The sequence below is a fragment of the Lepidochelys kempii genome, chromosome 1, assembly GCF_965140285.1.
Source record: "Lepidochelys kempii isolate rLepKem1 chromosome 1, rLepKem1.hap1, whole genome shotgun sequence".
In the NCBI taxonomy this organism is placed as follows: Eukaryota; Metazoa; Chordata; order Testudines; family Cheloniidae; genus Lepidochelys; species Lepidochelys kempii.
In genome coordinates, this window is record NC_136380.1 from 20,857,360 (window position 1) to 20,978,376 (window position 121,017).

At 44.9% G+C, this 121,017-nt stretch overlaps 2 protein-coding genes across 5 annotated transcripts; one reads left to right on the plus strand and one right to left on the minus strand.

Moving 5' to 3' along the window:
* Positions 1-10,633: 10,633 nt before the first annotated feature.
* On the minus strand, positions 10,634-80,880 carry PRCP (prolylcarboxypeptidase). The gene is made up of 9 exons (XM_073335818.2): positions 80,636-80,880; positions 32,702-32,842; positions 29,810-29,911; positions 29,202-29,383; positions 26,626-26,783; positions 24,929-25,101; positions 21,082-21,246; positions 19,861-20,048; positions 10,634-14,307 (listed from the first exon to the last, which is right to left on the minus strand). Exons 1-9 carry the CDS (start codon positions 80,795-80,797, stop codon positions 14,103-14,105), a joined length of 1,476 nt encoding a protein of 491 aa, XP_073191919.1. The 5' UTR covers positions 80,798-80,880; the 3' UTR covers positions 10,634-14,102.
* A 562-nt stretch (positions 80,881-81,442) lies between these two features.
* On the plus strand, positions 81,443-102,009 carry DDIAS (DNA damage induced apoptosis suppressor). Of its 4 annotated transcripts, none has more exons than XM_073335840.1 (5): positions 81,443-81,528; positions 92,472-92,600; positions 93,963-94,124; positions 97,444-97,561; positions 99,151-102,009. In XM_073335840.1, the coding sequence occupies exons 2-5, from the start codon at positions 92,488-92,490 to the stop codon at positions 101,716-101,718; spliced, it is 2,961 nt and encodes a 986-aa protein (XP_073191941.1). In that variant the 5' UTR covers positions 81,443-81,528; positions 92,472-92,487; the 3' UTR covers positions 101,719-102,009. The 4 variants fall into 4 exon arrangements, with proteins under 4 accessions (XP_073191941.1, XP_073191934.1, XP_073191963.1 ...); XM_073335833.1 differs by lacking the exon at positions 81,443-81,528 and adding an exon at positions 81,800-81,886; XM_073335862.1 differs by lacking the exon at positions 81,443-81,528 and adding an exon at positions 81,800-81,886 and having other exon boundaries at positions 93,963-94,016.
* Positions 102,010-121,017: the final 19,008 nt, after the last annotated feature.

The window sequence follows — 121,017 nt, forward strand, 5'->3', positions numbered from 1 at the left end:
TAACTTGTGTTTGGTTAAAGCCTGTCTTCCAGTAAGGCATCCAATCTTGACTTGAAGACAGCAAGAGATGGAGAATCCACCACTTCCCTTGATAGTATGTTCCAGTGGTTAATCACCCTCCATGTTTAAAAAATTGTGCCTTGTTTCTAATCTGAATTTGTCTGGCTTCAGCTTCCAGACATTGGTTCTTGTTTTGCCTTTCTCCACAGGACTAAAGAGCCTTCTAGTCACTTGGATTTTCTCCCCATGAAGGTACTTGTACACTGTAATCAAGTCACCTCTCGACTGTCAAAATCTAATTGGAGAGAAAAATTACCCAATAAAATATGAATACAGGGATAAACACACTTAGTTGGATCCTATGGGAAGCCTCACTAGTGAAAGCCCCAGGGTAGCTGGTTCCTCTGGAAAGCACCACTAGACTGGCATTAAACTTAAATTACATAATAGAGATTAAGTAACACAAAAGTCAAATATGGTAGAAAGTTCTTTATCTGATCCCCAACTCCTAAACTGCTTGTTTTTCTGAAGGCAGAAAGCTACATCTATGTTACCAGCTCCTTTTCTTATTGCTTGGTTCAGCTTTGTAGTTGAGGCTACATCCCCCTTGAGTCAATATCACATATCTGTTCTCTATTCACTTGGTGGCAATCTGAGTGATAATACTTCTTGGTAACTAGGTAGGAGACCTCCAAGAACATCTTATAGTTTGATATCCTCCATCTATCTCCCCAAGACTCAGTGCATGATGGATAGGCTTACATTGGTCAATCCTCAAACATCATCCACTCAAGACATATCAATTAAAAAAGCTGGCCTGCTGATCTCCCAAGATCACCAGTCTAACGTTTTCAGATGGGAATTACTTAGGTAAGAAAAAATGAAATAGGCTTGTTGAATGAATGCAAAATGCTAAACCATATGTTCCCACTGCAAAATAGTGTATTAAAAAGTGGGGGGAGGAGTAGAGCATTGGTATAGTTTTAGCTCTGAATGTATAATAAAAAAAATCAGAACAAATTTCAAAAAGTAGGAAAGCAGCACTCATCCCTCATCTCCTAACTCAGAGACAACTTTGGCCAATTAACCGCAGAGTTTGTCTAAAACACACCCCTGGGCAGGGGGCACATAACAGCTTTCAGGCAGAGAGGAGCTTTGCTAGGAGAAACAGGTCAAAATCAGTCTTATAATGGAACAAGGTTTAAAATGTTAACTATAGGGTCACTACTATGGCATGTAGACACACACGTATAGATGCATATACATATATAAGCATACATGTATGTGTGTATATACACATAGACATAGACATAGGGTCACTCACTGTGCACACACTCTCTGGTTACATACATTAGTGCCACCCAACAAGTGTCAGTTTCTAAAGAAAGATTTCCACCACCATTTTCTAGACCTTTTTTTTTTTTTGACAGGGTGGGCAGGAGGGAGCGTGAAGAGAGAAGAGAAATATAACAAGTGACTGAGATAGCAGAGGTCAGGACCTTGGCCTACTCTGCTGGTCAGATCCCAAGCTTTTGGCATTACCTTCCATTTCAGCTGACCCAGTTATAGTGTTGTGACTGCCTATTCCCACGCCACGTCAGAGAAAAGGTTTACATTGTTCATTGGATATTAATTTAAATTATTCTGGGGGTGCCTAGAAACCATTCTTCCTCCCCCCTCCCCACCATCTCCATGGGGACTATCGCAGAGCGCATTTGATATAAATGGACAGATACTGACATGCAGGTTTCTTGCCCCCGACCCCCCTTCCCCTGCAAACGGTGGTGAGTGATTTTCGCTGTTGACATACGGGAGAGTTGGCAATACTTGCTGAATGACTTGTCAGGAACGGGTTTTGGTGTTCTCTTTACTCGTTTGGTGCTGGTACAAACAACCAGTTAATATCGGTCTCCATTTGTTCCTTAGCTCAGATGCTTGTGTTGTGTTTCTTTTCTTCACACCAACATCCTGCTGTTTGTTGATGGTATTAATAATATAATCAGTGGGAGGCCGGGCACCCTGGGGCCTGGGCTGTCTGAATAATTATTGAATGACATTAGGGCTGCTCTGTAAATTACTTTGTGACCTAGGAATTCAGCAGGTTACCACTATAACTCAGGCTCTCTCACTTTATTACACTCACCTCCTGCTGCCCCAACATTTATTAGTCTCGTTTACACACAGAATGCTGACTTCATCTCTCAGGAGAAAAGGTAAGAGCACCCCTCTCATCAAAGTTGGTTCACAAGAGCCTGGGCTTTTTAAAGGCCCTGACTGTGGAAATCAAAAACCTCAGACTTTCCGCTGTAGGGAAAGATTGTCATTGGATTTGAACCGTTCAATCCACGTTTCCACTAAGATGGGTATTTCTATCTTGGAGGGCAAGTTTGAGCAGACCAGTTTTCAAAGCTGCACACCCGAAGAGACATACAGATCTAGGAGTAGAAGGATGGATAAGGCAGTGAACTAGGCCTTAGGAGATCTGAGTTCAGGTCACAGCTCTGCTACAGTGCTCCTTTGGGACCATGGGCAAATCATTTGGTCTATGTTTCAGTCGTCTGCCTGTAAAATGGGGATAATTCTTTCTCTGCGTCTGAGTGTGTAGAGAGGAAATGTCAAGGGAACAACTAGGTACTAGGAAGTGGTGTCTATCATTCAACAGGTAGAGAGCTCCTCACTTTCAATCACTGTTGAACTAATGCCCCAGCCCCACTTTTGCACTGGGGGCACTGTGTTAAAGTATTAATATTATTTCACAGTGACTCCCTCTGGCCTAGACTGTGCCCAGAGGCACAATTTTAGCAGGGAGTGGTGCCCTTGCTCTAAGGGGAGGGCGCGGCAGGGAGAGGTGCAGTAATTTACTGTTGGCTTGGCGACCAATCATGATATTCCCCACATCTGCTCAGCTGTGCTTGCCAGCCCCTTGAGGGACAGACCCAGGGTTCTTCCTACCTGCTCCAAGAGGCAGAAATGCAGCACCCTGGTACTCCTCCTCCTCTAGCTCCAACGTCTGGGCAGCTCCACCAGGACATAAGGAAGCTTCTTGCTCCTTCCTGCTCAGCCAGAAGGGGCATGGAATCCAAGTCAAAATCCAGCCCTCCTGGATCTTCAGCTGTCTCAATTTCTCCATAAATAAAATGGAGGCAATAGTACTTACTCATCTATCTCAAAGGGTCTGTGGGACCCTTAACTGTTCAGGCGAGTGAAGCTCTATACAAGTGGTGACGTGTCAGAACATACACACTGCAGGGTGGGAGGAGGAGACCCCGCCTGCTGCCCTCCCAGCGCTGGCTTATGTGGAGGCTTGGTTGTTACAGAACTTTTCTAAATATTGGAAGCTGTGCCTAGACTCCAGCACAAGCATGTAGGCAACCCTTCTCCTGCAGCAGGAGATTAGTGATTACCTAATACTAACACACACTTACAATCAGTGCACCCCAAAGATTATTATCCACATAAACACCCCTACCCTTCCCCCACATCTATCCTATATACGTTATCTGAAAGAAAATTGGTATAAAACATTAATCAGTAGTCAGCTGCAGAAAATGTGTAAGAACTGAAGTTTCTTACACAAGAAGGTAATCAGAATGACGACATTTTTAATGCCCAATATCTAGCATCCTGACGAGGCCAGAAACATGTTATAAGGGAGGACTAGAATAAGTGCTTTCAGGACCAGTAATCTTTTCCCAGCAGAGTTTCTAGAATAGTGTTAAAAAAGAAAACATTTAATTCCCAGATTATGAATTTTTGGCTGATTTGGCTCTTTTTAGCTTTGTTGCTGACTGTGCAAGTATCCTATGGGGAAGACTCTGAATATTTCTGGTGCTCCTGAGGCTCTGTCTAATAATTTATTTTTCGCACCCCTCAAAGAAAGTCATACTTTGACACCATTTGGGCTTTGTTATAGGTCTTTGAATATTGGCCTATTTACAAAAATTAATCCACGCGCATTCCCTACATGTAACCTCAGCAGTTCATACAGCTAGCTGAGTCTCTCTAAGAGGACGCAAGGGCTGGGAGTTACTCCCCTCTCTCTGTGTTTCTGCTGTGGGGGTGAGAGAGAGGAGACAACTCAGTGACCCTTCAAACTGGAGGAATAGGAAGCCCATTCTCAGGCACCCTAGGGCCCAAATGACCCAGCCTAGGTTTCATCAAGGAACACAACAGAATCAAGACCAGCAGATTTAAAAGTATCCATTTTGGATGCCCAGCTTGAGACCTCTGGGGCCTTAGTTCCAAAGGTTCTCTAACGATATAACAACTTGCACTATATTATTCAGCTTCTAGGTGTTTCCATGTGTTGTCCAGAGCTCTAGACAGGATGTGGTCACTCATAAACAAGGGAGGCAAAGCTGAAACTCAAACTACAGTATTTGTTTACTTCTATTCTTAAAGCGGACAACTGCAAATTAATGCATCCTGGTTAAGACAGACTGCAGTTCCGTATCTTGTGACAACCGCTGAGCACCCACAGTTCCCAAAGACATCAGCTGGATTTGTGGCTGCTCTGCAACTCCCAAGATGGGCGCCCAAAACTCAAAGCACTGAAAAATCAGTGGTCATTTGGAATATGCCGTGGAGAATTCCATTTCCCAGCATTCCTGTTCCCAGACCGTGCAATGCCACAATTATTCTGGACAGGAAATGCTGCTGTACTGAGAACCCAGACAAACAAAGGCAGACTCCCATGCATGGAGGCAACTTTGTAATACAGAAAATCATCTGTCCAGTCAAGTAACCCTGGTCAGATTTCATACACCCTTAAAGTTCGTATTCATAGCTTTCTTTTTTTGAAAGTGTTAATATATTTACTGCTGCCTGACGTGGGGGAAAGAACCCAGGGTTCTTAACCCACAGTGGGCCGTATCCTGTGAGATGCTGAGCTCCCTCTCTTCTTGATGTAGTGAAGGGGAGCTGAGGGTACTCAGCAGCTTGCCGGAATTAGCCCAAGGCACCCTCAGCAACACTTGGCCTCTGAAAATTCTCCCCCTCCCTCTGGTGCCTTTGTATTCTCTAGAAGGTGAAGCGTAAGGGTATAAAAAGCTGCAAACAGTTCCTACCTCTGGAGACCAGGCATTTACTCTAAGAAAGAAAGCTCAATTGCTTCCCAGAGCATTGTCCACCCACATTAGAGAAAGGATTAAGCAGATACATTCAGCTATTCTAACAGATTTTCTTTAAGCCTTGAATACCCCTCTCACACTCACTAAGATAATCACATTAGTTTTGTCATTAAAAGATCCCTTTTATAGAAAGTACCTAAACCGCTTAAACCACCCAGAGAGGTCACATACATTAGAAAACAACAAGCCAAACGGAAGGGATTTGCTATTCCTTGTCTCAGCGTTTCACTGCACCTATTTTCTAAACTCAGGAGATTGAACTAAAAGATTTTGCAAATTATCAGCAAAGGGTAAAGCAGCCGAGTCCTGGGCAGCTTTGCACTCAGCCCTGCCTCTACCCCAGCTCAATACTGAAGAACCACATCAGAAAGGAGGCTCTGGGAAGTTGCATATGACAGAACAGTGCTGTTGAACCTCGTCTGAGGAGCACTTGCTCCCCACTGAGGTGACACCCAGTATTACACAAAGAGGCTTAAAGCCAAGGAAATGGAAACCTACCGCCCTGTCCACACTACACTCCGGACTATGCTGATTTACCCCAGTTGAGCCAGCATGTTCAAACAAGCTTGTGAATCCTGACTTCAGCTTAACCAGCTTATGACATCTGCTACTCTTTTCTGTGTGAGGAGAAATAGGTTACAACCAGACTAGGGAACCATGGTTTAGCCTTTTCCTTAATTTTTGTCTTGCAGTAGCGTAGCACCTAAAGCCCAATCCAGTGTCGGAGCCCCATGGCATCCAGCAGGGTACATACATATCATGAGAAGTCAATCCTGGCCCCAAAGTGTCTGATGAGCAGCAACAAACAGACTGTAACATATAGACACACTATAAACACTATTGTGATTAGTAGAGCTGGTTTTTGGAACTTTTCACCTAAATTATTTTCATCCAGAAAAATTCACTTTTTGTGTGTGGGCTGAGGGGAAGTAGGGCTGGGGGTGAGGTGGGAGGGGAGGCAGAAAATTATTGTCCGCTCTGCAGTTTCCCTGCTCATTGTCAGCACAGAACACCCAGATTTCCAGGCTTCTGGGGAAGGCTGCCAGGCAGATTGCTGCAGAACCAGGACTTCCAGGGCCTGGGGTTCCCAGCTCTCAAAGTCTCAGGCTCCTCGAGCTGCCTGGTGAGCTGCTTGTTCCTGCCCTTCCCCCCTCCTCCCTCTGCAGTGAGCTGCTGGAGTATCTTTGAAATGTTGCAAAAATGTCTAAATAAAGCAGTGCTTTAGCTTTTTCTACATGACATTTCAGCAGGCCCAGACCAGGGGAAATTTTTTCTGAACTAATTTTTTTTTTAATTTTGGAATTCCTCGTGGAACAGGAATTCTGATTTCCAGACAGCTCCAACCATTATCACAACATGCAGCCACCACAGCACACCCACTAACCTCACTGTCCTTGTCCTCACTAGACGGGTTTTCTCTAAATTCCTCACTCTAGCAGCTGCACCACTAAAGTACAAATGGTGAGCGCTCTACTGCAGCCAGGGCATGGACATTTCTACCACTGCATCACGCGAGCCTGCTCGGAGCAGGTCTAGACAACAGCCACGTGAGACCGAGCTACACTTCACTGTTACTAACATTGCCGGAGAGTGACACTGCCCAAACGTACATTGGTTAAAAAGTTTGAAAGTTGGCTCCTAACAAATACCTAGGCCAAAATCTCAAAAGGAATAAAAACCTAAAGTTAGCCTCCTCAGATTATATTTTGGAATTTACGAGGCTGGATTTTCACAAAGCATCCAAGTATAGAAAACTACTTTAGGTCAATGATGGCTCCTGAGACCTGCACAGTTGGATTAATAGCAACTAAACTACCTTGCATTGGAGGCAGAAGGGTTAAAAAGTCCCTTTATTTAAAACCCTCTATGACATTTGTAAAATAGTCTATCTGGAACACGCTAGGTGTGCCTAACACAGTACATGATTGATTGGTGTGACACGAAGGGTTTATCAAAAGGCACAGAGTGCGCAAGTAGGAAGAACATGGATGACAAACCCATCAGTAGCCACAGGGAGATGGTCTGTCATTGCAGTGCTGTAAGATACTCTGAAGCCTAAATGGAAAGGCTCTTGGATCTTAGCAGAGAGCAGTGCACTCACTCCAGCAGCATCTATCATCTCCTCATTTATCTTGCCTAGGAAGGAGAAGCTGGAGACAAGGCAGTAGCTGTCAAGATTCTTAAAGGTAGGAGATCTTACGCCCTTCTTGAGCCTGGACACTGGGGTGGTAACATGCCCCTTCTTACAGCCAGATTCTGATACCCTTATTCGTATTGAAAGCGCCTAACTCCACAAGCGACCAGATAGACTGCAATGGGCCTACTCGTCATGTTGGGCACTAGTCAAGATAAATATAGGCATTATACTCTGGACCTTAATGAAGAAATTTACTATGCCAGCCAGCAGTGGGACACTATTCCCTAACAACTTTGCCTGGGCAAAGCATGAGTCCATTTGATGGGGCATGACAAATTTCACCTAAAGCTTTCAGGGGAGAATGCTGTATTTACAGTACGAGTTGTAATGTTTCACCTTCAGATCTCCGAGCACAGCCTCAGGAAGGCACACCAGCCATTTCTTCCTTGCATTCTTACTTGTTGGAGGACTTGAAGTCTGTTGTGTTCTAATTAGGGCCTCATTTAGGGTTCCCCAGCCTCCTTCCAGGCTTGTGAACTCAATCTTTCCTCATATGGACCTTACTCCCTGCAGAGGTGATATTCAAAGGCATGCATGGGAGTTGGGCACCTCTCAGGGGATTTGGGCCTAACTGTCCTCTGCGTCTTTTGAAATCTCCTCCGCTTGAACCTTAAATCCTCAAAACTCTTTCCATACGCCTTGTCCTGCTGCTTTCTGGTACCCAGTTCTTTACTAATACAAATTCAAGCCATCGGTTCCAAACTTTCCCTTTATTCTCATTTAGTTTCGCTCTGTTAAGTAGGTTTCAGAGTAACAGCCGTGTTAGTCTGTATTCGCAAAAAGAAAAGGAGTACTTGTGGCACCTTAGAGACTAACCAGTTTATTTGAGCATGAGCTTTCGAAGTGAGCTGTAGCTCACGAAAGCTCATGCTCAAATAAATTGGTTAGTCTCTAAGGTGCCACAAGTACTCCTTTTCTTTCTGTTAAGTAGATGAGTCAGTGTGACGGGCTCTCTCGGATGCAACCTGGACTGTGGGACCACTAAGCCCTCCAACCTGGGCTACCTCTCACCGTGATGCTGATGTGAACCTGCAAGCCTCTGACAGACTCTGCACTTACAGAGCCATCCACAGGCAAGGACACACCTGAGTTACTCGAATGATCTCTCAGCCACTCATGAACCATCAATAGAGAGCAAGGGTGGCCAACCTGAACCTGAGAAGGAGCCAGAATTTACCAATGTACATTGCCAACGAGCCACAGTAATACGCCAGCAGCCCCCCATCAGCTCCCCCACCCTCACCGCTCCCAGCGCCTCCCACCCACCAGCAGCCCCACCGATCAGCGCCTCCCTCTCTCTCCCCAGACCTCCCGATCAGCTGGTTAGTGGCATGCAGGAGGCTCGGGGGGTGGGAGGCGGGAGCGAGGGCACAGCAGGCTCAGGGGAGGAGGCGGGAAAGGGGTAAAGTAGGGGGCAGGGCCCGTGGAGGAGCCAGGGGTTGAGCAGTGAGCACCCCCCGGCACATTGGAAAGTTGGCGCCTGTAGCTCCAGCCCCGGAGTCGGTGCCTAGACAAGGAGCCGCCTATTAACTTCTGAAGAGCCGCATGTGACTCCAGAGCCACAGGTTGGCCACCCGATAGAGAGGCTTCAGCCAATGCCCCCCAGTCTTATACCCCAGAACTGTACCATCTTCACTGGACAGAAGCCTGACCAGTGTAAGTTCATTACTTAGTTCACCAGTTCTTCACAGGAAAGTGGACATGCGCCAGCCTTTGTAACCTGAGCTGAGATTCCCCCAGTCACTTCAACCAATGCACACTGTTCTGGGTAAGATATAAAACAGATTAACTACAGAAAGATCGATTTTAAGTGATTGTAAGTAGCAGGCATAGAGATCAGTTAGAAACAAAAATAAATCTGCAGCCTAAATTTTAACTTTAACAGACTAAGCAAGATTTGAATCAAGCAACGTCTCACCCTAATAGATGGTACAAACAAGTTACAGTTCCTCTGCATACAAACTGGACCACTTTCCATGCTGAGACCAAACTTCCCCAGTTCAAAGTCTTTTCCTTGCAGACGTTCTTCCAGGTGTTGAGATGGACAGGAGAGAAGCCAAATGATGATGTCACTGTCCCTCTTTTATACTTTCTTCCAGCTGCTAGAAAGATCCTTTCTGTGACGTGGGGGACAGGTTGCCCCCATTGGCCAAGAAGTTTCCACTGCGTACATACCTTCTCTAAGGAGTCTCTGGGATAATGGATTCTTTTCTTGGTGGGCCATCAACGCCTGTCTGACCCTCCTTTGTTGCAACTGAAAGGCTGGCCGTGAGGGTTTCCAACCGTAAAACATATTTCAGTGATACACACAGCAATACTTCATAACTTCACATACAATGATAGCACATACAATCCAACAGGACAGTAATGTTCAACCAATCAAGGCTTTTAAAATGATACCTCACAAGGCATACTTTGTGCAAATCACATCATTATAGGACAGTGGTGAATATGGGGGTTCCAGGGTGCTACTTTGAGGTAAAGTGTCACAGCCAGGATAGCTTCTCCTCAAGATGGAGTTTAGATATTTTTGGTAACCTCTCTGACAATGCATGTTTGACTGTATTAGAGATCTAGGTCAGTGGTTTTCAACTTTTTTTCATTTGTGGACCCTTAAAATAATTCAAATGGAAATACAGACCCCTTTGGAAATCTTAGACATAATTTGCAGGACACCCAGAGGTCCGCAGACCACAGGTTGAAAACCACTGGTCTAAGTATTTAACATTTCCCAGGAGCATAATACACTGTAGACAGCAGCTGTTCAAACTTTCGCATTTCAGTCTGCTTAGTCCTATCTAACTTTCACCTTTTGGGACTGTCAATTACTGCCAAGGATACCAGTGGTTTCCATGATGCTTGTCTATCTAGATACTTACATGGCCCTCATATCAGTGTAGAAATGTGAGCAGACATTTGTCTGTTGGGGCCTGGACTGAGACTAACAAAAACCAGCAATCAGATAGCAACTTTCAAATACTACTCACCTAAGCTAGATTCAAACCAGCAGGCTAGAGAAGAAAGGGTTATTTGCCCATTACCAAGCTCCTGAGCCATCAAATCCCCCAAGCACTGAAGAGTTAAAACAGCTTTCTTATTTGAACCAGCATGGGGCATCTGAACACCTGACCCCTTGGATATTACAAAGCAGTGGTAACTTAACAGTGGCATATTTAGCTCACATTCCCCATCTGTGGCTCAAGCATAAAGTAGAAAAACTTACTTACAGAAATGCTAACAGACCCCAACATCTTTCTAATATCAGCAATCTGCTTACTTTAAAAATGAAACAAGCAACTTCCAGAAATTCACATTTATTTATCTTTAATACTTGTTACAGCATATTTTTGTCATACAGATTTCAATTTCAAAATCTTTTAGCTGTAAGATCCATTGTTAGTGGTTTTTGATTCACATGTCATCAGTGCTACACATACAAATTTAAATTTGCTTTATTTTATGCATTTTTCCCCAAAAAGGCAACATATACTTAAAACAAAAGAATTCACAATACACATGAACAAAAGTGTATCTAATGTATCTGGGAATATCTTCTTGAAGGGCATGAAATATGGTCCTATCATGATACAGCTGAGCATAGAAAGTAACAATCCTATCATGGCTCTTGATAGTCTAACATGCATGACATAAGCAGGGAAAGTTACATTTCAAAATGAGGTAGTCGATCTTTGTTGATGGTCATTCCCTAATGGACAAATTCTTGGACCAGGTCTGAAAGATCCTTTAAGGGAAAGTACATAGATGGATCTACAGTTTCAATGATAAGGATGAAGACCTGTAGAAAGCCCTGTTAAACAGAACAGAACACTGGTCACCTTGTTAAAAATCTAGGAAAAGTGGTAAGGGCCTGATCCATACACTGAAGTGTATGGAAAGACTCTCAGTGACTTCGATGGGCTCTTTGAATCAAGCCCTTAGATACTACAAGAATGGTACAGCATGAGTTCGGCCTACAACAGATGGAAGCAATAACCATCTTCTAGAAGTCTGAGCGAGGGACTGGATAGAGCTAATGGAAATATTTTTTTAATATAAAGATTTGGGGAGCGGAGTCAAAAAAGGGCCTTTTCATAAAATTGTGAAAAAAATATTTGAAATATTCCTTTAAAAAATTAAAACAAAAATGCCACAGAAAATGGCAAAAAGCAGAGATGGAGGGGGAGGGGAAAAAAAAGTTTTTTTTAAAGACAGTTGTTTTTGAAAACCGAAGCATTTTCAAGACATTTTAGTTCAATCATCTTTAGATCTGACAAGTGTTCCCTCTGCAGTCAATGAAAGTAGTTGGATTAGGCCCTTATCCTCTCTCTCCTTGATTATGAGTGGTTCGTGCATTCCCAATGTTTAGATTTACTTGGTCAGTTCTCTCCCTTGCCCTTCAATAAAGTATGTTAAAAATAAACCTAGATGCCATCTTAAAATACTATTGATTGTGTCTTCAAGTTTTAACTTTTGTTTGGCAGTGGACGCAGGAAATTTGGTTAGTTTTTATTTGATCTAAAACGTTTTAACACAAAAAAAATAAGGCCACTATTTTATTGTAACGTACACACACACATACCCCCTCCCCAGATTAGGACACATTTACATCATAATGCTAGAAAATTGACCCATTTGAATGGAGATTACTAACACCTGACAGATTTTAGTCCAGTTCTAAAGAGCTCTTCCCCTTGCACTTCGATGCTTCTCTGGTCTCACTCTTTATAGGCTCCAAAGTGATTACCTGCTAAAGACAGAGCATGAAAGGTCCAGACTGCTGAACCTGAACATAAAGGCCTCCTTGTTCAAATCAACCTTTCCTAGAACACTGGAGCAAAAGCAAGGATATGCCAAGAGCTCTGTCAAACAAGAGAACCGGACATACTGGAGTGTATCAAAAAAATTAAAGGTTCAGAATAAGATCCATTTTGTTCCTAGAAAATGCTGGATTGTGTGGGAATGTAAAAAGCTGTCTGGAGTAAGAAGGAATGCTGTATTTTAGGCTGAGAAATACAAACAAAACTGGAATTTTAAGAGACCTTTGGGTCCATTTGTTGCATTGAGACTTTCTGAAATGAAATTATCTAGTCCCATTAGCCTAGAAAGGGGGCCTTTTGGAAGAAGGCTTTCAGTGTGAACAAAGCCAAAGCTGCAAAGTGAGTGGACTCCCTCAGCCATTTATTAATGTCAAATATGCTGTCTGCATGAATTGGGCAGTGTCTCTCTTTTGGAAGCCCTACAGAAAGCCATCTAATGCACCTGCCCTGCTGAGCACTGCCTCACACTTTGGGTTAATGCTGTCGCAACAGTTTAGCTGCATTCTGAATAGTTTGCCCTGCAAACAATTTTTAAAAGGCCTTTATTGAACCACCATCAGCAACCAGACCATGCAGAATCTCATCAATACACAGAAAGGGGAAAAAAAACAAGGTCCAGCCCCAATTATTTGTCACTTAATACCATCTAGCTAGCACAAGTACTGTGTCAGGTTCCCTCTCTAGGAGGAGAGTTTAGAGAAAAAGTTTCCCAGTGATGATTTGAAAAAAAAACAAAAAACAAATGAAATGTTTGTGGGAAAGACAAGGAAGAAAATACCCACATTTCTCTTTGGCAGCAGCAGATAGCCTGGCCCTGGACCTAAGAGAAGCCGTGTGGGAGGGAGAAAAGTGATAAATTGTGCACAGCCAATCAATTAGAGAATTAATCAACAAAAGTGTGTTCAGGGGCCAGTCCTGGTTGTTTCTATTCTCCTCTGCACAGAACAACCATACAGTATACGACAACTTGCTTAAGACGCTGCTGAAAACAAGAAAAATATTGAGCTGATTCCTACTATTCTGCTTTAAAAGTCTTTCCGCCCATGAAATCACATCCCAGTGTGGTTTTGTTCGTACTCTAAAATAACTCCTCCAGCCCTCACCATATCAGAATGGTTTGTATCCCCATGTAACTCTCCAGTACAGAGACGACAACTGTCTGAAGCCAAGGGATCACCCAAACTCAGCTCCCTCTCATGGTTTTGTTTTCAACTGGACATTGGAAACAATAAAAGTTCTTGCTGGAAAGCCTGGAGAGACTTGCAAGCAGTCTCTAAAGACAAGGGTTTGCCTGTAGGAGGCGATACTCAGCAGGTCTCCCTCTACTTATCAAGTGAACAGATGTGCTTTCTCACTCTTCGGGTTACAGTATTCACTAATTAGTCTGTGTCTGATAGAAGACAGCGTACATGCAGTTTGTGTTGATAAGGGAAAGTCCTAGGGCAGATCTCAGCTGGTGCTCCTGTCGGAGGTATGGCAATTTACACCAGCTGAGAAGCAGCCCCTGCATTGAGATCCAGTTGAAATCAGTGACAGCTTTGCCATGGAGTTCAGCAGTCCCTGCATTTGGTCGAGCACACACTTCGTTAGTAACTTTGGAAACTGATTTTGTGAGGATGTGTGTGCCTTGTAGGAATCAGGCCCCACGCAAGCATGTTGCAAAGAGGATGTAATGCAGCATTTGGTATTAGCGGAACAGGAAAGCAAGCCACCATGGGTGACTCAAGCCATGTACTTTATTGATTGAGGTTTGCTATTGGAGCAGACTCGCAACTGTCAGCCACCTCCTCTATCCCGCAGTGATAGGCACAGTGCTGACAGCCACCATACGTATAGCTAGTAAAGGACGAGAGGAAGCAAGGGCAAAAAACGTTTTGAATAGAACTCTGTAATAAGGGCCTGCTCCTGCTCCCATTGAAGGCAATGGGAGATAATGACCACCATTATTACAGTACCACTTTAGTGCTTATGCCTGTACTTTTCAATCCATTGCTTCATGTACTGAACTTCCAAGGCCCGGGCTTGCAGCACAGATTTGGGGTCACTGGGATTACTGGCACGCAAGTCCAAGTGATGAGCTCCTTCTGGGATCACAATTGCAGTGAGAGAGTCTGTGATGTTCCGAGTCACTCCACCTCCAGACCATGGGTCCAATCCGCCATTGCTATAAGGAAAGTCCATATAGCCCGTTAGATTACAGTTAATATCCTGAGTGACGGTATCTGTGTGATAAAGCTAGGGGTCACTCAGCAGCCACTGTTATGATCAGAGGCTCAGTATTCAGGATAGATCCAAATTCTACAAAGTCCCCCTGCTCTGTGGTGTTCTGCTTCAGCATTCTGCCACCAACTGGGGCGCAGGCTGTCCCCTCCCACACAAAAAAGCCACGGAAGGGAACGTCTCACAAGAACAACTCAGTGAAAAATTCAGTGCAAAGGTTACCTTAGATTGCCACACAAGGAGGGGGGCCTTACTTGTTGATTCCAGGAGGTGACAAGAAGCCATAGGGAATGACAGGATGGCACTATCTGCCCACTCTCCCAGCGGAAGGGCTCCCTTGGGCCTGTACTTTCACAGACTCCCACCAGACAATGGCAGCTCCTGGGGGCTTTGGCTCCCAGTCCGAGGCTGTATTAACTTTCACCGCTAACAGGGCCAGAGGGGAGGACGATCACGTGTCTTATCCTCATGACCCATCCACTCCACATTTTGAAGGTTTTTTTCAGATTCATAGGAGCTAGAAATGCACAGCCCAATCCTGGGCACAGACGATCCTCAGCTGCCAGGGCAACTGGTGAGAGTTAAGCACATTTCCCTCCCTTGGGGACATTCATCTCAGACAACGTGTCCTGCTAATGCTCTTATGCAGTGGTTTTCATCCAGGGAGTATAAAATTTAAAGCACCGTGAGTGTACGGGTCAGATTGTGATACTTATAGCACCTTACTCCATGAACAGTCCTACCGAAGTGAATGGGGCTACTTCTGGAATAACATACCACTCTGTGGGGAGTAAGGGTCTTGCATGCTGGCTCAGTATGATTTGTATGAACTCCTTGGGGATCCATTTCTGCCCCCACTGAAATCCAGCTCCTCATGAGATAAAATGTGGCCGTTTTTTCATAGAGTTCAGCAACAACATGCGACAGCTTAAACAGTAACTGAAGTAGCCTACATTCACTTAAAGTTACTGGGGGAACTGAGCCATCTTCGTTTGCAAATTCACATTCAAATGGGTAAACTTTTCAAACACACAGATTGCCTTTTCCGTACAGAATAAGAGTGACTGTAGCAGAGTGATATGTCAATATACTTCTATCTTCTCTTTTCCCTTCTGCACTTTCAGTACCAAGCTATTCATTTATTTATGCCTTTATTTTAATGCCTTTTCTGCAAAAATCATGGAGTAACTTCCCTGTTCTTACAGATGGGTCAACTGGGAAAGGTCCAGTTTTTCGAAGTGTCCATGAATTTTGGGTGCCCAGCTAGAGACACCATCCAGTGGACACTTCTGAAAATTCAAGCCTCACAGGCAACAATCTAAACCCCAATGAAATCGATGGGAGGCTTTCCATGGGCTTTGGATCAGGTCCAACGTGATTTACCCAAGTCCATACAGCAAATCAGTGGCAGAATCAGGATTAGCATTTAAGAACGTCTAATTCCCAATCCTGGGCTCAGTCCACTAAAACCTATGGTACTTTTTCCCCCATCCCTTCCATTCAACAAGGTTATCTCTAGTGCCATCTCTCCAGATGAAAGGAGAGACCTTGGACAGCACACCAAATAAACGCATAGTCTCTGGGGGTAATCCTTATTTGTTCACTCCCATTTAAATCAGGGGAACTGCTGCAACAAAAAGGATTATAGCCCTGGGCTTTTTTATTTTATTTTATTTAGAATGCTAGTTTTAAGTTAAATCTTTCAGATACTCTTCCTGGGACACAAAAGACATTTCTATTACATCTGTAGTCACGCAGCTAGAAATATGTTAGGTTAGATCTCAGGCTGTTGCTTGGTCAGCATAGAGGCCACTGAACACTTTGTGCACCTTCATGATGATCTGTCCTGAGCCAAATCTGATGCATTATAGAATCGGATGCCTAGAGGGACAGGGGTCTGTTGATGTCACGCAGCCATCGTGTTTCATAAGAATATCAGTCGATTACACTCAAAACATTTGTCTCTGTCTCCAACTTTTGACCTCGAAGAACTACAATAAAAACTGACTGCGTTTGAACTATAATATTACAGTGTTTGTTTTTCCTCAGTGGAAAATAACAGGAAATCTTGCATCTCTCTCTGTACCTCTAATTTCAATAGATCTTAATATGGCTCGGGAGAAAAAAACATTCTGTATTTGCAAAACAAAAACACAGAGAGAACTGCACAATAAGCAAAATGCATTTGATTCAAAAGGTCTCCTGAATCAGCCCAGTGCCTTAGCAACAGTAGGCTGAGTTGCTGAGAGACCCGAAACGTACATGGACTTGGATTTCTTGGTCCCACTCATGTGGAAATTAAAGCGTGCAGCAGGAAACCACCACCAACCCTGGCTTTCATGGGAGAGTCTGGCTGCTCCATCCAAGATTCTGGCCAACGTGCCAAGTGATGGCATGGCGGCACTGATGGAGATTGAGAAACAATGCTCAGTAGGGGCTTTATCCTGGAAGGTGCTGAGTGCTCGGATCCTGATCCACCAAGGCAGTTAAGCATGTGCTTAACTAAGCATATGAATAGTCCTATTTACTTCAATGCAGACTCAAAGTTAAGCTTAAGTGCTTTGCTGAGCATCTTGCAAGTAAAGAGTCTGAGAATACAAGAGAATAAATTCAAGCAAACACTCATTTTTATCCAAGTGAAATAATATTCAGGAGTCAGCCATTCCTCTCCATTCACTACATGGTTACAAATGCTTCTTGAGGGACAAGTTAAAAGGAAATCATCATTGACAAGGATCCTGGTGAGGCTTTGAAAAAAATCAAGTTTCCAGTGTAAAGTTCCTATCTCCCACCCCCATCATTAGTTCTTTATCCCTGCCATCACTGCCTAGTACGGACAGTACAAACAGAACTTCCTAAGGGGCCTTGACCCTAAAGAAACATCCCTATGAGAAAACTCCCAACCCATTTTCTCAGAACAGGCCCATCTGTCACCCTCACCCCCAGCCCCTCCTAGGGACCAGGAGAAGCAGCTGGGAGGAGCCTTCACAGTCTGACATCATCACTCAGCTCTGAAACTTGCCACTCGCAACAAAAACTCTACAATCCCATGTGTTAATGGGATTAAAGTATGGTTTCCACCATGATGCAAGGTTTCCATGCCATGCCAACTGAAAAACTGAATAGCTTCCAATAAGACTCTCTGGTATGAAAATTGCTGAGAGTGAAATAGTCACTGCGAACACCAAGCTCACAAAAACTCAAGTTGTAATAAAGGTGCACTTTCCCAGAGAGCCATACCACATCGGCCATGGTCTCAGTAGTGTTCACAAGCTGAGAGAGTTTGATGGAAGTTCCAAGGAGCTACAGAAGTGGTGCTGTGGATTTCTCTGAGTCAATGCTGACGCATCAGCATGGTGCTCTAAGACACTGCTGCTAAGGGTGTCATCTTTTGGATGTCAGGGCAGAAGTCATGACAATTTTTGTTTCTTATGTATCTCAGGGCATTTTTTGTAGGAGTAGAGACATCAGTTCCAATATCCTGGCCAAATTCCAATCTGGGTAATTACATTCGGCCTGAAGAAAATCCACCCAACGGTTCCATTCCAATATAGTATGCTTCACTCATTGTCCTAAAACTGTTGTGAGAGTTGCTTTGCAGTTAAACAGATGTTGCATTTTACTCCATGTGGGGCTGCATCTCCATGGTGGGTGTAGGGATTCTTTGTTGCCCGTCAGGATAAAAGGTAAGATATACCATATATATATATATATATATATATATGTATATATGGTATATATATGTATATATGGTATATATATGTATGGTATTGATAATATGCCTGTCCGAAGGAAACAGCTCAGCTTGTGGTCCAAAGCATTGTGTGTAAAGCATTTCTTTTTCACTCATTTGGTTGCTTTCATGCTTTTCTGGTTTCAAATGCCCTGAGCTGGCATAAATGCTTAAACATGCTTTAAATATGTTTGTTTGCTCATCTGTCAATTTATAAAGCAGATTCATACTGTACAATTTTATGGAATCTTATTAAGAACAAGCTACAATTTGCAGGAACTAAACTAGATGGGTTGGGGGGGGGTGTTATTTAAATAAAGTTTCCGTCAAAGCACAGTTTCACACTTTGGAGCAGATACCCTGCTGGGGAAGGAACAGCAAGAGACCAATAAGAGAGCTCCAAGGCCTATTGCTTTTCTAAGAGACCAAAGTCACAGGCTGAAATCCTGAGAATAATCCCTGATTCAAGGATGCCTTACTTTTAAAATACACAGCTATTTACTCGGTCCAAAAGACTAATTCTGACTTTTGTTAAAAAAGTTTCTTTTCTAAAAGAACTTGAACAATTTGAACGATAGCACAAGTCGTCTCTCAGGGAGCTGCAAGCTGTAGGCAATCACTGTGTGCTGCACAAGAAGAAAGACTGATCTCCCTATCAGAGTTCCTATCTTTCTCTCTTTAAAAATAAAGGGGGGAAGAAATCTAGAAAGCTGCTTAAGAAACAATGATTAATAGTCGTTTGCTGAAAGAATTGTCTCATGTGTTAGGAAAGGAGGGCCAGTTTGTGGATTTGGAGTCTATACTACAAATTATATTTATACTCCCTACATTTTCTTATTAAAAGGAGGATCATTCCCCATGTTACAGAGACTAGAAGATGGGCTGTAAAAGATTAGGCTACTGGTTTGTATACTGAGAGGAGACTGTGAAAGAAGCAGGAGGCCCCCAGAATCTCCGCTAAAAGGGCCTGAGAACAAAACTGGTGAAAGGGGCCCAGAAGGAGACCTAGTAGACAGACAGAAGGGCAAGGAACACTGGGAAGGGGAAAGTTGATGTTGACTTGGTGACAGAGATGACAGGTAGAGCCAGGGGCAGGCAACAACCAGTATTCCTGAGTACCCCAACAAGGGGGTGTGTGAGGCTGGACAGCCAACATCCCACAGGGAAATTAAGAGACTCAGGCCTTGGCCAAGAGAATAGAGGGCTTGAGACATGACTGGCTTCCATGTTCAGGGCCCCAAGCTAAGGCTTTCAAAAGAGGCTGGGTGGCAGCTCCACTGCATCCAGCTGAGGGAGGGAAGGTTGCTCCAGCCCACAGCAGAGGCTGTGACTCAGGGTGACAGATTGGGCAAAAGACTCCTGGTGCTGGAGTTTGTGTTTTTTAGCCTTCCATTTACAGGGGAAGGCTTGGCGGTCCAGTTTAGCCGGCAAACTAGATGGCCTTACCGTCCTGGGATACTATGGCAATGGCCACGTTTACAGGTGGAGAGACAAGAGCATTTCCTCACAGAAACAAAGCCACACTCCACAAAGCCATAAGCCAAATTCACCTCTCAGAGGTGCACATGCAACTCCCATCAACTGCAGCACAAGCACCTAGGAGAGAATTGGGGAGTGCGGGGGACTCCTGGCTATGGCTACACATTAGATGAAACAAAAAGTGGGAGAGGCTTGTGGTTTTGGTGCTCAAAGCCCCGGATTCTATCCCCACCAGCAACCCATGCTGGTGGAGGGGGATCGTTACAGAAGCTGAAGTAAGCTCACCTGAAGATGATGTTACTGTGTGAACTGATGTTTTTCCCTCCATACACAGAAGGAATCCAGGAAGGGCGAGGCTTCACTTTCCACAGTTTGAAGCATTCTTCAGAGAACACATGGAAGTTCCATTTCCTAGGTTCAAACATGTCATTGACACCATCTGTGCACATGGGCATCACCATTTCTGTGCAAGCCTGGAAGGCAGAGCAGGAAAATGTAATAGTGGCCTCTGTGAGACACTTTAAATATGCTAGTTGTGGCTATAATTGTACTGTAAAGGACTCCTTTCAATGCCTTACATAACAATAGATGTTTGCTACATATTAAAATGCAGACACTGAGCCACAAACTGCTTGCCTTTCCCATTCCAGTTATCCCACTGACCTCAATACCCCTAGCCAGAGGACACATCAGAAGTGGTTCTATCGGAATTAACCAGAATCAATTTACCCTTGTAAATTTATATGGACTCAAATTATGGGGGTTTTTTTTGCGGGAACTTAATGGTTTGCTTCTAATAAAAACGTTGGTGTGAATCTTAAACCAGTCGTCAAAAGCCCAGGAGCCCCGGGTTCCGTTCCCCGTTCTGCCACCATCTTGCAGTGTGACATCGTGCAAGTCACTTCCTCTCTATATAGCTCAGTCTCCCCACCTCTAAAATGGGGATAATGGTACCGACCTTCCATTGTCAAGGGCTTTGTGCCCTAAAGATGAAAAGTGCTGTAAACTTTCATTATTTTAATTCTTGACAATTTTCCCTACTTCACATCTGCAGGTCAGCAAGACATATTACTCATGTCATTAAAAAGGTTCCACCCTATTCACCACCATACATACAAGCTCAAGAGAACGTTCAGGTTCTGTTAATCAATTTCACAGATAAAGACTGAAGTAATGTTTTAAGATCACAGTCTAATTCATAGAGATCATCTAACACAAACTCCTTTGTTGGGAAGGCCAGGACTGTTCACAAAAGCTACTGATAATCCCTTGACACATTCCTATTGAGTTCTAGACCAGCTTGATTTTGAAAAAATGAAGCCTGACACTCAGCTGGTGCAAATGGCACAGCTTGTATTGATTTCTCAGTGAAGGTCTGCTCATTTACATCAACCAAGGATCTGCACCCATATATTAACACAAGTTAAAAGATTCTGACAGCATGAATTGAGAATTCACAAAGTGCTTTGGCACTTTGGACATTCTGGAAAGGGTTTGCGTGTGTACCTGATAGTACCAGCCCATCAGCCCAAGATTTCTTGTGGCACTCTGAGACGTGTTAAGGCACGATGCAGCTCCTGAGTAGTTGTTGTAGACATTTGCTGCCTGGAAAACATTCTGCAGCAATAATTTGTCTGGCAGTTTGGGATTCTTCAAGAACTTGCAAACTACCTATAGCAAGAGAAAGGGGGAAAATGTCTCTAATGATGCCCTTGATGCAAACAGACCAAACCTGAGAACAAGTCAGGTAAGGTGCACTGCTTTCTTTTGAAAGTTGTGTCAGTCTGAACTACAGCATTTCTTGAACATCCTATTTAATTTTATGGTATATATTACGAAGACAATTATATTAAATCAGAAAAACACAAATATAAACTATTACGTTTAGTACAGCTGAGTTAATTTTGCTGTTAGAACCCAACATTTTGAATTTCCTGATTTTATTTCAGCTGTACAATCTTAATATTGCATTAGAGGTTTCTGCATCCAATTCCCTTGCTTTATAAAAATTGCTTATGCTTCATAATTAGTTAGCAAAGTTAATAAATCATTTGGAGTTCCTTTTGGATGAAAAATGTCTCCTAAAAATGTAAATTCATTGCATCTAGCACAATGGGGCTCCAATCCATGGCTGGGGTTTCTAGGTGCTACTGTAACATAAATAATAAATCAACATAAATTGGGAAGTTTCTCATTTTTAAAGTGATACTGTTTTTAAGCACTCTAGCAGTTTTGTTATTTCTTCAGCTCTGGAAAACCTGTTGGAAGGAGGCACTGTACTGCTGGAGAATTAAATCAACGCTGGGTTTGGTTGGTAGCTCAGGGTTAAATCCTGGGCCACATCACACCATGATCTGCCTCCACACATTCCCAAACAGAAGAGGTATGTGGCAGCTGATTCCTGAGCAGAGCTCCCTTCTTATCTCCTGATCTGTGGAGGGCTCTCAGTATGTCTTGGACCTACATGAGGAAGGGCAGAGACTGAGCATCCCAATGGTAAGTGTGGGGAGGGCCAGGGCACATCCATCAGACCCCAGGCTCCAACCCAGTCCATGGGTGGCCATGGGAATCTCTGTTAGTGCGGATCCTGCCAGGGACTGGGGGAGATGCACCAGGACTCTAGAGCCGTTGTGAAGTCACAAGGATGCTGGTGCAAACAGTTCTGGCCACCTGCAGACCTTCTGGGAGCTACATGGTTTGGGGACAGGCTCCATAGCTCATGGTGGGAATAGGTGTGTGCCGGGGGGAGGAGGCAGTGTGCAAATCCTGTCCCTGTCTCCATCTAAAGATAATCAGGAAGAAACTCAGAGGGGATATTTGTGTAACTTTCCTCTCCCCTTAGCCTCCTCCCACAGACTTATGGGGGGCAGAGGTGTGGAGAGTACCTCTAACTCCCCCTGAAGCTGAAGAGAGTTGCTGGTGCTCAGCAGAGTATAGCTCACTTTATGCCTTCACTAGGAGCAAAGATGTGTTCTTGCCTCCTGGTAGCTAACAGAGGGCCTAATACAAGGTCAAATCCAACTGAAGAAGAGGCAGTTACCAGTTTTAGCACAAGTTAGCAGGTTGAAGTAGGGGCTATGGCTAGAGTTGTCTGTGACCTGCAAACTCAGGCAGCTCATAGTTTTAACGTGAGTGAGCAGGTCACAGTCAACTCCAGGCTGCCCCATGGCAGTTTCAACACAAGTTAGCAGGTCGAGGTAGAAGTTAACTCCTGCTTCGTCTCTAGGATTTTACCTTGTGTTAGCTAACAGGAGGCAAGAACATACTAGTAAAGACCAGGCCTAAGTCTAAGATACCAACTGTTCTGCCATCATCATTTCTGCCTAGGCTAGTTCCAGTGCTTAATTTGTGCCAGGGCTTTCCAGGGCTGAGCCCCGACACCCCTAGACTTGGCAGTTCATAGCCCTGGCACCTCTGGGCTTGTTGCATCAGTTATGAATGTAAAAAAAAATTCTTGAGACCCAGCATCTAATTGCTTGACCAATTTCATTACAAAGGAAGCACTGGCTAGTTCACTAACCAGCTCTGCCTCTGAGCAGTTAAAGGCTCTGAAAATTCACTCTCTAGTGCCCTTGTGCACTGCAGAAGGTAAAGATGAGAGTCTAAAGAGCTGTAGACAACCCTACTTCTATAGATCAAGCATCAGGGTGGAGGCTGAGAGACCAATCACTTCTCAAAGGGCACCATCCGCCCACACTAGAGAAAGGATTATGCAGACATATTCACATTCTAAACAGATTTTCTTCCACTAAACTGTCAATACCATTCTCACTCTCACTCAGCTAATCACATTAGTTTTGTCATTAGAGCTCACATTTGATAGACGGTACCTAAACAGCTTAAACCACCCAGAGAGGCCGCATACATTAGAAGTGCCAAGACAAAAAGAAGGAAGGATTTTCTATTTCATATCTTACTGAGTCACTGTGGCTCACTCAAACCTTTGAGCTCCATCTATCAGTAACAGAACAGCAAATTCAGGGATGATAGTGAGATGATAAAGGGTATCCTTCAAGCTGCATTTAGACAGACAAGAGACTGAAATTGAACTGAGGGTATTTATGCTGATGGGAGAGCAGCAAAGGACAGGTGAATTTCCATTCTCCCCCCCTTTCCTTTCTTTTCCCTTCCACCAGTCAAGTCTATGGTTATTTTTGTATGCATGTTTCAGCTTTTGTTAACAAGCCAGAGCAAGTCAAGCCCACCTATGCACACAACATGACAATAAACAGTGCGAGGACATGACAGAAAACCACACTGAAACACAATTCAGCAAATCCCTTACTCACCTCCAGATTCTGCTTTCCTTGCTCACCCAGAGTAGTACCTCATGCTCAAATCCAGGGGAGCATTCCTAAGGGACTACTCAGTATGAGCAGAAGTCCTTGGGTGTGTACTAGTCCAATTCAAATAAGCCACATTGCTCACATTAGCAAGATTTTTCCAACAGGATCAATCCCTTATGTGGCATATAAAACCAAGACTGCTGTCTAAAGGAGATCAACAGTTTGTCTGTTCAGAATTTATGTTTAATGGAAGATAACACTGGTATTGACTTTATTTCTTTTAATTTTACCTACTGTACTTCACTGGTAATTCATGGTATCTCAAAGTGACTCAAAGGAACTCATTGAGGGGCTAACAGAGTAGAGGCAGGCAAGACCAAGAAGAAGTGGCTCAGAGGCAAGAAGCATTCCAAATAAGTGGGCTAGCAAATAAGGCAGAGGATGTGGAGAGCTGCAGGCAGGAGGTCAGAACACAGCTGCAAAAACAGTCTAGTTCCAGCACTTTGAGCTTTTAAAGACCAGAGGGATTTGGTAAGATCATAAGAGGGAAAGGCAACAGCTGAGGTCACAGCAGATGAAGGTATGAATAAGGAGGAGGGCCAAGGGGAAGTAAAGACCGATAGCAACTTTCCAACAAGATGATGAAACAGGTGCAAACTCCCGGCGGCGTTTACCTCAAGCGGCTCTGCATGCTGCCCCGTCCACAGGGGTGGCACTTGGAGCAGGGGCAGCATGCAGAGTGGAGGCCCCTGGCTGCCCCTACGTGTAGGGGCCGGAGATGGGGCCATGCCGCTGCTTCCGGGAGCTGTGTGGAGTGGCCCCTGACCCTGCTCCCCGGCTAGAGCACCGGAGTGGGGCAACCCCCAGACCCCGCTCCCCAGCAGGATATCGATGGGGAAGAATAAAACAGCTAGCAGGCCGGATGCAGCCCGCAGACCGTAGTTTGCCCACCCCTGTCCTAGATCATGTGGATTTTCTTAACTTTTTAAAAGCAGCAATTTGCAGTAAATCAGCTTGTCCCAGCCTAAAGCTGAATCCAGTTATAGAAGATGTAGACATTCATTTACCTGAATAGGCCAAGCTGGCAGGGGCTGTAAGAAGTCAGCTTTGTACGGATAGTTCACCATTGCCAAATTTACCCATGTTTCACTTAGCCAAGCTTTCAACACAGCAACATCTTGCTTGCTTTTTAATGGGCTACATAAGTGAAATGCACTGGAAAGCCACTTCAAACCTTCATCTAAGCAAGAAAACATACAAATTAGGGGTTAATGTCTCTGGAGTCAATCATACATCATAAAGGCTATGGATGGTGAGGACCCGAAACATGCCCCTGTTAGTGCAGCTTCTCTCTTACCCTTTTCCCTTCCCTCAGCATAATTAATCCACTGAAGTTTCTTCACGTGTACACAAGCATTCCTGAGAGCAGAATCTGGTCCAGCAAGTATTTGTATTACTCAGAGGTACATGGATAGTGCATATCAAGCACATTAGGTTAATGTAAATCTGGCTGGTGTTTGGAGAATGTAATGTCTGACATATCATCACGACCACCACACAGCAAGCCTTTCTTCTCTGAAAGGAAACATCAAACCTACTGGTTGAACGTATGAGAGCTGTCACTAGATAACTCACAGGACTCTGCTTGCCCTTCTCTCCCTTGTTTTGCCTGGTTAAGAATCCCTGACTCAGTTTCCCATTTCTACAGACTAACTTAGAATACTGGTATCTCTAGTGGGGTCCTGAACTAGAACACGAAAATAAATTTTAAAATCCCTGTGCTCTAGGTAGGCTGAAATCCCATCTGATCTCTCCCCCCAGTGCTAAATGATAAATAGTGCAACGGCCAATTCAGATTTTCCCTTCCTCCTTTCCTGTTTATTTTTAAGCTAGTTTAAAAACAAAACCAAACAGACTACCTTTAAGATCTGCTTTCCCATCCTCCTCCCTTCACCTTTTCTCATTCCTTCCTAGTTTGCACCAGGATGGAACATGATAGAGATTCCTTAAGTTATGATATGGAACCAACTCCAGATCTGAAGTTTTCCCAGTGGCCAGGGAGGTTTGGACCTGGATTTTAAACCACTCTATAAAACTTGTACAAACCATATGCTACGCCATCAGCAAGGTCTATTTTTAAGTTACCTTCCCCTTTTTGAAAGGTTGATACCAAGGAACTGCAGAAATAGCATTTCAGTCGTAGCTAGCCTCTTTTCTTTTACCCATTCCAGATAGAGGAAATGGCTGAACTCTCTAGATCTAGACTAAGGTCTGCTATTTTGTAGTCATTTTTAAACAACCTAGTTATTTACTTTGAAAAACTAGCTACAGTACTGAGCATGCAGACATATCATGGACTATGTTAGGCCATTGCAAGGTGTGGCCCTGGAAAAAAAGGTAGATAAAGCTAGAACTCAACCAGTGTGGAAATCTGTTGTTGGTTTTTGGGTTTTTTTTGGTCTGTAGTTTATTTTAATGAAGGTCTCCTATTTTCATGTGGTAAGATAGCATCTTCAACCTGTGTTCGATTCCACCTTCAAAGTCAACTCCAAATGGTCTCATTTAAAAAGTTCATTTTTTAAATGTAAAAGCTAATCCATAACAGCTGATGAAGGCTATGTTTAAAAAAAATTAATTATACACGAGACAATCACTCACACTTTGTGCAATTTTAAAATTTACAATGATTCTCTTTAAGCAAATTGCTTGAACTTTGTGATCCTTCGAAAAGCATGATTCCTGAAAGGTCTTGCCAACTGCCTACCTGTGGAGGAGACACGGTTAATGGCCCCCCAGGAATTCAGGATGCTCTCTGAGCAGCACTGCCCGCTCTTTTTGAAATCATTTGTCACAATAGTGTAGAAAGTGCCACAAGGTACCAAATCTTCAAACTGCCAGATTGGGGCAGAGGCTGCAAGAGCTCTGTGGATTGAGACAGAAAGACAAGATCGTTTGGTGAAACATGTGCATCTAGCACCTCTAAAAAAATGAATCTTTGTCCTCATGGCAACACTTTCCTCACAGCTGCTGTCTTCTAATTAAAAACTTCTAAAAATAGGTGTTTATAATTTATCTGTGACATTCTTGACTGAGAATAACATGAACAATACATACATTTGCAAAAATATTCCACAAGATGGAGTGCAAAACAAGTAGATGTTTTAGCCATGTCAGATGCTAGTTCAAACATTTTTAAAAATTTTGCAGCTCTTAGTCCATGTTTATATTTATTTGTACAGTAGTGTCTAGAGATCCCAACTGAGGTCTCTAGACACTACTGTGTACTAGGCACCATACACACACACACACTAAAGAGACAGTCTGTGCCCCAGAGACCTTACTGTCTAAACAAACAAGGCAGACAAAGGGTGGTAGAATTATTATTCCTATATAACAGATGGGACTCTGGGGCACAGAGAGGCTAAGTGACCTGCCCAAGGTCACATGGAAAGTCACCTGTGGAACTGGGACTGAACCCAGAGCTCCCAAGTCATAGCCAGTGCCATAACCATAGGACAATCCTTTGCCAACAGCTATACAGTAATCCTATATAGGGTCTGATACAATACAAAATAGCAGTGGCTGCCTCGGTCATAAAAGCCACAGAAGGCTATGGATGCTGGCTTTGTGGCAGGAGAGCCTCAGATGCTACAAAGCAAAGTCACCAAAATAACTTTCCCATGATGAACTGTGAAGTTGCCCAAGGAAAGAGCATCCAGTAGTCAACCCTTGGGACAGCTGGGCAGTCTGCTTGCCAAGGCAAAGACCACATAAGTTACAAACAACTCTACTAATTCCCTTGCACGTTTGCTGGAGGGTGATAAGGCTGGCTCAGGCATTTGGAGGGCATATAGAGGAGCTTCTCTTTCTTCTAGACACCAAGAAGAGAGCTTATGTTCACAATGACATTGTGGGAAACCCTTACCCTCCAACACCATAGTTTATCCTGGAGCATCTCTCTTTCCTCATGATGAGAAGAGGAATATAAACAGAGGTGTTGAGTTTTCAGCCCAGTGCGACTCTTTGCTCTTCTCTCTACCTGACCTTCAGAAAAAAGGGGGCCGCCAAGTGAAGTGTCCCAAACTTGGCCTGTCCCATATGAAGTCCTAGCCAGCCTAGGAAAGCTTGCCTGCACTTTAAGCCTTCAGGGGCGAGGAGATTCCCACGCTCAACTACATTTGCTGCGTCAAGGAACGAAAACAGCCATTGTAAAACACATTGCTATTGGTCAGATATTCATTGAATAAGACTTTTTGGTTATGCCAAAAATCCCAATCACTTTTTAAGTTTTGTTAATAAATTTTAAAAGTTACCTCACCCCAGAGAGAGACACAATGTTATCACAGATAAATGGTTGACTTTCCGCCACCTGCAACTTTTAAGGACAACGGAGCCTGAAAAGATCAGGAGACTCAAAAAGTCAATTTTCTTAAAAGGGATCATTTAAAAGTAATTATAACTTAATTAACAGGTTTACTTGAAAATCCTCAGAAAAAAGTCAACACTAGCTGCCAGCTTTCATATACGTTGCCTCCGTTGAATCTTTGGAATCTCTTGGAAGGACAGAGTCACCAACACTAAGGTGCTCAAACAGGCCAGCATACCCAGCATGCAAACACTCCTCAAACAGAGATGCCTCCGCTGGCTTGGACGTGTGTGCCGAATGAATGATGGGCACATCCCAAAGGGCATCCTCTATGGTGAAGTGGCATCTGGAAAAAGACCCAAAGGGCGTCCAAAATTGCTTTCAAGGGTCTGTGCAAGCAAGACCTCAAATAAACGGACCTGGATGTGGGAAGATCATACTCAGGACCGCAGCCTTTGGAAACAAGAGCTTAAAGGTCTCCGGAGTTACGAGAGGAAGCCATCCAGCCTAGCAGAGGAGAAAAGAGCTCGCAGAAGGCAGAGCCCAAAGGGTTGAAACATCACCGTCAAATGTGACAGATGCAGCAGAGATGGTCTCTCTCAAGTGGGTGTCTTCAGCTACAGCTGCCATAAAACCAACTGAGTGAATTCTTTACCACTCAGGGGTGCATACCCATGGCCTCTCAAGGCTGAAGGGTGCCTACTACAACCAACTGCTAGATTCTGTTCTGTAAATTTCGGAAGAGATACTTTATTCTTCAGTCAATAACAAAGAAGTTGAATCCCGGTTTTAGATGAAAAATTTAACCCAATCTTAACTCTAAGCCTTCAAGAGTGCCTCCATGATATTCATAGCTATAAATGCAAATTATAAATGCAAAGAAGGATTAGGTCTTCCTAACCAGTCCCTCTATTTCCAAGTCATTTTTTATGTGCCATTACTGATCTGTGTTTAAGCACAGCAACTGCACTTACCCAACCACCACATGAGGGTATTTCATTCTAAACCAGGCTGCAAGCATCCCTCCATAGGATCCCCCTATGGCAATCACAGGAGCATTTAGGGCTCCTGGAATTGTCTCCTTTAGGTGCTGAATTAGTATCGCAAAGTCTGCCAGAGCTTGTTCCGACGTCAGGTAATTCAGATGTTTGGAATCCTGAAACAAGAACACGTTATATAGTATGGGACAGATTTTCAAACACCAATCTTTGTTTTTCCATTTGCAATTTGTGATCTGCTGAGGATCACACCAGAGGTGACTGCATTTGGGCAACAGGTGAATTGATCTCTGCAAGTGTAGCTTGTAATTCTGGAAATCCCTAGAGGCTTTTGAAAGCAACTGTACAGAATCAATAGTTATAGAAAATGTGACTCTCCTGCCGCAAATACTAGTAAACATGGAGCCAAATCCACCTCCCCATACTCATGCAAGTAGTTACTATGTAGTCAACAGGGTTATTCACATGAGTCAAGCCAGCAGAATTTACACTAGCAAAGAAGAATTTTAAGGAGAAAGGAAGCAGCCAGTTCTTCTCAAAAGCCTTGAAACCAGAGGGTGATCAGAGTGGGAAAAGGCACTTACACTGTAAGACTTGTTTCCGAAGGGCAAGGATTCTCCATAGTATCGGTGTTCAGCAAATATTAACATGGCATTAAGCTCTTCTGCCACATCCCACATAAAACCCTGTGGGGGAGGGGGAGGAGCATTTAAAACAATGAGCAGACACTGAATTATTATGCACTTTCATTTAAATATACCCATTAAACTCATACTCTTCAATAGCGAAGATGCCACTGACTCAGTTACTAGTCACTCAACTGTTGTCTAAGGATAGTAAAAGTAAAGAGAACTAGACAGATACAGAATGTAATGGAGGCTTAGTAAATCACTGAAAATATTCACAGGGCCAAATTTCTGCAAGGGGCAAGTGGGTACACAAAAAGAGAAACATCTCAGGTGAGGGGAAGTGGCACTATTGTGCCAGAGCCAGTTCATGAAATGCTGCCATAACTGCTGTAGCAAAAGGGACGTGGCTCATGGGAAATCTATGAATAAAGCTTATACACATCCCAGGATTCTGATTAAGTTACAGGTGACATCAACGTCATTTTGCAGCAAACACTATATAAATAGGGCTTCTAGTTACGGTTTTAACTGATAAAAACCAATAAAAAGAAAAGGAGGACTTGTGGCACCTTAGAGACTATCAAATTTATTTGAGCATAAGCTTTCGTGAGCTACAGCTCACTTCATCGGATGCATTCAGTGGAAAATACAGTGGGGAGATTTATATACACAGAGAACATGAAAAAATGGGTGTTACCATATACACTGTAACAAGAGTGATCAGGAAAGGTGAGCTATTACCAGCAGGAGAGGGAAAAAAACCTTTTGTAGTGATAATCAAGGTGGGCCATTTCCAGCAGTTGATGAACGTGTGTAGCCAGGGATGGAGGGGTGGGGTAGAGAGAAATAAACATGGGGAAATAGTTTTACTTTGTGTAATGACACATCCACTCCCAGTCTTTATTCAAGCCTAGTGTAATGGTGTCCAGTTTGTAAATTAATTCCAATTCAGCAGTCTCTCGTTGGAGTCTGTTTTTGAAGTTTTTTTTATTGAAGAATTGCGACTTTTAGGTCTGTAATCATAATTCTTTTACGTAGAGACTGTCTGGTTTGGCCAGTGTACATGGCAGAGGGGCATTGCTGGCACATGATGGCATATATCACATTGGTAGGTGTGCAGGTGAACGAGCCTCTGACAGTGTGGCTTTGTTGCAAGGATATATCTACCAATGTGATATATGCCATCATGTGCCAGCAATGCCCCCTGCCATGTACACTGGCCAAACCAGACAGTCTCTAGGCAAAAGAATAAATGGACACAAATCAGACGTCAAGAATTATCACATTCAAAAACTGGTGGGAGAACACTTCAATCTCTCTGGTCACTCGATTACAGACCTAAAAGTCGCAATTCGCATCTGATGAAGCAAGCTGTAGCTCACGAAAGCTTATGCTCAAATAAATTGGTTAGTCTCTAAGGTGCCACAAGTACTCCTTTTCTTTTTGCGGATACAGACTAACACGGCTGTTACTCAAAAACCAATAAGACATCCCTGACATAAATAACCCCCTGAAATCAGCATTCATCCAGGGAACACCAGAACAACACCTGAACTGGTTACTTGTATCTAGGAGCTTGTCTACATGGAGCAGTAACGCATACAATAGGGGTGTGATTTATAAAGCACAGGCACATGTTGTGCATTAATTGGTCCATGTAGTCCCTGCTTCTGCGTGCTAAAGATGCTACGGCATATACTACTGTTAAGACAGGTTTCAGAGTAGCAGCTGTGCTAGTCTGTATCCGCAAAAAGAACAGGAGTACTTGTGGCATCTTAGAGACCATAGCCCACGAAAGCTTATGCTCAAATTTCTTAGTCTCTAAGGTGCCACAAGTACTCCTGTTGTTCTTACTACTGTAATGAGTAATGTATATATTGCAGCATACACAAAGAGAAGGTCCCCAACCCTTCCCCCTCCCCCCCACCCAGTTTTTGAATATCTACATAAAACTAAAAAGTTACTAAAAATAAGCCCTGAAAAACAGAATCCCTGTCTATAATCTATATAAGATTCCAAGAACGTTACTCTGAGGTGTGACATACTGAAGTCTAGATTATCTGCTGAGTCAATGTGAAGTGATGGAAATAGCTACAAGCATGGTTGAAAGCTCTTTTTATTCAAAACATCTCCAGGTTCTATCACCACTGGGATTTGAAATCCGTTACCATCCCATTTTTAAGTTCTCAGACATTTTGACTTGAGGAATTATACCCAAGCGGCAGCAAGGCATGTATCTATGCCATGGTGACAGTCCTAGATATTGGTTGAGTTACCTCTGATATATCACAATCACAGCCTAATTCTAAAGTTAATTTACATGCAACAATTTCATTGCTTGTATGGAGTGCACTGAAAGAGGATTACTTCACCCAACTACCATGTCTGTGTGACAGCATGGATGTTCAGTTACTATTATTATGTATAACAGACTTTCCTATGGTGATCATCAACTTACTATCAGACCACGTCCATGAATCTAGACTCAACTCCCCTAGAGGGCAGATGAGGAATCTAAAGCAACATGATGTGAGGTGACTTACCAAAATCTCCTGACAACCAGTCCAGTGTCTCAACCACAATATCATCCTTCCTCTCAGGATCTGATTGACAACCCTTTGAAATCAATGGAAGTATTTCCATTTACTTCAATGGGCTTTGAATCAGGCCCTAAACTCTTATTTTGTTTATTCTTTTAGCTCAGTGTTCCTCAAGGAACACTATTATTTTAATCAAAATTACTGCAGACTTGGATTTTAAATACGTATTCCGATGCGGTCTCCCACTAATATGCCACATTATAAAGTAAGAGCAATATTAAAGAACAAAAATCTATTTTATATACACCGTATTATTGCAAAACCAGGTGATATCGCCTTCATTGCCAGTGTAGAAGAGAATCGATCCATTGTCTTTTCTCCAATGCTGATCTGCTACTAGGTACCGCTGCTGGAATGTAAGATCTTGATCAAATCCAAAATGATCAATCTGTGGGAATGAACAGAAAAAAAAACAAACAAATAGTTTCAGAAAGGTCTAATAGGGTCAAGGAGTGAAAGTGTTGACATTCAAGATGAGATTCACCAAGGTTGAAAAACATAATTTAACCCAGGATTCTTTGACTCTAACACACTGAAATTGATTTAAAGTTTTTCCTCTCCAAGAGACAGTTAACCAGCGCTGGATGAAGGCTGTACACTCAAGACGGAAGTGAAATTTAATCTCAGTTACAAGAGATACATGCAGTTTTAATAGCATCATATTTAAAGGTGATGCTCTCCAGGAGTATGCTCTCCAAATGCAGTAGAAACACAGTCTTTGTCCCATATTGCTTACAGTCTTGTGTCACGCTCTGGGGTACAACCACTCACTACTTTGGATTGCGTCACAGCCTGCCCTGTCACCCAGGGGGCCTTAAATGCTCTGCTGCTGTGGCTCACAGCCTGAACAGCAACACCCAGCAGACAAACACGCACTGAGCATCTGTGTATTAAGCAACTCTGGCTCTGCACTCTGATGCCAGCCATCTGCTTGTTACAGCCCAGCCACACACTGGTATCTCCCAAGATTGTTACTATTAGCCCAGTGACTCCAACACTCCCAGTCCCAAGATTTCCCAAAACCACATGCTCTTTAATGTCCAGCCCTCTCCTGGACCATTCAGAGGAATAACAAGGTTCGTTCATTCCTCTAAAGAGACAAAATTCACAGTTGTATCACTTTAATTCAAACAGTGGGTTGGTGTAGATTAAAAGTAAAACAAGTTTATTAACAAAAGGAGGTAGGCTTTTAAGTGAGTTCAAGTATTAAGAATACAGTTAGAAATAGTCACAAGCAAATAAAGGTGAAAAATGCTTTCTAGAGACTAAGACTTAACAAAACTACAGTCTTGATTCAAGGTAAGATTCTTACTGCACGCTCAAAGAGCAAGATGGCTGACTCCTCCCACCCAGTCAAAATCTCTCCCCAAAGACAAAATACCCCAAGTTCTTGTATAGACCAATGAAACTTTGAAATGGATTCTTCTGAAGGTTACTCCCCAAAATAAAAGAAAAGGAGTACTTGTGGCACCTTAGAGACTAACCAATTTATTTGAGCATGAGCTTTCGTGAGCTACAGCTCACTTCATCGGATGCATGCCGTGGAAACTGCAGCAGGCTTTATTTATACACAGAGAATATGAAAAAATACCTCCTCCCACCCCACTGTCCTGCTGGTAATAGCTTATCTAAAGTGATCATCAGGTGGGCCATTTCCAGCACAAATCCAGGTTCTCTCACCCTCCACCCCCCCACACAAATTCACTCTCCTGCTGGTGATAGCCCATCCAAAGTGACAACTCTTTACACAATGTGCATGATAATAAAGGTGGGCCATTTCCTGCACAAATCCAGGTTCTCTCACCCCCTCACCCCCCTCCCAAAAACCACACACACAAACTCACTCTCCTGCTGGTAATAGCTCATCCAAAGTGACCATTCTCCCTACAATGTGCATAATTAAGGTGGGCCATTTCCAGCACAAATCCAGGTTCTCACATCCCCCCCACCCCCATACACACACAAACTCACTCTCCTGCTGGTAATACCTCATCCAAACTGACCACTCTCCAAGTTTAAATCCAAGTTAAACCAGAACATCTGGGGGGGGGGGGGGGGGAGGAAAAAACAAGAGGAAATAGGCTACCTTCATTATGCAAGGTAGCCTATTTCCTCTTGTTTTTTCCTACCCCCCCCCAGATGTTCTGGTTTAACTTGGATTTAAACTTGGAGAGTGGTCAGTTTGGATGAGGTATTACCAGCAGGAGAGTGAGTTTGTGTGTGTATGGGGGTGGGGGGGATGTGAGAAAACCTGGATTTGTGCAGGAAATGGCCCACCTGATGATCACTTTAGATAAGCTATTACCAGCAGGACAGTGGGGTGGGAGGAGGTATTTTTTCATATTCTCTGTGTATAAATAAAGCCTGCTGCAGTTTCCACGGCATGCATCCGATGAAGTGAGCTGTAGCTCACGAAAGCTCATGCTCAAATAAATTGGTTAGTCTCTAAGGTGCCACAAGTACTCCTTTTCTTTTTGCGAATACAGACTAACAGGGCTGTTACTCTGAAACCTGATCCCCAAAATAAAGTTCATTCAAACCGTGAGGAAGGAGACATGGGGTCTGGTGATAAAGGAAGTTCCATGCTAGTTTCTTTCCTGATGGTATTTGCTAAAATGTATATTGATCTGTTCCTGCCCCCTCCTGTGCAAATTAATGGCCACCTGATGTGATACTAATTGGCTGATAACACCTGGCTGGAAGTGCTGGCTTATCCTTTGTCTGGGAGAAACCTGTTTACCCAGTCCCCAGACTTGTCCGGTAAACATATTTTAGTTCTGCATTTCCTTCATTATTTGTATGGTCCCTTAGGCATTTACTGTACCTACCCCAGGCAAGACTATTAATGATCAGCATGTTATTAGTTTTTCAATGATACCTTACGTGACACCTATCAGATACAATTTATGACATTAATGAATTGGGGTACACTGGTCAGGCCAGCTGAAACTCACTACCAGATACCAGTAAACCCCTTACCCTCTTGCACTGGGATGCTGTTAGGGTCACGACTAAGACAGGATAGCTGTATGAAATAAACAAATGGGGCAAGATGGAAGGTAGAAGAGTGAGGGGGCAAATGGCAGTGCTGGTCAAAAGTTTTCTGTCAGTTTTTTGTTTTTGTTTTTTTGGAGAGGTGTGGTGGGGAAAATACAAAGTAGTTTTTTCAACTAAATGGAAACATTTTCAAGGAATTATGTTTCCTAGAACATATTTGATGAAATACTGAAAACCCAAAACTGAAGTTTTCCTAGCTAAAATATTTTTGGTTTTCAACAGTATACAGCTGAAAAATGGTAAAGTTTTCATTTCTGATTAAGAGTTGAAATTTTCCACTGAATGTTTTCACTAAAACTTTCCTCCCATTTTTATCTAAATTTTCCATGGGGGTGGGGAGGTGTTTTTCTACATAAAACAGCAGTAATATTAGCTTTATAACTGGGGCCCTACCAAATTCAAATCCACGAAAAACGCATCTCAGATTGTGAAATCTGGTCTTGTGTGTGCTTTTACCCTATACAGATTTCACGGGGGAGACCAGCATTTCTCAAATTGGGGGTCCTGACCCAAAAGAGAGGGACTGCAAAGTTATTTTAGGGGGGGTGTCAGTATTGCCACCCTTACTTCTGCGCTGCCTTCAGAGCAGCACCCCACCAGCAGCAGCAAAGAAGGAAGGGTGGCAATACCATACCATGCCACCGTATTTCTGCGCTGCTGCCTTCAGAGCCAGGTGGACGGAGAGTGGCGGCTGCGGACTGAGGGGCCCAGCTTTGCAGGCAGCAGCACAGAAGTAAGGGAGGCAATCCCATGCCATGCCATCCTTCCTTCTGCGCTGCCGCTCGCAGAGGCTCTGCCTCCAGAGCTGGGCACCCGCCAGTAGCCACCGCTCTCCATCTGCCCAGCTCTGAAGGCAGCGCTACCAACAACAGTGCAGAAGTAAGTCTAACAGTACTGCAACCCCCTCTACAATAACCTTGCGACCGCCCCCGTGCCAATTCCTTTTTGAGTCATGATCCCTACAATGACACCACCATGACATTTCAGATTTAAATAGCTGAAATCATGAAATTTACAATTTTTAAAAACCTATGACCATGAAATTGACCAAAATGGACCCTGAATTTGGTAGGGCCCTATTTGGAACCTTGTTGCAAATTTGCCCTGGATTACAAAGGTGAAATTTTCAGCCTTCATTTATGCTACTTTACACACACAAATGTTTACACACGTCCTTCCCCTTGGCGAGCCTGTCTACACTAGGAAGCAGGGCAATGCTGGGGGAGGGTTTGCAGGGCCCTTATGTCCACCCCCCCCCCCGCCCGTAGCCACCCTTCCCAGTGCAAAGGTCAAACGTCACACAGAGGTAAAGGTGGCATGGCAGGGCCTGGCTCTGAAGGCAGAGCAGGGAGTGCGATGGCTGCTGCTGGACACCCAGCTCTGAAGGCAGAGCCACAGCCAGCAGCAGAAGGAGAAGTAAGGGTGACATATCGAGCACATGGTTAAGGCATGGTTAAGGGAATAGGGGGCACAGACTAGGGGTGGAGAGCCCCAAACAGAGGGAGTGTGGGTGGGGGAACGAGTCCCAGATAGGCAGGCATCCTGCAAAGAGGAGATGGCACATGATGAAGCAGCGCATGGTTGGGAGCACAGGGGATGCTGCTGCTGTTGTGAGCAGGGCAGGCAGGAGCCATCAGATGTTGTAAGGGGTCCGGTCCCACTGCCATGGCTGTCCGAGGGCTGCCAGGAACTGCGCAGAGCTGTGCCTCAGGGCGGCAGGCAACGTGAGGTGTGCGGAGCTGACCTTGAGCCCCAGGTCCAGAGCCCAGGGTGGCTCCGGGGCCCTTCCCGTGAAGAGGCAGCGAAGGGCCAGAGCCCTCATGCTCTCCCAAGGCCCAGCTTGGGCACAGGGGAGCCTCAGTGCTCCCATGTGTGCCCACAAAATGTATAGCGCAGCCCCCCCCCCCCCAATTTTCTGTCTAGTCCACCTCAGCGCCCCCACCTGGAAGAGGCTGGCGCCACCCCTGCTGGGAAGTTTACCAAAATAGCTATCCTGGAATATCTCCTTATGTGGACATTCTTATTTTGGTATAAGAGTGTCCCCAGGGGGGCTTATCTCAAGGTAACTATTCTGAAGTAGCTGTTTCAGTAAATTTCCAAATCACAGCCAAGTCTTAAAACATCATCACTTTTGCTTTAGAAACCAGTGTTTGGTGCTTCCACCCTGGGAGTGAGGGTAGCCTGTAGCTGGATATCACTGAATTATTCTAGGAGAGAGCAGCATCTTTGCTTCATCTCTCTCGGTCAGTCTCCCTGCCAGACCAGTAGAACAAAGACATTGGCAGTAGCTTATGGCGTGCTGCTAGTAGAAGCCTGACATCTGCTGGAATGAACATCTGTGCCTGCTGCCTTCTGTCGTTAACATACAGCCTCTACAGTCCCTCATGTGCCCCATAAAACCTGGGCTCTTTTAACACGGCCTTTGTTCTGCAAACATCTGCAAGTGGATTTAGTGCACACGGAAAAGAGGCATCTCAGTACTAGATCAAGCCGTGTGTAGCATGAGCAGCTGCTGTGCAAACTTCCCCATGCAGCTCAAACGCGGAGTCTAATTCCTGACTACCAGAACCCAGATATTCCAATCAAGATAGCAAAACTGCATGGCCTTGTGCGCACACTTTTTAAGAGGTTGGTACGTACAAACAGGGAATGGGATAAGACTCCAGGCTTTGTTTGGGCCCAAGAACAGGATTTGAACTTAAAAAAAAAAGACATTTTAAAAGGGTTTATTTTCAAAACCTAACAAGCTCGCAAAAAGTATTTTGCCGCACTCACTTTTGGGGGTGCTGTTATTACAGATGGGCCTTAGCAGCACTGAACGTAGAGGAAGTTCAGATCCTCTGTGCCTCAGGCACATTCTACTATTCATAATAATGCCATGTGTGTGCATTTTACCTTACAGACATGGAAAACAGAGAGACACGGTCCTTGCCTGAGAGTTTATTAACTAGATTTAGGGTTTTTACTAGTCCAAAAATAACTGGTCAATTGACTGGTCAACCATTGGTCAAATAAAATCAGAAGTGCTCAAGTATTTGATCCTTGTGCTTTCCTTTATTTTTTTTCTCCCTGCACCATTTGTGAATGGTTTTAATTCTGGTATTTAATCTCAATTTGTTTGTTTAGAAGACAAGCAGCTGCCAAAGCCATAGTTTCAGTTTGGGGTCATTATCTCATACGATTAGTCTTGGAGTCTAACAAAGAAGATCAGACATAACTTTAGGATAAGTCTGAGCCATTTAGTGTTCATGAATGTAAATATCAGAAAGCTACACCAAGGAAGCTTATCTTTAAGCTTCTTGAGACGATAAGTGTGAATGTCAGATGGTTTAGCAAACTGCCAATGGGAGTCAAATGTGACCAGATGAAATATATCCCAGGCTGTGAGGGACCACAGGGATTCCTGGTCCAGAACCAGTGCTATGAAAATTTGTTCTGGTCCAAAAAGAACTTGCATTGGTTGAAAGTTTTCTAGCTTTGCCAAGTCATGAAGCATGAAACATTTTAACTATGGTATCACTCATTTAACTGTAAGAGGGATATCAGTTTTTCTTGGCATTGTTGCTGTTCATTATCAGTTGTGTAACACTTGCATAGTTCCACAAAATGTTAACACAAAAAAACAAAATAAGATTGAAGGACAAGGTTCTCTGTTGTTCCAAGTTCTCACTCTGTGAAGATGGGGATGGAAAGACACCAGGAAGCTAGTTACACTCTTCTTGGCCCATTTGGCAAAAGTCCCCAAGGCACCAGAAACCAGACCTGCGCATAGTCAGAGCAGACCTATTTGTGAGTTATTGCCAACTGATGCTGTTTGGCCCTAGCAAAATGAGTTGTTTATTAAATTAATCAATCCAGTTCCTATTGGCCACCTGTCTACATCACAGAAATCTCCATCCGATTAGTCTTTAATTGTTGAGGCTGAGTGGAAAGGCCAAGGACTAAACAGATGTAGCAGCTGAACCAACCTCTCACCTCCTCTGCTGTCACACCTACCAAAAACTTAACAGCAGTTGGGCAGCTGCTCTGCTGTGACCACCGCCTATCATCCAAACCAGTGCTGTCCTTGTCTATTGAAACTACCTGTTGTCTCTTGTCTTATACTTAGATTGTGAACTCTGGGGCAGGGACCATCTTCTTTGTTCTGTGTTTGTTCAATACCTTGCACAACAGGGCCCTGATCCATGGCTAAGAGCCCCCACATAAATTAGACAACTAATTCAGTCCCTAATCTAGTAAACTATTTATGCATGTGCTTAACTTTAAGCACGAGTTCTCCCATTGCAGTCAATGAGACTACTCGAATGCTTGTAGTTAAGCATGCATTTAATGGCTTTGCTGGGTCGCAGCCCTAATGAATGATGACAGATTATCTCATTGTATGCTGATATTTGGCTTGCTACTTTTTGCAGTGCCATTATTTAACATGTAATAAACTTAGTGCTGTAGTTAGAAAGTGATTCCCATGAACCAAGAATAGACTCAGCAGCAGAAAATACTCAAGTTTAGAAGTGTATAGGTTTTGGGGAGGGAATTTAAGCAGGTTTAGAGGGAACATATTTGATAAGTAGTTTCCAAGAACTATTCGAATAATATAGTCTACTAACCTGAATACTCTGTTGGTAGTAATGGAAAATCCATTTTGTACATGCCTGGTTTTAGGAGGAATGAGAAATCTGTTTCCACAAAACTTCCTTCTCTTCTTTCTGACAGAGTAAGATTCTATAGGTGGATGATTAGGACACTGGCCTGGGATGTGAGAGACCAAGATTCAAGTCGCTGCTCTGCTTGATTTGGAGTGATGTGGGATTGAAAATTCTGCTGTCAGGTAGGGCAAGGCCTTAAACCTGGCCAGTACCCTAACCCCCACCCTATGGGGTGTGATACTGATACAAATACATACACATCCCTCCCCTGACAACTCCATCTTTTGCAAAAGATGCCTGAAAAGTTTTGTTGTTGGTCCAATGAGGAACAAAAACAAATTCCAAAACCCTGAAAGTTGCTGTGAAACAGAATTGTCAACCTCCAGCCAGTTCTAGTACAAACATTCATTTGTTTTTTATTTATACATATGCACCATCATTTTTTAAATAGTTCTGTACTAGGAGTTCTATTTTTCCTTGCTAAATGGTGAATTAAAGTGGAAGATCTGGATTAACATTAGGCTAGTACAGAAGTTGGCAGATTCCCAACATTCTGACACAGAAGAGAATCTTTCTACAGAAAATCATGCATCTTATTTTTCCAACAATTTTTAGTATCCTGAGTTTTAAATTGAAATCAGTTCTTTGGTTTGAGGTGCGGGGATTGTTCGGTCATTCCCCCCACTTTTGGCTAACTTTCTTTTTAGAGTTTTGGTTAAGTGGGATTTTCTTTTTTATACAGTTTTATTCTGCTGTCCCTTCTAAACGTAAGGCAGAAGGCCAAACTGCCAGTGCGCTATTGATGGCATATCTTCGATTTTTAGTATTGATAGAGAAAGAAATTCTATTTTTCCTTCCTCTTTCATCACTGCTATTGACCAAGATTTTAATGAGTCAAGCGACATTATGAAAGTTCTGCATCAGGGCTCCTAGTCTGTACTGCTGCAGACTCATTCCTTGGTCGTGGTCACCACCTAGGGTAGGTCTGCACAGCATTTTGGAGCAATGCCCAGATCGACAGAGTCAGGTTAGCTGGGCTCATGCTAGAGCTTTAAGAATAGCTGAACAGACAGAGCTTTTAAGTTGTGGCTCGGGCTGTAGCTCGGACTCTGAAGCCCACACTCTTCCTTTGGTACTAGCATGAGCCCTGCTAACCCAAGTTTGTTGACCTGGGCTGGGACGCTCACTCCAAAAATGCTGCATAGACATGCCCTTAGAGGCTCTATGTCTGTTTCTTCTCTCCTCCCCCAACTCTAAAGTTGTATTAACCCCACTTACCTTCCTCAGAGCACTGCTGAGGGTTAGTTAATAAGCCCAATTCTTCAGTCTTTATTCAAACAAATTCCCTTTGATTTGGCCTGAACACGGTAAACAAACAGTGGCCATATAAACAGAGACATCACATATCTGGCCCCAGAGATCAAATTCCAGACCTTCAGCACCAAAAGCACAAGTACCTCTACTTGTGACAAAATAGTAACTCCTTTAAGCACTAAATAAGTAGCAGGCTCATCCTTGACAGGACCAGTTACTAGGGGCTAAGCCAGTTTATCACAGAAGGACTGCAGGAGAGAATCCAATGTTTGTAAAGTACTTTGAACATGCAAATGCTAAATATTAATATCAAGAAATCAAAACAACTTAGACAATGTATCTGATGGTTTGATTTTTAAATGCTGCAAGGGAGATTTACTGATGCAGTTTCCACTGATTTGAAAGTTGCAACTGTTTGAAAGTTTATATATGTCCAGAGAGACAAGAATCTCTAGTACGGCAGGAGAATGTTAAACAGCAGTTATTAAAGTTAGACATTTTTAAATCAGCAGGTCTAGATAACTTGCACCCAATAATTTTAAAAGAGCTGGCTGAGGACCTTGCTGGACTATTTTAACACGGATTTTCAATAAGTCTTGGAACATTGGGGAAGTTCCAGAAGTCTGGAAGAGAGCTAATGTTGTGCCAATATTTAAAAAGAATAAACAAGACTATCAGGGTAATTATAGGCCTGTCAGTCTGGCATAGATCCCAAGCAAGATAACAGAACAGCTGATATGGGACTTGATTAATGATGAATTGAAGGAGGGTAATATAATTAATGCGAATCAACATGAGTTTATGGAAAATAGATCCTGTCAAACTAACTTGATTTTTTTTTATTATAGTACAAATTGGGTTGATAAAGGTAATAGTGGTGATGTAGCATACTTAGATTTCTGTAAGGGCTTTGAATTGATACTGCACAATACTTTGATTAAGAAACTAGAACAAGGTAAGATGAACATGGCACAGATTAAATGAATTAAAAGCTGGCTAACTGATAGGTCTCAAAATGTAATTGCAAACAGCGAATCAGCAGCAGGTAGGTGTGTTGCTAGTGAGTCCTGTGGGGAACTGTTCTGGACCCTATGCTATTTAACATTTTTATCAACACTGTGCTTAGTGCATAGAAATCTAAAAGTGAAAATGACAAGAAACAAAAACTCACTTTTGTTGTCCAATCAGTGTGGAATGCAAAGGAATAAAACAGAAGCCATGATACAGAAATCACACAGCAGATTTTTAAAATTCAGATTTTAATCATCATCTAAAGTATTATCTGTAACACTGATCAAGAGATGGTCTATTATCTTACACAAATACACAGTGTATGTAAGGATTTTATATAGATAGTGAACCCATAATTACAGTATAGCTACCAGAAGGGATACTACTATTAAAGGCACATGTATGAAGACATTCATTCTGAGTGGCTATATAGGCTTAAAATTTAAGTATGTAGCTTTAGAGAACTTGGCTAGAAACAAGCCTAGCCATCAACAGTACCGGTGCAAACCAGGCCGTCAGAACAGCATTCTATTCTACAGTTGTAGCAGTAATCCATGTGTGACTTCAGCACTTAACCTACAGCCATTGTAACCCACAACACTGAATTTACACTTCTGAAACCGAGTGTTAACACCTGGGATGTAAGAAGTTCCTTGACCTTGCCTTATTATACTCATGTTGCTATCCAAACCAAAATACTCCATTTGCCATACTTCCCCCCTGCCCCTGGGAAGAGGTTGAGAGAAAAAACAAGTGGCAGATGTTAGTCATATTCCTTAATGCACTACAGGAAGGCAATCACATACTACTGTGATAAACATAGTATAACCACCTATATGGAACAGAACAGAGCACTTCGCTATTCAGAAGTCCCATTTGATCTTTAATGACCAAAGTCAGGATCTCAGTTTTAAGTCTCCTCCAGAGGAGATGATACCCATTTTTTACTGTAAATAACTGCAATGTTATTTACCCCCTGGAGATTCTGGCAGGATCATGAGACTCTAAAGCATTGCTGTGATGGCTTATATTTCAGAATTTCTTTATGCAATAACAGCTTTGTTTTACATAGTTGGATATTTCATTTGCAACTGAGTTTACTTTAGTGATTCCATTGGTGAACAGCCAAAAAAGAACTTAAGTAAAAGAAAGACACCCTCCAAGAGCTCATCCTGTCTGAATTATTTCCTCACTGTGGAAAGACACAGGAAGGGCAGAGGATATCCTCCTGACTTGAGAAGCAGCATGGTCGTTGACCTGCCTGTGACTCGCAGCACCTGGGTTCTATTCCTAGCTCTGCCACTGACCTGCGGCGTGACCTCAGGCAAGTTACTTTGCTTTTCTGTGCCTGTTTTCCCTACCCAGTTTTTGCTTGTCCTGTCTCTGTAGATCATAAGCCAGTAGTCCCTAAACTTTTCCTCTTGCCCCATCCCCTTACCAGGAGTGGAGTGGGAGCTGGGGCAGGACTGGGGCTGGAGACAGAGCAGGGCTGGGGAGTGATCCCTCCCTATCCCCTTGTGGGAGCTGGCCCAGGCCCCGCTGTGCCCCTCCCCTGATGTTCCTCTGCACCCCTCCAGGGGGTGGGTTCCAGTTTGAGGACCACTGCCATAAACTCTTCAGGGTAGAGACTGTCCCTCACTATGCATACGTACAGCATAAAGCCCAACTCGGCCCCACTCTTGTTTAGGGCTTCTGGGTACTACCATAATACAAATAATAAATACCATCCCCAAGTCTATGCCCACAAGACACACTAGTATTTTACAAAATAAAATGCAATTTACCTTTTATGGGGGGGAAGAGGAGGGAAAGGGAGTAAAAGCTAGGTAGAAATCAAGCTTTTATATTACAATAGCTAGGATTTCACACTGTACTTCCATTTTGAGATTGCTTGTACTTTCATTCTTGTTCACATAAAGGATCAAGCGCCACCTTGTGTCACCTATTGCTGGGTGAAATTCTCTCCCTTCTCAGTGCCAATTTGGTTTTGTTTAAATCTAACCCTAAAACTTCAGTACCGCCAACCTCGAGATCAAAAACCATCATTTAAAAAAAAAAATCAAATTATGGTTTTAATCTGTTTTTTGGACTCCCCTCTATTCCCCTGCCAATGGTGCGCATGTGAGAGAATTTCAGGTTGAAATATCAACCTTTAATGCACACAAACATGTACCTCTCCCTGGCTGCTCAGTTGGAGCCCCTTTACCCTCTCCTCACCCCAAAGAGGGGAACTGCCATCCATTCCCTCAAGCACAGTCCTGATGCAACAGTGACACTTCTCTACCTCCTGCCGCCCTGGGACTTCTCTATGCAGCAGCACTGCTGTCCCGGCTCCCCACTCCCCTTCCTCCTGCTATCCCAGAACCCGCTCTCTGCTACAGGGCCACAGGAAGCCAGGGCAGGTCTGCGTCCTCAGCCCCAAGGCTCTTCCACAGAGTTCTGCCCATGTGCCGAGCCCTGAAAATCATGGGATTGAATCATGGGAGTCTTGTCATGACAGCTCCCAAGGTGGCTCCAAAATCCTGAGACAGGGGACTGGAGATCAATTCATGAGAGTTAGCAACACTGCCCTCCCCTGGCCTGATCAGAGGGGTCTCCCACTTACTCACCCACCTACCCCCTGGCTGAGGGAGTTGCCATTCTATCCCCACCATCTCCCACTCTTACATTGTCCTCTGCATACTCCTCAACCTCCCTCCTGCCTCCACATTCCCCTGAACCCCTAAATAGACCTCCTGCTCCACTCATTCTTCCCCCGTCTACCTTGCACAGAGTCTCTGCTGGCTGCTCCTCACAGTCCCTGTGTCCCGCTCAGCCTCCTAAAGCAGACTGAAGCCAAGTCCATGGGCAAAATGGCTGCCAACTATGGGACTTTATTAGGGACGGCCTCACTTCCAGATGCAGATAGACTTGAGGGAAGTGGTGACGAGACCCATTGGTAATAATATGAGATGGTGGCCACATCGAATAAGGGAAAATTCATGAGTTGGCCACATGTGAACACATCTTCATGAGACAGGTAACGAGACACCCCAAAATTGCTAGAGTCACGATAAAAATCACAAGAGCTGGCAATACTGAAATGCTGCTTTATGAGTTCATTTTCCATTTTAAGTTAGTGGGCTCCAACTTGCGCACCAATTTTTTTTAATGGGTGTTTGTTGTATTCTTTTCAGAACGCTGATACTTGTAGAAGATGCTATAGATTAAATAGCAATAGCTAAATCCCAAGAATGATCGGTTTCAATGAGAAACGTCGGGTGCCATTTATCAGAAGGCGTGATCTGCGATATATTTCCATCTCTTACTGCACTGGATCATGCACTTTTCTAATAACCTTGAAATACTCAAGGACAATTAGATAATGTTAAAGTGCTAAATAAGTGAAAAGTAGTCATGATAAATAACTGAATTTGCCTTTTATTTTTTGGTTTAAAAAATTTCATAAAATCTCAGTGGTTTTAGTGTTTAATTTCCTCCTCTCGGCTTCAATTTTTTTTAAAAAACAAACAGTTTAAAAGGCTGGACTCCTATTGTGTCTGTGCCTAGTCCTGCCTGCAATTAGGCAATAAGGATAAGCTAGAGTCTTATTTTAGACCTTAAATTAATTTTCAAAGGTTAGATTAGGAAATTAAATCATTTTATGAAGTGCCAAAAGGAAATCAGTCTATAATAGCATGACATACAGGAGAGCTGTTAAGATACGACTGTACTTCCTAGCCCAGCTCCTTGACCCAAGACAGGGTTAATGCCTTCTCATATGGCAGGGGCCAGTATTCACTTACCCCAGTGGTTACTCTAACACAGGAGAGGCATGGGAATTTACAACCTAATTTTTTCAGAAAACCCTGAGAACAGGGAGTCAGCGAGGAAGCACCTCTTCAACTGTGACTGTACCATTGCTAGTGTGTCTTCTTCGGGGATAAGAGCAAGTTATTATACTTTCACTTGTTTCACTGGGGCTTGTTTTATTTTGTGATAGCCTTGATACTTGTTCTGAATAGGCGGTCATAGTTTAAATAAATCACCCTGCTTCTAGCACCCATTTGTCTCATTTGTGATTAGAAACACTCAAAAGGGAAATGTTGGAGAGGAACTCTGCTATTGTCCTGTGTCACAGCTTAGACAAACTGCCTGGAAAACAACAGGCTGAAAAATACTCAGATACCCAGAGGAAACTGTAGGAAAGTAGCCAACGCTATTCACATTAGCCTCTGTTAAAAACAGGTCACCCAGTAAGCAGAACATAATACAGTGCTATTTTTATATAAAATCAAAATAAAGAGATAAAATTTAAATGGCAACACAGTGAAGGTCTTAGGGAAGTGAAAGACAATCTTGGTTACACGCTTTGACAAACTCCCCGCTCCTTTGAAACAGCATTGGCTGTCTGATTAAAAGCACAGATATCTGTGCCACATAAGGCAGTGTCAGAATAAAATTGTGTTTTAATTATTTAAGAAAAAAAACCTGTGGAAATCACAGTAAGATCACACTGAGTGTGTCTACACTGCAATAAAATACCCTCATGGGGTTTGAGAGCACAGGTGCCAGCCTGAGCCCAAACACCTCCACTGCAATTTTACAGCCCAGCAGCCCGATCCCCACAAGCCCAAGTCAGTTGACACAAGCCACAGCACAGAAACCCTCTCACTCCCTTCACAGTACTCCCCTCCACATCGATCTGCAAGCAATGGACATGTTTGTCCTGCAGAGAATCAAATAAGAGTGTAAAGCATTGTCCCAATACATGAGCAGTTTTCATGAGCGAGCGAACAGGAGCGGCTAACAGGGGAGTTTTGCAAGGGAGTTCTTCAGGTGAAGGAGGAGCGATTACGTGACCCTTGGGGTAAGTTTGTTGCCTGTAGTGTGTTGTTTGTGTTGTGGTTGCTGCTTGACTTAAATATGTCGCATGTTATATATAACAGGAGCAGCTAACAGGAGTGTGAGGGGGGCTAGATACACTTAACATTCTTTAAACTTAAAGCCAAAAACACCCCCTGATAAAAACAAAACAACAACAAAGGAACGAGCTTCAGGAGTCAAGAGAGAATGCAGGCAGAAGTCCAGCAACAGAGGGGGGCTATCCTGTTTATTGCACCCAGTGCAGCATGTCTGATTACCTGCCTTATGGGCAGGTGGTGTATGTGTGCATTCGGTGCAAGGAGCTCCTGGCCCTCAGAGACTGTGAACAGCCTTTGGAGACCAGAGTGGCTGAACTGGAGGAGCTAAGGGAGACAGAGAGGTACACAGATGAGACTTTCTGGGACACAGTAGAACGGTCCCACGCCCAGTCTGACAGCCTCTGTGCTGCTGAGGAGGATGAGCGTCTCAGGGAAAGAACATCCAACTGGAGCAGAGGGAAACTATCCCATAGTTGGAACCCTCCTTTCAGATGATGTTGTGGATCCTCTCGCACTGAGGATACCTCTCCAGGGGAGTAAACTCCAGTTATCAGGAAGAGACAGGTATTAGTAATGGGCGAGCTGATCGTTAGAAACATAGATAGCTGGGTTTGCGATGACCAGGAGAACCGCATGGTGACTTGCCTGCCTCGTGCGACGGTTGCAGATCTCTCAAGACACCTAGATAGACTTATGTCTAGCGCTGTGGAGGAGCCGTTGGTCGTGGTACATGTAGGTACCAACGACATAGGGAAGGATAGGAGAGAGGTCCTGGTGGCCAAATTTAGGCTGGTAGGTAAGAGATTGAAGTCCAAGACCTCTATGGTAGCATTCTCTGAAATGCTTCCAGTTCTACGCGCAGGGCCAGTTAGACAGGGAGAACTTCAGGGTCTCAATGTGTGGCTGAGAGGATGGTGTAGGGCAGGGGTGGGCAAACTTTTTGGCCCGAGGACCACATTGGGGTTGCAAAACGGTACGGAGGGCCGGGTAGGGAAGGCTGTGCCTCCTCAAACAGCCTGGCCCCCTCCCACTTCCTGTGCCCTGACGGGGACCCCAACCCCATCCAACCCTCCCACTCCTTGTCCTCTGACTGCCCCCTCCCGGGACCCCCCGCCACTAACCACCCTTCCCCCCCCCGGGACCCCACTCCCTATCAACCCCCCCACTCCCTGTCCCCTGACTGCCACAACCCCTATCCACCCCCCCCAACAGGTCCTCCAGGGACTCCCACGCCTATTCAACCCCCCCATTCCCTGTTCCCTGACCGCCCCCCCCAGAACCCCCAACCCATCCAAACCCCCTGCTCCTTGTCCCCTGACCACACCCTGCCAGGATCCCCCCCCCAACTGCCCCCGGGACCCTACCCCTTACCCAACCCCGTCCCCTGACTGCCTCAACCCCTATCCACACCCCCGCCCCCTGACAGGTCCTCCGGGATGCCCATGCCTATCCAACCCCCACTGTTCCCCATCCCCTGACCCCCTCCCACCCCCCGAACCTCCACCCCATCCACAAGAGGAAAGGCAATTCTTGGTTTAGTCCTAAGTGGAACATACGATCTGGTCCAAGAGGTGAATATAGCTGGACCACTTGGTAATAGTGACCATAATATAATTGGTTTCAGAGTAACAGCCATGTTAGTCTGTATTCGCAAAAAGAAAAGGAGTACTTATGGCACCTTAGAGACTAACCAATTTATTTGAGCATAAGCTTTCGTGAGCTACAGCTCACTTCATCGATGAAGTGAGCTGTAGCTCACGAAAGCTTATGCTCAAATAAATTGGTTAGTCTCTAAGGTGCCATAAGTACTCCTTTTCTTTTTGCATAATATAATTAAATTTAACATCCCTGTGGTGGGGAAAACACCATAGCAGCGCAGCACTGTGGCATTTAATTTCAGAAAGGGGAACTACACAAAAATGAGGAAGTTAGTTAAACAGAAATTAAAAGGTACAGCACAAAAAGTGAAATCCCTGCAAGCTGCATGGAAACTTTTTAAAAACACCATAATAGAGGCTCAACTTAAATGCATACCCCAAATTAAAAAACATAGTAAGAACAAAAAAAGTGCCACTGGGGCTAAACAACCAAGTAAAAGAAGCAGTGAGAGGCTGTCAAGGTTCCTTCCCCACTTTGAACTCTACAGATGTGGGGACCTGCATGAAAAACCCCCTAAGCTGGTACAAATAAGCTTAGGTTAAAACTTCCCCAAGATACAAACTATTTTACCTTTTGCCCTTGGACTTTATTGCTGCCACCACCAAGCGTCTAACAAATATATAACAGGGAAAGAGCCCGCTTGGAAACGTCTTTCCCCCCAAAATCCTCCCAAACCCTACACCCCCTTTCCTGGGGAAGGCTTGCTAAAAATCCTCACCAATTTGCATTGGTGAACACAGACCCAAACCCTTGGATCTTAAGAACAATGAATAAGCAATCAGGTTCTTAAAAGCAGAATTTAATTGAAGTAAAAGAAAAAGAATCACCTCTGTAAAATCAGGGTGGTAAATACCTTACAGGATAATCAGATTCAAAACAGAGAATCCCTCTAGGCAAAACCTTAAGTTACAAAAAGACACAAAAACAGGAATATACATTCCATTCAGCACAACTTATTTTATCAGCCATTTAAACAAAACAGAATCTAACGCATATCTAGCTAGATTATTTACTAAATTCTAAGACTCCATTCCTGTTCTGTCCCCAGCAAAAGCATCACACAGACAGAGAGGCTTTGTTTCTCCCTCCCCCCAGCTTTTGAAAGTATCTTGTCTCCTCATTGGTCATTTTGGTCAGGTGCCAGCGAGGTTATCCTAGCTTCTTAACCCTTTACACGTGAAAGGATTTTTCCTCTGGCCAGGAGGGATTTTAAAGGTGTTTACCCTTCTTTATATTTATGAGGGGCAAAAAAAGGCATCCTTTAAAAAGTGGAAGTTAAATCCTAGCGAGGAAAATAGAAAGGAGCATAAACTCTGGCAAGTGAAGTGTAAAAATATAATTAGGAAGGCCAAAAAAGAATTTGAAGAACAGCTAGCCAAAGACTCAAAAAGTAATAGCAAAAAATTTTTAAGTATATCAGAAGCAGGAAGCCTGCTAAACAACCTGTGGGATCAATGGATGATCGAGATGCTAAAGAAGCACTCAAGGATAAGGTCATTGCAAAGAATTCATTTAGTTTCTCCGCATCAGTCTTCATGGCTGAGGATGTGAAGGAGATTCCCAAACCTGAGCCATTCTTTTTAGGGGACAAATCTGAGGAACTGTCCCAGATTGAGTTGTCAATAGAGGAGGTTTTGGAACAAATTGATAAAATAAGCAGTAATAAGTCACCAGGACCAGATGGCATTCACCCAAGAGTCCTGAAGGAACTCAAATGTGAAGTTGCAGAACTACTAACTGTGGTCTATAACCTATCATTTAAATCAGCTTCTGTACCAGATGACTGGAGGACAGCTAATGTGACACCAATTTTTACAAAGGGCTCCAGAGGTGATCCCGGCAATTATACACCGGTAAACCTGACTTCAGTTCCAGGCAAACTGGTTGAAAGTATAGTAAAGAACAAACCTGTCAGACACATAGATGAACACAATTTGTTAAGGAAGAGTCAACATGGTTTTTGTAAATGGAAATCATGCCTCACCAATCTACTAGAATTCTCTGAGGGGGTCAACAAGCACGTGGACAAGGGGGATCCAGTGGATATAGTGTACTTAGATTTTCAGAAAGCCTTTGACAAGGTCCCTTACTAAAAGCTCTTAAACAAAGTAAGCTGTCACGGGATAAGAGGGAAGGTCCTCTCATGGATTGCTAACTAGTTAAAAGATAGGAAACAAAGGGTAGGAATAAATAGTTTTCAGAATGGAGACAGGCAAATAGTTGTGTCCCCCAGGGGTCTGTACTGGGTCCAGTCCTGTTCAACATAATCCTAAATGATCTGGAAAAAGGGGTCAACAGTGAGCGGCAAAATTTGCAGATGATACAAAACTACTCAAGATAGTTAAGTCCCAGGCAGACTGCGAAGACCTACAAAAGGATCTCTCAAAACCGGGTGACTGGGTAACAAAATGGCAGATGAAATCCAATGTTGATTTAGACCCCATCATTTTATATGTATATGATAATGCACATTGGAAAACATAATCCCAACTATACATATAAAATGATGGGGTCTAAATTAGCTGTTACCACTCAAGAAAGGGATCTTGGAGTCATTGCAGACAGCTCTCTGAAAACATCCACTCTGTGTAGTGGCAGTCAAAAAAGCAAACAGAATGTTGGGCATCATTAAGAAAGGGATAGATAAGACAGAAAATATCATATTGCCTCTATATAAATCCATGGTACGTCCACATCTTGAATATTGCATGCAGATGTGCTCGCCCCATCTCAAAAAAGATATATTGGACTTGGAAAAGGTTCAGAAAAGGGCAACAAAAATTATTAGGGGTCTGGGACAGCTGCCATATGAGGAGAGATTAATAAAACTAGGACTTTTCAGCTTGGAAAATAGACGACTAAGGGGGATATGATAGAGGTCTATAAAATCATGACGGTGTCGAGAAAGTAAATAAGGAAGTGTTATTTACTCCTTCTCATAACACAGGAATAGGAGTCACCAAATGAAATTAATAGGCAGCAGGTTTAAAACAAACAAAAAAGTATTTCTTCACACAACGCACAGTCAACCTGTGGAACTCCTTGCCAGAAAATGTTATGAAAGCCAGGTGTGACGTTCTGTACCTCAGGGGAACACCCTATACCCCCATGTTCAGCCTTATAAAATGAATGTGTGGTATCCAATGCAAAGTTTGTCATATCAGGTGTCTTTGGAAGACTTATGATCCACTGAGAGTTGTTATAGTAATGTTGTAGGTCAGGAGTGGGCAGATTTTTTGGCCCAACGGCCACATCTGGGTGGGAAAATTGTATGCAGGGCTATGAATTTAGGGTTGGGGCAGGGGGTTGTGGTGCAGAATGGGTGCGGCAGGGGACTCAGGGAAGGGGGTTGAGGGTACAGGAGGGATGTGGAGTGCAGGAATGGGCTCAGGGAAGGGGGTTGAGGTGCAGGAGGTGTTCAGGGTGTGGGATCCAGCCTGTCCCCACTTACCTCGAGCAGCTCTGGGGTGGCAGCAGTGCGCAGCCTCCCTGCCTACCTTAGCCCCGCCCACTCCCAGAAGTGGCCAGCGTGTCCAGCAGTGGCTCTTGGGGGTGGGGTGGCGCGGCGCAGGCAGCTCTCCCACGCGCTGCCCTCACCTGTGGATACCACCCCCAAAGCTCCTATTGGCCATGGTTCCCTGTTCCTGGCCAATGGGAGCCACGGGGAGTGGTGCCTGCAGGTGAGGGCAGCGCATGGAGCCCTCTGTCCCCCCTCCCACAAGGACGTGGTGCCGGCAGCTTCCGGGAGTGGTGCGGGGCCAGGGCAGGCAGGAAGCCTGCCTTAGCCTCACTGTGCCATGGGGCTGGCAATCCCGTGGGCCAGACTGAAAGCCCTGACGGGCCAGATCTGGCCCACAGGCTGCAGTTTGCCCTCCCCATTATACATTGTAATTTCATGTATATAGTTATGAGGCTGAAAATGTGTCCTCATGGCTTAAAACAGGCCCAGGCAAAAACTGTCCAAGAGCACAGGGGCAGTTCACACTTCATCAGGGCATGTATGGGACAAACCCAGCCCAGCCTCACAGGAACAAAGGACACTGGCCCAGGCAGTAACAAAAGATCTGTTGGATTTTCCAGTGAGTCACCCCCCTTACCCAGTTTGGGACTGCAATGAGGTAATGCTCACGTCACTCTGAAGGGGAAGGGGCAAGGACAAGAGGGAAGAAAGAACATGATAAAAGGGAGAGACGTTTGCCATGCTCCTCCTCTCTCTTCCACCTCCATCTACAGACATCACCAACAAGCAACTGAAGCATTGATCAAAGGGGAGAGCCTGCATGAAGAGCAACCAGCCAGCCTGTGACGAGAAGCATCTAAGTTTGTAAGGGCACTGAAAGATCTTAGAAAGTGTTTTGCTTTTATTTCATTTGACCAAATCTGACTTGTACTTTGACTTATCACTTAAAATCTTGGTTTGTTTATTCTACCTTAAGCAGTGCATTTGGTTTGAAGTGTGTCAGAGACTCCCCTTGGGATAACAAGCCTACATATCAATTTCTTTGTTAAACTGACGAACTCACAAAAGCTTGCAATGTCCAGCGGGCATAACTGGACACTGAAAGATGGAGGTTCCTTGGGTTGCGTCTGGGACTGGAGATATTGGCTAGTGTCATTCAGTTGCAGAATCCAAGCAGTTTACATGCCAGAGGTTGTGCGTGAACAGCCCAGGAGTGGGGGTTCTCACAGCAGAGCAGGGCAAGGCTGGCTCCCAGATTCGAGGCTTGGAGTGACCGAGCAGATCACTGGTCCAGATAACACCAGGGGAATGTCACACCAAGACTATAACAGGGTTCAAAAAAGAACTAGATAAACTCATGGAGGATAAGTCCATCAATGGCTATTTGCCAGGATGGGCAGGGATGGTGTCCCTCGCCTCTGTTTGTCAGAAACTGGGAATGGGCAACAGAGGATGGATCACTTGATTACCAGCTCTGTTCACTCCCTCTGGGGCATCTGGCATTGGCTACTGTCAGAAGACAGGATACTGGACTAGGTGGACCTTTGGTCTGACCCTGCATGGCCTTTATGTTCCTTTCTATTCACATCAGTGACACTTTAAATTAGGACATTCTGTCTGAAATACAATAAATATGGCCCCAGAGAGAAGTATTTTTATGAGGAGAAAAAAACCTATCTGCGTCCAAGCTGGATTAATCAAGGTGCATTATTTTGCATCACAAAGGCCTGGTCTACACTGGGGGGGGGAGGATATCGATCTAAGATACGCAACTTCAGCTACGAGAATAGCGTAGCTGAAGTCGACATATCTTAGATCGACTTAAAATCACTTACTTCGTGTCCTCGTGGCGCGGGATCGACAGCCGCCGCTCCCCCGTCAACTCCGCTTCTGCCTCTCGCTGTGGTGGAATTCCAGAGTTACTGCAGAGTGATTGGGGATCGATTTATCGTGTCTACACTAGACACGATAAATCGATTCCCGATAGGTCGATCACTACCCGCCGATCCAGCGGGTAGCGTAGACATGGCCTTAGAGATGTGCTAGGCACTTGGCAACAGGTGGGGAAAAAGTCCAATCCCTACCCCAAACAGTTAATCTGATATTAGACAGGACAAAACAGCCGGGATAACTGATGTGAAGATTGAACAATCAAGATGGAGACACAACCTATCACAAGTATTTTTCTAAGTAGCTAATATTAGGGATGATACACTCCTGTTGTGGGAGTCACAGAAGACGAGAGTCTTAAGGATGGATTTGAATGAGGAAAGTGAACTGGTACCCCTCCCCTCACCCTTGATGTGACATTTGATAAAAGCTGTAATCTTGGTACAGGGATGCGTTGTTTGTTTTGGGAGGCAGTTGGAAGCACTGTTAAATAACAGCATTAGATAGTAATACACACTACATAGTCTCTATTTCAAAACAAACCAGGAAAGAGAAATAGTCTCCCTAAATGCATCTTTTTGATTAGGACATGGTGAAAATATATTGCATAATACATTATTACTTCCAGGCTTTGCTAGAATTTTACAAGTTAGGAATAACACACATAGGTCCAAAAACAAACATAGGCTTAGGGTAGCAAAACACTTCCTTTCAGCTGGATTGTTTCGTAAGTGACTGGGCCATACATTATGAACACACAATGCAATGCTGTCAGTCCTACAAAACCTGAATAGCCAGAATTTTAAATGGCAGATTCCCATATATCCATTAAGTTAACCACTTTGCATCATGAGGAAGCTTTTATTGTATAATCCCAGAACAGGTACTGTGTAATCATAAAAATATAAACCTGGAAGGGAACTCTGAAGGTCAAGCCCACCCCTTTGTGCTGAGGCAAGATTAAGCATAGACCATCCCTGAAAGGTGTTTGACTAATATGTTCTTAAAGACCTCCAGCATTGGGTTTTCCACAACACAACTTTTAGGTCCAGAATCCCAGTTTCTTTAGGGAGGATTTTACAAGTAACAGGTACATCACTTATAAAACAGTTGCTGGTTCTGTCTAGAAACCTAAACTTTCAGAATCGTAAACGTGTAGGAGTAGGCGAGACCTCAAGAGGTCAATTTCAACCTACTTACTTCAGACCATTTCTCCAGTTTGTCGAGATAATTTTGAATTCTAATCCTATCCTCCAAAGCACTTGCAACCCCTCTCAGCTCGGTATCGTCCACTAACTTTATAACTGTACTCTCTATGGCATAATCTAAATCATTGATGAAGACATTGAACAGAACCGGACCCATGACCAATACCTGCGGGACCCCCTCTCAATATGCCCTTCCAGCTTGACTATGAACCACTGGGCAAGTCAGCTAAAATTCAAGCAGCAAGCAGCAATTAGTCATACAGCCACACAATATTAAAAATCACCAGCTGCCACTCTGGCAGTGCTGCAGCATGGCTCTACATTGCTACGTGAATGTCGTAAAGGAGACAACAGCTGCTCAACATGGTAGAGAGAGTTGGAACATTTGGGGCAGTAGTAGACTTGGTCCCCTGTAGTTGGAAATGCCAGAAGCAAAATGCAGAGTGGAAATACTTTTTCCCAGAGATTAAGACAGCTGGAGGCTTTCATTTTAAAATGAAAAACAAAGGCCCCACAAGATCTGCACTGGTATTCACATGTAAGCAGCAGGTATTCAGGCAGTCTGTTTTCCCCAATGATTTCTATACAGAATGAATTTCTCCCTCGCCTAAACTGTCCTAACTTCTGGGAACATGGCTGCCTCCATGGAGTAATTTAAAAGAGAAAAAAAAATTTTCATGTTAACCGTATTTTTCCCATAAATGCCAACTCTTTGTTGTTTTGCAAAATTAACATTCTGAAATATGACAAAACCTTAATAGAACTTGTACTTTTAAACTCCTTAGGATCATCTTTGGTCTTGGTATTAAAAAAAAAAAGTTATGTCTGTGGCATTACGCCCCATATTCTTCATAGTAATATTATCATATGATTATGGCATAACTATGATGTATTTTAGGCAGGATAGGTCATGTAAGATATCATTGAAAAGGTTATGATTCACTGAATAGGATTATCCTTGTTGTATTCATGTATCATTTTGGTATCTGAAGTTAGGAATATTGTCTATGCATCTATTACAAATGTGTTTACACCTGGGGAATGCCCACTAGGCACCATGCAATCAGTCTAGATGGCTGGTTGGGAAGGGCCATTAGGGAGAACAATAGGTCTTAGAAGAAGCTAATCTCCCATGGGGGAGCCTTCCTGAGGATGCAACAAACAGCCTCTGAGTCATGGCTGCTGTGACCCTACAGGGGCATGTGACCAAGTCACCTGATACTGGACTCCATCTTGGAATACCAAAGTTCTTCCACTGACCAGCTGTGGGAACCAAGTTTAGAGACGAAGGGTTCCCGCCATGTGCAAAAGCTATTTTAAGGAAGGGGCTGACATCATTGTGGTTCTTCACTGACTCCCCGCCCAAAGAGGCTCCTGGAGACACCTGAGGAACAAGGACTGGACTGGGAAAGAAGGGCTGAACCCAGGCTAGAGGGATTTCTAGCCTATGAAAGGAATACCTGGGGTTTTAAAGGGCAAACTGCACTTGCTTGCAGCTTAAGAATCTCTGCAACCTGCTTAAATCATCATTTAGGGTGAGAATTTGCTACTCATATCCAATCTCTTGAGTATATTAAGCTTAGATTACATTTTTGTTTATTTGCAAGGTAATCTGCTTTCATCTGTTTGCTATCCTTATAATCACTTAAAATCTATCTTTTGTAGTTAATAAACTTGTTTTTGTTTTGTCTAAAACCAGTGTGTTTTTGTTTGGTCTAAAACCAGTGTGTTTTTGTTTGGTCTAAAACCAGTGTGTAACTTGGGGCACAAAGCTGTGTATATTCCTTTCCACATTGAGGGAGGGCAAGAATTTTATGAGCTTATGCTGTACAGTTCCCGGTGCAGCTCAAAACGGTATAATTTTGGGTTAACCCTCCAGAAGGGGTGTGCCTCTGAGAAGCTGATAAGTGCCCTAGCTGTATAGCCTTCCCATGCAGGGGCTGGTCAGAAAGCCTGTCTGCATGTTACTACAGCTGGGTGTGTCCCTACCTGTGTGCTGGTGAAAGTGAGAGACCTGGAGCGTGTCTGCAGCTTGTCAAAGTATTACAGGGTGAGTGAGAGCCCAGGCTGGTGGATCGGGGGGCTCAATGGTACCACAGTTTCAGCCAGCGCCCTGGAAGGAACCCATCACAATGTCCTAAAAAGCTAGCCTACTCTTTTATCTGAAAATCAGCAATAAATTCCAAAGTGGTCCCATTTTAATTTTGGGATTAAATTCATGTTGTGATGAGACAAAGATTATTGCACACCTGTAGTCTGGGAGTGGCGTTAATCAACAGGTAGAGCAGTGTTTGCAGAATCTAGTAATTTAGTGCCTGGTTAAGGGCAGCTGATTATGTAAAATGTACAGGTCAAAGTTTCAGAAGCAAGAGTTAATTTCTGTAAAACTGCAGAGAAGAGCAGACTAACATAGGTATTCCAAGTGACTAAAATTGAATTCCTGCATAGCTAAGATAATTTTTGTCCGGGCTACTAACAGGCTTAGAGTCAATTTTTATTATTTATATCACGGTATAACTGAAGGGCCAGTTGGGATCAGGGGCCTAACTCCGCGAGGCATTACACAAACAGAATGAGACAATCTCTGCCCTGGAGAGTTTACAATTTAAACAGATAAAACAGACAAAAGATTAAGGAGAAAGGGATATAACAAAGAAGGTTTTGCAAACATCCTGTTAGTGCCACCATGTTTTCACCCTTTGTTTGATTTAATTTTTTGGGTGGGGTTTTGTTGAGAGGGGATCAGCTAAACAGGGAGACCAAGGGACGCTAATGGGGAAGAAAAGTTATCAAGCAGAACAAACACTGTTTCAATTATATTCCATCTCTCTCTTTTCATTTTGTATTCCTTCAGGTTTTGAAACAGACTCAAAGACAGTCATGTGGTCCCTAACCTCTTGCCAATTTGGGATGTGCTACACATCATCTACATTTACAACAATGATGTCTCATCACAGACGTGCTTTCAGGCAGTTATATGGTCTTGATCTTTCTCAGCTGGAGAATGAATTCAATGCAGAACATGTTGACATTAAATACCACTTTGAACTGCTAGCAGACTCTGAACCCCTACCATCAGAGGAATTTACAGTTTTGGTTTGACCCATTAAAAAGAGGGCCAGATCCTCAAGTGGTGTAAATCAGAATGACTTCAATAGAATTATTCTGATTTATATCAGCTGAGAATCTAATGTGTGTGTGGAGTTCATGAAAGGCCTCTTTCTACTTCGAAGTTTCATTTATTTCGCCTTTTAAACTTTCTTTAATCAAGACACTGTCATCCACAATTCTCACCCTCTGCTTATTATAGTTTGTTAATGATTAAAACGGCTGGTGCACGAAAGAGGAAGTGTTTATTTTCAAAGAGGTAGTGGTGATTATTGCTGCCTTTTGTAGTTACTGTATTAACTGCTCCCTTGAAGAAAGCGGGTGCAAGTTGTGAGGAAATTAAGTGTTTCCTGCTTACTTTGAAAAGTTGATGTCTGCATTGTGACCCATAGATAAACAGTGTATAAAAATAAAAATTCACTGACAAGCTGTAACAAGTACTTCCGCACTTGCCTATCTGCTGAACAAGATCTATTGTTTTTGCTTATAGCTTGTGTTCACTTATAGCTCCTGGTTTAAATCCCATTATGAAATCACAGCATAGCTGTTGCCAAATACTCCGATACTATTTGATGAATAAAACATATAATCAACACTGTTTGTCACAGACATGAATTATCACTTTTTAACCAATGACACTACTTTTAATTAGCACTAAGTGGGTTTCAAAAACCACTGTTTTTTTTCCTTTCATCCAAAAAATTAAAAAGCTATTGTATTATGTTGTCAGTGATGAAGAAGAGATCCAACTTATTTGTTCTCAACATGTTACTATTCTGAGATGCCATCACTAGTACCAATTAAATATTGCACCATAATTACTGGAATTAAAAGTATTAATCTCAAGAGCATGTGATTTAAGGACACCCTACATCAATTCATTGTTTTACCCAGGCTTAGCCTCTGTGCTTCAGTTTTATCAGTTCAAAAAAGGAGGTATTGTAAAGTGATTTGAAACCTATGGATAAAAAGTGCTACATTTGTGCCAAGTTGCATTATACAGCTCTGTTTAAAAACAAGTCAGACACTAATCCACACAAAAATATCATGCTGCATTGAGAATTCCAGAGTTGGGGCGAAAGGCATTTTTGTTCATAATTATAAACTCCCTTCTTGTGAACACAGTACACAGGCAGGTCAAGAAACTGTTAGACTTAGCGCTCCATAGGAAGGGGGACCGTCTCAAGTAGACATGACTCATGCCATATTGGGCTTGATAGATGGAGTCCATACCTTGTACCCAGAAATTATTAAACAATGCTGTTCTCGAGGAATTGGTGTAATACTGTCTTTGTGGCCAATACAGTATCACATTCTGAACCAGCTGTAACTTCCAAGTGAGCTTCAAATGCAGCCACACTGACAACAGCACTGCAATAATCCAGTCTGGACAACACAAAGGCAGGAGTGACTGTAGTAAGGTCCGGATCTGACAGAAGCTTTCTGTCTCTGACTGAGAATTTGATGACAAAAATGAAGTGAAAGATGTTTTTAGCTACCTTTCAAACAAATAGTTTGAAGGATTACTACATACACTACTCTCTATGCCATATGCAATTCAACTGTGGAATTTACAAGCAACACCTATTAAGCATCACACCCTTTTAATGGCTGATTTCCTGCTTCTCTCCCCACAACAATTTTCCCTCCACTTCAGCTCCACCAGTGGGAAATTTTAGTAGAAATTTCCTAGGGCAGGCACATGCAAAGATAGAAATTTCTAATTTAATAATAAAATCAACTCATACTGTATTCTTTGGCAGGTTTCAGAGGAACAGCCGTGTTAGTCTGTATTCGCAAAAAGAAAAGGAGTACTTGTGGCACCTTAGAGACTAACCAATTTATTTGAGCATGAGCTTTCGTGAGCTACAGCTCACTTCATCAGATGTTTACCGTGGAAACTGCAGCAGACTTTATATACACACAGAAATCATGAAACAATACCTCCTCCCACCCCACTGTCCTGCTGGTAATAGCTTATCTAAAGTGATCAACAGGTGGGCCATTTCCAGCACAAATCCAGGTTTTCTCACCCTCCACCCCCCCACACAAATTCACTCTCCTGCTGGTGCTAGCCCATCCAAAGTGACAACTCTTTACATAATCAAGTCGGGCTATTTCCTGCATAGATCAAGGTTTTCTCACATCCCCCCACCCCCATACACACACAAACTCACTCTCCTGCTGGTAATAGCTCATCTAAACTGACCATTCTCCAGGTTTAAATCCAAGTTAAACCAGAACATCTGGGGGGGGGGGGGTTAGGAAAAAACAAGAGAAAACAGGCTACCTTGCATAATGACTTAGCCACTCCCAGTCTCTATTTAAGCCTAAATTAATAGTATCCAATTTGCAAATGAATTCCAATTCAGCAGTTTCTCGCTGGAGTCTGGATTTGAAGTTTTTTTGTTTTAAGATAGCGACCTTCATGTCTGTGATTGCATGACCAGAGAGATTGAAGTGTTCTCCGACTGGTTTATGAATGTTATAATTCTTGACATCTGATTTGTGTCCATTTATTCTTTTACGTAGAGACTGTCCAGTTTGACCAATGTACATGGCAGAGGGGCATTGCTGGTACATGATGGCATATATCACATTGGTGGATGTGCAGGTGAACGAGCCTCTGATAGTGTGGCTGATGTTATTAGGCCCTGTGATGGTGTCCCCTGAATAGATATGTGGGCACAATTGGCAACGGGCTTTGTTGCAAGGATAAGTTCCTGGGTTAGTGGTTCTGTTGTGTGGTATGTGGTTGTTGGTGAGTATTTGCTTCAGGTTGCGGGGCTGTCTGTAGGCAAGGACTGGCCTGTCTCCCAAGACTTGTGAGAGTGTTGGGTCATCCTTTAGGATAGGTTGTAGATCCTTAATAATGCGTTGGAGGGGTTTTAGTTGGGGGCTGAAGGTGACGGCTAGTGGCGTTCTGTTATTTTCTTTGTTAGGCCTCTCCTGTAGTAGGTAACTTCTGGGAACTCTTCTGGCTCTATCAAACTGTTTCTTTACTTCTGCAGGTGGGTATTGTAGTTGTAAGAAAGCTTGACAGAGATCTTGTAGGTGTTTGTCTCTGTCTGAGGGGTTGGAGCAAATGCGGTTGTATCGCAGAGCTTGGCTGTAGACGATGGATCGTGTGGTGTGGTCAGGGTGAAAGCTGGAGGCATGCAGGTAGGAATAGCGGTCAGTAGGTTTACGGTATAGGGTGGTGTTTATGTGGCCATTGTTTATTAGCACTGTAGTGTCCAGGAAGTGGATCTCTTGTGTGGACTGGACCAGGCTGAGGTTGGTGGTGGGATGGAAATTGTTGAAATCATGGTGGAATTCCTCAAGGGCTTCTTTTCCATGGGTCCAGATGATGAAGATGTCATCAATATAGCGCAAGTAGAGTAGGGGCTTTAGGGGACGAGAGCTGAGGAAGCGTTGTTCTAAATCAGCCATAAAAATGTTGGCATACTGTGGGGCCATGCGGGTACCCATAGCAGTGCCGCTGATCTGAAGGTATACATTGTCCCCAAATGTGAAATAGTTATGGGTAAGGACAAAGTCACAAAGTTCAGCCACCAGGTTAGCCGTGACATTATCGGGGATAGTGTTCTTGACGGCTTGTAGTCCATCTTTGTGTGGAATGTTGGTGTAGAGGGCTTCTACATCCATAGTAGCCAGGATGGTGTTATCAGGAAGATCACCGATGGATTGAAGTTTCCTCAGGAAGTCAGTGGTGTCTCGAAGGTAGCTGGGAGTGCTGGTAGCGTAGGGCCTGAGGAGGGAGTCTACATAGCCAGACAATCCTGCTGTCAGGGTGCCAATGCCTGAGATGATGGGGCGCCCAGGATTTCCAGGTTTATGGATCTTGGGTAGTAGATAGAATATCCCAGGTCGGGGTTCCAGGGGTGTGTCTGTGCGGATTTGATCTTGTGCTTTTTCAGGAAGTTTCTTGAGCAAATGCTGTAGTTGCTTTTGGTAACTCTCAGTGGGATCATAGGGTAATGGCTTGTAGAAACTCGTGTTGGAGAGCTGCCGAGCAGCCTCTTGTTCATATTCCGACCTATTCATGATGACAACAGCACCTCCTTTGTCAGCCTTTTTGATTATGATGTCAGAGTTGTTTCTGAGGCTGTGGATGGCATTGCGTTCCGCATGGCTGAGGTTATGGGGCAAGTGATGCTGCTTTTCCACAATTTCAGCCCGTGCACGTCGGCGGAAGCACTCTATGTAGAAGTCCAGTCTGCTGTTTCGACCTTCAGGAGGAGTCCATCTAGAATCCCTCTTTCTGTAGTGTTGGCAGGGAGACCTCTGTGGATTAGTATGTTGTTCAGAGGTATTTTGGAAATATTCCTTGAGACGGAGACGTCGAAAATAGGATTCTAGGTCACCACAGAACTGTATCATGTTCGTGGGGGTGGAGGGGCAGAAGGAGAGGCCCCGAGATAGAACAGCTGCTTCTGCTGGGCTGAGAGTATAGTTGGATAGGTTAACAATATTGCTAGGTGGGGTGAGGGAACCATTGCTGTGGCCCCTTGTAGCATGTAGTAGTTTAGAAAGTTTAGTGTCTTTTTTCTTTTGTAGAGAAGCAAAGTGTGCGTTGTAAATGGCTTGTCTAGTTTTAGTAAAATCCAGCCACGAGGAAGTTTGTGTGGAAGGTTGGTTCTTTATGAGAGTATCCATTTTTGAGAGCTCATTCTTAATCTTTCCCTGTTTGCTGTAGAGGATCTTGATCAGGTGATTCCGCAGTTTCTTTGAGAGCGTGAGGCACAAGCTGTCAGCATAGTCTGTGTGGTATGTAGATTGTAATGGATTTTTGTATGGGGGTGGGGGGATGTGAGAAAACCTTGATCTATGCAGGAAATAGCCCGACTTGATTATGTAAAGAGTTGTCACTTTGGATGGGCTAGCACCAGCAGGAGAGTGAATTTGTGTGGGGGGGTGGAGGGTGAGAAAACCTGGATTTGTGCTGGAAATGGCCCACCTGTTGATCACTTTAGATAAGCTATTACCAGCAGGACAGTGGGGTGGGAGGAGGTATTGTTTCATGATTTCTGTGTGTATATAAAGTCTGCTGCAGTTTCCACGGTAAACATCTGATGAAGTGAGCTGTAGCTCACGAAAGCTCATGCTCAAATAAATTGGTTAGTCTCTAAGGTGCCACAAGTACTCCTTTTCTTTTTGTATTCTTTGGGTCAGGGACAGTTTTCAATACTAGGCTCAACGGGGCCCTGATCTAATATTGGACCTCTAGGCACCATTGTAAAGAAAACAAACAGGCTTAACCCGCTCTCCCTTTCTTCCCCAATAAAACCATAGCAAAAACAAAATTTCCTAGCGCGGACCAGACTTAAGAGCCTTAAACGGCCAGTCACACTTTGACACTGCTTTCTTTATCTAATCATTTGACATGCTCAGCACCATCATATCCCAGCACCCACGGTGGTGGTACAAGAATGCATGGACTTCCCCAAGTGAATGTGAAGGCTTGATAATGAATAATAATCCAGATTATAGCTAGGTCTTGTGCATTGCTGGGAAAGGAACATATTAAGCATGAATGGGTGGGAGTTCCTGATGCATCTCTTGGAGGCAGGGCAACTTCTGTGACTGACAGAAAGAACTACTTCCAAAGGAATATTTTGTCTTCTCTTTCTCTTTTTTCTTTCTTTCCTCCCTACTTTTGCAATTCTGACCTTAAGGTCTTTCTTTCTCCAGCTCTTCTAAGTTTAGCAGCATTTCTGACTGTAATGTAAGCCATGGTACTGAAGGCATCTGATCCAGCTGGGCACTACGTTAGCTGTATTGCTCCCATTGAAAAAAAGCCAAATTTTCGTGTTTCAATGCACTCTTCCCTTTTATGCACACAAACATTTGTTTTTTAAAGCATTACCAATTACACACGCACTGGGTGGCTGTGTGTGTCTATTTTATAGCCTGTACGAATTAGCACTTGAAGCTGCTTGCATGCAAAAAGAGTACATTTTGAAAACTGTCACACAATTTACATGCACACGTTTGAAAATATAAACCCCTTGCTAAAGATAATAGTCTCACGATCTTGATAGAATTTATAGGACCTGATCTTTCAAACCAACGCTGGAAAACAGTTTAAGTTTTAAATAATGCATTATATCAGTACAAGCTGTTGCACAGAGGCTTAATTCTGTGAAACATGGAATCAGAATGAGTGATGGGGGAAAACAGGGCCTATCAGACATATGCATCAAATCCCCCAGAAGCACTATGTATCAAAGACAACTCTGACATACATCTTATTAGCTCTTTTTCTGAAAAAACTGTAAAAGTTATTAAGTACTATACGATCAGACCCATCAGGAAATGCAAAAGTTAAAGTTCTCAGAGTAACATCACCGCAGCCATACGGGCCATACGTAGCATTCTGGATCATCAGTTCAGTTGTTAAATTTGTACTAAAACCAGATGTTTTATAGGGTCTGATGTTCTTCACGCATATGTATAAGAAGCTCCTCCTATGTCCTATCTTAAATTCCTCACCCTCATAATGTTGGAGTGTCCTTATCTTATAGGTTAGTATATTAATTAGTTTAAATGTATTGGCATATACATTGATTGGGTTACTAGGACTACATGCAGTAGACATCTGCAGATGTTCTCCAAAAACACCCTAAACTGGTACAAACTGCCTTCTTGCTGTTACCTGTCTGCAGTTTTCCTTAATTTCAGCACTTGTGATTACTACAAAACAAGCAAAACAAAGTCTTATGCCATCCTGTGGTTTAAGGTCACTAATAGTTTACTTATGCTAACCCTGTGATACTGAGATCAGCCAACTTGGGTATGACCCATAACTTAACAGGAGGCACTGAAATGTGATCAAGACAATCTACTTGTATGTGAATTTCAAAGAAATGTACTAGACCAGCAATCATTAACCCATTTATCTGTAGTAATAGAAATCAGCTTGTAGATGCTAATTCCCTTTCATGTCTTAAGTGCTTTATATTATGCATGCGGATGGTTCAGTTAACCTTAAGATCGAAGATGTAAGATACTGCAGGAAACTAATAATATTATCTATATTATCTTCAACTTAATTATCTATGCCACAATGAAGTAGTGGCAAACTGCCTTATGTGAATGAATGCAACTAGTTTATCTGTAAAAAGAAAAGGAGTACTTGTGGCACCTTAGAGACTAACAAATTTATTTGAGCATAAGCTTTTGTGAGCTACAGCTCACTTCATCGGATGCATTCATGATCTGTGTATGCCTAGGAAATAGAAGATTAGCTTCAAAGCAACTATCTGCACGGCCTCTGCTTCCTCCGGAGAGGTCCTGCTGTGACAAGAGGCTTGCCAGCTTGCTAGGAAACTATAAAGGAAAGCCCTGGGCCTAATCCAGCCATCTCAGGTCTGCTTAAACTCTGAACAGGGAAGGTCTAAACCATAAAACTGAAGTCTCCGGGTTTACCTTGGATTACCCTGGAATTCTCATGGAAGAACTTGAACAGATTCTACACCTGGACTGCCTATTGGACTATAACCTTTGAAACCTATTCCAGAAAGTCTTTTACAACCAGCAGCCTCACCATCTCTGCTATGAAACTGACCTAAGGATTTTACACAGGTTTGTACATATATTGATCTCTTAAAAGTTTTAGTTAATAAGGATTGGCTGTATTTGGGTGAAATCTGGAATATTCACTGGCCTGGTGGGCAATGCAGCCGGTCCTTTGGAATAACTAACACTTTTATGGTGAATAAGGTTTTTAGTAACCCCTCACTACATTAGGGCTTGTCTACACTACTGCGCGGCGTCGATCTAAGATATGCAACTTCAGCTATGTGAATAGCGTAGCTGAAGTTGACGTACTTAAAGCTACTTACCGTGGTGTCTTCACTGCGGTAAGTCAACAGCTGACGCTCTCCCGTCGACTCCGCTTGCGCTTCTTGTTCTGGTGAAGTACTGGAGTCAACGGGAGAGCGCTATACTAGACGCAATAAATCAACCCCCGCTGGATCAATCGCTTCCCACCAATCCAGTGCGTAGTGTAGACAAGCCCTTAGAGTTGGCTGTCTAGATGGGAGCCAAAGGCTGGATTGCCTAAAAGGGGACTGTATTTGGTTTCTGGTTAACCAGTGTGGTATTACAGAAGCTGTTTTGTTACTGGACTGGGGAATCTAATTATAGAATAAATCACCAGTCTTGGTGATTGTATGCCCCATCTCTTGCAGTCTGCCCTGAGCCGGCATTCTCAGCATGGCCCATCCAGGCACCATGATCACAAACCCTTTTAAGCAACTACTCCTACACAGGCTGTTTAACTTAAGCAGTTAGCATGAGTGTAGGGCCATTCTTATAGGTCTAGGCCTATGGGCTCCTTGCATTTCTGCGTCATTTTCCTAGTCCTTTACCTTATAACAATTGTGCGGGCTACAGTCTCCTGCAAGGGCTACAGTACTTTAATACACATTCCACTGTTTCCAATCTAGGATGTGGGATTCCTGGAGGGAGAAAGGTGCCAGACTAGTTTTAGGGGGCAGAAGAGGATCACTGTGGGTCTGGAAAGCTGCATGATTCCAGATTCTCCACCCCTCAGGCCCCTGACACATGGCAAAACTGCTGCCAATCTGCATATAAAACTGGTAAGTGGCTCCTTGAGAGCTACCCACACCTGCCTCTCGTTGCGACCTCTGACATAGCTGGCTGTATAAAAATAGCTCAAGCAAATATGGGTGCAAGCTGCAGATTGTCATCCCCATCTTCCCTTCTCCATTACACTCAGCTCGGCTTCAGACAGCATCAGTGAACACTCCCAATATGTAGCCTTCTAGTGAGTAGGAGAATGGGATCAAAACTACCAAAGAGGGTAAGTTCTTGTCTACACACAAATTGTATTGCATTAATTATATCCATATAGTTAAAGCAGTACATCTCCCCTAGTGGATGCAAGTATACCAGTATAAGAGTGCTTATGCTGATATAGCTTAGCCCTGGTCTACACTAGGACTTTAGGTCGAATTTAGCAGCGTTAAATCGATTTAAACCTGCACCCATCCACACAATGAAGCCCTTTATTTCGACTTAAAGGGCTCTTAAAATCAATTTCCTTACTCCACCCCTGACAAGTGGATTAGCGCTTAAATCGACGTTGCCGGCTCGAATTTGGGGTACTGTGGACACAATTCGATGGTATTGGCCTCCGGGAGCTATCCCAGAGTGCTCCATTCTGACCGCTCTGGACAGCACTCAACTCAGATGCACTGGCCAGGTAGACAGGAAAAGAACCGTGAACTTTTGAATCTCATTTCCTGTTTGGCCAGCGTGGCAAGCTGCAGGTGACCATGCAGAGCTCATCAGCACAGGTGACCATGATGGAGTCCCAGAATCGCAAAAGAGCTCCAGCATGGACCAAACGGGAGGTACGGGATCTGATCGCTGTTTGGGGAGAGGAATCCGTGCTATCAGAACTCCGTTCCAGTTTTCGAAATGCCAAAACCTTTGTCAAAATCTCCCAGGGCATGAAGGACAGAGGCCATAACAGGGACCTGAAGCAGTGCCGCGTGAAACTGAAGGAGCTGAGGCAAGCCTACCAGAAAACCAGAGAGGCGAACAGCCGCTCTGGGTCAGAGCCCCAAACATGCCGCTTCTATGATGAGCTGCATGCCATTTTAGGGGGTTCAGCCACCACTACCCCAGCCGTGTTGTTTGACTCCTTCAATGGAGATGGAGGCAATACGGAAGTAGGTTTTGGGGACGAAGAAGATGAGGAGGAGGAGGAGGTTGTAGATAGCTCACAGCAAGCAAGCGGAGAAACCGGTTTTCCCGACAGCCAGGAACTGTTTCTCACCCTAGACCTGGAGCCAGTACCCCCCGAACCCACCCAAGGCTGCCTCCTAGACCCAGCAGGCGGAGAAGGGACCTCTGGTGAGTGTACCTTTTAAAATGCTATACATGGTTTAAAAGCAAGCATGTGAAAGGATTACTTTGCCCTGGCATTTGCGGTTCTCCTAGATGTAGTCCTAAAGCCTTTGCAAAAGGTTTCTGGGGAGGGCAGCCTTATTTCGTCCTTCATGGTAGGACACTTTACCACTCCAGGCCAGTAACACGTACTCGGGAATCACTGTAGAACAAAGCATTGCAGTGTATGTTTGCTGGCATTCAACCAAAATCCGTTCTTTATCTCTCTGTGTTATCCTCAGGAGACTGAGATATAATTCATGGTCACCTGGTTGAAATAGAGTGCTTTTCTTCAGGGGACACTCAGAGGAGCCCATTCCTGCTGGGCTGTTTGCCTGTGGCTAAACAGAAATGTTCCCCGCTGTTAGCCACAGGGAGGGGGGAAGGTTGAGGGGGTAGTCACGCGGTGGGAGGAGGCAAAATGCGACCTTGTAACGAAAGCACATGTGCTATGTATGTAATGTTAACAGCAAGGTTTACCCTGAAAGAGTGTAGCGACTGTTTTATAAGATGTGTCTTTTTAAATACCGCTGTCCCTTTTTTTTTCTCCACCAGCTGCATGTGTTTCAATGATCACAGGATCTTCTCCTTCCCAGAGGCTAGTGAAGCTTAGAAAGAAAAAAAAAAAAACGCACTCGCGATGAAATGTTCTCCGAGCTCATGCTGTCCTCCCACACTGACAGAGCACAGACGAATGCGTGGAGGCAAATAATGTCAGAGTGCAGGAAAGCACAAAATGACCGGGAGGAGAGGTGGCGGGCTGAAGAGAGGGCTGAAGCTCAAATGTGGCGGCAGTGTGATGAGAGGAGGCAGGATTCAATGCTGAGGCTGCTGCAGGACCAAACCAGTATGCTCCAGTGTATGGTTGAGCTGCAGCAAAGGCAGCTGGAGCACAGACTGCCACTGCTGCCCCTCTGTAACCAACCGCCCTCCTCCCCAAGTTCCATAGCCTCCACACCCAGACGCCCAAGAACGCGGTGGGGGGGCCTCTGGCCAACCAGCCACTCCACCACAGAGGATTGCCCAAAAAAAGAAGGCTGTCATTCAATAAATTTTAAAGTTGTAAACTTTTAAAGTGCTGTGCTTAAAGTGCTGTGTGGCATTTTCCTTCCCTCCTCCACCACCCCTCCTGGGATACCTTGGTAGTCATCTCCCTATTTGTGTGATGAATGAATAACGAATGCATGACTGTGAAGCAGCAATGACTTTATTGCCTCTGCAAGCGGTGATTAAAGGGAGGAGGGGAGGGTGGTTAGCTTACAGGGAAGTAGAGTGAACCAAGGGGCGGGGGTTTCATCAAGGAGAAACAAACAGAACTTTCACACCATAGCCTGGCCAGTCATGAAACTGGTTTTCAAAGCTTCTCTGATGCGTACCGCGCCCTCCTGTGCTCTTCTAACCACCCTGGTGTCTGGCTGCGCGTAACCAGCAGCTAGGCGATTTGCCTCAACCTCCCACCCCGCCATAAACGTCTCCCCCTTACTCTCACAGATATTGTGGAGCACACAGCAAGCAGTAATAACAGTGGGAATATTGGTTTCGCTGAGGTCTAAGCGAGTCAGTAAACTGCGCCAGCGCGCCTTTAAACGTCCAAATGCACATTCTACCACCATTCTGCACTTGCTCAGCCTGTAGTTGAACAGCTCCTGACTACTGTCTAGGCTGCCTGTGTACGGCTTCATGAGCCATGGCATTAAGGGGTAGGCTGGGTCCCCAAGGATACATATAGGCATTTCAACATCCCCAACAGTTATTTTCTGGTCTGGGAATAAAGTCCCTTCCTGCAGCTTTTGAAACAGACCAGAGTTCCTGAAGATGCGAGCATCATGCACCTTTCCCGGCCATCCCACGTTGATGTTGGTGAAACGTCCCTTGTGATCCACCAGAGCTTGCAGCACCATCGAAAAGTACCCCTTGCGGTTTATGTACTCGCCGGCTTGGTGCTCTGGTGCCAAGATAGGGATATGGGTTCCGTCTATAGCCCCACCACAGTTAGGGAATCCCATTGCAGCAAAGCCATCCACTATGACCTGCACATTTCCCAGGGTCACTACCCTTGATATCAGCAGATCTTTGATTGCGTGAGCTACTTGCATCACAGCAGCCCCCACAGTAGATTTGCCCACTCCAAATTGATTCCCAACTGACCGGTAGCTGTCTGGCGTTGCAAGCTTCCACAGGGCTATCGCCACTCGCTTCTCAACTGTGAGGGCTGCTCTCATCTTGGTATTCATGCGCTTCAGGGCAGGGGAAAGCAAGTCAAAGTTCCATGAAAGTGCCCCTACGCATGCGAAAGTTTCGCAGCCACTGGGAATCGTCCCAGACCTGCAACACTATGCGGTCCCACCAGTCTGTGCTTGTTTCCCGAGCCCAGAATCGGCGTTCCACAGCATGAACCTGCCCCGTTAACACCATGATGCATGCATTGTCAGGGCCCATGCTTTCAGAGAAATCTGTGTCCATGTCCTGATCACTCACGGGACCGTGCTGACGTCGCCTCCTCGCCCGGTATCGTGTTGCCATGTTCTGGTGCTGCATATACTGCTGGATAATGCGTGTGGTGGTTAATGTGCTCCTAATTGCCAAAATGAGCTCAGCGGCCTCCATGCTTGCCTTGGTATGGCGTCCGCACAGAAAAAAGGCGCGGAACGATTGTCTGCCGTTGCTCTGACGGAGGGAGGGGCGACTGACGACACGGCTTACAGGGTTGGCTTCAGGGAGCTAAAATCAACAAAGGGTGTGCCTGTACATCAAGGAGTATTTCAGGCAGGACTGCACGGAGGGTTCCAATAAGAAATGGTGCACCTAAGTTATCGTTGTTATTGGAACAAGGAGGTTAGCCTGGCCTCTGATTGATACATGGCTAGATTTACCTCGCTGCACCTTCTCTGTGAGTGACTGCAGTGTGATCTAGACAGGGGAGGAGGCAAATGAGTACAAAACAAATCTGGTCTATTTCTTGTTCTGACCCACTCCATCTATCTTTTACATCTTTGGCTAGCAGCAGATGGTGCAGAAGGACTGCATGCCATCCACATCTCATGGCTGCTCGGCAGAAGATGGTACAGTACGACTGCTAGCCATCTTCATCTCTTGCCTGCCTGGCAGAAGATGGTACAATACGACTGCTAGCAATCCTCATCTCTTGCCTGCCTGGCAGAAGATGGTACAATACGACTGCTAGCAGTCCGTATCGCCTGCCCGCTCACCATAAGACGGTTCAATAGGACTACAGGACTAAAGAGAATGACCTGGTCAAGTCACTCCAAATTTAGTCCCTGCGCCCATGTCTGCCCAGGCGCTCCTAGCCGACGTGGCCAGGAGCACCTCGGACACGACGAGGACGACTACCAATCGTATTGCACTGTCTGCTGCCAGAAGGCAATGGGTTGCTGCTACTGTGCAGCAAAGCCGTACCGCGTCTGCCAGCACCCAGGAGACATAGGGTGACGGTTACCTGAGCTGGCTCCATGCTTGCCATGGTATGGCATCTGCACAGGTAACTCATGAAAAAAGGCGCGAAATGATTGTCTGCCCTTGCTTTCACGGAGGGAGGGAGGGAACGGGGGCCTAACGACAGGTACCCAGAACCACCCGCGACAATGTTTTAGCCCCATCAGAGTGCTCCATTGTGAGTGCTCTGGACAGCACTCTCAGATGCCTGATTGTTTGCCATTGCTCTGACACTGGGAGGGGCGCTTACAGGGTTGGCTTCAGGGAGCTAAAATCAACAAAAGGGGTGGCTTTACATCAAGGAGTATTTCAGGCAGTACTTCACGGAGGGTTCCAAAAGAAATGGTGCACCTAAGAAGGTTAGCCTGGCCTCTGATTGATACATGGCTAGATTTACCTCGCTGCACCTTCTCTGTAAGTGACTGCAGTGTGATCTAGAAGAATGAGTCCCCTAAACAGGGGAGGGGGGGAAGCAAATGAGTACAAAACAAATCTGGTCTATTTCTTGTTTTGATCCACTCCATCTATCTTTTACATCTTTGGCTGGCAGCAGACGGTGCAGAAGGACTGCATGCCATCCACATCTCATGGCTGCTCGGCAGAAGATGGTACAGTACAACTGCTAGCAGTCCGTATCGCCTGCCCGCTCACCATAAGACGGTTCAATAGGACTGACTGCAGGACTAAAGAGAATGACCTGCTCAAGTCACTCCAAATTTAGTCCCTGCGCCCATGTCTGCCCAGGCGCTCCTGATCGACCTCACAGAGGCGACCAGGAGCACCTCAGACATGACGATGACGGCTACCAGTCGTACTGTACCGTCTGCTGCCACAAGGCAAGGGGTTGCTGCTACTGTGTAGCAATGCCATACCGCGTCTGCCAGCACCCAGGAGACATAGGGTGACGGTTACCTGAGCGGGCTCCATGCTTGCCGTGCCATGGCGTCTGCACAGGTAACTCAGGAAAAAAGGCGCAAAATGATTGTCTGCCCTTGCTTTCACGGGGGGAGGGAGGGAGGGAACGGGGGCCTGACGATATGTACCCAGAACCACCCGCGACAATGTTTTAGCTCCATCAGGCATTGGGATCTCAACCCAGAATTCCAATGGGCAGCGGAGACTGCGGGAACTGTGGGATAGCTACCCACAGTGCAACGCTCCGGAAGTCGACGCTTGCCTCGGTACTGTGGAAGCGCTCCGCCGAGTTAATGCACTTAATGCACTTAGAGCATTTTCTGTGGGGACACACACACTTGAATATATAAAACCGATTTCTAAAAAACCGACTTCTATAAATTCGACCTAATTTCGTAGTGTAGACATAGCTTAATTCCCTTCCATTACAAGAATAAAGGTATCAAGCACCTTCATATTGGTATAAATGTGTGCACACAAAGTGGTACACCACCCCCACACCTCTAACTATTACACTAGAAAAGTCACATACCTAACCCAAATAGTTAAACTGATACAAAATTCTGTGTGAATCAGACTCAGAATTCAGAAAGAAATATGTATGAGAGCAAAAGTGAATAAGAAAATAAATAAAAGACAAGATGGGAAAAAGGTCAGTAAGGAGAAATAACAGGTAGCAAAAAAAGAGACCTGTGTCAGGACATGGCCATCATTGCACCAGTCCATTCCAAAATTGGTTTTCAACAAATAAGATTGACAGCCACGGATATGCACCATACTGTACAAGCAAAGTAGCAAGTTAAAGGTCTCATAGCAACATTAACTTCTGCATTACTTGATTTGTTTCTCAACATTCTGGACTTCAGCCTCCATCAACATAAGCTTTTTGCATTTAATCTCATTTTAAGTAAGAAAAAATGGGTAAAGAGGAAGTTAATCATTCTACTATGTACTTCCCCAGTTGCACAAAGAGCATATTCAGCAATAGTTGAATCTCAGCAGTGAAGCTTTGATACAAATCCTGCTTCAAACAGTGCTATAAACTGTTTATATGCTTCACAGTCAAACTCAGTTTAAACACAGAAATACTGTTCTGTGCAAAAGTGATTTTCCCCTACAGTCATTTGCAACTTTTTATTTAATACTGTAATCTTCTCCCCTGCACACCCCACACCCAGCAAAAAAAAAATTTACCTAAGAGATTAGTTAGAACTTACAGTATGAAAAGTTCAGACTTTTCAAGGTAATTCTTCTGAAGTTATCCATTTGCAACATGCCATGAAATATTCTTTAAAGCTTAAAGTATCAAGTTTGTTCTCTGGCAGTGGAATTTACCCCCTGTTGAAAGGATTCTGCTCAAACTTTTTAAAGTACCTCTTTGGACAGAGATCTAGTATAGAAAGTTTCAGCCCCAAAGAGAATTTTTGGAAGTGGTGAATATATAGAAATGAGTTAAAAATGAAAGCCTGCTTTGTGATTTACACTATAATGTTTGTTGCGGTATGCACAAATTTAGTTCTCTATTTTTATATAACATTCTAGAAGTCATTATGCCGAACATGTTTTTCTTCTCTCAATCCTGTGTTAGAGACCATTTGAATCAAAATAGGATCTTTGTTGCTGAGAAGCTAAAATAAATAGGGAACAGAAACATAATTCTCTGATGTCCTATAACGTTGTGAAACATTGTTATCCCCATTTGTATGCAGTATTGTTACAGTCGGGTTGGTCCCAGGATATTAGAGACAAGGTGGGTGAGGTAATATCTTTTACTGGACCAACTTCTGTCCATGAAAGAGACAAGCTTTTGAGCTTACACATAGCTCTTCTTCAGGTCTGGGAAACTACAGCTGCACTGCTGTAGCGCTTCAGGTGAGGATGCTCTAAGCCGACAGGAGAGAGCTCTCCTGTCGGCTTAATTATTCCACCTCCCACAAGAGGCGGTAGGTACGTCAGCAAGAGAAGCTCTCCAACCAATACAGCGTGGTCTACACTGGCGCTTAGGTAGGAGTAATTTATGTTGTTCAGGAATATGGATTATTTACACCCCTGAGCGACATAAGGTATACTGAAGTAAGTTCTAGGTAGACAAGGTCTCAGAGTGTCACTGATAAATACAAGATGAACAGATTGTTTAGATATATACTTAACACATATTTAAAGGACCATTCAAGGCGAAGTGGCCCATTAACACCCCTCCAGTCTTAGGGAGGAAAGGAAAGGGGGGGGGAACAGTTGAGGGGGGACTTGTGTGTGGGGAAAGGAGACTAACGTGGCCCCACCCACACTCAGTCCAGAGGTCCCTCCCCTGCAGCTAGTTGGCCCCAACCCAGGGAGGCTGCAACTCTTACAGCAAGGGAAGCCTGCTGGGCCTGGGGATAGAGTAGCTGGGGCTGCCCAGTGCTGAGGGGTCCCTGGCACCGGGGCTGCACAGCCCAATGCTCTGGGGTGGGGGGAGGGCGGGCCGCACACACACCTGGGGGGAGCCACGCACCTGGTGCTCTCAGGTTGGGGGGGGCACACCCCACCTGGTGCTCTGGGGCTGCAGGGGAGCTGGTGGCTGCAGGGGGTGAAATTTGGGCTTGGGGCCTCAAGCAGAAGGGGTGGGCCACGGCAGGGACTAGTCTCCCCGAACCTGTGGTTCACCCACGGAACCATGGTTATGTCTACACTACAGACCTTACAGCAGCAAAGCTGTACCACTGCATCTGTACTGCTGTAAGGTCTCCCACATAGCTGCTCTCCTGCCTGCATAATTAACCCACCCCTAATGAGTGGCAGTAGCTGTGTTGGCAGGAAAGAGTTTCCCTTTTTTTCACACCCCTGACCAACAAAAGTTTTACCGACTAACATGGTAGTGTAGACATAAACTTAGGCTTTATCTATACTACAGTTTATGTTGCTCAGGAGTGCGAATAACCCACCTTCTCTCCCCAAGCGACATAAGTTACTCCAACATAAGCGCTAGTGTAGACATAGCCAGGGTCAGTAGCAGAACAGGGAATAGAATCCAGGATTCCTGGCTCCTAGTACTTCCTATTCCAACCATCAGAGCACATACCACCTAAAGCTTTAAGTTTCTAATGTGAAGGTGGGTGAGGTAATATCTTTTATCAGACCAACTTTTGCTCTTTAGCATTGGCTAGGAAAGGCATGCTGCCTGGATTTCCTCCCCAGTTTATCTTCCTACGGGATCAGGACACTGGTGTAGTATGAGAGGCTTAAAAAAAGAGGTCTGTGTAAGCATGAAAGCTTTTCTCTCTCACCAGTAGAAGTTGGTCCAGTAAAAGATATTACCTCACCTGTCTAATATCCTGGGACCGACACAGCCACAACAACACTGCGTACAATGAAGTTTCTAATGTTTTTCATCATAACTAAGTATCAAGACCTAGAAGGAAATGAAATTTGTAGCTGATACATGAAGGTGCAAAGAAGAAAAAGTAGAACTGTAATTATATTAATTGCAACACAACGATACTCATGCTCAGCACCAGTATCATGAGATTCCTGTGTATTCATCTCAGTTAGTTGGGCACCAGCACTCAACACTAGTATCATGGTAATGAATGATGCACCACATCCCTGTTTGCCCTTATTGCTACACTAGCAAAAGAACCAGTCTGTTCCTCCATATGATTAAGCCTATTGGAGGGTTAGCAAAGCTTCTGTGTTGTTAAGGGTTAGAGCTGTGGGACTTTTAGTTACCAGGCAGAAAGTTGGAATTCCACTTCCAGATTTAAAAAAATATTGCACGTATGTGATTGGAAGAGGCTGTAAGGAGAGTCTTTTTGAAGGGTGGGAAGTGCCCCCTTATGTGGGCAGATAGTTGGAAAAGGAGAGTCCCCAGGGACTACTGGATTATGATCCATAGGAAAGCAGTACTACTTCATGGAATCCTTACTAAACCCGTTCCCCTCCTTTGTCTCTAACATGAGAGAGAGGACTCCAGTCCAGTGCTAGCATCCCAGTAAGGTCATGTGCTTATACATGGGGTGGGGAGGGCATGCTGTCTGACCATCCTGTGGACTTCCTACCCAATTTAACTTCCTACCTCCTATGGGATTAGGACACTGGTGTCAAAAGGGAGGGAGAGAGAGATCCTTTCCCTTCCAGCAGCCCATGTGAGTCAAGTGATTTCAACTGTATCACAATACCTACTACCCAGAGGTCAATATGATTGGGCATAGTTCAAGCACAAGAGTTTGGCAAGAATCTCAATAGCTGAGAGAGAAAGTGGACTAGACACCTCCACAGAGCATTGCCCCGGACTTCATTAGTGGCCTTATTTTGCCTATTGGCCTCCCCTTGCGAATAGGTGTGTAAAGTTTTCCAATCCCTAAACACCGTATTAGCATCACTGCACTGTTTCACTCTTGTACAGCAGTCTCACAGTCACATAGAAGGGTGACAATAAAATTATGCAGCAACCCAGGAGACTTTACAGGGGACATGACTAATTCATTGCCAATCACCATCCTTTGAATGATCAAGAGGAAAAAACAGGGCCATTTATAGCAACTTTGTCTTACCCAGCAAGTCTACTGGCTGGGCAACATTACTCTTAACTGAAAGGTAATATTAAACTATTCATCAGAAATGAAATGTTTTTCCAAATTTTTATAAGTTTTAGATATTAAACATTCAGAGATAATGCTTTATACATGGAAAGGGAAAGAGTCTGTGCTCAAATAGGATTATCATTCAGACACTTTATGTCCATTTGCGCAATGCTAGGAAATTAGAACAAGTTCCACTGAATAGCATTATCCAGCATTTTATAAGCAATTCTTTCCATTTGCAACAAGACTGCAGGATCCCACAGGCCAGTAGTTTGGGACTGATGATTTCCTGTTCCGAAGTTTAAAGGGAAAAAAAATCCCCTAAATAGCCAGATACAGTCGTGCCCCTAAATTCTAAGCAGACGCCTCCACATTGGATTTCTTTTAAAGCTCTGGTAAGATCTCACACTGGTTTATGCACGACTATTATTATTTTATTGTTTGTATTACCTCAGCATCTAGCAGCACTAGTCAGAGACCAGTGTCCCACCACACGAGGAACTTCACAAATACAGAACAAAAAGATGGTCCCTGCCTCAAGGAGCTTCCACTTTAAGTACAGCTATTCGGGCTGTGTCATAAATAAAAAGGGAAGGATAACCACCTTTCTGTATACAGTGCTATAAAATCCCTCATGGCCAGAGGCAAAGTCCTTTCATCTGTAAAGGGTTAAGAAGCTCAAGTAACCTGGCTGGCACCTGACCCAAAATGACCAATGAGAAGATGACAAGATACTTTCAAATCTGAAGTGGGGGAAAGGCTTGTGTCTGTCTGTGTGATACCTTTGCTGGGAACAGATCAAGGATGCAAGCCCTCGAACTCCTGTAAAGTTAGTAAGTAATCTAGCAAGAAAATGCATTAGGTTTTCTTTGTTTTGGCTTGTGTAATTCACTATGCTGGAGGAAATGTGTATTCCTGTTTGTGTCTTTTTGTAATTTAAGTTTTTGCCTAGAGGGATTCTCTATGTTTTGAATCTGACTGCCTGTAAGATTATCTTCCACTCTGATCTTACAGAGTTGTTCTCTTATCTTTTTTTGTTCTTCTAATAAAGTTCTGTTTTTTAAGAATCTGATTGGGTTCTTGGGGGTCTTAAAAATACAAGGCTGGTCTGTGCTCATCTTGTTTATTCTTAAGCCACCCCAGGAAAGGGGGTGTAAGGGCTTGAGGTGATATGCTGGGGAAATAGGAACTCCAAGTGGTCCTTTCCCTGATCGTTTGTTAAATCACTTGGTAGTGGTAGCGTTTACCTAATCCAAGGGCAAAGACTTTGTGCCTTGGGGAAATTTTAACCTAAGCTGGTACAAATAAGCTTCGGGGGTCTTTCATGCGGGTCCCCACATCTGTACCCTAGAGTTCAGAGTGTGGAAGGAACCCTTCCTGATACCCTAAATGTCTTGTTGAAATATCAGGCTATGTCTACACTGCAATTAAAAATCTGTGGCAGGTCCATGCTAGCTGACTGGAGCTCACAGAACTTGGGCTAAAGGGCTGTTTAATTGCAGTGCAGATGTTCAGGCACAGCTACAGGGCAATCAAACTGCCCCTGAGCCCCAGCCCTGTGAGGCTGAGTCAGCTGGCATGGGCCAGCGGCAGGTGTCTAACTGTAGTATAGAGATACTCTCAAAGGTTCTTTCACAACTGCCTGAGGTCTCCCTTGGCCCAAGTTTTAGACAGCCTCAGAAGCATAAGAGAGAAGACCCTTAACAGACACACCATGAGGAAGGGGCAGACAACATCAGACCCTCGTGCCAGGGAGTGGGTGCTTATCAACAGAAAGAGGGGCCCTACCCAGGCAGCAGTTGGGGGCCCCACAGACACACCAGAGAAGCACCTATGGGATGCAGGTAAGCCCCCAGAGCTATGCCGCACCCCAGAGAAGATGTTGGGGAAGGGAGTCCAAGTTGGGCCCACAGACACCCCTCATGCTGGGAAAGGGGTTGCTCAGTAGGAAGCTCCCCAGCACCAGACACTCACGCTGGAGAAGGGCCTGGGGGGGGCCCAGCGGATGGGGACCCCCCCCCGACACTCACGCTGGAGAAGGGCCTGGGGGGGGCCCAGCGGATGGGGACCCCCCCCCGACACTCACGCTGGAGAAGGGCCTGGGGGGGGCCCAGCGGATGGGGACCCCCCCCCGACACTCACGCTGGAGAAGGGCCTGGGGGGGGCCCAGCGGATGGGGACCCCCCCCCGACACTCACGCTGGAGAAGGGCCTGGGGGGGGCCCAGCGGATGGGGACCCCCCCCCGACACTCACGCTGGAGAAGGGCCTGGGGGGGGCCCAGCGGATGGGGACCCCCCCCGACACTCACGCTGGAGAAGGGCCTGGGGGGGGGCCCAGCGGATGGGGACCCCCCCCCCCGACACTCACGCTGGAGAAGGGCCTGGGGGGGGCCCAGCGGATGGGGACCCCCCCCCGACACTCACGCTGGAGAAGGGCCTGGGGGGGGCCCAGCGGATGGGGACCCCCCCCCGACACTCACGCTGGAGAAGGGCCTGGGGGGGGCCCAGCGGATGGGGACCCCCCCCCGACACTCACGCTGGAGAAGGGCCTGGGGGGGGCCCAGCGGATGGGGACCCCCCCCCGACACTCACGCTGGAGAAGGGCCTGGGGGGGGGCCCAGCGGATGGGGACCCCCCCCCGACACTCACGCTGGAGAAGGGCCTGGGGGGGGCCCAGCGGATGGGGACCCCCCCCCGACACTCACGCTGGAGAAGGGCCTGGGGGGGGCCCAGCGGATGGGGACCCCCCCCCAGACACTCACGCTGGAGAAGGGCCTGGGGGGGGGCCCAGCGGATGGGGACCCCCCCCCCAGACACTCACGCTGGAGAAGGGCCTGGGGGGGGGCCCAGCGGATGGGGACCCCCCCCAGACACTCACGCTGGAGAAGGGCCTGGGGGGGGGCCCAGCGGATGGGGACCCCCCCCCAGACACTCACGCTGGAGAAGGGCCTGGGGGGGGCCAGCACATGGGACCCCCCCCAGACACTGACGCAGGGGTGGCCCTGGGCCCAGCGGAGGGGACCCCCGGGCAGAGGCCGGGGGTGTCTCCGGCGGGGCGAGCGGAGGCGCTTACCTTCTGGGGCAAGTAGCGGGTCTGGTAGAGGGCGGCGCGGGGGGGCTGAGCTCTCCCCGGGGGGCCCCGCCGGGAGCCCAGGGGCAGGCCGGAGAGGACCCCCGGAGGGCAGCAGACGCTGCCCGGGCTGAGCAGCAGGAGCAGCGCCGGCAGCCGCAGCATAGCGCCTCTGAGCGGCGCCGCCTGCGCTCCGCCCGCTTTATACCGGCCCCGGGGCGCGGCCCCGGCCCCGCGTGGGGGGCGGGAGAGGCCGAGGGGCAACCCCGGGGGCGGGGGCGGGGGCCGTGGAAAGCGCGAGCCCGGTGGGGAGGGGCTGCTGGGGGCCTCAGCGCCCCGCCCCCAGGCCGAGCGAGGGTCTGGAAGTTCGGAGCTATCTGCCTAGGGCCTCCAGACCCGTCAGCAACCCAGGGGGCGGGGCCTACCCAGCATGGTGCTCTGATTGGTCTGCGGGCCGGGCATGCCAGGATGTGGTTGGATTTCCGGGAATGGGCAATGAGTCTCTCTTCGGCTTGACTGCAGTGATTGGCTGCAAAGCTGGGGATGGCTAACCCTGATTGGCTGTTGTGTTTGGCAGTGGTGACTGGCTGCCTGATCGCGCTCAGCGGATTCTTTGACTATTCTCTGCGAAGAGCAGGGGTTGGCTACCTGGTCTGATATTGGGAGGCGGCGATTGGCTCCTTGAGGATGCTTCACTCACGTGATCCGTTTCCGTGCTGTTATCCCAGGGGGGTCGAGGAGAAAGGGGCCGTTTTTGTGCACGATTATTGGTGTGTGAGAACGAGGCGGTGCGTGTCACGTCACTTCCCCTTCGGGCTAAGCGAGGCCGGTGCGCGCGGGCGGCGGGAGCGGTGTCTGGGGGGCGGTTCCCGCTCCCTGAGCCGGGCCGCGATTGGGTGAGTCCAGTAACGGCCGCCTCGGCGCGTCCGTCGCTGGCATCGCGCCTCCTGCCCGCCGTTTCCCCCCCCCCCCCGGGAGCGCCCCGCCTCCGCCGGGCTGGGCCCAGCAATGGCCTTGCCGCCCCCACCGCCTTCTGGACAGGCGGCCTCGGCCTGTGCTTAGCTCCGGCCTGGGGCTCCCGGCCACCCCCGCGGATTCCCCCCTTCCCCCTCCACCCCCCCCACACCTCTGCAGCGCAGGCGGGCAGGGCATAGGAACGGCCCTGCTGGGTCAGAGCAAAGGTCCATCCAGCCCAGTGTCCTGTCCGCCGACAGTGGCCAACGCCAGGTGCCCCAGCGGGAGCGAACCTAACAGGTAATGATCAAGCGACCCATCCCCTGTTGCCCATTCCCAGCTTCCGACAAACAGAGGCGAGGGACACCATCCCTGCCCACCCTGGCTAATAGCCATTGATTGGAGTGTCCTCCATGAATCTGTCTAGCTTCCTTTTGAACCCAATTATAGTATTGGCATTCGCAACACCCTCTGGCAAGGAGTTCCAGACGTTAACAGTGCATTCCTTGAAAAAATACTTTCTTGTGTTTGTTTTAAACCTGCTACCAGGCGCTGACCATTTGTGTCCAAATTCCCTCCCCCCCCCCCCCCCCCCGCATCCGTTCACTGACAGTCCCCTCAGACATGGATTAAGTGGCTGTTTCTTCCACCCCTTCGCTGCTCCGGCCCTGGGAAGAGTGCTGGCACGCACCTGGTTTCTCTCCAGAGATCTCCTGCAGAGCAAGAGACCGTCAGCATGGCCACAACATTGGGCAGTCTGGAAGATGGTGCGTCAGAATGACGTACTGCACGTTGCTATGGAGATGCCAAATCCTAGCTGTGTGGCTTGCTCACCCAAGTCTTAATTGAGATGACCGATGTTGAGACTGTCGTGACCTAATCAGCATCCACTTCTTTGTGGATGTACCTTCCCCATCAGCATTCACTTTAAAAACAGGGGAACGGATCGGTCAGAAATGCTAACTGCATAGCTAGTGAGCTCCATTTAGGCATCTCAGGATTAGAATGGCAGGAGCACTGCAAGTTACAATTCAGGTGTATTGCTCTTTTCATGAGCAGTGTAAACTCATGGCTGAAGGGGGAAAAAAATAACTGATCCACTAGATTTCAGAGTAACAGCCGTGTTAGTCTGTATTCGCAAAAAGAAAAGGAGTACTTGTGGCACCTTAGAGACTAACCAATTTATTTGAGCATAAGCTTTCGTGAGCTACAGCTCACTTCATCGGATGCATTCCGTGGAAACTGCAGAAGACATTATATACACAGAGACCATGAAACAATACCTCCTCCCACCCCACTCTCCTGCTGGTAATAGCTTATCTAAAATGATCACTCTCCTTACAATGTGCATGATAATCAAGGTGGGCCATTTCCAGCACAAATCCAGGTTTTCTCAGCCCCCCCCCTTTTTTTTTTTCCAAAAACCACACACACAAACTCACTCTCCTGCTGGTAATAGTTCATCCAAAGTGACCACTCTCCCTACAATGTGCATGATAATCAAGGTGGGCCATTTCCAGCACAAATCCAAGTTTAACCAGAACGTCGGCGGGGGGGAGGGGGTAGGAAAAAACAAGGGGAAATAGGCTACCTTGCATAATGACTTAGCCACTCCCAGTCTCTATTTAAGCCTAAATTAATAGTATCCAATTTGCAAATGAATTCCAATTCAGCAGTTTCTCGCTGGAGTCTGGATTTGAAGTTTTTTTGTTTTAAGATAGCAACCTTCATGTCTGTAATTGCGTGACCAGAGAGATTGAAGTGTTCTCCGACTGGTTTATGAATGTTATAATTCTTGACATCTGATTTGTGTCCATTTATTCTTTTACGTAGAGACTGTCCAGTTTGACCAATGTACATGGCAGAGGGGCATTGCTGGTACATGATGGCATATATCACATTGGTGGATGTGCAGGTGAACGAGCCTCTGATAGTGTGGCTGGTGTTATTAGGCCCTGTGATGGTGTCCCCTGAATAGATATGTGGGCACAGTTGGCAACGGGCTTTGTTGCAAGGATAGGTTCCTGGGTTAGTGGTTCTGTTGTGTGGTATGTGGTTGTTGGTGAGTATTTGCTTCAGGTTGGGGGGCTGTCCGTAGGCAAGGACTGGCCTGTCTCCCAAGATTTGTGAGAGTGTTGGGTCATCCTTAATAATGCGTTGGAGGGGTTTTAGTTGGGGGCTGAAGGTGATGGCTAGTGGCGTTCTGTTATTTTCTTTGTTAGGCCTGTCCTGTAGTAGGTGACTTCTGGAAACTCTTCTGGCTCTATCAATCTGTTTCTTCACTTCCGCAGGTGGGTATTGTAGTTGTAAGAATGCTTGATAGAGATCTTGTAGGTGTTTGTCTCTGTCTGAGGGGTTGGAGCAAATGCGGTTGTATCGCAGAGCTTGGCTGTAGACGATGGATCGAGTGGTGTGGTCAGGGTGAAAGCTGGAGGCATGTAGGTAGGAATAGCGGTCAGTAGGTTTCCGGTATAGGGTGGTGTTTATGTGACCATTGTTTATTAGCACTGTAGTGTCCAGGAAGTGGATCTCTTGTGTGGACTGGACCAGGCTGAGGTTGATGGTGGGATGGAAATTGTTGAAATCATGGTGGAATTCCTCAAGGGCTTCTTTTCCATAGGTCCAGATGATGAAGATGTCATCAATATAGCGCAAGTAGAGTAGGGGCTTTAGGGGACGAGAGCTGAGGAAGCGCTGTTCTAAATCAGCCATAAAAATGTTGGCATACTGTGGGGCCATGCGGGTACCCATAGCAGTGCCGCTGATCTGAAGGTATACATTGTCCCCAAATGTAAAATAGTTATGAGTAAGGACAAAGTCACAAAGTTCAGGCACCAGGTTAGCCGTGACATTATCGGGGATAGTGTTCTTGACGGCTTGTAGTCCATCTTTGTGTGGAATGTTGGTGTAGAGGGCTTCTACATCCATAGTGGCCAGGATGGTGTTATCAGGAAGATCACCGATGGATTGTAGTTTCCTCAGGAAGTCAGTGGTGTCTCGAAGGTAGCTGGGAGTGCTGGTAGCGTAGGGCCTGAGGAGGGAGTCTACATAGCGAGACAATCCTGCTGTCAGGGTGCCAATGCCTGAGATGATGGGGCGCCCAGGATTTCCAGGTTCATGGATCTTAGGTAGTAGAAAGAATATCCCAGGTCGGGGTTCCAGGGGTGTGTCTGTGCGGATTTGATCTTGTGCTTTTTCAGGAAGTTTCTTGAGCAAATGCTGTAGTTGCTTTTGGTAACTCTCAGTGGGATCATAGGGTAATGGCTTGTAGAAAGTGGTGTTGGAGAGCTGCCGAGCAGCCTCTTGTTCATATTCCGACCTATTCATGATGACAACAGCACCTCCTTTGTCAGCCTTTTTGATTATGATGTCAGAGTTGTTTCTGAAGCTGTGGATGGCATTGTGTTCTGCACGGCTGAGGTTATGGGGCAAGTGATGCTGCTTTTCCACTATTTCAGCCTGTGCACGTCGGCGGAAGCATTCTATTTAGAAGTCCAGTCTGCTGTTTTGACCTTCAGGAGGAGTCCACCTAGAATCCTTCTTTTTGTAATGTTGGTAGGGAGGCCTCTGTGGATTAGTATGTTATTCAGAGGTATTTTGGAAATATTCCTTGAGTCGGAGACGTCGAAAATAGGATTCTAGGTCACCACAGAACTGTATCATGTTCGTGGGGGTGGAGGGGCAGAAGGAGAGGCCCCGAGATAGGACAGCTTCTTCTGCTGGGCTGAGAGTATAGTTGGATAGGTTAACAATATTGCTGGGTGGGTTGAGGGAACCATTGCTGTGGCCCCTTGTAGCATGTAGTAGTTTAGAAAGTTTAATGTCCTTTTTCATTTGTAGAGAAGCAAAGTGTGCGTTGTAAATGGCTTGTCTAGTTTTAGTAAATTCCAGCCACGAGGAAGTTTGTGTGGAAGGTTGGTTTTTTATGAGAGTATCCAGTTCTGAGAGCTCATTCTTAATCTTTCCCTGTTTGCTGTAGAGGATGTTGATCAGGTGATTCCGCAGTTTCTTTGAGAGCGTGTGGCACAAGCTGTCAGCATAGTCTGTGTGGTATGTAGATTGTAATGGATTTTTTACCTTCAGTCCTTTTGGTACGATGTCCATCTGTTTGCATTTGGAAAGGAGGGCACCAAACACTGATTTATAGGGTTTGAGGGGGACAACATACCTGGAGAACAGGGATGCTTATTGAAGCCTGTCTGTGGTAACCAATCAAAGAGTTGTGTGACACAGCCCTGTCTCCAGGGCTGCGCCTTTCGATACACAGCACTCTGAGACAAAAATTATATTCAGGTAACTAAAGCTGACTCTGTCTCTCACATGTTTATTACTGAGTGGCCTTAATATTTCCACCATGCAGGAACTGAACTATTGATTGCATGTTTTTCTATATAAACTGCACCTGAGGGGTTAACAACAAAACCTGTAAAATACAAACATTACATGTCTCACCCTGTCTCTGTTTCAGAATGTGCATTTGTGTTTATTTCCTAGCTGACTGAAAATGCATAGGTAACAGGGTGTTTTGACAGTACGGTGCCAATCCTTCCAATTTCTCTGCATGAAACTCCTATTGATTTCTATCTGAATTTCATATTTGGAGCAGTTTAAGATCAGACTCATTCTTTATCAACTCTCAAATTTATTCCCTGTCCAAACTTATTTTCTTGGTCCTGTTGTGTGATTCTGTAGCTCGCTTGTGTGCTTATTCTTGAAATCAAGATTGTTATGCAGTTTTGGTAGCTCTTACAGAATACAATGTGTATACAGTCAAATCTTTCTCCGGTTCATTAATGCTATGGATAATATCTGTCCTCTCACTTGATGTCCCAATGTATTTTGTCTCTGTGTCTGTTTTCTAAACTTTAAACTGTCTGGGGCTGGGTCCATCTTGATATCTGCACAGCACTGAACAGGTTAACTTTGTTTTTGTTATGCACAGACAACAAGTCTTGTAACCTGAATATGACCACTGTGCTTGTTCCAAATCTTGTTTTACTTTTCCAAAATGATAGATAGCCCTGCCTGCTCTGGCCAAGGCCAGAGGACATGTCCTCAATTATTTAGATACTTTGCCTTAAATAATTACAAAATAGATATCCTTTTGAAGTATTTTAATATAGCTATATCTACAAACTACAAATGCTGCCCTTGAAGTCATACACACATGCATACCAGAAGGAGCTGTAGGCTGATGCTGTGGATAATGTAGGACCTGGGAATTCAGTTTCCGTTGAAATTATTAAAACATGTTTTCTCTAACTTGTAAGTTTGGGGGGGGGGGGGCATGGCTAGTGTATCTTGAAAAGGGATATATAGGTTTGGATAGTACAATGACAGTGAATCTTCCATAAAGAAGTTTTAGGGCCTCTCCTGATGCAGTTGTAAAGCTCTGTGTAGTCCTTTAAAAAAGCTTGATTTCCACATATTGCACTGCTCAAAAGTAGCTTGTCTGTGACTTGATTTGAAGGCGCAAGACCAAATTGTCTTACCCTTCTGTGGAGGAGAATACCCTTGGATATTCCTTTTGATTTTAATTAGACTATTTAAGGTGAAGGGTATTGCTCATTGTGAGCAATTGTGCCTAAACATTGCCATTATCAATGGTTTGCTTAAAAATGGCACCTTTGGAGCTTATGGGGGATACCTAAATGGTTGAATGCACAAATGCTTATGTCAGTTATACGAACACTTCAGTTTGTCAGTTTCAGAAATCCACAGTCTGTTCTCCATTCTACGAACTTTAACAATCTGAAGAACTACACATCACCTTAAATAAGGCCCTTTAACAAAGTCCTCCACTTCTATTTGACAGCTTTGGAACCACATCTTTCATATTGATTAGTAGAAGATATTTCTACTATATAGTAACCCACAGCTGAGACAAATGGGTAATTCAGTGAAGAAAACTGAAAGAGCTGGGTATTTTTAATTAAAACTGTAAACAGTATAAGGTGCTAGCTCTTAAAAAAAAAAAAAAATCCTCAGATATATTTTAGGGTAGGTAACATTTGAATATAGTTGAGGGTACAAAGTTTTAATTTGGAATTTTAACGTTGTCTGGGTAAAAAGCAGGTGTTCATGACACCATATGATTAAAAGGGCTCTTTTTCTCTCTGTGCCAGTATAGTGAGGAGGTTGATTTACAAAAGCAACATTAAAATTCCAAGTGTTGCCCTGTTGGATTAAAAATGTTTATCATGAAACATTTTAAAGAGACGCTTCAACTTTTTTTTTTTAACTTGATTTGATTTCATGTTAAAATACCTTGAGGGACTTCATCTGTATGAATCCTTCTGATAACTTTTAGTTTTACAGTCACTTTTTCCTATTCTTAAACTTGTTTTTCTCTCCTCCATTGCTGTTTGAAAGACCCACACAAATGAAGAAACAGAGTTGTTGCTGTCAAATACATAAGAAATATTTTGGTAAATTGACTGTCTCACTAAAATAGAGTGTTCTGCAGTTTCAGAATTGAAGTCTTGTGTTAGTCTTATATTTTAAAAAAGCCTGAAGAGCAAGAAGCATATATGAATGGCTAAATGACTCCTTGAGAAAACAGCAGCTTTCAGAGTAAAGCAGAGGTCGGCAACCTGCGGCATGCGTGCCAAAGACAGCAGGCAAGCCGATTTTTACTGGCACGCTGCTGCCAGCCAGGGTCCCAGCCACCAGCCCCGCTCAGGCCACTGCCTGCCTGGGTGAACGGAACCCCAGGCCGGCAGCAGGCCGAGCGGGGTCAGCAACCGGGACCCCAGCTGGCAGGAGCCGGCGGACGAAACCCCAGACCGGCGGCAGGCTGAGCCACTCAGCCCGCTGCTGGTCTGGGGTTCTGTCCGCCGGCCCCGCTCAGCCCGCTGACGGTCTGGAGTTCCGGCCGCCAGCCCCTTGCCAGCCAGGGTCTCGGCCGCCAGCCTCGCTCAGCCCGCTGCAAGCCTGAGTGAATGGAACCCCCAGCCAACAGCGGGCTGAGCAGTGCCAGCAGCCAGGACCACGGCTGGCAGAACCCAAGACCGGCAGCGAGTCAGCCAGACTGCTGACAGTCTGGGGTTCCAGCCGCTGGCCCCTTGCCAGCCGGAGTCCCAGCCATCTGCCCCACTCAGCCTGCTGCTGGCCTGGGATACCAGCCGCCGGCCCTGTTCACCTCGCTACTGGTCTGGGGTTCCAGCCGCCTGGCCCTGCTCAGCCCTCCTGCCATCTTGGGGTACCAGCATCCAGCCCAGGGCGCTGCTCCTGGCCTGGGCCCAGCGCTGTACAGCCCTTATAAAAAATTACACTACAGTTAGCTTAAAAACTTAAAAACTTTGTATATTACAGTAATCGTTTAAAAATGTATGTTAATAAATACATAGGTTTGATGAAACAAAGTAGTTGTACTTACGTGCCTGTGCTTAATTTGTGTTTTCGATGATTTACTTTCTAAAAAAACTCGCATGTCTCGCACCCCCAGAAAGGGCATCTCGCACCTGCAGGGGGTGCATGCACCCCAGGTTAAGAACCACTGCACTAAACTGATAAGATCTTCATTTTAATTTACTTTTAAATGAAGCTGCTTAAACATTTTAAAAACCTTGTTTACTTTACATACAACAATAGTTTAGTTATATAATACAGACTCAGAGAGAGAGACCTTCTAAAAACATTAAAATGAATTACAGGCACGTGAAACCTTAAATTAGAGTGAATAAATGAAGATTTGGCACACCACTTCTGAAAGGTTGCCGACCCCTGGAGTAAAGTGTGCCCGAGCAAAAATGTATTAATTCAAACCAGATGACTTGCATTTTTTAATTTTGGTGAAACATAAGACTAAAACCACATGAGCCAAATGTCTCCTCAAAAGAATGATTTAACTATAGCAGGAGTGGGCAAACTACGGCTCATGAGCCACACCACGCAGCTTGGCCCTGTTCCGGCCAGGGCACTGAGTTCAAGGCCGCACCATGCGGCTTGACCCTGCTCCAGCTGGGGCGCTGGGTTGGAGGCTGCACCATGCAACTCCCAGAAGCCATGGCATGGCCCCGCTCTGGCTCCTATACGTTCCAATGGGAGCTGCAGGGGCGGTGCCCGCGGATGGGACAGAGTGCAGAGCCACCTAGTCGTGCCTCCACGTAGGAGTCAGAGAAGGGATATGCCACTGCTTCCAGGAGCCGCTTGCGGTAAGCGCCGCTTGGAAGCTTGCACCACCTGGGCCTCTCCCCATACCCCTGCCCCAGCCCTGATCCCCCTCCAGGTCTCCAAACCCCTTGATCCCAGCCCGGAGCACCCTCCTGCATCCCAAACCTCTCATCCCCAGCCAGAACCTGCACCCTTTCCTGCACCTCTGCCCCAGCCCTTATTCCCCTCCCGCCCTCCAAACCCCTCAGTCCCAGCCCAGAGCACCCTCCTACTCCCCAAACTCCTCATCCTCAGCCCCACCCCAGAGCCTGCACCCCAACCCCAATTTTGTGAGCATTCATGGCCGGCCATACAATTTCTATTCCCCAATGTGGCCCTCAGGCCAAAAAGTTTGCCCACCCCTTAACTATAGAGTACATTGGTAATTCTGCAGAGAAAATTAAGACTAGTTTGGAAACTATTTAGCTCCTCATACTGCTATCCGATACACATGGGCAGACCTGTGCCTCATTGAAGTTAGTTGCGCACTTTGCTGGTCTGCACTGTTGGATCAAAAGGCAGAATTATGGTCTTCATTCTCAATTGAAAGGACAACCTAATGATTTTCTGAGTGCCTCGAGTGCCCAGCATCCGCTTGTCCCCTCATCGTTGAATCATAAAATATCAGGTTTGGAAGGGACCTCAGGAGGTCATCTAGTCCAACCCCCTGCTCAAAGCAGGACCAATCCCCAACTAAATCATCCTAGCCAGGGCTTTGACAAGCCTGACCTTAAAAACTTCTAAGGAAGGAGATTCCACCACCTCCCTAGGTAACACATGCCAGTGTTTCACCACCCTCCTAGTGAAAAAGTTTTTTCTGATATCCAACCTAAACCTCCCCCACTGCAACTTGAGACCATTACTCCTTGTTCTGTCAATTGCTACCACTGAGAACAGTCTAGAGCCATCCTCTTTGGAACCCCCTTTCAGGTAGTTGAAAGCAGCTATCAAATCCCCCCTCATTCTTCTCTTCCGCAGACTAAACAATCCCAGTTCCCTCAGCCTCTCCTCATAAGTCATGTGTTCCAGTGCCCTAATCATTTTTGTTGCCCTCTGCTGGACGTTTTCCAATTTTTCCACATCCTTGTAGTGTGGGGCCCAAAACTGGACACAGTACTCCAGATGAGGCCTCACCAAAGTCGACTAGAGGGGAACGATCACGTCCCTCAATCTGCTGGCAATGCCCCTATTTATACATCCCAAAATGCCATTGGCCTTCTTGGCAACAATGGCACACTGTTGACTCATATCCAGCTTCCCGTCCACTGTAACCCCTAGGTCCTTTTCTGCAGAACTGCTGCCTAGCCATCCGGTCCCTAGTCTGTAGTGGTGCATGGGATTCTTCCATCCTACATGCAGGACTCTGCACTTGTCCTTGTTGAACCTCATCAGATTTGTTTTGGCCCAGTCCTCCAATTTGTCTAGGGCCCTCTGTATCCTATCCCTACCCTCTAGCGTATCTACATCTCCTCCCAGTTTAGTGTCATCTGCAAACTTGCTGAGGGTGCAATCCACACCATCCTCCAGATCATTAATGAAGATATTGAACAAAACCGGCCCCAGGACCGACCCTTGGGGCACTCCACTTGATACCGGCTGCCAACTAGACATGAAGCCACTGATCACTGCCCATTGAGCCCGACAGTCTAGCCAGCTTTCTATCCACCTTATAGTCCATTCATCCAGCCCATACTTCTTTAACTTGCTGGCAAGAATACTGTGGGAGACCGTGTCAAAAGCTTTGCTAAAGTCAAGGAACAACATGTCCACTGCTTTCCCCTCATCCACAGAGCCAGTTATCTTGTCATAGAAGGCAATTAGATTAGTCAGGCATGACTTGCCCTTGGTGAATCCATGCTGACTGTTCCTGATCACTTTCCTCTCCTCTAAGTGCTTCAGAATTGATTTCTTGAGGACCTGCTCCATGATTTTTCCGGGGACTGAGGTGAGGCTGACTGGCCTGTAGTTCCCAGGATCCTCCTCCTTTCCTTTTTTTAAAGATGGGCACTACATTAGCCTTTTTCCAGTCTTCGGGACCTCCCCCTATCACCATGAGTTTTCAAAGATAATGGCCAATGGCTCTGCAATTACATCCACCAACTCCTTTTAGCACTCTCGGATGCAGCGCATCTGGCCCCATGGACTTATGCTTGTCCAGCTTTTCTAAATAGTCCCGAACCACTTCTTTCTCCACAGAGGGCTGGTCACCTCCTCCCCATGCTGTGCTGCCCAGTGCAGCAGTCTGGGTGCTGACCTTGTTTGTGGAGACAGAGGCAAAAAAAGCATTGAGTACATTCGCTTTTTCCACATCTCTGTCACTAGGTTGTCTCCCTCATTCATGAACTCATTGAAGTTCAACACAATAATGCGAACACCATCATGTAGGTGTCTCAGGTTTTTAACCCCATATTGTGACTCCAGCTTAAATAAAAAGAGTCCAGAACAATTATGCTTTAAAGCTGGGATGAAGCATAGTTATAATACCACCTTAAATAGTACCGTATTTTGCAGTACTTATTTGAAAAACTATTAAATGTTTCTCTTTAACACAACTTCAAGTAGCCGTTGTCTTCTGTTTCACAAGGAGCAGTAAATAATATGCTGAGGTTAACCGGGATACAGACTACTCTTTTTAAAAAAGCTAAAGTTTTATTTTTAAGAAAAAAAGAAGTTTGTGTTAAAATTTTATACATGATAATCTCATCAGATCATTCTGTGTTTGTCTTTTCAGGTGACACTGTGAACACATGAATGGCAGGAGAAGACTGTTAGCTGCCTCTGTAATTTCTGTCCAAAACTCTAGCTTTGTGTACCCTTCTTGTCAAAACTGCTTTTCTAAGCTGATACTAGATTCTTATAGGTAGGTCCATGTTGGGGCATTGCTAATTGTTTATTTGGAAAGCACCTACCACACTTTGGGTGCTATATATATAAGTGGCCTGTAGAAAGTTGTATTAGAACTATTATGTTAGTGCCTGAGAGCCCTAGTCATGGACCAGGATCTGATTGATCTTGGCCCCATACAAAAACAGTCCTTATCCCAAAGAGTTTACAGATGTAATTATAAGATGACACAGCAGGTGAGACAAAAGACAGAAGGGGAGCACAATGAGAAAATCCTCATGATCGTCAATGACGGTGGTCTCAGCACACTAGCAACCTAAGTGTTGTAAAGTTTCTTGTAGGCATTATGGCAATGGAGAGTTTTAAGAGGGGATTTGAAAGAGGGCGATATGGTGGCAGAATACGGGGCACTGAGCACAGAATACGTTTACTTTCCCATAGATTCCTTGAAATCTAGATTCACTAGCTCCTGCTTTCTTATGCCAGTAGGAACTATGGGCTCATTCTTGCATCTATAGACACTTTCTCCCGGATGTCTTAACTTCAGTTTAACATGACTAAAACTGAGCTGGTTTCTTGAACTTCATGAACCTTTTGACTTTCCTCATTCTTTGACTGTAGACAACCCCATCCTTCCTCTCATAACGTAGGGTCCACCTGTGTGATTTCTCCTCCCCATCTCACATCTAGACAGTGCCCAAATTTTGCCCTTTCCTACTCCACAGCATTTGGCAATCACATAGTGCCATTGTTCTGTAAAATCAAGAAACTCCCACAAATGTGTGGAACATCCAGATTGATGCCCTGTCAAATCCTGGGCACTGACTCTGAAGCACACAAAAAGAATGAATTCCATAAATACTAAATCAAGACATCCAGCTTTACAAAGCTTGGTATCTCCATAGTGTCAGATATTGAAGAGAAGATAGATGGTGGAGGTTTCTAATGTCTGAGGGGGTTTTGTTATCTTTTTGATTTATCCAAAGCTCTAGGCAAATAAAATAAAAGAAATCCGAAATACAAAAATTACTGTGCTAGGAGTTTCAAAGTGAAGTCAGACATCCCTCAAACCCCCCCCATCCCCCCAAAAAAACATTAAAGTAACCCCAACTTCCCCATAGCCTATATTAGGCTTATGTTTACTAACTGTGTAAAAGAGCTTCACTGAAGTTCATGTGGCTTTGCATGATCACAGGAATCTGCTTTTGTTGAGCTTATTGCATGATTGGGGCCATAAAGAGCAAAGAATAAGAAAAAAACTACATTTCTGATTTGGTACAAGGTGCATTATGCTGGTAGTGTTTATTGATGGATAGAAATTCTTACTACACCATCAATTAACAAAAATGTGTGCTCATTTTTCTTACTGTCTTACCAGGTTTAACTGTCTAAAATGTGGCTGCACGGGTGAAGCTAAGGATGCAAACTACAGGTATAAGCTGTCCCTAAAAGTTGCTGGCACTAGTGATTTATTTGCCATTACCGTGTTTGGAAGCTCTTTAGATCCATTCTTTGGGGTCACAGCAGGAAGTCTGCAGAGGTAAAGGATTACTTTTTTAAAAATTATATAGCTGCCTCCCCTCACTCAACCTAGCAGAATCGGGGGAGGAGGAGGAATGAGTGTGTGGCTACATTCATGGCTCTAAATATTTTCTTAGAACTGTTTGCCAATTTGGTATCTGAGCAGTATTTCTCCATAAACTGGTAAAAATTAGATCTGAGTAGATGTGATTTATTTGTAAGGGTGAAATCAGGAAAATACCTACTTGTTACAAGCATTTATTTGGCACCTATCACCGTGTTATCTGGACACTTTAAAAGACTTAAGTTGAGACATTAAAGATGTTCGTAAGAGACAAAACCCCATTAGCCCTACTGCCTGCAGCTTAATCCATCTACTAGGAAACCAGGGGTTAACATTTGAGAAGATCTTGTCAAAGAGGTGCACCTCACAATTTCATTTCACTAACAATATATTGGTATGACAGCTGTACAAGTGTTGCCAAAGTGCAGGAGAGAGACCTGAAGGATCTCTATCAAAGGTAGATATTACCTGCCCTTTGAGTTTCACGCTGCATTGGGAGCTTGGTCCCTTATGTCCCTTTGTCATTAGTGATCATTCCTGGTCTGATGGCAAGTTGCTAAATAGCATAGCTTCCCTCAGGTTTAGACACACTTTTCCATGTCATTTAGGTGCCTCATTGGGGACATCTCTCTCTTGCACTACCTTGTGTTTTGGACATTGAGGTAGAAAATGTGTCTTATAGCTCGTCACTGAAGCGGTCAGGTTGCAGTAGCAAGGAGTGAATTCCCAGGCATGCTACTGAGAACTCAACCACCAGTCCTACAAGCTTCACCCTTTGGCCATAAAAAATCCTGACTATAAAAATCTGAGTGGGATTTGACTTCAGTGAGAATTTTATGCATGTGATCAGTAGGAGCAGAATTGAACCTAAGCCAAGCATTTCTGAAAACACCACCTTAATAGCTTCCCTAGGTAGGGAATACATTCTCACCCATCTGATTTGTATTATCCTTTGCTAACTCTCTAATAACACATAGTTACAGCTTGTTCCTCCGCTTCAAGACCATCACCATGACTTCTCCCTCTCTCAAATTTCACACACAGGCTGTGGTGGATAGACAAAGAAGCTTGCTTTGTCTTACATTCTGAATAGTTAGGATAATATTCTTGCTTTTTATCCCAGTCTAGCACCTGCTACTCCTGGGAGAATTGTGCACTATTGCATGTGCACATAATTAATGAGCCCCGCAGATTTCTAATTTTTTGCACAGAAAAAAATGTTGCTGCTGTTCCGCCTTTTGCCCACAAGAGGGCACTGTGGCACAAGAACAGCAGCAGCTCCCAGCAGAAAATAACTTTTGCAATTCTGTCTTTTGCCCACCAGAGGGCACTATGGCAATAAAACAAAGCTACAGCTCGTGGCCAGCGAGGGAAGAGAGAGAGCTGCCTTCTTCACAGAGCTTGTCAGGCCAGGTCAGGAGACAGGGGTTATGGGGACACAAACAGCATGGGGTGCTGGGGTTGGCGGGGTCAGACAGGGGTTCCTAAGGGCTAGTGGGGGAGGACAGACTGGGGCAGGGGCTGAATGGGAGTGGAGGCACAGGGCCACGGGGGAGGGAGGTGCAGAGACATGTAGGGAAAGGGGAGTGGCTGGGTGGGGGAACAGACACACGGGGACAGGGGAGTGGCTGGGTGGGGGAACAGAGACACATGGGGACAGGGGCAGATGTGCCTGACTGAATAGGAGAGGATAGGGGTCAGCCAGGGTCTGCATGGGGGAAGGTCTCTAACAATCCCTCCCCGCCCCGCAAAAAACCTGTTCCATACTTTTCCCACTCATACCCAACAACCCTCCAAGTTCACACCCAGGCTCCTTCCCAGCAATATATTTCCCTCTCCCTCAGCTCCTCCGTTACCTTTGACTCCCCTAAACCTTTGCACTGCTTCTGAGGGGTGTGGGGAAAATGGTTCTGTGGTGTAGTTTAAGAGAATTATTACTCAGATTCCTTACTAGACATATTAATACAGAACTCTATTTGTTGAAAAACATTTCTTGAATCTTTTTTGTTGTCTGTATTGTTACAGACATACTTGCTGACAGGTATTTTGAAATAAATGACCAAAAATAATTGTGGTGTGTTTGACAAATAAAATATGCAGAATTTTAAAATATTGTGCACAGAATTTTTAATTTTTTGGTGCAGAATTCCACCAGGAGTAAGCTGTCCATCAGGTACGCCCCATCATTAGAGTAATATGTAGTACCACCTTCTTACCAACTGACATTCTCATGCTTCAATTCCATGTTTTCCAGTTCCTTTAGCAGCTGTAGATGATAGGAATAGGGAGTGTATAGTGTCTCAGGGCTTGTCTATGTTCACAGTGCTGCAATGGCACTTCCTGCACCAACGGGAGAACTTCTCCCATTGGCGTAGGTACTCCACCTCCCCGAGCAGCGATGGTTATTTTGACAGGAGAAGCCCTCCCGTCACCATCGCACTGTCTATACCGGGGGTTAAGTCTGTATAACTATATCACTTAGTGGTGTGGATTTTCCACACCCTGAGCAACATAGTTATGCTGACAAGTTTGTAGTGTAGACCAGGGCTCAGTTTGTGTGCATACATGCTTCTGTAAATTTTTATTACTTTATAGCAGAAGAATGTATCATGAATACTTTGTTTTAAAAAAACCCACCCAGTGTAGTGTGAATTTACTGCTATACTTCAAGCTTCGTGCTAGCTTTAATTTTTGGCCTTGTCTACAATAAAACATTGTACTGGTTTTACTATATCATTATACGTGAAATGGCAGACCTCTCACCTCCTCTTAGTGTGGACAAAGTTATATTGTTATAAGCGTGCTTAGTACCAGTATAGCTATTCCCATACCAGAAGGGGAACAAGTTACTCTGGTACTCACCTTTATACCAGTATAACTGCATCCACACTGTGGGTGGTACCGGTCAAACTATCAATAAAAACACACCCTTAACAGAAATACTGATACTGCTATAAAAATTGCGTGCAGACCAGTCCTAAAGCAAATTATGTAGTTGTCTGCTTACTCCATTATTTCTCTGTTTGATTTTTTTTCCAGTTGTATGTATGTGTCCTTACTTCTCTTCTATATAATAAAGTTGATTCTCTACAGATCACTGCTTTGTCACTGCTAACTTCCTACTCTGATTTCATCTTTTCATTCCATGTGTAGCTCAACAACCTAACCCAATACCCCATCTTTAGTGTGGGTGCCCTAATCATTACAATTTAAATACCATGTAAAGCTTTCTCTGCCCATGTCAATACTTAACATTTAACTTTCTTCATTCAAGGTATATTCAAGATTTTAACCAAGTATCAGGAGAGCTGGACAGAGATGCATCTCCAAGTGTGTTAATTCAAGCAGTCAAAACTTGTTTCATTGGGAGAAGATTTATATTTGGAGTGAAGGTAACTTTCCACTTTTGATCCATTAGTTTCCAGTTGAATCATGCAAATTTTACTAGGCAGGCTTGAGAGTCTAATGTACCGTGTTCCCACACTGACAGTAGCAGAGCAGCATGTATGATTTCTTCTAGGGACTGAAATATCCAGCAAAGAAGGCAGTGGGGCTAGGCCATAAGATGAGGAATCAGACCTGTGTTCCACTCTCAATTCTGCTATTAACTTCCTATGTAACTCAATAAGGCCCAGATCTGCAAAGGTACTTAGCAGCCTAAACCCCAGATTTAGGCTTCTACGTCACAATCTTAGGCACCACTGCCATCCGCAAAACCCTCACACAGCTGTTTTGTGTAGGACCTAAGGCCATTTGGCACCTACATTTTCAGGGTAAAGGTTCTCCTTGACACCTACATTTCTGCCTCTGGGCACATGCATTGTTGCCTCCCTCTAGGCATTCAGATGTTTCTCTCTTGCCTAAGGCCCAGTACAATCCACAAACTGGGAGAAGTTAGGTGAGAGGCCACCTATCTCACCTGTGGGATCTGATCCAATAGGCATGGCATGCTCGGAGCAAGCCTACTGAATCGGGCTCCATTCAAAACTTGCCAGGAGGTGCCCACCTTTGTAACTTTTAGTCTAGTGGCTAGAGAATTCGCCCAGGATGTAGGAGACCCAGGTTCAATTCCCCCCCGCCTTGGTTGATTCTCCATTACTGACCATCCAAGATTAGATGTTTTTCTAAAATACCTGCTTTAGGAATTATTTTGCAGAAGTTCTCAGGCCTGTGCTATTCAGGAGGTCAGACTAGATGATCACAATGGTCCCTTCTGGCCTTGGAATCTGTGAATCGTTCTGCAGTCTGTACCTTCCACCAGTTGCTCAGCTCTGGCATTGCATTTCCTCTAGACACTACAGGTGTTTTAATCACTCCATGAGCTACATGCTTTAGGCCTTTCTTTTTCCAAGAATGCCTCTAAATTTGCACTTGCAGTTTCAATTCAGTGAGTGATAAACGGGGGTGCAAATAGAGTTCCAGATGAGGCCCCTCTGAAGATCTGGCCATACAGCTCCAGCACTATCTAGACCTAACCAAGGGGGTCCAGGTAATATTCCTCTCCAATCCCTGCTCCTGGGTATCAGGGTGCCCTGCTTCGAACATTGCTCAGTACGTCATTGTTCAAAGGAAGGTATCTGCTGTCTAGTGGCCACCTAGTCAATTATGCAGTACGTCCCTCTTCACAAGGTGGCCTTCTCTAGTGATGTAGTTTTTCTTCTGCCCAGGTTTTGTCTTTTCTCCTCAGAATTCCTACTGAGTTTTCACCCAGCGCTCTGAAAATTCTTTGCATCATTGCCACAAAGGCCTTCTGACTGGGATGTCCTTTATAGCTTTCAGTAGCACTCATTTGCTAGGGTGTGCTGCTGTGAAACAGCAGGTTTTCCTCTCTTTCCCCAAAGACCCTGATGAAAAGAGAAGGTCTTTAAAATGAACTGTGGACTGGACTTGTTTAGACCTTTCTTGCTCTCAGTCCCCATAAAATTTTGCTCTGTATACAGACAAATCATTACACTAATAAACATAATTAATTCTTTTACAGAGCTCTGAAAACCATGATGGAGGGCACTCTGTTTCTGACAACATTTTGCAAAACTGCTACAGAATTAATAGACTTACAAGAGATCTTACAGCCTGCCAGATTTTCCTGCCAAACACGGCTGTTGCCGGCTTTACTGTTATCAGCTACTTCCGTCAGCTCCTGCAATCAGCTAATTTCAGGAGCAGTCACAGTAGCTCACAGCGACCTGGTTGTCCTTTCATTGCAATAGATCAGCCTAGCAGTGAGCTCAGCAGCTTGTGTAGCTCTGGCAGCAACTCATGTTTTGTTCAGTCAAGTGGTCGAGAGAGTTTTTCAGGACCCTGGCAGCAGTCCTTTGGCCTGACTTCTTCATCTGTTGATTGGGTAACAACAGAAGACTTTTCGTCTTTAGAACTGGGCAAGGCTGCTGGTGAACAGTGTAAACTACAGGAGAGGCGTTTCTCTGCAGAACTATGCAACCTAAGCCCCAGCAACCAAGCCATTCAAGATTTACAGCTCTGTACCCCTATGAATGAGAGAAATGAACAGGAAGATAATGAATTCAGTTCACTATCTAGTCAGTCAAACACGATCACTGCAACTGAAAAACCAGAGAGCTTCTCTTCTTTAAAGAGAGAATGGTCACCTGATAGGAACAGGTCCAGGTTGTTACAAAGCCCATTGGATTTAAAATACTCTTGCCCAGAGATTATCAGCAGACATGATTACTTTCAAGAAAACTCTTTTAACTCCTTGCTTTACCAGAGAAAAGATTATTCATTTTGCAACTCAGCAGTGTCTCCTAATCATGGAATTGCAGCTGGAACTTCTCAGGATGACCCTATGATTTGGGACGAGTTGCCGTTCTCTGAAAGTCTAAATGAATTCATAGCCAGAATTGAAAACAACAAGAGCACCATATCCCCAGTAGGTCTCAATGCTCATAAATGTTCCCTGCATGAAAGAAGTGAGTTGGATGAAAATCATAGCAAAACATCATGTAGGCAAGGCATTGTACATACTTCCTGCAAATCAACCACCACAACAGGGAGGTTCCCACAACTAGCAGAGAATGTGAATACTTGCAAAGAGCATATTACCTCCTGCCATCAATCAAACCTCACTCCTGTAAATGGCCAAGTATCACAGAGTGAGCCTTTGACCAGCGTTTTATCTACAAGTACTAAGAGAGGCAGAGAGTCTGACTTTATACCTAACCCACCTCTGCTAGTGCTGTCACAGTCCTCAGCAGTTAGAGCAACTTTTGCTCTTTCAGCGGGCAGTTTTCTACCATCTGAGGAAGCAAATGTTAATATTTCAAACAATGCCCATTCTTTCACCAACCTTCAGTGTACTATGAAAGATGCAGAAAGCCCGTATTTACAAAGGAGAGAGAAACCTGCCCACTTACATTCTCTATATGATGGCTGTGTAGCTGATTGGGAAAATAAAGAAAATTGTAGTTATCCACCAGACCCAAGAACAGATTTTACAAGTTCTCAAGAACTGGGCTTTGATTCAGCAGCTCCCTACAAAGCTAAAAATATGTGTAAGAGCGAATTAGAACCATTAACTGAATTGCAAGAAAATACTGTTAGAGCTATAAACCAGAGTGACTTGCTACAGAACAACTCCAATCACCCCAAAAGCAGCTACAATGCTTCTGCTGACCTCTTCGATGCTAGTGCCAGAGAGATAGAAACCATGGCAGAATTTTCAGATAAGTCTCACAACTCTTCAGCACAGGAAGATGTTTTGACTGAAAAGTACACAGCATCTGAATTAGTGTGTAGTCCATTAGATGTTGACTGCAGCTATTCGAAGTGCAGATCCTCACTTAGTTTACCACCTCCTTTTGGTATACACAGTACACCCATAACTTACTCACTTTATGATTCAGAACTTGATCTGGTAGATACCAAGAACTTTGTTCCTTATTCACAGTCAACTCCTGTTGCAAGACCTTTTCAAAAATTCAGATCCCAGAGGGGGAGAGAATCAGTTCTCCCTAAATTGACATCTAAAAGTCCTACTAAAATCCACTGCAAATGTAAACTGTCTAGGCCTTCTTTTAAAAATACTTTATTAAGACAATTTACCAGCAAATTCCTGAAACACAAAAGTTCAAGTAACACAGCCATCAATAAGTCTGTTTCACAGCAGTCGTTTATCAACAGCGAGGTGCCAGAGAATGACTCTAAAGAATGGATCCCTCCATCAGCAACAAAATTGTTACAGCCAGTTGCATTTTCTAATTTAAAAACAGTTGGATTGCAAGCTAGGAGCCCAGCTATCTGCAAACCCATTGACAAAAAAACTATTTCTGAAGACAAAGCCAACAGTGGAAAGTCAAGAACTGATACATGTTTAAGAAGCAGAAAATTAAATCCTATGAATAGAGCTGGAATTCCAGCAACTCCTAAACCTGCAAATGCTGCTAAGGCCTGGCTTCTAGAAGATGCGGTCTCTGGAACTTGTGCCTGCTCAGAAACCCAGAAGAGCCATTCATGTGCAACTTATTTAGTGGGTGGACTGGATGAGGCAGTTAGCTGGTCTCCTGAACTGTTTACAGAAAAATACTATTTCTAAGTATGTGGCTTTTGGGGAAAAAAGCCTCATCTTGAAACATGACTCCACCTCATTCTGTTTAATTTTTGGAAGGGTGCCAGCCTTACCAGAGAAGGAAAAGCGCTGTTCTAAAAAAAATTTAATTATTCATATGTCTCTTGGCATCTGTCTTGTTTAAGATGAATTATGCCTACCTGCAAAGCCTTTTGTCCTGCACGGAGGTTGGGGAACACAGAACCCTGCTGTCACTTTATTTTCTTGTGGATGAAATGACTAAGCTAAAAAAACTGTGAAATAAAAGTTTAACATTAATAGACCGGCTATGCAACCTTACTTTTGAAGCCTATTCAAGCAGAGGCTTGTTTAGCCAATAATTGTATCTTCCCCAGAGAGTGGTGCATTCCTAGGGCTCTCTCTCCTGCTTTGTTCAAAACACAGGCCCTGGATTCTGCTTTCAGTGAAATCCTTTTGTGGAAGGCTGACTTCGCTGTTTTAGGACCTGTTAGGAAATATGTCACAGGAGGGAATAAATTCTATTCTAACACATTGGGTACTGTGACTGGAACTAGGCATCAGATGAACTGCATTCAGTTCCATCTCTGCTACCCATTTAGCTTTGTCTTTGAGGGAGGTCATTATGATATTTCTAATGCACCTGTCTTGGCACCAGGAACCATAGAATCATAGAATATCAGGGTTGGAAGGGACCTCAGGAGGTCATCTAATCCAACACCCTGCTCAAAGCAGGACCAATCCCCAACTAAATCATCCCAGCAAGGGCTTTGTCAAGCCTGACCTTAAAAACTTCTAAGGAAGGAGATTCCACCACCTCCCTAGGTAACGCATTCCAGTGTTTTACCACACTCCTGGTGAAAAAGTTTTTCATAATATCCAACCTAAACCTCCCCCACTGCAACTTGAGACCATTACTCCTTGTTCTGTCATCAGCTACCACTGAGAACAGTCTAGATCCATCCTCTTTGGAACTCCCTTTCAGGTAGCTGAAAGCAGCTATCAAATCCCCCCCTCATTCTTCTCTTCCGCAGACTAAACAATCCCAGTTCCTTCAGCCTCTCCTCATAAGTCACGTGTTCCAGTCCCCTAATCATTTTTGTTGCCCTCTGCTAGACTCTTTCCAGTTTTTCCACATCCTTCTTATAGTGTGGGGCCCAAAACTGGACACAGTACTCCAGATGAGGCCTCACCAATGTCGACTAGAGGGGAACGATCACATCCCTCGATCTGCTGGCAATGCCCCTACTTATACATCCTAAAATGCCATTGGCCTTCTTGGCATATTCAGTCCCTAGTCAGAGGAGTCAGTAGGAGACTTTTCATTATTTCATGGGCTAGTGGAATGGGCTCCAAGGCATCCACTGTCTCTGGGCCTTAATGGGTTTTTCAATCCTCAAAAGAAAACTAAGCCACTGAGAGCTGCTCGAAAGCAGTGTGTAAATGCAGATCTATTCCTGTTCCAAATCTGCCTGAACAGCAGCTTTCCTTTATTTTCAGCATGGACTTTCCATCTGCCCTATGGAGCTCTGATAATCTCTCTCCCATTTCTCTACCCTACCTCATGGCCCCCCACATTGTAGCCACTCATCTCCTAACCAAAGACTTTGAAGCCCCTCGCTGTTTCTCTGTAATTGGCGAGAAGGGTCACTCAGTTAGCATGAGGTGCTTCCTCCCTCTTAGCAGCTCAGCATATTAGCACTGCAGTGTTTCTGAAAGCCAAAAAAGAAAAGTCATTAGTGGACACGTACCAAGGCTCCCTAATATCCCAAAACAAATCCACTTTAAAAGAAGCTTTTCAGTTTTGCTCAGTGATATACAATGTCAGGACCTCACACCCATTCACAGTCTGATCTTCAGCAGCCCATGAGGCAGAGCAGAGTCATTCTCCATCTGTACAGTAATGGGTAGTGAGGCACAGAGAGGTTCAGAGACTTGCCGGAAGTCTGTGGTAGACAGACAGACATAGAACCCAGGTTGCCTCAGTCCCAGAGTGGAATCTTAACCACAGACATACCATCTTTCCACTCAACCTTCTACGACTCACTGTGATACTCTGACACCAAGAGTTCTTCCCACTTCTGGGGATCCTACACCACTAGGTGGTGAAGGGAAATGGCTGGGCCATAGTGAGGCGCCTGCAGGGATGTTCTGACAGCCCTGTCCCATCTGTGGATCCTACGCGCTATCTCAGAGTGAACAAAACACATAGGCTCAGCTACACCGTAAAGCACAAAATAGAATTAAAAAAAAAAAAAACTTAAATGAACAGAAAAAAAAAAATCAAGGTCTTTAACTACTTGAACAGTGCCACCTAAAAACTGGTGATCCTCATCACAGGCTCTGGGCAGCCGGCCCAAGAGTCCAACCAGCTGCCTCATGAGTAAGTGTCTAGTGATCCTCCACACTGCATAAGTGTAATCTCTGCCCCTCATGCTGAGACGCACAGGACAGAACTATTCAACACAGCTGGTGAGTGGAACACACCAATAATGTGAGCAGGTACATAGATGTAAAAGCCATCTTTTTGCCACATATTGGCACCAAGTCTTAGGAATGTCCAACTGCAACACATCTGCTGGATGGCAGAACATGCAAGGTAAGACCTAAAAGATGGTATGCCCCTGCAGCAGCGAGCAGTGTCTTTCCCTGTGGGACCGATGCACCAGCCCAGAGGCCTTGCAGCACTCAGGGTGGGGATGGAGGGGGAAGGGACATGCTGCCGTTGGAGTACCAGAAGCCGGCAGGGTAGTGTGGATGCTTTGCACTGGTTCAGTCATGCAAGTGCAATTCTCAATTGCAGATGAGAGAGTGCGATACTAAGTTTTGGCTCCCTGAACTTATGCCCATGTGGTCTATTCACACTGAGCCGCCTCACAAGTTGTTTGGCATATTTGACTAAGTCCTATTTGCCAGCTGGCATCTACCCATCATCAGCCACTCAGTGCAGTTGGGTGTGACCATCAGGCATGGGTGCCTGGAAATACATATTAGCATGGCTATTGTATGTAGAAGATGGACCCACACTTTCTGTAAGGGAAGTATCCAGCTGGCACAGAAATAAACAGTTCAACTTCAGAGACCTCTCCATTCCAGTTGATGTAGTGTTCTTACATGATGTTCATTGTGGGAAAACATCTACATAAGGATACAGTGTCCGTGCTAGGTCAGAACAGTAGCCATCCCACTTCACAGCTACAGTACACTTGATGTCAGCAGGGTTTTGCCTCTCTAATAGAGGAAAAATTGGCCCTTAGGTCCTGAAAGGTGTCTTGCTCTGCAACATCTGAGCTGTGGAATCTAAAGCCACGGGAGTGTGAGATTTTGCCACATATTGGCACCAAGTCTTAGGAATGTCCAACTGCAACACATCTGCTGGATGGCAGAACATGCAAGGTAAGACCTAATCTTCCATGGTGTTTAGCTAAATGTAAACAGGTGAGGGTAACAATGCAGAGCCCAACAGCAAAAAGCTTAAATAAATAAATTACACACCAGTGCAAAGCACAATTAAAGCAAATACTTGCCCTAAACCCCCTTTGCTCTTGCAGACAAGCCATTCATTTATAAAGAAACTCCCTGGCACCTCTTATGTAGAGATCTGAGTGTCTCATGTTAATGAATTAAACTGAGAGCCCTTAAGGGAGAGAAGGGGGCGGGGGGAGATTCATTGGTTTTACTCTTATGACCCCATCGTGATGGTTTCTAGTCCCCGCCTCACTTGGTCCCTTTTCTTCCTGGGGCGCTCTGCGCCCTGTTGAGTTGCTCGCTGTCTCAGCTGGGATGTGAGGCCTGTAGCAGAAGAGACTTCCTGAAAACACAATGCTTATGCCCCATGCAGCAACCAAAACCTAGCTGCTGGCAGAAGGTTGCACAAGAATTTGTCACCCCCCAGGCAGCAGAGAGACACATCTTACTCAAAGCATTTGCTACCTTGTGCAGCAGGAACAGCCCTGCTGAAAGGCAATTATATGATGGGGGTAAAGAACCCCCATTCTGCATGCTGCTGAACCAGCCTGGAGTGCTCAGCACCCCCTGCTGTTACACAGTCCTGGTCTGGTGCCCTTCACACAGCCCTTTTATCATCCATGCAAATACAGAGAGGGGGACCAAGACTGGTTCTAACCTCCTTCCTCTTCCTCCTCCCCCCATACCAAGCAGGAGTCACTAATGCCAGTGCTCTTGCAGGGAGCATTTTCTGTGTGCCTCACTCCAGTGCCAGATGTTTTCCTTGGGAGTAGGATGTTTCCCTCCCACTCCTCTCTGTGATGCTCTGTACCTCGGGGGAGCACCCAGAACCCCCATGTTCATCCTTGTAAAATGATTGTGCGGTATCCAATGCAAAGTTTGTCATGTTGGGTGTCTTTGGAAAGCTCATGATGCACTGAGCATGGTTGTTATAGAGATATAGTAATTGTTACAGCAAAAAGAATGAGGAGTACTTGTGGCACCTTCGAGACAAAGTTATTTGATCAGAAGCTTTTGTGGGCTAAAACCCACTTCATCGGATGCATTCAGTGGAAAATACAGTAGGAAGATATACACACACACACAGAGAGAGAACATGAAAAAATGGGTGTTGCCGTACCCACTATAACAAGAGTGATCAGTTAAGGTGAGCTATTATCAGCAGGAGCGAAAAAAAACCTTTTGTAGTGATAATCAGGATGGCCCGTTTCCAACAGTTGTCAAGAAGGTGTGAGTAACAGTGTGTGGGGGGGGGGGAAATAAGCATGGGGAAATAGTTTAATTTGTGTAATAACCCATCCACTTCCAGTCTTTATTCAAGCCTAATTTAATGGTGTCCAGTTTGCAAATAAATTCCAATTCAGCAGTTTCTCTTTGGAATCTGTTTTTGATGGTTTTTTGTTGTAGTATTGCAACATTTAGGTCTGTAATTGAGTGACAGGGTGACTGAAGTGTTCTCCTATTGGTTTTTGAATGTTGTAGTTCTTAACATCTAATTTGTGTCCATTTATTCTTTTACGTAGAGACTGTCCAGTTGGCCAATGTACATGGCAGAGAGGCATTACTGGCACATGATGGCATATATCACATTGGTAGATGTGCAGGTGAACGAGCCTCTGATAGTGTGGCTGATGTGATTAGGCCCTGTGATGGTGTCCCCTGAATAGATATGTGCGCAGTGTTGGCAATGGACTTTGTTGCAAGGATAGGTTCCTGGGTTAGTGTTTTTGTTGTGTGGTGGGTGGGTGCTGGTGAGTATTTGTTTCAGGTTGGGGGGGCTGTCTGTAAGCAAGGACTGGCCTGTCTCCCAAAATCTGAGAGTGAAGGATTGTCCTTCAGGATAGGTTGTAAATCCTTGATGATGCGTTGGAGAGGTTTTAGTTGGGGACTGAAGGTGACAGCTAGTGGCGTTCTGTTATTTTCTTGTTTGGGCCTGTCCTGTAGCAGGTGACTTCTGGGTACTCTTCTGGCTCTGTCAATCTGTTTCTTCACTTCAGCAGGTGAGTACTGTAGTTGTAAGAACGCTTGATAGAGATCTTGTTACAGTAATGTTATAGGGTATAATTTCATGTATATAGTTATGAGGCTGAAAATATATCCTCATGGCTTAAAGCAAGCCCAGACAAAATCTCTCCAGAAGCAGAGGAGCAATCACGCCTCATCAGGGCGTGGATGGGACTAACCCAGCCCAGCCTCACAGGAACAAAGGGCGCTGGCCTAGGCAGCAACAAAAGAATCTGTTGAGATTCAAAAGAATCTCGAGGGAGTCAACCCCCCTTCCTTTGGTCAGTTTGGAAGTGCGATGAGGTAATGCTCACTTGATTCTGAAGGGGAGGAGGGGCAAAGCCAAGAGGGAGGAAAGGACATGATAAAAGAAAGAGATGTTTGCCATGCCCTTCCTCTCTCTTCCACCTACATCTACAGACACCACACCAAGTGACTGAAGTGCTGATCAAAGGGGAAGAGCCTGGCTGAAAAACAACCCACCAGCCTGTGGTGAGAAGCATCTAAATTTGTAAAGGCACAAAGTGTTAAGATCAGCTTAGAATTAGCAAATCTGACTTGTTATGCTTTGATTTATAATCACTTAAAATATATCTTTGTAGTTAACAAATCAGTTTGTTTATTCTACCTGAAGCAGTGTGTTTGGTTTGAAGCGTCAGATTCCCCTTGGGATAACAAGCATCAATTTCTTTGTTAAACTGACCAACTCATATAAGCTTGCAGATCCAGCGGGCATAACTGGGCACTGCAAGATGGAGGTTCCTAGGGTTGTGTCTGGGACTGGAGATATTGGCTAGTGTCATTCAGTTGCACAATCCAAGGAGCAGCTTACATGCCAGAGGCTGTGTGTGAACAGCCCAGGAGTGGGGGTTCTCACAGCAGAGCAGGGTAAGGCTGGCTCCCAGAGTCAATGATTGGAGTGACCTAACGGATCATCGGTCCAGATAACACCAGAAGAGAACATCACACTCTCCGTATCCCAGAGTTGGACCCAGCTGCTTCCCTCTCCAACACTCATCCTTTAATAATGCCACTGATTCAAACAGCAGCTTAAGGCACATGGAGGCCCTTCCACACAGCTGTCTGCATCTCCTGTCAGGGGGCACGAGTGCTGGTGTGCACACTAATGTGACCACGGACAGCTGCTGGTGAGTCTGGTGCCCACCCCAGTGGGCGGGGCTAGGGGTGGTATAGCCACACCAGAGGAGCTGCCAGCATGGGCTCCTGGGAGCAGCGGCATCACGTTCTGCTCTTTTCACCGCTGCAGTTCCTGGGAGAGCCCTGCAGCTCCATGGATACCGATTTATATATGCAGCTATACATTTGTATCCAGGCAGGGCTCTACACATTAAGGTTGGAAGTTATTCAAAGGCTTAAATTTTATGTAATCTAGAGCCTGAATTTGAAGCCTTAAATCAGCTAGACAAGTAGAAGTCTCTTTTTAAAGTGCACACAAGTATTAGAAAAGTTATGTTTTAGAGACCTACAGTCCTCCTAATTATAACATGAAAATACCAAGATCCTAGAGCTGGTCCCAAGCCAAAAGCACTGGATGAAAAAAAATCAAACCCATACCAATTTCAGCTCTGATCCAAACTTGGGCCTATCTTCACCAGGGTGGAATTATTTAAATCAAGTGATTAAATCACCAATTTACTTTGCTGTAATTTTGTAATATGAGCAATAATATACAAACCAGAAAATATTTATACTGTAAAGTGGTTTTCAAATGGATGATCATTATGACAAGGTGATATGGAAAATAAACATTGTATTGATAAAAAGTTCTCTGTTAGGTTTATGTAAAAACAGTTCATTTTTGAATATTTCTCTTGTTCTGTCCACTAAACCAAGGGTTATTAACTCTGGTCTTCAAGGGCTCTCTAACCATCCAGGTGGTTGTTCCAACCAGCAATTGATTGTTTTAAAATTAAAATCCACTGGTTTGAATTAGGACATAGCGTTTCATATGCAATATTAAGCAGTGTACATTTTAAAACAAACTGTTAAGTGCTTGTTGGATTAAAAACCTGGACTAGGACCAAAGATGGGTATCTATGACTTAAGCAATAACCTAACACACCACATGGAAAATCTCACTCTTTGGGGCTGTAAATCTCACTCTTAAGGACAGCCCACCTTTTGGCATCTGTGCAACTTCATTTTATCAATTTTGATTAAACAAACTAAGCAACCATTACAAACCATTTATTTACATACAGAGACAAGTGTAAGCAATTTTTCACAGAGTACAAAAATTAAGTTATAAACACACTGTGGAGCTTTATACATTCGTTCATCCTCGTCACACAAAAGACATTCCTTATACTGTTCTTAACACCTTTTAGCTGTCTTAGCAATAGAAACTTGAATACCATAGAAAAGCCAAATACTTGTGGTAATTTATGATTTGCAGTTTGGCAATTTGATATCTTTCCTTTCAAAATAGGACATTACCCCATAAAACTCAAAGGAAGATAGTCTTAGAAAACAATGCATTTTCTATGATGAAATGGCTAAATAAGTATTTCACTATTTGTACCTGATCAACAACCAATGCATCATCCTGTCATCCTTGTGGCTGTGAGATTCAAACATTTAAACAAGAGGGTCTCGCCTAAAATTCTGTATGTTGTGCTAAGTCCACAATCAGTGGAAAAACCAAGATGCCACACAGCAGGTATTTACAGAGCCATTTAGATTAGAAAAAAAAATATTTCCACTTGGGAAATTCCTTCAACATTATTGGCAGGGACGCCTTCAGCAAAATGTTGCTATTTGCTTTTAAGAGGCTTTTTAAGCACAAGTTGAACTGTAGCTGATGGTACTTGGTTCATGCTTAAAAATTATCTACTTCAGTTTTGATTTAATACTGATCAGAACTGATGATAGTTAGTTTCTTTTTTTAAATAAAAGAACCAATGATCTTTAAAGAAAACTTGATAGTAGACTATAGACACTTTAGAAGAAAACAAGCTTATGCAAAAACTATAGACCCCTCAAATCTGAACTTGCAACATGTGAAGTACAAACAACAACATGCTGGTTAGGCAATATTACAAAGGGAAACAGACAAAATATTAATGAATTCAAATATTAGCAGCAAAAGGGTTTCCTCACAAATTAAAGTAAGTAGGAAAGCCTACTCAAGCTACAATTTCACAGGTGATCTGTGAAGCAAAATAAGATGGAAGCATAAATAAGAGGAGCAGAAAGGGTGTTTCTGCAGATTGACAGGAATGACTGGAGCTGCTCCCGTTGAAGCTTTTCTTTGTCAATAGCTGTGAAAAATGAAATGGAAACACAACATCTGTAATGCAACTTACTGTGCTAGAAATCCATGGCAGGTATTAAAATATTTCTGGTTTCATGATCAGAGAGATGCCTGTGGTTCAAAATGAATATTAACAAGATCCATGCCTTCTGGCTGACCTTATCAGCTGACATCTTTCTGCCCCAAATTGTTGAAGAAAAATGAAATCTTAGTAAACTCTAACTGTTTGCTAAGAAGGTCAGTTATAAGGAATCTCTGAAATATTCTGCAAGTGTAGAGCAATGGGTAATGCATGAGTTCACTAAGGGCCCCCCACACACACACTTTAATAAACAATAAGTTTAGCTGTCACTCTATTGAAATGCAAAAAAAAAAAAAAAAACATTTCCCCCTCAAAGGCTCTCCTGGTGTGGAAGCTACATTTTATTTATTTATTAAATCTGTTGCCAACAGTATCTCATTGGACTTTAAACATATTCTTAACACTGCAGAAGTTATGGCACAAATGCCAACTCCACAGGTGTTTGTCAATCTGAATTGAGAGATTTATGGAAACTATTACATCTGCATATTAATGATTCATCTCACCGTGCAAAATAAACCCTCGAAAGTTTGAGTAGATTATGTTGGCCCAATACAAATAAAAGGCATCATTCCTTACTGTCTACATCTGCTGGAACACACCTACTCAGGAGGTTCTGCTTATTCCCATCTCAGTCACCAGTTTGCTTTTTTGCTGTCCACGGGGCTTCAATTTCTCCATCTGTAGAAGATCGCATAAAGACTACTTCACATTGCTTAGGCCACTGCAGGGAGGAGCAGCTGGTGTTGCAAGGAATAATTAGTGTTCTGAGAAGCTCAAATTCCCTAGTGAAAGGTGCTATATAAGATTAGGAGTTCTTTACTGTGTGTCCATGCAACACCTAGCACAATGCAGGCCTAAGTCCTTGATTGGTGCCTCTAACATCAGACCTTGAGCAGTGCAGATACTTTCAGAAGTTCTCCCACCACTGGCCTCGCACTGGTAACAAGGCCAGCAATTGTTGATGCAGACGAGATGCAGGAGTTTTTGGTACCATATCATGTAACCCTACACCAGTGCTAGAATTTTGGAAGATGCTCAGTGTAGACATGACCTTACTGCAAAGACTCTGTCAAATCCATGTTATTTTTCTCACAGGACATGCAGAAGTGGAGGGGAAAGAACCCATTGTTGATCAATGTTATTGCATTTACTTCATCAGACATAAAGGCGGCATCAAATAATGTGAAGCCCGAGATTCAGAGCCTCATTTCATTAACTACTGCAAACAGAGCACAAGTTTATTTCCTAATCTGGCTAGAAAAGGGATTCTTTGGAACTAATTGATTAATTTTCAGTCACACCTGTGGTACAGACAGATTTTTTTATTTCAATAACTTGTCATTAAAGCAAGTGCAGAGAAAAACTAAGAAAAGGCATTGTTTGCAAAAGGAAGTTTGTACTTCCAAATGCCACAAGAGGGGTGGGTTTTTGGTCTGCAGCTCCCATCCCTTGGGACATTTAACTAACCTAAAAGTGAAAAATATTCCGGGTGAGCCAGCCTCCTACCAGGGTAGACAGACTTGCACTAGTGGGCTCAAATATCTGGGTGGACATTGCAGCCTTTGGCAGAAGTGCAGGCTAAGCCTAAAAAGCAAGAGAAGCCTTGGAAGTCTAAAACTGGAGGAGCTTAAATAAAGTGGTGAGAGAGCCAGACACAAGGGTGTTTTAGCCAGGCCAGGAGAGAGTTGATGAGGAATTTGTAAAGACTAATCCCTAGAAGAGCCAAGGTTCATAGGCTGGATTAGAATTTGGAAGAGGTGTGGATTTGTTGATGTTACATAAAGAATCACCTCAAGAAGGGGAATTGTTAGACTAAACAGGTCACAGAGTTGTCTCTGAAGTAGTACAGAAATTCAAGGAACGGAGGTGTGACCCTCCTGTAGTTGGCCCACCTGCCACCAGAGGGCGCCATAACTGTGGATCCTCTTTAATATTTTAGGGAACAACCCTGTGCTGCTATGTGGAGACACTAGACCAGGAGTAGGCAACCTAGGGCACGCATGCCAAAGGCAGCATGCGAGCTGACTTTCAGTGGCACTCACGCTGGCCGGGTCCTGGCCCCTGGTGCTCTGCTGCTGGCCTGGGGTACTGGCCGCCGGCCCCCTGCCAGCTGGGGTTCTGTCCACCAGCCTCACTCAGCCCGCTGCCAGCCCCGGGTCCCGGCCACGAGTCCGGGGGGGCTCTGCTGCCGGCCTGGGGTCCCGGCCGCCAGCCCGGGGTTCTGCAGCCAACCCCAGCTGTGGCCCACTGGCCCCCACCTGGGGCAGTGAGGGGTGCCAACAGCAGCAAGAGGGGGCACAGCTCAGAACCCCCACCTTAAAAATTGTTCCAGCACCACTATACTGGGATATTTTTAAGTCCTAATTTGCTGCTTACATCACCATCGTACCACGTGGAACAGCACACTGTGTTTGACGTTGAGATTAGAATGTACATGCAAGGACTGGAATCAGAATTTTGACAGATTTCAAGATTTCCAGCGATTTGGCCCAATGCTTTCTTTTCTAATTAAACCTGAAAAGTTCAACGAAAGCTACTTGGATTTGTCTGAATTTCAGTGGATGGGTGTTGAAGATTTCGAAATGCAGCTCATTCAGTTAAAAAGCTCAGAATAGCGGGCATCAAAGTTTGGAGATCTGCGGAGTGCACTTGAAGCTATCGAGAGAGATCATGGGGCCTCTATTCTGACCTGCTGGATGTCCCTGCCAGTGAAATTTAACTGTTTGAAGGAAATTGCGTTTGCAATGCTTTCAGCATTTGGATCCACATACCTGTGTGAACAGGTATTTTCACACATGAAATCTGTCCTCTGTCCCTCTCGGAGCTGGTTAACAACTGATCACTCAGAAGCCTGTGTGCAGCTTAAAGTATCCAAATATATGCCAGACATTGGAAAACTCAGCAAGGAAAAGCAAGGGCACGGATCACACTAAACTGATAAGATCTGCAGTTTAATTTAATTTTAAATGAAGCTTCTTAAACATTTTTAAAACCTTATTTACTTTACATACGACAATAGTTTAGTTATAGATTATAGACTTACAGAAAGAGACCTTCTAAAAATGTTAAAATGTATGACTGGCACGCAAAACCTTAAATTAGAATAAATAAATGAACACTCGGCGCACCACTTCTGAAAGGCTGCCGACCCCTGCACGAGACGGTCTCCTACAGGGGTCGGCAACCTTTCCAAGGAGAGCAGCCATTTTTTTGTTTTTGTCTTTGACCAAAATATTTCGAGAGCTGCATCACACACAAAGCTACTTGTTGAGTTAGAATTTATCAACTCATAATATTTGAACATATTAAAAGTTATTACTGCTCACCAATACTTTTAATTGGACTTCTGCAGTTTGAATTTGAATATAAACAGGAAGAGGCTCCGGGCTGGGGACTGGGGTGCAGGAGAGGGTGCGGGGTCTGAGAGGGAGTTTGGGTGCAGGAGCAGGTTCTGACCTGGGACAGGGGTTTGGGGTGCGGGAGGGGGTGTGAGGTGCAGGCTCTGGCCAGGAGGTGCTTACCATAGGCGGCTCCAGGCTGGCAGCACAGCAGGGCTCAAGCAGGCTGCCTGCCCGCCCTGGCCCCACACCACTCCTGGAAGTGGCTGGCTGCTGGCATGTCAGCTCTACGCACTGCCTCCACCCCCACCACCATCCTCACAGCTCCCATTGGCTGTGAACCGGCCAATGGGAGCCGCGGGGGCAGTGCTTGTGGGCGCGGGCAGTGCACAGAGACCTGCTGCCCCCGTCCCTGCAAGGAGCACATGCCAGGAGCCAGCTGTTTCCAGGAGTGGCGTGGGGCCAGAGCCCTCCCGTGCCGCCAGCCGGGAGCCGCCTGTGGTAAGCGCCTCCCGGCCCGAGCCTGCACCTCGCACCACCTCAAAAAACGGCTGCCTGCAAGGGGGCAGCCAAAGAGCCGCATGCAGCTCCAGAGCTGCAGGTTGCCGACCCCTGTGGTCTACTAGGTCATACATCCATCTGTGATGGATAGTGGGTGAACAAGCCAGTAAAGCCAACACACACAAAAGATTAAAGAATCAAATTCAAGCCATCACAGTGTTAGAAGCCCAGAGCAATCAGAAGTCAGAGACAGGATACATTTTTTAAGAAAACTGGACTGTGCACGGAGGAATAGGATCCTTCTAAAGCAGCGGTTCTCAGCCCGCAGCCCAATTAGCACACAGCTGCGGCCCAGCTCAGCTGCTTGCTAAAGGCCAGCCGGCGTGCTGGGGTCCACCAGGTTCCCAGCAGGCCAGTGTGAGGGGTCTGGGCTGTCCCGCTGCCCAGCAAAGTGGGGTCAGGGCCCCGGGGTCACCAGGCCAGCCCACAGCGGCGGGGGTGGGGGCTGCCGCGGCGGCCCAGGTAACACATTGTGGGCCGCACATGTAATAAATTGAGAACCACTGTTCTAAAGGAAGAGAGCCAAGCTGACACTTTGCATTTTCAGCTCCACTCTATTGCAGTCTTCTTTCCCAGTCACAAAAAAGATCCAGAATACTCAACGTGCCATGCCATGGCCAGCATTTCCACGTGCCTTCTTCATTCAGCATGAGAAAAAGCCGAACAAGCATCAGTCCTTAGGGATAAAGTGACTTCTGTGAACAATACATAAGTCAATTATTTTGACTATAATTGTGAGTCGCATCAACAGAAAGTCTGGAAGGCCCATTGTCCCACTTGGGGACACAGACACCCCCCACACCCAACCCCCATTTCTACATTACTAATCATAGAATATCAAGGTTGGAAGGGATCTCAGGAGGTCATCTAGTCCAACCCCCTGCTCAAAGCAGGACCAATCCCCAACTAAATCATCCCAGCAAGGGCTTTGTCAAGCCTGACCTTAAAAACTTCTAAGGAAGGAGAATCCACCACCTCCCTAGGTAACGCATGCCAGTGTTTCACCACCCTCCTAGTGAAAAAGTTTTTCCTAATATCCAACCTAAACCTCCCCCACTGCAACTTGAGACCATTACTCCTTGTTCTGTCATCTGCTACCACTGAGAACAGTCTAGAGCCACCCTCTTTGGAACCCCCTTTCAGGTAGTTGAAAGCAGCTACCAAACCCCCCCTCATTCTTCTCTTCCGCAGACTAAACAATCCCAGTTCCCTCAGCCTCTCCTCATAAGTCATGTGTTCCATTCCCCTAATCATTTTTGTTGCCCTCCGCTGGACGCTTTCCAATTTTTCCACATCCTTTTTGTAGTGTGGGGCCCAAAACTGGACACAGTACTCCAGATGAGGCCTCACCAATGTCGAATAGAGGGGGACGATCACGTCCCTTGATCTGCTGGCAATGCCCCTACTTATACAGTCCAAAATGCCATTGGCCTTCTTGGCAGCAAGGGCACACTGTTGACTCATATTCAGCTTCTCGTCCACTGTAACCCCTAGGTCCTTTTCTGCAGAACTGCTGCCTAGCCATTCGGTCCCTAATCACCGCTTTCTATCTTTGCAAAGCGCTGTCTGCAGCCAGGACTTCAGCCTGCAACCATTTTTACCAATGCTAAAGAAATTCAATAGCCATTAGCCACTAAACCCAGACTTGCAGGAGCCAATGGGTACAGCAAGAGCGGTTTTCACAGCAATGAATAGCACAGGCAGCCCAAGGGATTTAGAGAGTCAGGTATTCTATAGCAGAGTCTCGATGGTGTCTTCAGAGACCATGGATTCACAGTTTAGTAAGCTCCCAAAGGCCTCCTTCCAGTGTTGTTTAATGGTCACATTGCCCTTGAGAGTGGAGCTATCTTGGAAACGTAAAGGGGTGGGGCCTTTGGAGCGTGGCCCATATATAGCTTTTGTTGCTTGAAAGAAGCTTTTCATGTCATCTTGGTCTATGAAACCTGGATCTCAGAGGCCTGCTCTTGCCACCATTTATTTTTGATGTCATGTAGCCTCCTTTGGACTTTGGCTTTGAGCAGGTGATAAACCTCATGTTTTCATTGGTTAGAGGAATCATTTTGCCAGTTCCAGAATGCAGTTCTTTTCTGTTGAATTAGCGCTAGGATTTCCTCCTTATTTTCATCAAACCAGTCTTGGTGCCGATGAGTAGAGTATCCTATAGTTTCAGCACATGCATTATGAATGGTATTTTTAAGTTGATCCCAGTGCTCTTGAATGTCCATGATGTTATCAGCTAAGTTAGAGAGTTTCTCAGACAGGGTTTGCTGGAATATCTCGCAGCTGGCTTGGTCCTGAAGTGCTTTGACATTGTACCGCTTTTGCTTAGTCTTTGGGTGTTTGCAGTGTGGTGGAGCAAGCTGCAGGTACATGACTGACCTTACTAATCAATAGTCTGTCCAACAGTGATCTGTACCTCTCATGGCTTGTGTTATACGGACATTGGCGTAATCTCCAGCTCTGATTATAACAGTCAAGAAGGTGCCAGTGTTTGGACCGAGGATGTTTCCAGTTGGTCTTAAATTTGTTACTCTGCCTAACGATGGTATTTGTGATGAGCAGGTCATGCTCCACACATTGGCTGAGGAAGAGAACATAATTTCCCACCCCTTCTTTGCCTATTGTGCCGCTCCAGAGTTGGGAGCCCCATCCAACTCTGGAATTGAAATCTTCCAGGAGGATGACTTTGTCTGCCTTAGGTGAGGACTGCATCGAGATCGCTATAAAACTGCTCCTTATTGCCTTCCTCATCATCAAGTGTTGGGGCAGATGCGCTGATGATTGTGGCATATTGGTTGTTGCTGAGCTTGAGCCGAAGAGTCAGGAGATGCTCGTTGATCCCCATGGGACCCTCCAAAAGCTGACTGGTGATCCTCTTTTTGATGGCAAAGCCAATCCTGTGAATGCGTCTGTCTCCAGCTGGCTTTCCTTTCCGAAAGGTGTAGCCACCTCCATCCTCTTTTACTTGGCCCTCATCGGCCCAGTGGGTCTCACTAAGAGCTGCAATGTCAATATTGAGTCTTGCCAGTTCTCTGGCAATTATGGCAGTTCTTCTTTCTGGGCATTCACGTGTTGAGAGTCCATAAGGGTGCGGACACTCCAGGTGGTGAAATTCATTGTCTTATAGCTCTTATTTTGGCTGCAAAGTTGAGTGAACCCACAGGATACAGCCATCCAGTAGGAAGAATGAGAGAGAGCCTGTTTGGGGCACCTTTTCTAGCCCCCTCCCCATTTGGTGTGAGCAGAGGGGGAGCCCGAAAAGGCCTGCTCAGTCACAGCTGCGGCTGTCAAAATGCACTTCTCTCATCCCAGCACAAGACGACCATCACACAGCTGCCGCCTGCATGCAGATTTGTGACTAAAGACTCCCAGAGATCACTGTGCTCCTGTCTTCCCTGCCACTTGTCCATCACCGAAGGGCTTTGTGTGGGCCCTTTGGCAGAGGCCTGCACATGAAATCTTTTAACGTGGGGAAACCAGTGCACAGGCAGTGACCACACGAGACTCGGCAGGAGGAAAACCCTGACCCAGTGGCAAGGGGATCCAAGACAGCCAGGGCCCTGCAGCCCTCATCCGCCTTCACAGCCGCAGAGTATTAAAAGGGAATAAATCTGCAATAAGCTATTACAATAAAATACTGTTTAGTAAACTATAAGGGATCAGACACTTATCTAGCACTTTGCTAGCAAGCCACCTTCTTGGTTTATCACTTTGCATAAATGTTTAACAAAGCAACGTTGTTTATGTTCAACTTCTAACAGACTGCAAATATATCCTTCATTCAAGCCAGACTTTAAAAGTGTTCAGGGCCAGAATGGATTATGGGAGGAAGTATGTGGGGTTTGATACCCCAAACTGCTGAAGATCCCTTATTGCAACAGTAGCTCCTTTAGTACATTCTGTTACACTGAAACAGACATCATCGAGGTCTAAATATTGAGCACTTATATAGAGCTTTCCTAATGTTGAAAAAAAAAAACCCTGATACTTGACAGGAGAGATGCAGCTGGAAGGCAAAATTGTAAATCAAGAAAAATAAATCACTGGAAAAGAAGAGGTTCAGTCTTGAGAAACTTCACATTGAATATTCAAGAAAACAGAATTAGCATCACCTGCTATTTGACTGAGTCAGCATGATCAAGAAAGAGGACCTATACTTGTTCAACTTCTCGGAGTGACATTAGAAGCATTTTAAAATTCCCGTGGCATGCCACTCAGCAGTGGTGAATAGTGCTCATCCCTTCACTCCTACTGCTCAGGGTGGCACATTTCTTTCTGTAAAGTCAGAATTTGTGCCAGGGCTCGGTCCCAGCACCTCTTTTCATGCTGGGGCATAGCTCTAGCACCTCTTCTGCCATGGTGTCTGTGACGGGTTGGATCACAGAAACCCCTTTGGCGCTGCCAACTGATGTGCCAAGTCTATTCCTGCCCCTGCCTTCCCTTACAGCTTGGGACTCCAGAACCCTGCCTGGTTGTGCCAGACATGCTCCCCGGCTACAAACACAGACCCCATGTCTGAACCATGTCCCACAAACTGCAGGCTTACCTGAAAACAGCTTAAGAAATGTTCCTAACACTCAGATGCCCAACTCCCAAGGGGGCCCAAACCCCAAATAAATCTGTTTTACCCTGTATAAAGCTTATAAAGGGTAAACTCATAAATTGTTTGCCCTCTGTAACACAGAGAGAGATATGCACAGCTGTTTGCCCCCCCCCCCGGGTATTAATACATACTCCGGGTTAAATAATAAGTAAAAAGTCATTTTATTAAATACAGAAAGTAGGACTTAAGTGGTTCCAAGTAGTAACCAGACAGAACAAAGTGAATTACCAAACAAAATAAAATAGAACACACAAGTCTATGCCTAATACAGTAAGAAAACTGAATACAGATAAAACCTCACCCTCAGAGGAGTTCCAGTAAGCTTCCTTTTACAGACTAGTCTCCTTCTAGTCTGGGTCCAGCAATCACTCACACCCCCTGTGGTTACTGTCCTTTGTTCCAGTTTCTTTCAGGTATCCTTTGGGGGTGGAGTGGCTTGAGACAGCTGAAGGCCAAATGGAGGGGTCCCCAGAGGTTTAAGTAGACTGTCTCTTGTGGGTAGACACCCCTCCCTCCCCATGTAGAATCCCAGATACAAGATGGAGTTTTGGAGTCACATGGGCAAGTCACTTGTCCATGCATGACTCAGAACTTACAGGTAGCAGCCATGGTTGACATGCTACCTTGAACGTCCTCAAGTATACTTATGTGGATTGGAGCCTTCCAAGATCCATTGTCCATTACGTGTTTCTTGACTGGGCACTTAACTTGCAAATTCCTTTCTAAAGGCTGCCCAAATGCCTTACTAAGGCTACTTAAAATCAAACCAGTACACAGCCAATATTCATAACTTTGAATACAAACATGATACATGCATACAAATAGGAATAGATTCACTAGATCATAACCTTAACAGAGATATGTTACATGGCATATGTAGAATAAAACATATTCCAGTTATGTTATATATACATTCATAAGCATATTTCCATAAAGCCTTATGGGGTGCAACGTCACAGTGTCCTCCATGCATTGAGCACATGCGGCCATGCTGCTGGGGCAGAGCAGCGCACACTGCAAAATGGCGTCCTCCATGCAGCATGGTCTGCTTGAGACCCAGCAGCTCTCTATGAATTAAGCAGTGTGTAAAGTATTCTATAGGGATCCCTGATCCTGTGCCACATTGCAAGTGATTTATAGCTCAGTGAAGAGCCTTCCAAGCTAAGTCATTAGGTACTTGATGTGTGGTTTTGTGGACTGTGCTAGAAGATTTCTATTATGTACCTTCCTGTATCCATCAGCTCCCCTTCTCTCAGTAAAGGGCAGCAGCCATTTGCACCAGGATTCAAAAGAAGTCTCATCATTACCTGCTGTGGTTCTTTTTTCCATTTAATTCTGTCTTGTTTTTAAGAGAGTCTCTCTTGTATTATTTTTAGTGATGTGATTATTGTAGGCTTTAATACCAGTCTTATTTGGGTGTAGCTCACACAATTGTTTAGGCTGTACTTACAAGCACCCAGCTGGATGATTCAAGGAGAGCCAATTAAATGGCCTTCCAGCACCAGTGTATCCAGGACCAACATCAATGCAAGGGTCACAGTTGAGAAAGCACTGAGGTTTGGCCTTTAGTCCATAAATTGACAAATGTGGCTCACACATCGGAGGATAAGAGTAAGTGGTTGTAAAGATTGAATAGAGGCCTAATGTCTCTAAAATGACTTACAGCTGGGCAGCATTTCTCAATATTGGAAAAAAAAGTAACTGGTTTTCTAACCAGCTCCTACTTTGGACAGTTACACTGTGAGTGGCATAGAGGAGGAAAAGAGAGTTCCTCCTTTTGCCCCAGGGATGGGGCATCTCTTTCTCTGGAGAGCTACAGTGCCAAAGACATGCAATCGTTTCCAGAACTGATGGGCCAAGAAGAAACAACATTCTTTGAATATTACCTCATTTTTGGCGACCTGTTTCCATTAATTGCAGCATTTCCTATTATGCAACACTATTTTGTAGCCAGGATGATGAACATCTTCCCCTC

Coding starts and splice junctions, on each gene's coding strand:
- DDIAS (XM_073335840.1), top strand. CDS start 92,488: ATGAATGGCAGGAGAAGACTGTTAGCTGCCTCTGTAATTTCTGTCCAA. Junction 92,601..93,962: donor CTGATACTAGATTCTTATAG/GTAGGTCCATGT, acceptor CTGTCTTACCAG/GTTTAACTGTCTAAAATGTG. Junction 94,125..97,443: donor ACAGCAGGAAGTCTGCAGAG/GTAAAGGATTAC, acceptor TCTTCATTCAAG/GTATATTCAAGATTTTAACC.
- PRCP (XM_073335818.2), bottom strand. CDS start 80,797: ATGCTGCGGCTGCCGGCGCTGCTCCTGCTGCTCAGCCCGGGCAGCGTC. Junction 29,384..29,809: donor TCGGAAACAAGTCTTACAGT/GTAAGTGCCTTT, acceptor TTCTTGTTTCAG/GATTCCAAACATCTGAATTA. Junction 25,102..26,625: donor TAACCGTGTCTCCTCCACAG/GTAGGCAGTTGG, acceptor TTTCTTGCTTAG/ATGAAGGTTTGAAGTGGCTT.